A 127442-nucleotide genomic window follows, 5' to 3' on the forward strand; every position below is an offset into this window, starting at 1 on the left:
CCATTTTTCGGACACTGCGACGCGGGTTTCGATCAAGTCGCTTCCTTACTTTTCGAACCATTTCTGCTGATGTTGCGGTTTTCTTTCATCCACTTCCTTGAAGTAGGGCTACGCTACCATTATACGAACGATGGTACGAGATACAAAAGATTTATTCACTTTTAAATGCTTGAGTGCTCTAACGATAGCCACTTGTGGTTTTCCAGCCAAATATAAACTATCACGCTTAAATTCCATCACGAAAAACTTTTTTTCTGTAAACTTCTCAACAAATAGCTTTTGTTCGCTTGTAAACAATATAATGAGCTGCCACTGGAATAATTTTCACAGCTTTCGGACGAGTGGCTTAGAAATGACAGCAGTCCGAAGATGGTTGCAGTTTGGATTTGAAATTATTATTTCGATGAGTTACAAACGGAATGACGAACTTAATATACCCCCATACTATGTATGGCGGAGGGTATTAAAATGGAATATGGGACTATAAATCCCAAAATACCGTGGTGCGGGAGTTCATTTTTCATTATTGGAAATTAACAATACAACCACAGGCTATCACGTTGTTTAAAGTGATTTTTTCATTATTTCAGAAAAAATAATAATATATGTGAGCTTTATGTAAAATATCAAGATCACATTTTTTATCACCCCATTTGATTTGATGAACATAGAGGAAACCTTTTAGGAAAATTTAATATTTCTTCATTCTCCTTCACATATACCCCTCTCCGAATGATAATCTATGGTAAATTTCCTACAAATATGCACATATGTAAATCAATTACATGCCAGCATCCGGAGTAATTAATTTTGCTCGAATTTAATATTCAAAACCAAACTATTACAAAAAACCCTTGCAGACTTAACAACCATAAAAACTGATCGTAAAAATTCAGGATTTTAATGTTAGAAACTAACCAACAAATAAATAAATATGTTTTATGGAGACATTGTAAATCATTAAATTCAACACATGCATGGTCTCACACACACATACACACACTTACACACTCACATGGCAAATAAATGCAAATATAAATCCCTGATGCTGCTGAGCTGATGTAATGGCTAGATGGAAATAATGATGGACTAACTGGTGGCAACTAAACCATTTGGAAATCATTCATTCGTGCATTCACTGAATTGTTGAGATTTGCTTATTTGCTTTTCAGCCAACAATTGAATGGAAAAGCGTGAAAAAGCCATAAAAAAGTATGTTTTGATGATGGTTTATTGCCACACGCACACACACACATACACATGCAAACACTCACTCACATGTGCATACATCTCTAAATTCACAAAAGCCATGTTGTAAAAATAATAAAAATTTGATTGGAAGACAGCTCGTATTACCATTAAAAATATAGTTAAAAGTATTCAAACACACAAAATAAAAAACCTTTTAAAATAATTGCCTATGTTATTGGGAAATGAGAAAAGCTAAAAAATTTAAAGCATACTTTAAAGCGCCTAACAGAATATTAAAACTTTTTTTATTTTAAGTTTTTAAATGGTTTCTAGATTTATTGGAAATTTTTATGATTTAAATGTTATAAACTTCTATGGATTAGTCAGCTTGGGAAATAATTGCCAAGTTCACTAATATAATAGAAGTTTTTATGCAAAATCCATCCCGAATTATCAAATTTAAAATATGTATTCAGTAATCTTCATTTTTTAACAAATTAATCAAGTTATACGATAATAAAACTAATAAAAACCCGTTGTAACTCTGTATTTAAATATAGAAATAGGTTATTATTTTAATGCAATTACATGAAGTATAGATGGCGCACTTAGTATTTTGAAGAATCAGTTTTCATAGAGAGCAGCGTCAGAAAATTGGCTGAACTTGTGGGTACATTCTATAGAAAACCCTCAAATATGGCGCCCAATGGTATGATAGTTTCACTCGACAAATTTCTTCTAGTAATAAGTATCCGATTGACTAAATGGCGATTTTGAAAGACTGCCATCTAGTTTTGGATTTCTAGTTTTGCATATTTCGAACCAAGAAATAGGGTTTTAACTTCAATGTAATCACATGAAATGTAGATGGCGCACCTCGTAGTTGTAATGATTAAACCCTTGGTTAAGTCATGATAATCTAACTATTGTTTATAACAATCTATAACTATCACCACATCTATAACTATTACCACATTTAAAACTTTTATTTAGAGAATGAGTCTGAAAAATATTTTTGGTATAGTTTAGAGAAATATGGCGTCCTGTTGTCACAGTATATATATTCTTGATCAGCGTAAAATTTTAAGATGATTTAGCCCTGGCCGTTCGTCTCTTATAATCACGCTACAGTCAAAACGAATTAAGATAGGAAGCTACAACTTTGCACACATCTGTCTTTTGTCTGCAGGCAGGTCAAGTTCGAAGATGGGCTATATCGGTCCACGATATCGTATAGCCCCAATATAACGGTACCCACCGATGTTCGGTATTTTGATGATTTTAGTCACATTATTCAATGGCATTGCCTGAAATTCTACTCAAGGAGTTCTCTGTGAGTACTTTATCACCTGAAAAAGAGAATTTTCTATATAGGCCCACGATATTGAGTAGCCCCCATACAACGGTACCCCCCGATATTTGGTATTTTGATGATTTTAGCCACATTTTCCAATGGCATTGTCAGAAAATCCACACAAGAAGTTCCTTCTGACTACTTTATCCCTGGAAGATAAATATCTATATAGGTCCACGATATCGTTTATCCCCCATGTAACGGTACCCCCCAATATTCGGTATTTTTATGATTTTAGCCATATTTTTCAACAGCATTTTTTTGAAATTCTACACAAGGAGCTCTTTGTGAGCACTTTACTCCCCCGAGAAAGAGAATTGTCTATAAAGGTCCACAATATCGTATATCCCCCATATATCGGCAACTTCCGATATTCGGTATTTTTAAGATTTTAATAAGCACCCTATTTTTGTTTCTTAAATAAAAATAAATGTCTAGCAATTGGGCGCCATTGTTGTCGTTTGGAAATTGGAAGGATGGAAAATAGTCGTGGTATGTCGTTGTGGCATTCTTTGTGAGCACTTTACCCCCTGAAGGAGAATTGTCTATAAAGGTCCACAACGACATACCACGACTATTTTCCATCCTTCCAATTTCTAAACGAAAACAATGGCGCCCAATTGCTAGACATTTCTTTTGATTTAAAAAAAAATTAGGGTGCCTGTTAAAATCTTAAAAATACCGAATATAGAAAGTTGCCGATATATGGGGGATATACGATATTGTGGACCTTTATAGACAATTCTCTTTCAGGGGGTAAAGTAAACTATTGGAGTTCCACCAGCACTGGGGTTCTTTTTAGTCCAGGTGACATTAATTCTGTCTGACGCGAGAACTCCAGGATGTCGAGTACAATTTGGATATCGAGTACGCTATTCCAGGCAAATTCCAATGGCTGTGGTTTAAACTTCCTACGGGTAAAGCATCATTTCGGAAGTGTAGTTGTATTGCCGAAGCCTAACCAAAAATGCGGCCTTCTTTGCTTGAAATGGACACTGAAATAGCAGAAAAAAAAAAACGCAAAAAATGACCCTGAAAAAAATTGCAAATCCTATCTCCAGCTCTTCGTTTTGATTTTTATGATCTCATTTGTGACTTTTCTGTGCATTATTTAGGTTTTTTTTTTACTAAAATAACCTTAAAAATGGCGGTTTTCATCTGCGATATCCTTGGGAATCTAAATGGAAACAAACAAGGAATTTCCCAAATTTTTTTTTTCCTCTGTCCCATTTTATATACATTTTCGAGCATTCCAATTGCCTTGGCAATGAGCCATTGAATTGTTTGATTGATTTTATTTTATATCCCATCCCCTTTCCCCCCTTTTGAACACATTCATCATATTACGTTATGCAATTTTAATGGCAAAGTTATAAAAAATCAGAATCGCATACAATGGCGAAAAGAAAAGCTCTAAGGAAATAAAAGCAATATCATTTTCAACAATACAGAAAATTGGAAATGTACAATAAAAGTGTCATAAAAAGGAATTCCACACGAAAAAAGGATAATGCCAAATAACTGCAAAACTATAAAGACATATGTGATGATAGCACTAAGGAGGAAGAGGAGAAGGATATGCAATGTCCTTACATACATATATATATATGCATGTGTAAAATAAGGTCTTTAAACCTTGTAATTGAGGAGTATCACATGTTAGTTCAACCCCCTCTCCCCCGGAATGGGGTTAACCTTAAAATTGCCCTAAGTACTTGATTAAATAACAAATGCCGACCACTGCGCTAGTTAAACAAACACCCCAACCGCCATATACACATCAGAGAGACAATGTGTTCCTTTCCCTTATCTTTATGAATTATTGGACTGGCCTGTGATTTAAGAGCCTTTTATGTTAACTAAGCCTCTTAGCTGGCCAAAAGTCACATTATTTTGTGGTTTATTTGTGTCGAGTCGTTTTATCACCAAAAATGGTCAGGGTTATTGATGATTTGTTGTGAGTTGTTGTACAACAACAATATATCAATAATATTTGTAAATATTATTAAGGCACAGTAGGAGGAGGTGGTGAAGGGAAGGGGAGCTTGAAGAAATGTATCACTATTTACTTTGAATATTACAAAGTTGAATTATTTGCCCAGCAAAACTTTGCAACACAAACTGCCAAATCCACAGCAAGTTGTTGTAAAAATTATTGTATCAACACTCGTTGTTCGAGGAGTTCTTGTTGTTGTTCGATAACAACTTTCAACAAGCAGCCAGCCACAGCAGCAGCACCACCAGAACATGCAAAATTGTTATAGACAAATGCCAAAAGTACAAAACATCAAAAGTTCGAAAATACTTTCAGATAAAAATAAACTGCATTTGTTTGTAGCTGTTGCAACTCGTTGAATGCCACAAAAACCAAACATGCAACACAAGTCATGTGTAGGGCCTGAGATTAGTTACTCCATCTCTCTCTCCTCTCTTTTGTTGAGACACAATGTTGCATATTTGACATGTACAAATTCTACGGGAAAATGGGTATTGCCACAGGAAACGGAAATTCAAACCTTACATTGGAAACACAACCAAACACACACACACACACACACATGCAAAGACTTATTTAGAATAAAGTTTATTTAAACAAAAGCCAAAAATACCACACTCACACATACCCCCTGTGTTGGCCCATACATTGAAATTAATTCAAATACATGCACCTACTCTGGAATACTTTAGCTGTAAGGTTGTCTTTGGCAACCCTCTCTCTCTCACTCTCGCTCTCTCTTCTCGTAAGGTGTCTTTGCGAGTAGATAAAGTTATAAATTTTAATATATTTCTGTAATAGTTTTTCTTTCATAAATTTGACACATCTTTTGTTGTGTTTTGGTTGATTTCTCTCTCTCTCTCTCTCTCTCTCTCTCTCTGCCCTGGAAATGTTGTAAAAATAAATGTTGTTATCTTTTTCATAGCAGAACACATCGTCTCAGTTGTGGTTGTGGCATTTTTATGAAATCTAGCAAATCTTAATGAAAAATCTTAAGTAAATATTAGAAATCGACAAAAACAATAAAAAATTGTTATCCTACAGCATGTTATGGGAGAGGAAGAATAAGAGAGAGGGAGAGAGAAGGGTAGCATTGCAAGTATGAGAATCATAAAAGTGCATTATTTCACACATGAATAATGAACAACATAAAGTTTTTGTTTCCAGAGAAAAGAGAGGGAGAATGAAAGGGAGAAGCTAAACAAGGGATATCATACCAAATGTAGCTCGAGTGCTACAGAAATTGAAGAATATGCAGTAAAATGCCACTGTAGAGTAAGAAACTCCGATATTTCATAGAAACTTTGAATTATTTAAAAATAAAACGTAATTATTGGGATTCCACTGTATTAAAAAAAAATAATAATAAATAAATACATAAAAAAGAAGAACGTTTGATCGAGGCAAACTTTAAAAACCTTCCACCATTTGGAACGAATTTGGAAATTTAAAAAAAATGAAATCCGTTAAAAATTCTGTTAAAATCTTAAAAATACCGAATATAGGGAGTTACCGTTATATTGCGGTTTATACGAAGACATGGACCTGCATTATCAATTTTTGTCATTACAATATTCAAATACGAATAAAGGGAGCTACCGATATATGGGGGCTATACCTAAAAACGTGGACCTAACCCATAGCCCATTTTCAATACCAAATGACCTGCAGACCAAATACACATTTTAGTTAAATGATTTCCACAGACGGATGAGCATCGTTAAATCGACATAAATTTTTTTTTTTGCTGGAAGAGAATTGTCTTTTTAGGTCCGCGATATCGTATAGCCTTCAAACAACGGTACCTCCGATATACGGTATTTTGATGATTTTAGCGACATTATTCACCCGAATTGCTTCTAATTTCATATTCGAAGTTTGTAATGGGCACTTCAAACTATGCCTACAAATTTCGAATTCAGGTCCAAGTCTTCGTACAGCCCCCATATAACTGTACCTCCCCATATTCGGTAGCTTGATGATTTCAGCGATATTATTCACCCGAATTGCTTCAAATTTCTTATTCGAAGTTTGTAGGTCGAACTACAACCTGTTCCTAAAAAAATCGTATTCAGGTCCACGTCTTCGTATAGCCCTCATATAACGGCATCCCTGACATTCGCTATTTTTATGATTTTATTCAGCCGAATCGTTTCAAATTTCGTATTCGAAGTTTGTAATGGGTACTACATCCTATGCCTAGAAATTTTGTATTCAGGTCTACGTCTTTGTACAGCCCCCTTATGGCGGTATCTCCCTTTATTCGATTTTAGCGACATTATTCGCTTATTATCTTAATGGGTACTACATCCTATAACAAAAATTGTATTCAGGTCCACGTTGTCGTATAGACTCCGTATTAAGGTAAAATGGTATTTTCGTAATTTTTGAAAGTTCCTTCCGAATGGAGAAGGGTATTAAAAGTTCGGCCCGGTCGAACTTTGCTGCTTTTTTACTTGCTTATATTTGTCTCCATGTTGTTGTTGTTGTATTTTTTCCCCATACTTCTTTCGTTATGTATTGGTCCTAGCGTTTTATTTCTCATCGTGACGTCATTAACGACTTTCTCACTCGTATTTATAATTATGGTCCCCCTTGGTTTTATATGCATTGGTTTGCTAGCACATGTGTGTATGTTCATTGACGAATGGAATATTTTAGGAAATCCTGGAGATACTCGAAACATTCATGTCTAGATGGAATCTATAAATACGAGCGTGAAGGAGTCCAATTAGCCAGTTTATTATTGAATCGCGACTTGTAAACGTCAATTACGAAATAGGTAAAGCTGTGTGCCAAATATATGGTGGATACATAATCATCTCTGTGAAGATCAGAATTTCCTTGGAAAAATCTATTGAGAAATGAACAACTGAAGAGATCTAATGAGGTTTAAATACCTGAAGAACCGAGTAGTTGATGAGTAGGTCTATAGGACCCGGATATCCTATGAGATGCTGTGAGAACCCCTATAAAAGTTCTTAATAGAAGTTGATGAACGTTGTAGGATTGTGATTACACATTGTGAGCTTTGTAAGGCCTCGATAGCCCATGAGTAGATTTATTGAGATCTGAATGGAACTGATATCAGAAAGCTCTCTGGATGTTCAAATAGCCGATGAAAAGTTATTTTTTTCTAAAAAAAAGTTGTCATCAGACAGACATATATGTAGAGCACCTGTATAAATATTCTAGTTCATTTTTACTGAAAGATAAATTAATTATTCTTCCTGTTGCCACATTTACCAATGGTAGATCATTTTGTACCTTTAAGTACATTACGTACCACTATAGCACATCTTTCTAAAAATGACTTTTCGTCTCAGTTCTTACCTCTACGTTAGATGTCATATAACACTTATAAAAGAGATTGTAGGTTTGTACTCTCCAAAAGTGTTTCTCTTCTTGAGAAGTGTCTCTCTCCTGGAGAAATCTCTTTCATACGTTGTATGTGTATAAAACTTTCTATATTCCATAAATGACGATTACAACACAAATGTAAGACATGAGATAAATAATAAAAGACAAGAAGTATTTATGTTGTCATTTTACTAACCGTAACTAAATTTCTTGTAATAAACAAATAGACGAATTAATATAACACACACACAATAGCTCACATCATCTGTATATGTAATGGAGGCTGTCTATGTGTACACCCATAACACATAGACAGCCTCCATTACACAATAGAGATGTCAATATATTGACAGACAATTTTACTGTAGTAGCGAATGTCATACGATGTGTGGTAATAAAATGTTGGCTACTTCTATCGTAATTAACCATAAAAGATACCAATATTTGTCCAATATTAAAATGAGAAAAATATCTTGGCCCAAAATTACTCTCTCCCCCCTCTCAAGGAAAAGACAATGCCTGATGCTTGGCACAATCACATGTGTCAACATGTCTTTGGCTTTTATTGTATTTCATTAAATTGGTAACAACATTCCGTTGATTTTTATTACCTCACCGTAACTAAATGGAAATTCATTATATAAGGCAACACAGAGACCTACTTTTCTGAATACCTTCGAATTTCAATTAGGTTTTTTTATTTCATAACTGTCGATTTAGTTTTTGCTTTCGTTTATGTTAATTAATTTTATATTACATTTATGTGTAATTAAATTAATATTTTCTTGTGTGAAATTTATTTTCATAATTAAATTTCAAGTTTATTAAAAATTATGTCAATGTATTTGCCATAAATATCAATTTGAATAACTTGGCTTGGGAAAGTACATTAAAAACTAAACCACACCCCAAAATATCAATATCAATTTGAAATTTTAACAATTCCAAATCCTAGATTTTTTTTGTATAACTGACATAAAAACTCCATAAACATTTAAGCAAAAATTAAAATAAATATGTAACGACGAGTGAAGGTGGATTTTGTTGGGATTATGCATTTTTCACACATTTTCCAAAACTATGATCCCCTTCATATCGACATTTATGTACTATGTCGCCATGCAGAAGTGTGTGTGCGTGTGCGAAATCATAAAAAACGCCATGGCACAGATGTGCTTTTATACAGTTTTAAATGCAAGGATATGTGAGGAAAATACATATATGTTTTTGTGAGGGTGTGTGGGAATATTCAATGAATAACACCAAATTTTATGCAATTTATTCTATATGCGCAACAACAACAAAAACATATTTTGCATCCATTCTATATTATATGTACGCACACACACAAATTTTATAGTTTTCTATAAGTTTTTATGGCTTATTCTATCACTACCCCAACATACCAAAAATACAATGCAGCTTGAGAACAATATTATAAAAATATAATTTTTCAACAATGCTTGAGAAACACTTATGTTCCACAAACATTTCTCAAATCTATCCCTTGTTGACAAATTAGTTTTGATTTTTTGTGAAAATTGTCAGCAAGAAATTATTTTCTTTGGCAGAAAACAAAATCACGCGAATTTAGGACCCATTTCTGGACCGAACCCTTAAGGTATGCATGAATAATAAATCCGGGAATCTTTCACATAAATTATTCCATTCCCATTTCAGATTGGAAGCATCAAAAAAGTTGAAGGAATTCAATAGATGTGTAGTCTTAGTGGAAGAGATGCAGAAGTTCAAATAAGGGAGAAGAAAGCGTCAGGGTATCAAGGCCACATGAGGCAGTGACTACTGGGATGTCCATCAAGAAAAAAATGTGAAAAATGATTAAAAATTAAAAAAATAATAATATTATATACTATTACAAAAATAAGCTTATTATTATTATATATTATATTATTTTTGTAAGCTTATTCTACAATTTCAAGTATAAGCTTATAAATAAGGGTTCCGTTTCGATTATTCTATACTTGTTACACAAACATTTTTCAATGTTTTCTCAAGATTTTCTCAAGCTTAAGGCTTATGTTCATTGTAATCCCAACATACCAAAATGGCTTGAGAATAATATTACAATAAGCTTATGAACATAAGCCTTAAGCTTGAGAAAATCTTGAGAAAACATTGAAAAATGTTTGTGTAACAAGTATAGAATAATCGAAACGGAACCCTTATTTATAAGCTTATACTTGAAATTGTAGAATAAGCTTACAAAAATAATATTATAATAAGCTTATTTTTGTAATAGTATATAATATTATTATTTTGTTAATTTTTAATCATTTTTCACATTTTTTTCTTGATGGACATCCCAGTAGTCACTGCCTCATGTGGCATTGATACCGTGACGTTTTCTTCTCCCTTATTTGAACTTCTGCATCTCTTGTATCTCATGTATTGAATTCCTTCAACTTTTTTGATGATTCCAATCTGAAATGGGATTGGAATAATTTATGTGAAAGATTCCCGGATTTATTATTCATCCATACCTTAAGGGTTCGGTCCAGAAATGGGTCTAAATTCGCATGATTTTGTTTTTTGCCAAAGAAAATAATTTCTTGCTGACAATTTTCACAAAAAATCAAAACTAATTTGTCAACAAGGGACAGATTTGAGAAATGTTTGTGGAACATAAGTGTTTCTCAAGCATTGTTGAAAAATTATATTTTTATAATATTGTTCTCAAGCTGTATTGTATTTTTGGTATGTTGGGATATTATTCTCAAGCCATTTTGGTATGTTGGGTATATTTTTCCCAACCCCTCTTCTCTCTTTGCCATATTTCACTCCATAAAAATTTTTGGCCTGCATTCGAAATAAAATCGTAAAATATTTTCCTGTTTTTATGTTGTGCAATTTTTTTTTTGTTTTTTGGAATTTCTTTGGAGGATGAGTAATGTCACGGTGTGTACATATCCCCTTATCGACAACAACAAATGCATTTTCCATATTTTTTGCTATGTGCATGTGGCAACATTTGTTGGGGACATATAACATAATTTAATGAGTTTAAAAGTTATATAGGTGTATGGGATTTAAATTCATCAAATATTGAGAGAAAGAAAGCGGAGGAGTTATATAGAGCTCAGAAAGGGGATAGAGTATCTCTCAGAGGTCCAAGTAGTCGATAAGAATATATTAGGACAGGGTCAGGTTAAGCATCCCAGAGTGACTTTACTGAGCAGCCTCGAACGGAAAAGTATAAACAAACCACATACATTCTCTCTCGTCTTTCATTTGCCAATAATGGAATTGGCACGGCAAGAGAGTCTCTTATAACTACTAATGCTCATATTGGAACAAGGCTGCATTAAGTATTTTCACACTTTTTCGTTCTCCCAATTTTAGTACTTACATAGTTTTTCCATGATTCTGATTGTGTGTTTAGAGAAAATTGCGCTCGCTGAGAGCCCGCGTGCCTGCATTTGCCAGGTCTCGCTTTGAAGGATCAGAGATCCAATTGTGGTTGAAAAATAATGAATGAATTCGAGTGCATCCTTATTATCCCTATAAGGGCTCGAATGCGATGAGAAATTCATGGATAGCTGTAGAGGTAGAATAGTTGATTATGGCTCTAAATGTCGAAGAAATATAGGGAATCTTGGGTTATAGGACCTAAGATAATCCTACGAGCAGAATATTTTTGGCCCATTTTCGTTTTTAAATTTTCATTGGGTATTCCGATAGCCTTTGATTGGAGCCTTTGAGATCTGAGTAGGACTTTCAAATAACATCAAAAATCACTCTGGAGGTTCGAACAACCAATAAGAGGGTATAATTGTCCTTCCTATTATTGTCTTATCCGACCTAAGGAGCTGTGAGTATTCTCTGAGCAGAATATTTGGCCCGTTTTTGTTTTTAAAATTTACTTTGACCTTTGGAGAGAAATCTCAGGCCTCTACAGAGCCTCCATCAGCAATTTGGTTTTCTACAGAGTCCTTCATAAAGAATTTGGATCTCGACTTGCTAATGATGTTCTCCGTAGAGGTTGAATAACTGACAAGTTAGGTCCTAAGAGCTACAGAGGTCCTAATAGCGGAGCTTTTGAAACAGCTAATTGTTGATGATGGGCTCTACGTGGGAAGCAAATATCCGATGAAGAACGAATAAACATATAATAAGGCGATAAGAAGCTCAATGAGAATTGAATGCGAAATTAGATATTTTTAGAAGGTCTAAATAATTGATAATTAGTTCTGTGGAGGTCTGAATAGTCATTGAAAGGCTCTATAGAAGTGTGAGGCGCTTTATTGAAATTCAAATCTATTAAGAGTAATGTCATAGGTGCTTTAATAATCCACGAGTCATAACTTCTGTAGAGGTCCGAATAGGCGATGAGGTGCTGTACAGAAATCTGAATTGTTGATTATATGGAAGACTTAATAAATAAAAAAGGCTTCTGAAAAGATCCTAATATTCATTAAGGAGTTTTACATAGGTACGAGTTCCCTACTCTTACTAGGATGCTCTGTAAGGGTTGAAATATTTAGTAAAGAGATCCTAAAGGCCCTATTGCCTATTCAGATCCTTAAGATTTTTACAGTACAATAAATGGGGAAGATGAGCTACTCAGAGCTCTTAATGTGGCATAAGGAGGTCCGAAATCCATTATGTCGTAATTTTAATGCTTATGTGTTTTTAATAAACCAACAAAGAGCTTTCGTGGCTAATGGATACTTTCACCTTCGCTTCAATCTTCACTTCATTGTGAAAATGTCATTTGAACATGTATGTGTGTGTTATACAATGTAAGGACAAATATTAAAAGAATCATCTTTCATTTACATTTTTTTTTTCAAAAGAAAAGTGTTAAAATTCCCATATTTCAAAAGGACAAGTGTGTGATTAGCTCAGTAAAATTATTATCCTTTAAGGCTTTCTTTCATAAAAAAGTCGTCTTCAATCAATCTTTCATTTTAAGTGAATTTTCTCACACACAGGCACACTCTCACAAACACTCTTACACATTAAATTAATTCCCCTTAAAAGTATTCAAGGATAATAAGGATTTTCCCAGGCTTTTACCTTTTTTCACGCTTTTTTATTTGTAAGCTTTGCGCCAAGTGGTGGTAAAATTGTTGTTGCCTTTTTTCCTACTTTATTGCAATTAATTTGCCTTCAACATAAGTGAACATAATTGCAAATCTTGCTGGCTGTTCGGCTTTCTTTCTCGCCGTCGTTTTTTTATTCGATGAAATAAAAATCATGAAAATTTTCTGCATTTCTTGCTACACCGTTTCGTTACAATCACAAAAATGACAGCCATACTGTTTGCACATTATGTTAATAATTTTCACATGCAATTTTCCTCCAACTTTTAATGATATGCCCAGGCTTGATGAGCGCGTGTATGTGTGTGCTCGGCGAAATGAAATTAAAAGAAAAACTCATGTGTGAAAGAAGTAAACACGATTTCAATGAACAGATTTTAAAGAGTGCGGGCATAGCTTCTCAGTTTCTCCCCAGCAACAGTTTTTCCCCAAACAAACAATAACAGGCGAAATGAAAATTATGAAAACTTTACAATCTTCTTTTCCAAGAGTCAACCAGGCAGGACAACTCAATGCCCTAGCCCGGCATTATGATACACATTTTACAAGCATTTGGGAAGCAGAGAACCCAGCACAACGACTACATTTTAATATTTTCACATTAAAATTTTTAATTTAAAGTTATGTTTGCATAAATGTTGCATCCACACCGAGGCACAATGGCCACACAAAGTTATATTTACACACACACATGTATGTGTGTGCAACATGGTGAGCCATGTGTGCACATGTGTGCATCTGAGGCCTGAGAAAATACAGAAAACGGAAAATTCAAAATTTTCGAACATATACCCAACGGAAAATGTAACAATTTTCATAGTAATATTCAAATTAAATACTCCCCATATTTACAGGCTCGAACACACACTCACACAAAAACATAAATATGCATATGTGTGCAGGGGGGAATATTGACTATGTCTGCATGTATGTGTGTGTGTTCGTTAAAAATCTTTTGACATTAAAAACACTCCATGGAATATTTTGCTGTTGCTCTCCTTCATCAATGATGTTGATGCTGTCGATGTGTTGCTGGTTGCAGCGTTCGGTCGGATGGTTGGTTGGTTGGTTGGTCGCCACCACTTACATGGACGAGTATTTATGTTTGTGGTTAAAACTTGAGGTTTCCCAGGGATAAATACCATAGCTGAACATTGAATCACATCCGTGTGCTTTTGTAGTCTTTTTGTATTTGTTGTTGCTATTGTTGTTGTGGATCCATGACTGACAAACTTTACAATTCTCCAAAAAACCAAACTGACTGAAAGTCAGCACAACCTGAATATGATAGGGTTTATAGAAGGGTTACACTCACGGAAAGTAAAATAAAAATTCCGAAATGAGGAGGTCTATAGAGATCCAGATTAGAAACGCATAATGAATAAGAATCCTCACAGAGCTTCGAATAACGAATGAGACCCCTAAAGAAGTACGGATAACGGCTGAAGGCCTTTATAGCGATTCGGATAACGGATGAGAAGCTCTAAATAGGACAGGATAATGGATGAGGAGCTCTAAAGGACCGGATAATGAATAAGGGTCTCCACCGAGGTCCGGATTACGGATGAGATACATAGATATACGGATAACGTATATCTATGTATGATGGAGATTCGGATAAAGGATGTAGATGTCTATAGAGGCACGGATGGCGGATAAGGAATTTTATAGAGGTCCGGATGAGAAGCTCTATAAATTTGCGGATAACCGTTAAAGGTCCGGATTAAAGATGCGGAGCTCACCTAGGTGCGAATTACTGGTGCGAAACTCTAAAGAGGTGCGAATAATGGATAAGGAGCTTAATAGAGGTCCAGATAATGGATGATTGGATCCATAGCGGCCACATAACGATTGAGGACATCAATAGAGGAACGGATGGATGAGGATCTCCATAAGGATCCGGATGATGGATGAGGAGCTCTATGGGGGTTCGGATAATGAATGAAAAATCCGGATACTGAATAAAGAGTTCCAGATAATGGGTGAGAAGCTCTATAGAAGTCCGGATAACGCATAAAGACCTCAATAGAGGACTGAATAATGAATTAAGGGTTCTATATGTAATGGATGATGAGTTCCATTGAGGTTCAGATAACGGAAGAGGACCTCAATAGAGGTACGGATAATGGATGAGGGCATAGAGATCAGGATGATGAATGAGGAGCTCTATAAGGTTTCGGATAACAGATATGTAGTTCTATTGAGGTCCCGATAATGGATAAAGAGTTCCGGATAATATATGAGAAGCCCTATATAAGAGCGGAAATCAGATAAAGAACCCACTAAAGGTACGGATAAAAGATGGGGAGCTCCAAAGAGGTCCGGATAACGGATAAGGATGTCTATAGATATCGTGATAACCGATGAGGAACTTTATAGAGTTGCGGATAAGAAATAAGGATCTGCACAGAGGCCCGGATAACACATGAGAAGCTCCATAGAGGCCCGGATAACGGTTAAAGAACTCTGTAAATATCCACATAAAGAAATGAAGAGCATTGTAGTGGTGCTGAAAAAGTCGAATAAAAAATGAGGAGCTTTATAGAGGGCGGATAACGGATAAGGAACTTCAAAGGTGTTGATAAAAGTCCGGATAATGAATGCAAAGTTCAACAGGGCCCGGATAACGGATGAGAGAGTCAACAGAAGCTCGGATAACGGGTGAAGAAGCTTATAGAGACATGGATAGTGGATGAGGAGGTCTATGGAAGTCCGGATAGCTAATGAGGGGCTTTATAGGGTTCCGGATAACAGGTGTGGATCTACATAGAGGCTCTGAAAACGGATAAGAAAGGACTGGATAAAAAATGTGGAACTCTATAGAAGAGCGGATAACGGACAAAGGAATCTATAAAGTTCCAGATAACAAATAGGAAGGTCTACAGAGGTCCAGGTCTGTATAATGGATGAGGAGGTCTTTAGATGTCTGGATAACTGATGAGGGGCCTTTGTAGGGTTCTGAATAGAGATCCAGGCAGACAGATTATGAGTTTTTTGGAGATTTGGAGAGCTGTAAAGTGTCGATCCGCTATGAGTGTTTCTACTGAGGATTTTTCAACGTTTTTCCTCGAGTGAATTTTTGGCCCCCGAAAAATATGCTAGGGGAGACCATCACAATAGTTTTTGTGTCATTTTCATTGCAGTTTTCTTTCTTGCTGTTGTTGTTTTTGTTGGTATTATTGCAGATATCGAGGAGCAGAGTGCATTAAATGCAAATGTTGCATTCAACTCATAACGGGTAAAATGAGTTTTCACGATATTTTTGTTGGATGTTTATGTGTATGTGTTTGTGTGTGTGTGCATGTGGATAACCATAGATATGACATACAATCCGTATGCAAATGTGCATAACTGCATAGTTGTGTGCATGTACACATTTTCGAAACTATTGACAGTGAGTCAGTCAGGCAGCCAGGCATAATCGTTACTGTGTGTTCGACTTTTATGTTGCAGTTGGTTGAGTGTTTTTTTTGTTTTGTTTTGCAAATACTGTGTGAACAAGGATGCAAAAATCGATGTCTATTTGTGTGTGCGGGAGTGTATCTCTGTGTGTGTGAATGTTATTAAAGTAATTATTTTTCGAGCTTAATTTAAATTTATGTAAATTACAAAAGTATGCAAATTCTATTTATTTAATAAAGTGACAACATGCTTTCATTACTCAGCTCACACGTACACACAGACACACACACAAATGCACATTAGCATAATAGTTTTTAACACACATACACACATTTATGTATAAAATATATATATATGTAATAAATGAAATGTGCATTGATGTTGTTCGACTTTTTGGGTTCATTGTTATTCGCCGCACATCAACGCCATGTAATTCGGATTTACTTTCATAAGCATTGGCTTGTTGTCCAGCCTCCTCTTGATTTTTATTCGTTTGAGTGTGTGTGTGCGTTCACGTTTTTACAAGTAATAATTGCAACTAATTAAATATTATTTTTATGCACCCTCTCTGATTTTTTTGGCCCGCCTGCGTTAATAATGCGTAATTTTTAATAATTCTCAGTTGTTACCTCACACCCTCCAATCTCTGATTTTTTGTTGCTCTTTTTTCCTGCTTTTGCTCTGACATTAAAATGTAATAATATTTATTATTATTATTGAATTTATATTAGAATTCAATATTGTTTTGTTTTTAATTCCCCGACTTAATTGAAACTTATCAATTACATGAGCCGCTGATGATTATCAATATGCATAGGCAAAAAGTGTTGTAAATTACTGCCTGAACTATATTCCTAATTTTACAATCAAAAGGGAAGAGGGGGAAACGTGTGAAGGTATTTTTACAAGTTAATTTGAATTTTTAGAATTAATTTTTAAAGGATTTGGGCAAGAATATTTCTAAAATTTAAATATGTGTTACTAGGAAGAAAGCATGAGCCTTGAGAAGGCCTTCACATGGTTTTTGTAGAAAAAAAACTCAACTGACCTCCAAATTGTTGCTAGAAATCATATATAGGTGGAACTTGGTGATGAGAAGCACACGAATAACAAAAGAGGAACTCTAAAAGCACCCAGACATTTGCTGAAGAGGTCTACAGAGTTTCGAGTAGCAGATGTTAAGGTACACAGAGATCTGAATAGCTGAAAAGAATCTATAATGAGTTTCGAATCCCTACAGAAGATTTCTAGAGTTTCCCAGTGTTCTAAATGCTGATGAGGAACTCTATAAAGTTCGAAGGGCTGATAAGGAGCTCTATAGTTGAAAAGTCTTGTAGGAGTTTCGAATTGCTTATGGGAAGCTTATTATAACTGTATAGAGTTTGGAAGGTGAAGACATTTGAAGTCTTCCAAATATAAGATTAGGAACTCTATACAGGTCTACATATTTGATGAGGAGCTCTAAGGTGTTTGGAATTGCTAAAAAGGTTCTTTATAGAGGCTCGATAGGATGATAAAAAGTTCACTAGAAGTACGACTTACACTACAGAGGTTCGATAAACTGAAGAATTCTACGGAGCCTTATATAACTGATGCAGATTCGGTCAGAAGTCCGGAAAAATTATTCAGAGTTCCATAAATGGCAGGGGATAGGAATTCTTGAAAAGACTGATTGGAAAGCACTGATTATTTGCTAAAGAGTTATACAAAACCTGTGTGGCTGATAAGAAGGTCTGCAGAAGTCCGAATTGGGGATGATAAGCTATACGGAGTGTCGAATTTCTACGCTTCAAAGAGGACCAAATAACCTATGAGCGGTCTATAGATAAGAAGTCCTATGGGAGCACCAAATAGCTCATGAGAAGGCTTATAGGGTATAGAAGATGAAGGCTTTTGAAAAAAGTCTGAATAAAGATTAGAAGCTCTATAGATGTCCGAGTATTTGGTGGGTAAGAAAAGAATCAAAGAGAATATCTCGAAAGCTCCCACAGCTGTGACAGATTCGACTTACTCTATGTAGTCTCAAAAGTATTATATGGATCATTCTTCAGGTGTTATGGTCTTTATGTGCTAGTGAGAAGCTATATAGAATGCGGAATATCTAACAAGGAGCTCTGTAGAGATCCAAGTGTTTTGTGAATATCTATAAGGAACCCATATGTTGGTGATAAAGTCTTTTATAGAGGTTCTAAGGGAAATAAGGATCACTCGAAAGGCCCTATAGCTCTATATAATGGTTCTACTTAATTTTTGGAGGTCTAAAGGGCTATAAGGATCATTATTAAGATGCAATGGTCTGAAAGCTTTGCATGTTTACTACTCTAATAAGAAACTCAATAGAGGTCGAACAACCGTTGCGGAGTTTTATTGAAGCTTGAAGATATGACCTTTAAAAGAAAACCGAATGCTAGATGAGGAGTTGTATATAAGTCCGAATACCTAATGAAGAGCTCTATAGAGATCCAATCAGTTGATGGGGAAGTCTACATAGGTAATGAGAAATTAATGATGAAGTAACTCAATAGAGGTCCAAATGATTAAGGTTTCTTTGGAGATCTAAATTGCGGATGGGGATCTCTTAAGAGTTGTGAATAATAAATGAACCAGGTATGGGAAGCTTTATTTTCTCTAGACGAACATTTATTATTTTGCGAACAGAAGAACTCCGCCGGATGGAAGTCCTTTAATTACTTATGTCAGAACATATCAGAGATAGAAGACTAAAATCGTTCAAAAATACTAGAAATATATTTTTGAGGTTTTGTCCATAAAAGACCTCGTTAAAATCTGCTATCAATAGCTAACCTCTTTAATTTCTTTCTCGTGAAGAAGACTTTGGAATGGCCCATAAATATTCTATAAAATTTGGACGTACTTTTATGTTGAAAATATGTTTAAAAGATGTTTCAATTTCTTTGTCGATTTGGAAGTCTTCAGTCCATGAAAATGTTCTTGATGGTCCTTTGTTAAAGTTCTATTGAATATCTTGTACCTTTGGAAGAAAATACCTCCACAAAAGATCTGTGCAAGGTACTCCAATCATAGAAACTCTATCGAAAGACTCCGATATGTAGAAGACCTTTGAAAGACTTGTATCCATTGTAATAAACATTATAAGATGCTGTGTTATATTGGGCGCCATCTATACTTCAAATCAACATTTTTTATAAAAAAATGGATATTAAGGCCATATTAAACCTTATTAAGGTCAGATTACACATTATGCTTAAGTTATATGTAAAGCGACTAGGGCCAGGCAAAAAAGACATATGTACCTTCAATTAGCGTAGTTCTCTTCACACTCTCAATCACACCCATTGAAAAACCATGCAATCAGAGAGTAACAAACATTTGGAGTACCCAGCCAGAGACACAATCTTATTCTCTTCATCATCGTGTGTTGTAAAGTGTTTATATTTATTGGGTTTTCATAATCCAATGCTTGGTTTTAAAATATATTTTATTCCGAATGTTTAATAAGAAATTATTTAAATTTAACCAACAACTTCTTTGTTGTTGGCTCTCTTTTTAGGTTGACGATTTCATTGGAATGGTTGTACCGAATGATAAAAATAACTTATCAGTATTCCAAATATTGAAATTTTCTATTTTTAGAAAGTCATTTGAATGAAGATGTTTGCCAGAGCCCAAGCCATTGACTGACTGTGTTGTGGCCCTTAAACTTGATCTCCGTTATTGTATTACCACACATTTACCGTGTTACACAATATTGAAATCAACACCGGGCTTTTGTTAATGCAAGGTAGTTGTAAGGAAAAAAAAAATATATATATATATATATATTTATATTTCGTAACTTCATGGAAAGGGCAAGAAAAAAAGAGAAGAAGAAATCTTTGCACTCTTTTTACAAAGTTCAATTAAAAAGTCATTTTTAACTTTATGCAAAAGGGGTTAATAAAAAAAGTCTTCAAACAAAAGAAAATACAGATTGCATATCATCTTGGCAGGAGGTATAAAAATTCTCAAGCCATTTTGAAAGTGTAATATTCCAATGTAAATAATTGTTAACAAGTTCTTAATACGACACACGAAAAAAGTTAATGCATTTTTCCTGCCTGGTTCCATTCCTTGGTTTCTGGGCTTTTCTTCTTCGCAGACGTTTGAAACTTAATTTTGTTGTGAGTCTGATGTCGATGCTCTGCCTGTTGGCTGCTGGTTGGCTGTTTGGCTGTAACACAAGATTAATGCCCGTAATGAACTTCCGCTTTCCGGAGTCAAGGCATAAGCTTTAAATATGCATGTGTAAGATGTGTGAAAGCTTATATGGTGGTGTGTGGATGTGCGTGTGTGTGTGTGAAAGTAGTCACTTGATTGTTATTTAAGTTGTGTAATGAATATAATGTATATTTTTACAAAAGTTTTTCTTAGCCAACTTGCATGAAGAGAGTTTTTTTTTGTGGATTTAACAAAGAATTTATGTTTGCTGCACTTGGTTGTGGAAATTTTTAACATGTTGCATAATTAGAGGATTTCAGCTGGCTTAAAATGCACTTAAGGCTAATTACAGAAAGTCAAAAAAAAAAAAAAAAACAAAAATACAAGTACTGGAATTAAGAAATGGAATTTGGCAGAAGATTTGAATGGCCTTTAGATTTTTATTTCAAAATACTCCGGATTATGTTATGTTTACAGTTTACCGGGTCATTGCATATACTTCAAATAAGATGATATTAATCTGCTAAAAGCTCTGATCTAAATATACCTTAAATCTCAATAGCGTTTGTTTTAGAACAACCGTCCATTTATAATAAAAATTTTATTTATACAGGGTGAAATGAAAAAAACTGCAAAACTGCTGTCATTTCTAAGCCACTAGTCCGACAGCCGTTAAAATTATTCCAGTGACAGCTCATTATATTATTTACAAGCGTAAAAGAGCATTTTGGTAAGAATTTTCACGGAAAAAAAGTTATTCGTGATGGAATTCCAGCGTGATAGTGTGATTTCTTTATATTTGGCAGAAAAACCACAAATGGCTATGGTTAGAGCACTCCAGCATTTTAATGTGAATACATCTTTTGTGTCTCGTACCATCGCTCGTCACCGTGATACTGTTAGCGTAGCCCGACGTCAAAGAAGTGGAAGGAAGAATGCAGCATTATGAGTAGAAATGGTTCGAAACGTAAAGAAGCGACTTGATCGAAACCCGCGTCGCAGTGGCCGAAAAATGGCTGGTGAGCTGAAAATATCGCAATATTCCATTCGGCAAATATTGAAAAATGAATGGAGGCCTTACCCCGGCCATTGAAATTCCAAAACGTGCAAGAACTGGTACCGCAACTGAAAGAAAATAGACTCAAAAGAGCTAAAGAGTTGCCTCGCTTGGTCGTAAGTGGTGAACTGCCGAATTTGGTTTTCTCCGATGAGAAAACATTCGTTGTCCAGCAGTTTGTAAACAAACAAAATGATCGTGTTTACTTGCCAAAGAGGTCAGCTGAAAATGTTTACCTTCTGTTGGCCACTCAACCCAAGCGCCGGCCATGGTGATGGTGTGAGCCGCAATAACAGCCGATGATCGCTCTCCGCTCGTATTATTCGACCCTGGCATCAGAATATATGCCGAATATTATGGCGAAAATATTCTGGAGGTTGTATTAAAGCCTTGGGCATGCAAATTTTTTGGCGGCAGACTTTGGACTTTCCAACAGGACTAAGCACCTTTGCACTCAGCACGCGCCACCCAAGAATGGTTACAAAATGACGTTCTTCGCTTCATTTCCGCCAAAATCCGTTGGACTATTGTGTTTGGAGTATTTTGAAAAGCAAGGTTGGCACTAAAAAATATCAAAGTGTCGATCACCTCAAGCATGCGCTTTGCCGGGAATGTGCCAAAATAGCGCAGAGCAACATTCGGGCAGCGTGTGACGGTTTCATTGGCGTTTTAAAGGCCATAATTCCTGCCAAAGGTGACTAATTCGAACAAATCTAAACTTATTCTAAAATTTGATGCTATTTCCGACAGTTTTTGCTTTCAGTCAATAAAATTTAAAAAAAAAAAAAATAAAAATTATGGCGTTTGATTTTGTTACAATTTTTTTATGTCACCCTGTATATGCTCTGTTTTAATTTTTCGTTTCGATATAATAAAGGGAAAATCAGTTACCCTAGTAAAAATTCTAGCAGTTCTGGAATGAACCAATAAATTTCTATTAATTTTTAAATTCCAACAATTTTTTTTGATTAGTTTTCCTTATCTTTAAACTCAATTTTCATTTAAATTTTATTTTATTTATGTTTTTTTTTTATTTTTTTGTGTTTTCGCCACAATATGCAAATAAAGCAACTGACTCACGTTTTGGCCATAAAAATTTGTTGTTATCACAAAAATTGACTATAAAAACCCTCTTAGAAATAGTCACACAACCACACCTACATCCTGATCCGACATGCATATCGGTTTGTTAATGGGGTGGGGACGGATTTTCTAAGAGAAAAGTAAAAACTACGATGGTAAGGAGGAGGAGGCAGAAAACGCATTTGATATAATTTACCAAGCAATAAAAATTGCACATTTTTATTGTTTTTTGGCTGTTTAACTTGCTACAAAAAAAAAAAAACATAGGAAATAATAAAAACCCAGAGAAACAAACAATAGCCATTTTATTACGTGCATTTTTGGCACTACAAAACTCTGTCAACCCTTCTTTTGTTGATGTCTCTGCCCAACAAAAGACCATAAAATTGTTCGAACAACAACATCAATGGCTAATGATGTTGTTACCAATAACGGCATCGTGTGTAATATGGATAATGGTAAATTATATGTTATTGATAGGATTGAATTGTTAAAACTGGAAGAGTTTTTCAAGAAAGAGGGGAGGGGGTACATAAATTTCCATTTGAATTGTGTTTTATGGCTCCAAGTAGAACGTCTTTTGTTTCAAGAAGAAAATCTGTGTTTTAACCGGTTTTATGAGTATTTAAAACATATGTGAAGAATTTGGGGGGAAGTTCATTGGGGTATTTTTAACACCAATTGTTTATGGTTATCTTCTGGAAAGTTAAGTGGCATAACAAAGGGGTTAAGACTGGTATCTTTTAAAGAAAGCATAAAATGCTAACATTCAAAATCAATGAAGCAATGAGAAAATAATAAAAAAACGTAACCTTATCGTTTTTTTAAATAGCGAGTTTAGACGTATCGACAAGAGGGTATGAGTAAAAAATCCTCGCAGCAAAAATGTCGGAAATAGCATCAAATTTTAAAATAAGTTTAGATTTGTTCGAATTGGTCACCTTTGGCACGAATTATGGCCTTCAAATGGCCAATAAAACCGTTACACGCTACCCTATTTTTTAATTTCTTATTTTCATAGGACAAGAATCCAGCCCCTGGTTTTCAAATTTTGCATTGAGCCCCATTTCTATCTCTAATTCTCAATAAAATCAAATTTTTACATATTGCTTTTACGGATACAATTCCCCATAGTCATTTTTTCAATTTTCACCATAAATCCTTAACAAGAAGATATGTTTGTTACATCCTTTTTTTCACATTTATTTTGACTTCATGTAATTCTCAGTAAATGAAAAACCAACAAAAAAAAAAAACAACCTCAAGGAAGACATAAAAGATAGAGAGAGACGCGTCTAACAAATTGTCTTCGCAAATCCCACGGAATATAAAAAAGGCAACAATAAATCGTTTGCCACTAACAGATGATAATACATGAAAGAAATATTTGTAAAACACCAAAAAAGGGAATACAAAAACACGACAGAACAGAAAAAACACATCTTGCATTAGAAAATAAGCTTACAATAGTGATATATATTTGCGAAGAGCTACCAGAAGTAGGAGGGAGTTATTAGTTCATATGATGTGTTTATATTTATGCCATGGCTCAGATTTGCTCGTTTACACTCGTTGGCAAAGCATACTCACTGTTATTCGAGTTGCAGGATTACTCCCACTCGAATAGAGAGTGAAACACGCATTTCTGAGCTCAGTCTTATACAGAGAACAGAAGAGTAAAAATAAAAGCTATTTCTTCTTATATTTCGTGATATACAAGAAATGTAACGCGTTGAGATCTGAACCCTGGCTTCAAGTGCAGAGCTCACTTATGAGCACATATAGTCTCACTTCGACAGGGCATTGCTATGTCTAAGCTTTATAAGGAAGTAAATTTCATGGCTGTAGCTCTCGAAATACCGCAGATATGACCAATAATTAACTGCGCAAAAATTTGCAAAATTTTTGGTTGATTTGGGTAACCGTTTCTAGGTGCTGTAACCTCTAAAGTTTTCGTCATATCCTTATGAAATATTTTAGTCTGATTGAGTATTGTTATGAATAGACCAGGGATTGCAAGAAGAACATCTCGCCTTATCAGCAAATTATATTTTTTGACCATAGCTGTCAAAATGACATAGATATAGCCAAATAAGGGCATGCGCAAGATGTAATACACATATTTATATGTGTATGTTCTTTGACGAAGGGATAAGATGGTAATTTCCTTGGAAAATTTTTAGAACATTCTGGATTGGGATACTCGGATTCTTTCTGTACTTATAGCGCTTCTCGCTTTAGCATGTGCCCATTCTCTCTAAACGAATTCTAGCTTGAAAGTTTCTCAATTACTTCTGAGTCAATAGTCAATACTATTCTCCCCCCGAGCCGTGAATAGCTACAAAGGTATTTGTGGGATGAAAGAGTACACTCTCAGCTGTACTCCAATGAAACATGGATCAGATTAGCTCGTTTTTAATAGCGAGCGGGAGTACTCGATGATTAGGAATTTTACAGTAGACAAAGGAAAGCTAAACAAAACCGCGGTCAAGTGACTTAAACAAATAAACTCCGAATTCTTCGAAAACGATATTTTGAAAATTTTGCAAAATTTTGTTCCATATTTTTAATTAAGGATGCAGTTTTAGATTAGAACTAGCCACATAAAGTCTTTAAAATAATTAAAACCTTTTTTTTACTTATTGGCATTCGAAAATGAGCAGTACGATCAATTTACTCGGTTCGAACACACTCGGTGAGAGCATTTCTTTGTCTGATTTTTTTGTATTCGATTTTACAAAAATTTTACTTCCCACTCTTTTGTCTTAGAGGTAGAGATAAGAGTGGGAGTCAAAATGCTCGAAAAGACTAAGGGTTTATTCTAAGCATCGAAATTAAGGAAATACACTTATTTATAAATATAAAAGGTATGACAAAGCCAAAAACTAGGCAAGAGTAGAATCGATGCTCAATTTTGAGCGAATTTTACTCCCACTCGAAAATGAGCAAACACTACTAGCTCTTATATGAGTTGTATAGAAAAGTAGTGTCTTTTTCTTTACTCACAGGATGAGTTCGGATGAGTTTCACTCTTTATACGTATTCAAATGAGTATTTTGGAGCTAATTTCTTCAATAATGACTATTTCAGATTTTGTAGTCGGTACAATCGAATAAAAATAACTATCTGGCGCATCTCTTAAATTATGGAAATTTTGTAAGAAAATAGTTATTAAAATGGGCGACATTTTTAGATCAGGACTGAGTAGTGTACTAACCCTTAGGGCCCACCTTTAGAGTTACAACATCATTATTTTACAATTTAAATCGTTTTCTAATTCCCCATAATTGATGTTTCTCTATTCCGAATAGGTGACCCATTTTTGTTCCTCGATAGTTTCGAAGCTTGGTATAGTGGATCATATTTTGGGCAATGTTTATGCTACTGATTTGAATTTTTTGTTTACATAAAATTCATGTTTTAACATCTTTAAAGGTTTCTCCATAAATATCCTCTCAGCTCATAGACAGCAGGAAATCTACTTTTCTATGTACTGCTTTCTTCAAAAACTATTCCCGAAACGTTAATTTGGTGTAGTGTCTCCACACGTATGTCATATTATTCAGCTCTATTTGTTTCTATTTCTAAATTCCGGCAGTCAGCCTTAAATTCCCCAACCAAAAAAAAAAAAAAAAAAAAAAAAAAAACAATTGCAATAACAACTTGCATCCCGAAGAGGAAACATTATGTCGAATAAGGGGAACTATGTATTTTTTCTGGGCGAAATGTTTTGTTGTAACGACAAAGTCCTTGACATTATGAAACATGTGTTTTGTCCGCTTATCCCGAAATCGTTGGCAGGAAGTCACTTTGGCTTGGCTCGGCTTGGTGCGATATGTTATAAATATGTGTGAGTGTGTGAGTATATGTGTGTTTGATGGTGGAAGCTTAAAGGATGAATGTTGGCAATTTTTAACAAAATTTATGTGTTGGATGTAAAGAATCAAACGACAATTGTTGGTATTTTGGAGGGGATCGAAACATGTTACAAAAATAAATCACTCTATAATGGACAAAGGAGAGAGGTAGAGAGAGAGTAAATTTACAAAAAAACAACGACAACATAAACCATATTAAATGTTAACTACTGGGGAAATTTGTTATTGTTGTTGTTATGACCATGTTATATACGTATGTGTGTACAAGTTCAACAATGCCATTGTAATTGTAGAAGTAATTATTTTAATTAATAATTGTTCCATAATCCACTTGTTTGTTGGCCATGTTGTTTTTTTTTTGTTAACCGTTACAAAAAACACAAAATCAATGTAATACAATTAACAAGGAAATTTGTGCTTTTTTATGAAATTATCACAAAAACCAAAACAACAACAATAACAACTAGCATTGATAATTAATACCGCTGCCGAGCTCTTGTTTTTTGTCTCTTTAATTTTGATTTACAAACATAATCTGGTAATGCAATCGCCCCTCGCATTGAAATGGCATTAATGAAAATCACATGACTTCATTTCCATTAACGAATTATTATTTTTTTAAAAAAAATTTATTAATTTCTATAAATAAAATATTAAACATAATAATATTACCCTGAAATTCCCATAAATGGGAGATTAAATAAATTTCTATGAGGTTATTTTATTCATTTTCACAGCTCCTTCCACCGCTCTACCTCGAAAATTTTGTGTGGTATTTATTATTATGGAAGGGCGACCTCTTTGTGGTTTCAGGATATTTGAGATTTTATCTCTGGCCAATCTCAAGAAGGTGTCAAGTGAGTTTTGAAGAAAATTGGCAGGCAATTTACTTGAGAAAGGCCAATTCGGTCGGTAAATGTGTGTTTGTAAAGAAACTGAGTTTATATTTGCATAGAAAACGTTCTGCTCCTAACAAGTGCTTGGTTAAGGGATGGGCAATGCAGGGCACCAAAGTTAAAATATGAAGGAAAAAAGAAATAGTTTGAAGTCTACAGGGTCACCCACTGCAGGATAGATGACTCTCAGGGTCATATACCATAGAGTAGATGACGCTAAGGGTCATCTACCGTAGAGTAGATGAGGCTCAGGGTCATCTACCGTAGAGTAGATGAAGCTCAGGGTCATTTACCGAAGGGTAGATGACGCTCAAGGTCATCCACCATAGAGTAGATGGCGCTCAGGGTCATATACCATAGAGTAGATGAGGCTCAGGGTCATATACCATAGAGTAGATGAGGGTCATCTACCGTAGAGTAGATGACGCTCAGGGTCATCTACTGAGGAGTAGATGACGCTCAGGGTCATCTACCGAAGAGTAGATGACGCTCAGGGTCATCTACCGAAGAGTAGATGACGCTCAGGGTCATCTACCGAAGAGTAGATGACGCTCAGGGTCATCTACGGTAGAGTAGATGACGCTCAGGGTCATCTACCGTAGAGTAGATGACGCTCAGGGTCATCTACTGAGGAGTAGATGACGCTCAGGGTCATCTACTGAGGAGTAGATGACGCTCAGGGTCATCTACTGAGGAGTAGATGACGCTCAGGGTCATCTACTGAGGAGTAGATGACGCTCAGGGTCATCTACTGAGGAGTAGATGACGCTCAGGGTCATCTACCGTAGAGTAGATGACGCTCAGGGTCATCTACCGTAGAGTAGATGACGCTCAGGGTCATCTACCGTAGAGTAGATGACGCTCAGGGTCATCTACCGTAGAGTAGATGACGCTCAGGGTCATTTACCGAAGGGTAGATGACGCTCAAGGTCATCCACCATAGAGTAGATGGCGCTCAGGGTCATATACCATAGAGTAGATGAGGCTCAGTTCAGTTGAGCCTATCAAAGCAAACGGACGTGTCTCAAAAAACCGCGCATCGCAGCAATTTTTTTCTTAACGTTTTTCTTTCAACCAATTTGTTGTTTTAAAAAAAAATCAAAAATGCAAAATCAAAAACTAGACTCATTACAAGTGCCAACAAATGTATGCAATAAATGCAATGCTCCCATAACGTCGGAGAACTATGTTTGGTGTCGCCACTGCGATAAAAAATACCATTTCTCTACTTGTTCTGTGCTCTCCGAAGCTAGCTACAAAACTATGAGCACGAACCGAAAATTAGAATGGAAATGCGAAATCTGCAAACCAAGGCAAAAGTCTCCCAACAACACCTACCACACATTTTTCTATTCTGGTGATATGCAAAATTCGCATAAACAACAACATCAACAAGCAGACGAAACCCCGACTGCAGCACAACCGAAGTATGGAGATGAAAACGCACAACCAAACACTCAACAACAACAGAAGAAACAAAGAGAGTCAGATGCTGACTCTGCCAACAACAAAAACGTGAAACGGTTTAGGGAGGGAAATGCTGTAAACATCACCAACAACAGCAATGCTTCAAAAACCGATGTGCAATATCACAACAACAGCGATATGCACTATGCTGAGATCAGGTCGGACATGGCAGAGCTCAAAACAACAATGCAGCAAATGTTAGGCAATATGATGGAGAGTATAAACACTAGTCTGAGTAAAATAAATGACACATTATCCAATATTTCATCTCAGGTCAATGAACTGCAAAAGAAAGATGAAGAGAAGAGTAAGCAGATAACTGAGATGGACAAAAGAATAAATGTACTGGAGCAGAAGACAATACAGAGGAACATCGAAATCAATTGTTCTAATGCTGCCAATATGGATATGGATGCTGCTGCGGTAGTAAAGAAGATTGCTGCTTCAGTGGGCGTCGAAATTAATGATGTTCATATAGAAAACGCTTATTTTGTGAAATCGAAGAGTAAAATAATAGTGGAACTCTCTTCAGTAAATAAAAAGAAAGAGTTAATGGCGAATTTAAAGAGACATAGGATAGATGAAAATGTTCTCAATGACAGTACTCTGCCCACAAATAGATACATCTATGTAAATGATGAATTAACGCCGACTTACAGGCGATTGTTGTGGTTGACTAAAACTAAGGCTAAAGAAAATGCCTGGAAATTTGTTTGGGTCAAAAATGGTCATATTTTTGCTCGAAGAAAGGAAAACTCACATCAAATTGTAATCAATAACGCTGCTGACATTGAATTAATAACAAGATCGCAGTAAAAATATCTTTCTTTGCTCAGTTTTTCGGTCTCTAATACGAAATTTTCCAGTATTTACAATCAGATAAAAATAAGCCAAAACGTAATTTTTGCCTCAAATTCGCTATATTTGCGAAATCGAATATTAATATAAAATATCAAAATGAATTTTCAAAACCAAATCTTTAATAGTTTTAATGAAATCAATGAGAATGAATTAACCCAAAACATTTCAATATTATGCATGAACATTAGGTCCATCAGAAAAAATTTTACTGAATTCCTAATAGGGATCAAAAATATAATTAATAAAATTAAAATTATAGTCTTAACGGAGACAAATATAAACGACAACGAAAACCAATTTTTTCAAATTAACGGATACAACTCCGTATTTTTAAACCGTGCAGGGAGAGGAGGAGGAATTGCCATATACATAAATGAAGATATACATTTTAAAAACTTAAACAGTAATACAACATCTTTCGAATCTATGAAATTGGAATTAATATTCAATAGTAATGATGTGATAACCATTGTACCATGCTACAGACCTCCCAACATGAATATAAAAACTTTTATTGATGAATTAGATCAGTCATTGAATGAAATCAACAGAAAACAAGGTATTATACTCGTCGGTGACATGAACATAGACATAAGCGTTGACAATAGATCCGCCAAAGATTACTTAGATATGTGCGCTACTCATGGACTTCAGTGCCTCATTACAGGAATAACCCGAGAAGATGAACATGGAGGGAGTAGAACGTGTATAGATCATATTTTCGTCAGGCATAATGGAAGGCAAGTTTCCAATTCTGGAATAATCGCCACAACAATTTCGGACCATTATACGATATTCGGATGCATCAAAACGGAAACCATACCAAAAAAGTCCGATATAACAAAGCCTAAAATTAACAATAAAAAGGTAAATTTCCTTATAAAAAACACTGATTGGAAAAATTTGGTAGAAAGGGATAATGATTCCAACCAACTCTTTAACGACATATACAATGTCTTTTGCGACATTTATGAAAAATGCTCTGAGCCAAAAAAAATACAAACGAAAAACAGAAATGGACTTCCTTGGCTAACTCATGAATTGCTGCAATGCTGCAACATCAGAGATAATTTGTATAAAAATTATCGTAAAAATAAAAATAAAATGAACGAAAAAATTTATAAAACGTTCAATAACCAACTTAATAAAAAAATAATTTCGGCCAAAAATCAGTACTTTTACAGAGAATTCGCTAAGAATAGGGGTAATATACGCCAGACCTGGCAAACAATAAATCAAATCATTGGGAAGAAAACCTCTAGCATAGACGAAACCATCAAAACCAATTTCCCCAACCAAAACATTACCGAGATTACCGAACACTTCGCACAACAATTTAAATCTAACGTGGAGAATATTGTTCACGTATGTGAAATAAAAATTCTGCCACGCATACAAACTAATCTTCCAAATACAATGTTTCTTGAAGAAACAAATGAAGAGGAAGTAAAAAATGTAATCAATAGCCTGAACACTAGGAAAAGTCCTGGAATTGATGGTATAAGAGCATCAGACATTAGAACTAACGTCGAATACACTGCACCCATTTTGACAGCACTGATAAACAAAAGCATAAACGAGAATATCATCCCAAACTTGTTGAAAATTTCTATAATAAGACCCATATATAAAAATGGCATAAAATCAGCATTTGAAAATTACAGACCTATAGCAATACTGCCAATCATAGAGAAGGTATTAGAAGAAATAATTTCACGAAGACTTAGCAAATTTCTTGAAAAATACAATATAATCAACAGAAATCAATATGGCTTCCAAAAAGGAAAAAATATTAATCAGCTATTGGGGAACTTTGCTAACGTAATAAACCAAAATTTAAGCGAACAAAAGCAATGCTTAGCGATTTTATTGATATTTATTGATTTTAGCAAAGCTTTTGACACGTTGTCACATGCAAAATTATTGGATATTCTTGAAAAAAATGGAATACGAGGACACAGCTTGAAGTGGTTTGAGAACTACCTATATTGCCGTAGTTTCAGGGTTAAGATAGATAACCATGAAAGCAGTGAATATAGGTCAGCGTATGGAGTACCGCAGGGATCCAAGCTTGGACCCATACTGTTTATTATTTATGCCAACGATATGGTGAAATATCTCAAAGACAGCATAACCTTTTCATATGCCGATGACACTACAATAATAGTAGCAGATAAGTCAATCCAAAGAGCCGAATTAAGAATGCAAAGTGAGATGAATTTGGTTACGAAGTGGTGTCATGATAATGGTTTAGTAATCAACTCCAATAAAACAAAACTTATGCATTTTAGACCAAAACACATTCCAAAAAGAGAAATACCAATCACCTTCCATAATTACGATTGCTTACACAAAAATCATAGCTTGAACGATTATGTAGACACGTGTACATCCAAAATTGAAGTTGTCGATCAATACAAATATCTTGGCATTATCCTAGATAGTCATTTTAAATGGAGACCACAAATTGATAATGTTCGGAATAAGTTGCGCAAATCCTCGTATGCCATATACCATCTGAGTAATTGTGCACCATATCATGTTGTAAGGCAAGCTTACTTCTCGCTTGTTGAATCATACTTGCGACATGGCATTACAGCATGGGGAAATGCTGCGAACTGTAGAATATTGCAAGCTGCACAAAATAGTATTCTAAAAAATGTATACAAACTAATACGAACACCAGATTTATCTTCACTTGACACGTACCAACCTTCGAACCAACTTTTTACTACTAACCACAATAACAGAAGTTCTACAACAAACAGTCAATTGCAATACGTGAACAGACTTTGCAAAATCCTATCCATATTAAACATTACAAACCTATACAAATCCACAATATTGAATGAATTTTTCGAAGATACAGTCTTTTTACAACACCTCAATCATACCCAAAACACAAGAAGACGAGTTGAAGGAAGATACCAAATCCCAAGATTCCAAAATGAATATGGCAGAAGAACCCTAGCCGTTAGTCTCCCAGCAATTATGAACGAACTGCCAGTACCTTACCTCTGTATAAGAAACAAACCGAAAAGAAAAAAGTATTTAAAATACACCTACTAAACTCTCAATAGTTTATCTTATTATTTTTAGTTTCGAAAAAATAAAAAAAATTGTCAAAAAAGTTATATATTAAAAACCCCAACTGAACTATACCATTTGTAATATAAAAAAATTGTACATATTCACTCATAATTAAGTTTATCCTGCAGACAAGCCCAAAGCTTCGCAGGACACATGAATTGTTACTTATTATTTATTTTCAATAAAGGAAAAATTAAAAAAAAAAAAAAAAAGAAAAAAATATACCATAGAGTAGATGAGGGTCATCTACCGTAGAGTAGATGACGCTCAGGGTCATCTACTGAGGAGTAGATGACGCTCAGGGTCATCTACCGAAGAGTAGATGACGCTCAGGGTCATCTACCGAAGAGTAGATGACGCTCAGGGTCATCTACCGAAGAGTAGATGACGCTCAGGGTCATCTACGGTAGAGTAGATGACGCTCAGGGTCATCTACCGTAGAGTAGATGACGCTCAGGGTCATCTACTGAGGAGTAGATGACGCTCAGGGTCATCTACTGAGGAGTAGATGACGCTCAGGGTCATCTACTGAGGAGTAGATGACGCTCAGGGTCATCTACTGAGGAGTAGATGACGCTCAGGGTCATCTACTGAGGAGTAGATGACGCTCAGGGTCATCTACTGAGGAGTAGATGACGCTCAGGGTCATCTACTGAGGAGTAGATGACGCTCAGGGTCATCTACTGAGGAGTAGATGACGCTCAGGGTCATCTACCGTAGAGTAGATGACGCTCAGGGTCATCTACCGTAGAGTAGATGACGCTCAGGGTCATCTACCGTAGAGTAGATGACGCTCAGGGTCATCTACCGTAGAGTAGATGACGCTCAGGGTCATCTACCGTAGAGTAGATGACGCTCAGGGTCATCTACCGTAGAGTAGATGACGCTCAGGGTCATCTACCGTAGAGTAGATGACGCTCAGGGTCATCTACCGTAGAGTAGATGACGCTCAGGGTCATCTATCGTAGAGTAGATGACGCTCAGGGTCATCCACCGTAGAGTAGATGACGCTCAGGGTCATCCACCGTAGAGTAGATGACGCTCAGGGTCATCCACCGTAGAGTAGATGACGCTCAGGGTCATCCACCGTAGAGTAGATGACGCTCAGGGTCATTCACTGAAGAGCAGATGACGCTCAGGGTCATCTACTGAAGAGCAGATGACGCTCAGGGTCATCTACTGAAGAGTAGATGACGCTCAGTATCATCTTCCGTAGAATCCGACAAAAAAATCTCATTTTTATTTTTCTGTTTGGCGAGCCCTGTCTCCCTTCGATCTCTCAGCAGATGTGAGCCGTATTTTGTGGAGTAGGCAAAAGTAATTTTCCAAGAAATGCAGCTGTTTCCTATGACACTTTTGCTAAATGTCTTACAAAAAGCCTTGAGGATATTTGATATTGGTTTCACAGATGCAGCAACACACATACACGAACGCACACACACACACACATACACACATTTACATATATTGTATGGGTCATTTTCAAAAGGTAATTGTAAATTGTGTGCATTATTAAAAACAAAATATAATTACACACATCTGACAAGAACACCAACAACAACAAACATAAGAAACTGACAAGCCACACCTTCCCACACACACACAAATTGTAAATATAATTTCCTTTTCCTCCCTTTTTGGACAGATGATAACCAAACATTGATGCCTAACTAGCATTCGATTAAAATCTTAAGTGAAAATTGGTTTCGACTCTCTCTCCCTCTCTCTCTCTCACACTCTCTGCGAGTATGAATGTTGATGAGTACGGTGTAAATTTTGTAATTATCCTTGTTGTCAATTAAAACCTATTTACATAATATCACCATCATTATTATCAACATCATCCTTGTTACACACACACTCGCTCACACACACACACATATTAAAATATCTCATTAGAATATCATTGAAATGAGAATTTGTTGCCGTCCAGCTGTTTCGGCCGGGCAATAAGAATATTTGTAAAATTACACTTGATTCCAAGAGATGTGTCGTGTTTCTTCCTCTTCTTGGACCCCATTAACATTCGTATTAATAAACATAATTATGATCTGAAACACTCAACTGAACATGACAACGTCTGTTTAATTATGAAAGGCAATGCAACACATTCCACATGTCAGGCCAAAGTATCATTTAATTTCAAAGTTAATGTGTTGCATGTCCTCATAGCCCGGCCATCATCCTTAAGGAAAATATTGATAATTATATCCTGGAGATTTGCAAGGAGTTGGAGATTTACAAAAACATGTTTTCATGTGACACCTTACATTAAATTGTAGGTTTTATGGAAGAAATGGAATAATTAGCATCAAGGAATGGAAAGGGTCCTTAAAATAAATAATTAAAAATTATTTGGAAAACGAGGTCATCTACGGTGGAGAAGATGACGCTCAGGGTCGCTACCGTAGAGTAGATGACGCTCAGGGTCATCTTTCGAAAAAAGATGGGCGATAGAAGACCTCCACAGCTCTCATATGGTTTATAGAAGACCTTCACAGCTCCTATATGGTTGATAGGAGACCTCTACAGCTCTTCTATAGGTGATAGAAGACCTTCACAGCTCCTATATGGTTGATAAAAGACCTCTATAGCTCTTCTATAGGTGATAGAAGACCTCCACAGCTCTTCTATAGGTGATAGAAGACCTCCACAGCTCTTCTATAGGTAGATAGAAGACCTCCACAGCTCTTCTATAGGTGATAGAAGACCTCCACAGCTCTTCTATAGGTGATAGAAGACCTCCACAGCTCTTCTATAGGTGATAGAAGACCTCCACAGATCTTCTATAGGTGATAGAAGACCTCCACAGCTCTTCTATAGGTTATAGAAGACTTCCACAGCTCTTCTATAGGTGATAGAAGACCTCCAGCTCTTCTATGGGCGTTAGAAGACCTCCAGCTCTTCTATGGGCGTTAGAAGACCTCCACAGCTCCTCTATGGTCGATAGAAGACCTCCAGCTCTTCTATGGCCGATAGAAGAGACCTCCAGCTTTTCTATGGCCGATTGAAGAGACCTCCAGCTCTTCTATGGCCGATTGAAGAGACCTCCAGCTCTTCTATGGCCGATTGAAGATACCTCCAGCTCTTCTATGGCCGATAGAAGAGACCTCCAACTCTTCTATGGCCGATAGAAGAGACCTCCAGCTCTTCTATGGCCGATAAAGAGACCTCCAGCTCTTCTATGGCCGATAAAGAGACCTCCAGCTCTTCTATGGCCGATAAAAGAGACATCCAGCTCTTCTATGGCCAATAGGAGAGACCTCCAGCTCTTCTACTGCCGATAGAAGAGACCTCCAGCTCTTCTGCGAATGAAAGGTCATAAGTTTTTTATAGATTGTAGAATACCTTAAGGACTTCTACAGACAATAGAGGACTTTGTTTTTTGAAGGCTTTTAAGTTTTTATTTTTCTTTTTAAGCTGCTTTACCCTTCATTCCCATACCACCCCCATATTTTCCGCTTGATTTTTTCTCCATCCGTTTGCTATCTGCCTGCCCGTTTCAAAAAACGTGACTTGAACTGTCGCTCAAACTTGAATTGCATTATTGTTTCACACTTTCGCAAAATAAGAACTCGAACACAATGACACCGATAAATTGTTTAAAAAAACTGTTGCTCAGTTTATCGGCATGCAAAGAACTTGAATGTGCCTGCAGACTTAAGAACATTACAGTCCCATGGCGGCATGGAATATTTTCAAAAAATATTCCAAAAAAGACTTCTTCTTTTTGGCGGATATGAGTGGCATACATAATTCGGTGTGGTGGAGTAATGAAATTAAAAACAATAACAACTGCAAAGTACTCGTAAATATCAAAAGTACTCGAAATATCCGAGGCAACTTTTCAAAGTGAAGGTCGACCAGAAGATACACAAAAAAGACAAGAGATCGTGCGCGCGCCTTACTTTGAGTGCAACAATCGCTCAGCTGTTAACGCTTCGGCAAATGACCAGCCAAGCATACAATTGCAGCGGCTAACTTGTCTGGGCCGTGTGGTTGGGCTAATGGGGTTGTCTGTTGGTCGCTGGCCCCCTCTCCATCCCCCTTTCTGGCGAGTTTGTGTTACGAATGGGTACTAAATTCATTTAAATTCCAAGTACTGCTGGCGGAGCTGCTGCTTGGCATGAGGCTTTACAATAACCTGAAGAGTTCAATCAAATCAGAAGAGAAACAACAGAAACAACAACAAAAACTTGTCCTGAAACCCCAAGTGAAATCGCTGCATTTAATTACAATTGGACTGTGGATATTACTCATGGGTCTCGCGTCCTCCCCCCTGGATGGACATTTGTAGTGGGCTACTGGCGGTTCTGCTGTTGCCAATGGCCAGTTGTAACTTAATTATCTGCTCAACAGCCAACATTGTCTGCTCGGCTATTATTTTCCATCTAACATTTCAATGACTTTGATAAATAAATTATATTTAATAATTGAATAACAGCTTATAAAAATAGTTCATTGTATCCGTGTGAGTGCGAGTGTGTGCGTGTGTATTTGTGCTTAATTTGCATAAACGAGGATTAGCTGAAAGAAGATAATCGAGCAGAGTTAATAATTTAATTTGGATTAAAATATGAATAGCGGATTAGAGGCTATTAGAGAAAATTATTAATTTGAATAAAAATACATCCCGTTATGGTCACGACTTCCAGGAGACAGGAGAACTTAATTAGCAATTAATTGCATGAGGCTCTTATATCTCGATCGATAGAGCATTGTTCTTTACTCAAAACACTCTGAAAATTACATCTTCAAAATTACATTAAGACCCCTCGTTTTGAGTTGACGAAGACATCCGAACCATTAATTAACCATAAAGCAAATTTGTAGAGACGATATAATGCAACACACACTGGAGATGAGATATTGCAACCGTTGCACATTGTTGTTGTAGTTGTTTTCCATTGTCTTTGCGGTGATTGTTGTTGATGACTACAACGATGATGATGATGATGATGGGCCTGTCAACAACAACAACAACAACAGCAGCAACAACACCATGCAATTACATTACAATTTTTCGACAACAACAATATGTATTGGCAATTACATTGTATTTTACACAATGGACTTAGTGTTGTTGTTGTTGTTGCTGATGTTTTTGTATTTTAACACAAATTTGTAATTAAATGGATACAAATTTAATTTATGTAACTTGAACAATAACAAGAACAAGGAGAGAATTGAAACATTGTATTTGTATTGTAGGAAATGGAAGGAAAATCCAGGGAAGAGGAGGAATAGGAAAAATTGGGTGGTAAATAGAGTCACTTTAGTTGATCTATTGAAGAGATGTCACTCAAAGTTATTGGCTCTTGAAAAAAATATCATAAGGCTCACCTGAGAGAATGACGCTCAAGACCACCTATCATAGAAAATATGACACCATGAGTCATCTACAGCAGCGTAGAAATCACTCGAGATCATCTACGGTAGAGTACAGGCCATTCGGTGTCATCTAACATAGAGCTAATGACTTTCAGGGTCATCTAAGGCAGAGTAGATGTCACTCGAGGTTATTTACGGCAGGCCATTCGGTGTCATCTAACATAGAGCTAATGACTTTCAGGGTCATCTAAGGCAGAGTAGATGTCACTCGAGGTTATTTACGGCAGAGTAGATGTCACTCGTATACCACTTTGGGTCATCTACCGTAGAGTGGATATCACTCTGGGTTATCTACGGTACAGTATATGTCATTAGGGGTCATCTTCGACAGAGTGGATATCATTCTGGTCATCTATGGTAGAGTATATTTCACACAGGACCATCAATTGTAAAGTAAATGCCACTCTGGGTCATCTACGGTAGAGTACAGGTCATTCGGGGTCATCTACTATAGAGCAAATGACACTCAGGGTCATCTATGGGAGAGTAGATGTCAATCGGGGTTATTTACGGCAGAGAAGATGGTACTCGTAGACATCTACGGTAGAGTAGATACCACTCTGGGTTATCTAAGGTAGAGTGAATATCACTCTGGGTTATTTACGGTAGAGTAGATGTCACTCTGGGTCATCTAAGGTAGAGTGAATATCACTCTGGGTTATTTACGGTAGAGTAGATGTCTCTCGGGATCAGCAACGGGAGGTTAGATGTAACTCAGGGTCACCTACGACAGAGCCAATGTCACTCTGGGTCATCTACAAAAGAGTAGATGTCACTCTGGGTCATCTACAAAAGAGTAGATGTCACTCTGGGTGATATACGGTGGTGCAGATGTCGTTCAGGATCATCTACAGTAGAATAGACACTACTCGCGGTCATCTACGGTAGAGTAGATGTCTCTCGGGGTCACCTACGGTAGAGTAGATGTCTCTCGGGGTCACCTACGGTAGAGTACCTACGATAGAGCCAATGTAACTCTGGGTCATATACGGGAGAGAAGTTGACACTCGGGCTCATCTACGGTAGAGTAGATGTCACTCTGGGTGATCTACGGTAGTGCATATAGCGTTCGGGATCATCTACGGTAGAGTGGATGTTACTCTGGGTCATATATGGTAGAGTAGATGTCAGTCGGAATTATCTACAAAAGAGGAGACATCACTCGAGGACGTCTACTGTAGAGTAGATGTCTCTCGGGTCATCTACGGGAGGGAAGATGTCACTCGGGGTCATCTACGGAAGGGTAGAAGTCCCTCGGGGTCATCTACGGCAGAGTATATGTCTCTCGGATTCATCCAAGGTAGAGTAAATTTCACTCTGGGTCATCTAGATGATTAGATGTCACCCGGGATCATATATGGAACAGCAGATTATACTCGGGTTCATCTACAGTAGAAAAGATGACCTTCACGATCAATCACTTTGGATTGGATAACCCTCAATGTAATCTACTGTAGAGTGGATGACCCTCACGATCATCTATTGTGGAATAGGTGACGCTCAGGGGCATCTACCGAGGAAAAGTTATCCATACGGTCACCTACTGCAGATAAGATTACCCTACCGGAGAGTTGATTACCCTCACATGTATCTACTATAGACTAATTGAAGACAGATTTCTGATGGCATATCAATTTGATCCTTTTTTCTTAACCCTCCAAACATACAACGTGTTGTTAGGCAATTCCATTCCATTGGAGATGACGTCTGTCGTAAGCTCCTTTCAAATTGTTGCATTAGTCACTTAAGGCATTACACTTCGGTTTATTTTTATATGGATTAAAATTGCCGGTGTAATTAACACCGTTCTTGGTCAATTCCGGTTTTCATTGCAAAAACCCAAACCCTCCCCCCTTCCCCTCTTAATTGCAAGTGGGTCGGACCATCTGATTGCCATTTTAATGCATTACAGTTGTCAGTTGTCATAAACGAATGTTAATAACAGCTGAGCAGCTATGTTTACATTCGAATTCTCTATTGACATTATGCTCTCAGAGATCGATTTACAGGTAAGCCTCTCTTTCGCTCTCTCTGTTTACCTGTTGTTTGGTAAGTACAAGTCGGGTTTCAAACATCACCTACCGACACAGGTATTTGTGTTGCTGTTATCGTTTGACTGTGTGAAATGGTAGCAGTTGCGGTCGGTTTTGATTGATTGTTTGGTTGTGTGTGTCTGTGTGTTTGGTTAACTGTGTGTATTTTGGCTGGTAGCTGTGGCGTTTTAGAGTTTTGCTTCAGTTCGGCTTAACATATGTTTAGCTTAGTTGCAAAACAAACGAGCCATAGAGTGGACGAGCTGACGGACAGACACAGAAGAAACCACGATACGTGTTCCACCCTAAAAAAAAGAAAGAAAAAAACCTATCGAACAATACTGGGAAAATTTGGAAAAATAAATTTTCAAGTCTTGAAACGGTTTAAATTTAAAGTTTCTTAACGTCAAACTCCGCTCACTTTATCGCTTGGTGTTCAAATCGAAAAATAAAACAATTTTCCGAATATTGCAAGTGAAAAATAAAAATAACATCAAAACAATTGCCAAATTATTGCCCAAACGTGTCTAAATTACCAACAACAAAAAACAAACAACATTTGGAAGCCTCTTTCAAGTCGTATTGAGAAAGTCTTTGAACCATAAAACCCAAGCCAAACAACGATTGCGAAAGTGTAATTGAGTAATTGGCCGTAACCGAAAAAACGCGACAATAAAAACGTCAAAAGGCAACAACAACCACAAATTTGTAATTTACAGACGAGTTCACAACAAATCTATTGACCATGGATATAGCTTGGCGTTTTCGTATTGCGATTTTCGTTGTGGTGGCCTTGATGGTATTCGGTGACTTTTTTGGCTATGGCGGTATGATGCGTGTGGTCAAATCGGATCCAAATCAACAGACAGCAGCAGCGGGGGCGGGCAAGTTCCAGCAGAAAAATGCCGAAATTGAAATAAGTGAAGGTGAGTTTGCAGAGCTTCTTCCTCTAAGCCATAGTTGGGCAAATAGAATCCCACAAACCCATTTAAGGTAGCTTGTCTCAATGATTTATGGGAATTTTGCCAAAAAAAAAACAAATAAATAAACAAACACAAAAGCTATGAATTAAAATTTTGAGATTTGATTATTGCCTTTCCATGAAATACTCGTTTTTGATTTTGTTTGAATTGAATTTTGCAGTGCAATAACTTAGGGTTATCTTTTGTTGTAGCCTCATAAATTTGCATGAAAATCAACATTTCAAATTTTGCATGCAGCTGATTTTGTAATGATCGATTTGTTGGCTACCCCCCGTTTGTTCGATTGCCGAAACATTTCACAAACGAGGTCATTCATTCATTCAATCGTTTGTTAGTTCGATTGTTTGGTTGCTCATCATCATTACCATCAGTTTTTTGTGAAAAATTGTGTAAATCTATAATTTGCATTTTTTGGGTTTGTTAGATTTCAAAATCAAAATAAAAAAAAAAAAAAAATATTGAAAAAGAAAAAATAGGGTTCACATTTTGAAAAATCGATTTCCATAATAAAAAAGTATTTTATTTTTGATTTGCTTCAACACACCTACTGACACAATAGTTTCGAAGCTGATGTGGGTTGTTAGATTTGTTTACCTATTGGGAAAACCCATGGTTATTACAGTTGTTTTTCCATATTCGATTTTTATGACAGTCATTAGTTTTATTGTTCTGGATTTTCCATTTTTAGTTATTAAAAAAAATAAAAATAACAGCGGGTGCTATTTTTGGAAATATAATTTATTGGACAATTTTTCAGCTGCTATCTTTTTTATAAGTTTAGTAGGTAATAATCATGCTGCTTAAAATTAAATTACTTTTCCGTAATTTTATGAAATGCAAGATTTGAGTTTTTATTAGCTACCTATCTGCGTTATATTTTTTGAAGGTAGCATCTTGGGGCTCTATGGGCTCTCCGTTTTATGAGTTTCATGGATATTCAAAATGTTGATTTTTTGGTACCAGCAGAAGTGGACCGATGTATCCCATTTTCACAGCAGATTTTGTGTTAGTACAAGGAATCGGAAGTGTGAAATATGAAGAGAACTGTAGACTTATTTCGGCTTTTATAATCGTTTTGGTTGTTCACAAATTTGACACTTTTTGGAACAAAATCGCATTATCCATTATCTTTTTGTGCAGTAAAATATATATATATTTTTTTTAAATTTCGACTTTTTGTGGGGGAGGTACCAGAAGGAATGGTCCTATCTCTACCATCTTTATAACAGATCTTGTGTTGATGGAAATATTGAGATGTGCCAAGTCTGAATTGAAACGGATGTTAATTTTACCTTTTATGGGGCTCAGGGATATTCAAAATTTTGAACATTTATGGGGGAGGTATCAGAAGGAATGTCCCGATATATTCCATCTTTACAACAGACATTGGGATAATAAAAATATTGAGATGTGTGTAGTTTGCAGACAATCGGCTTTTTACATCACATTTTATATGTCTTATAATTTTTCAAAATGTTGACACTTTGCGGGGAAGATACTCGATGGAGTGTACCGATTTTACTCATGTTCGTACCTGACCTAGTACTGATGCAAATATTAGGATTTGCAATGTTGGAGCAAAATCGTATTAGCCTTCCGCTTATTGTGGAGTAAAATATATATTTTTTTTGAAATTTTCTCAAAAAGTCGAAAAAAGGCCCATTGTGGGGGTCAAAAAATTGATGTCAAATTATTGCTGATACTCTTGCCTTTGTGCTAATACCTTTTTTCGGGTCCAGAGATATTCTGGGTATGTTCAACCGACCTCGCGAACTTAATTCTTGAACCCGGACTTTCGGGTAAAAAATCCGGGGTCCTGGGTCCATCCCAAAAAAAAAATAGTTCCTCAGAATCAGGGTAAAAATACCTACCTGTGGAAAATATTTAAAGAAATCGAAGAGATTTTACTAAACTAGAGTTGTTCCAAATATTTTTTTGAGAATTTCGAGCTTTTGTGTAGGAGGTATCGATCTAAATTTGATAATAATATTACGATGTACGACAGACGGACGGACATCGCTAGTTCGACTCCAAATGTTCTGAAACGGATTTGGTCCAAAGAGACCTATTGTCCAAAACCGTGTTTTGATGAGGCAAATTTTAACCGTATCAAATGATATAAAGCCTCTCTAGCCATATGGCTAAGGGTATAATAAAATGTACATGCCTCGGTTCAACTAGAAGTTATTATTTCAGTCTTTGCTATGACTACCATAAAAAAGATTTCTTTCAGATGTGTTTCATATAATAGGTGTGTTCCTTTATATTGTACTACAGCTCGGCCAAACCGACAGGTGTGGCTGTTCCGGTCACATGTGTGTTAATTTAACTTCGCAAACGTAAAGTGTCCTTAACCTAATGGACAACATACTTACGATACTTAAACTAAGACTATGCACATTTAATCTGCTACTGTATTCAGAACGAAGAGGAGCCGCCATAGGTCCCGTCCTCTAGATACATTGTCTTCTACAGGCTGAATTTTTAGATAGATTCCGCACTTTCGAACAAATTGGTTTTTGTTCTTCGAAATATTGGGGTTGGTAGACATATCCCTAAATCACTGAGAGTCTCGGTTTGATGCATTCAGGTTTCAGTTGACCTGTCGTTGGGGGAGCCGGTGTTTTTAACCTCATCTAGAATAGTTTTGCGTCTTTATGCCATAAAGACATTATATCTAGTTTTAATGAAGAATCCGAAAACAACCTGCCTTTTAAATTTATTTCGTTGGAATAATTTCAATTTTATTTTTTTTTTATAAAAACTCCGAAAAACACGTTTTTCAATTCTTTTATTTTCCAGAAGTCAATTTCCATTAATTTGTATTATATTATTATATAATTAGAAAAAAAATATATGAAGACGTCACTCAACAAATAAAAACAAAAACATATTTGAACTTTAGATTTTTAAAATATGTAAATTATTTTCGTCGGAATTATCTGGTTTCCTAACAAAAACAAGAGACTTGGCTAGCGCATAAACAACCGGCTATAAGAAATGCTTGTCATTTCTTGAGGTGATCTTTGGAAACAAACCAAACTTCTAATGGAGAATTTCATTGGGTATTGACGATGAAGAAACTAGTTGGAAATTCTCAAAATAACTTTTTTTTTTTGGAAAAAAAAAGGGAAAGTATGGAATTTGTTTTTTAATTTATTGGGAATATTTTGTTATTTTTAAAAAAGAAATAAAGTGCGTCGTTATTAAAATTATTATTGTGGACTGCAGATGTTTGTTTAAATGAAAGATTACTATTGCTGTTGAGTGTTTATTACGAGTAAATCGTATTCTATTTACACAGGAAACCTTACGATGTTCTTTGTAGAAACTCTATATTATTTAAAATTTGAAACCATAATTTTAGATAAATTTATGTATTGTATTAGAATTCGAAGTCTTCCTTACACAAAATCGTCGATTTTTATGAAACATAGATCTTGCTGGATAAAAATATTGACTTTTGCAGAATATTAATACAGATCTTTCGAACAAATATCGTAATCTATATAGGGAGAGATGAAAAACCTGCAACAAAGTCAAACGCCATACTTTTTACATTTTTTTAATTTTACCGAATGAAAGCAAAAAATTTCGAAAAAAGCATCAAATTTTAGAATAAGTTTAGATTTGTTCAAATTGGTCTCCTTTGCCACGAATTATGGCTTTCAAAGGCCAATGAAACCGCCCGAGTGTCGCTCTGCGGTATTTTGGCCCATTCCCGGCGAAGCGCTTGCTTGAGGTGATCGACACTTTGGTATTTTTTAGTGCCAACCGTGCTTTCCAAAATACTCCAGATAAACGGATTGGTATCCGTAGATTTTTGTGGCCATTGTATGCTAGAAATGAAGCGCGGAACCTCATTTTGTAACCATTCTTGGGAGACGCGTGCTGAGTGCGATGGTGCTGAGTTCTGTTGGAATGTCCAAGGTCTGCGGCCAAAATGTTTGCGTGCCCAAGGCTTTAATACACCCTTCAGAATATTTTCGCGATAATATTCGGCATTTATTCTGAAGTCACAGTCGATTAATGCGAGTGGAGAGCGACCATCGGCTGTTATGGTGGCCCACGCTATCACCATCACCATGGCCGACGCTTGAATTCTGGTGGCCAACCGTAGGTGCATACTTTCACCTTGTTTACAAACTGCTGGACAACGATTTTTTTTTCATTGGAGACGGAGAAAACCAAATTCGGCAGTTTCGGGCAAGCGAAACAACTCTTTAGGTCTTTCGAGTCTTTTTTCTTTCTCTTGCGGTGTAAGTTCTTGCCATTTTTGGAATTGCAATGGCTTTACCTCGAGCTCATTTTTTTATATTTGCCGCATGGAATATTGCGATGTGTTCAGCTCACGAGCCTCTTTTCGGTCACATGTGTCGCGGGTTTCGATCAAGTCGCTTCTTTACTTTTCGAACCATTTCTGCTGAAGTTGATGTTTTCTTCCGTCCACTTCCTTGACGTCGGGATACGCTACCAGTATTATGGTAACAAGCGATGGTAAGAGACACAAAAGATTTATTCATATTTTAATGCTGGAGTGCTCTAACGATAGCCACCTGTGATTTTCCAGCCAAATATAAAGAAAGAAATATATATCACGCTTGAATTCCATCACGAATATTTTTTTTCTGGAAAATTCTCACCGAAATGCTTTTGTACGCTTATAAACAATGAGCTGTCACTGGAATAATTTTAACAGCTGTCGGTCGATTGGCTTAGAAATGACAGTAGTCTGAAGTTGCTTGCAGTTTTTCATCTCACCCTGTATGCATATATTGTTGTGTCATAATAAGGAGTTAATATTATTCTACTTACACCCTACACATGAAACCTTAATGCTAAGAACCAATCTATTTACAAGGCTGTAGGTGTCGCACATTGCGAAATCTTCTCAATTACTCCATACGTGTGTTACGTGTTGTACGATCGTATCGTGGTGATCCAAGCAGATTTTCTTTCAAACCTTTTTTCATTAAAACAAATTGTTGGTCTGTGAAAAGGAAAAAGTTAAATTCATTGGTAATTTTAATATTTTTCCTTCTTTCCGAATGTTCATTATTGCTTATCATTATATATTTTGGGATTAACCCAAATCCCAATTTCGTAACTTCCAACCCAATGTGCTAATGCCCGGAGGCCATCCATTGAAATGTTCATGTAATCCAATAGTGGTAAACCTGGTTTTGGCTATGTTGTAATAGCATTTAATTGTGTTTTTTTTTTGTTTGATGTTGGATGTCGGTTGCTTCCCATGATGATGTTGATGATGCTGCTGCTGTTACTCAACCAGAGCCAGTATTTCATTACTCATGCCGGCCACAAGTTGATTGCCGTAGAGTGGCAGTGTTGATTTCTGGTTAGAAAATAATAAAAACAAAACAATAAAGGAAAATAAAATCGTAAAAAGCCAAATTTCCGAAAAAAAAACTTGTTGAGATTTTTGGTTTAAAGAGACAAAAAGAGATAGAGAAAGAAAAAAGGTAACAAATTCAACAAATATGAAACTCCATACTTCGCGACAGGTTGTTAGATCTGTTTTATGTTTCTTTTCTTGTCCATTGTTGGTGGGAAGAAAACTCCCAACTCTGTCTGTCATGTGAAACTCTGTTTGTTAAGGTTCATTGAAGGTGAAAGTGAAAATTGTATTGCCGAGATCGGTTACAAAAAGTCAGCGGTAACAGTGAAAAAATTGAATTGAATTGCTCTCCATGATGGCTGTTTGTTTGTATGTCTGTCTGTCAATGTTTATTTATCGTGAGTTTCGTTCACATGTCGAACCAGAGAAACGTGATGTCAATTTTAGAGCCAGGGAAGATACTGAGCGCCAGCCATAAAAAAAACGCTGAATAAATATTCATATTATTACATACATAAATACATATGCCGTATCCGCTAATTTACAAACATCAGCATTGGCCAGACTAGGTTGGTAATTATATCGGGTAATAATTCAGAAGAAAAAAAAAAACGAAACAACTGTTTTGCTTGTAGACCGGATTTCATTTGTCTATATAATATTTAATTTCGAGCAACAGTGGGTTTGGGGAGGTAATGGAATGGTATTAGGAACTTGGGAAAAAATATAGGGGAGAAAATTTTAGTAGTTTAGAATTTTCTATGTAATCTCAAAATATGAATTTTAGAGCCAGAGAGGATACAGAGCAACCGGCATCTAAAAATGCTGAACAAATACCCGTGCTGTTACGTACATCCGTATCCGGCATTTTACGTCAGTAAAATTCAGATATTAAATAATGGTAAATATATTGAATACTTGTTCAGGAAAATGGAAACACCTGTTTTTCTTATAGACCGGATTTTCGTTGCATGTATAAATATTTATTAAAAATTATAAATTGTCCCAACACTCGAACATATCGCAATATTCCATTCGGAAAATATTGAAAAATGTGTTCGGAGCAAAGGCCTTGAAATTCCAAAAAGTGCAAGAACTTACACCGCAACAGTAAGAAAATAGACTTAAAAGAGCTAAACAGTTGCATCTATTGACAGAAAGTGGTGAACTGCCGAATTTGGGTTTCTCTGATGAGAAAACGTTCGTTGTCCAGCAGTATGTAAACAAACAAAATTATCGTGTTTACTTGCCAAAGAGTTCAGCTGAAAATGTGCACCATTGGTTGGCCACCAGAACTCAAGCGCCGGCCATGGTGATGGTGTGGGCCGCCGTAACAGCCCATGGTCGCTCTCCGCTCGTATCAATCGACCGTGGCATCAGAATAAATGCCGAATATTATCTCAAAAATATTCTGGAGGGTGTATTTTGGCCGCAGACCATGGTCATTCCAACAGGACCATCGCACCCAGCACGTGCCACCCAATAATAGTTACAAAATAAGATTCCTCGCTTCATTTCCAGCGCACAATGGCCACCAAAATCTCCAGATACCTATCCGTCTACTATTGTGTCTAGAGTATTTTGGTAAGCAAGGTTGGCCCTAAAAAAATAAAAATAAAAAAACTTTTATTTTTTGTTAATAACTTCAGTGACATCACCCATAACTTTGGTGGCATTCCCGTTCTTTCAAAACGTGTTATTCTTTTAAGAAGTGAGAAAAAAGTTTCAGGTTCATTATTATTATTTTTTTTTTTAATTTCAAATTAAAAATATTTTTTGGAAAAAAATATTGTTTAACAAATCGTTTCCTGAGTCTATTCCGTTGGGCTAGCTTGTTAGCGCCAAACAGCATTTCATCATCCATTCTTGATTCGTTGTCTTCGGCGACGAACCAGTTGGGAGTTGTCTAATTTTAATAATTGATGTTTTTTAATTGAATTCGGTATGCTAAATAAAAATATATCTTTGTTTTTAGTGGTATGTTATTATGAAGACCATAATTTCTCCAAAAACTATAATTTGTTGTTCACATTATTAGCAAAATTCCAATGACCGATAAACAACTGCATATAGAATAAGTTTTACTAGTGAACTTTGGTATAATGCATGGTTAATCGCCCGTTTCCGTTCAATCCTGTTTTGTATCTAAATGAAATTGTGATTCTATCTCCAAAATATCTAGTTGGAACTTGCCCTGTCCATTTATTTTGTGACATTTGTCAAAATAATTAAACTGGAATATTAAATGTTAATAGAAGTATTTCGAGATTTTTATTATATAGGTAAATTAGATTTTTTATATCAATGTGTCAGGGAATACCAGTATCTATAAAATCTAGTTTTTTTTCGAATGAATTTATTTTTTACTTTCACAAAAAAATGTGCATAAAAGTATTTTGAATTATTAATCGAGAAATCAAATACTAAATGTTTAGTTGCCGCCAAGCTGTACTGATTACGGAGGAATGAGAAACTGGGAAACCCCAAAAATTTAAAATCGAAGTGAACAAGAAATTGCGAAAGAAATTAATAGCACACAGAACTTAACAATGCAATAATTAATTCTGAAATAGATCATCAATTTTAGAGCACTTCTCACTTTGTTTAAATTGAAAACAAAAAATCATGAAAAGAAGTGACCACACAACTTGCATCGCCGACAGCTTAATTGAGATTAAGAGCAGGCTGTTGCATCCGTTTTGTTTAATTATTCTCTTGATGTTTTACCGGAACAGCTCCATGTCGAGGCCAAAATCAAACAAACTCTGCACGTATTCTCTCTCCATATTCTCAGCTGGTAAATTAGATTTTTTATATCAATGTGTCAGGGAATACCAGTACCTATAAAATCTATTTTTTTCGAATGAATTTATTTTTTTACTTTCACAAAAAAATGTGTATTGAATTATTTATAGAGAAATCAAATACTAAATGTTTAGTAGCCGCCAAGCTGTACTGATTACGGAATAATTATAAAATGGGAAACCCCAAACTTTTAAAATCGAAATGAACAAGAAATTGCAAAAGAAATTTAACACAGAACTTAACAATGCAATAATTAATTTTTAAATAAATCATCAATTTAAGAGTACTTCTCACTTTGCTTAAATTAAAACAAATCATAAAAACATGCAACCACCCAACTTGCATCGTCGACTGCTTAATTGAGACTAAAAGGTGGCTGTTGCATCCGTTTTGTTTAATTATTCTCTTGTCGATCCCAAAAACAAACAAACTCTGCACGTATTCTCTCTCTATATTCTCAGCTGCTACTACTTCTTTTTTTGGTGGGATTGTGTGAAAAATGTTCAACACTGCTGTTTACTCTCACTTGTTTCGCTCTGTTTTGCTACAGACAAATGCCTTTGCTCTCATGTTTGAAAACTTCCTCTCTTCCAAACCAAGGAGCCAGTCCATTCTGTTTTATGAACTGAGTTCATAAAATGTAAAATTCTGTAGACTATTCACGTAATCTTAAATTTATTTTTTTAAATCTTCTGAATAAACCCATCATTTGGTGATATATTTTTACTGGGTGGAATTATTTTGAGCTTAAGGTGGTATGTTGATCTGACATTGTACGATGGGCCCTGGTAACATATAGCTTTTCCTGTCAGACTTTATACCACACCATTCCGGTTTGTCATATTATATATGACACATTTTAGTATTTTATATTTAATCAATAAATAATTGAAGGTGTAAACCGTACTAATTAACTAAACAATTTTATAATCAATTAATGGTTATAGTTTATAAACCAGATACAAATCTGGAGGAAACAAGTTCTGTGGCCATGTTGTAAATATTTCAAAACCCCTACCTGATAAGTTCACAAAGTTCCTTTTTGCAATAACAAATTTTGTCATATTTGAATGACTAGAACTAGAATTTAGAATCGACTTTTACTTTTTTTTTTGTTTTTACAAACATATCTAGTTTTAGATGCAAATGTGGAACGTGAATTTAATTTATTGCCCAGACAGGTGACTTAGGGTTCGATTTAAATTGTTGACCATTCGTAATAACTACGATTGTATTTAAAAGTATAATTCTATTTTGCCGGTTGGCGTCTATTTGGTTTTCGCTTTTTTTTTTCTGACTTTTACCAGCCAACAAATTAGCTGAGATGGTATTTATCGATTTTGAAATGCGTTATGTCTGTATAAATTTACTCTGGCGTTTTTTTTTTGATTTCATCTCAAGGTTAGAAGATTATTGAACTTGGCCGGCCAGCCATAGCATTTTCTCAGTGTTTACTATGAGTAAAGCCAAATGAAATGTTTCTGTTTCGAACATCGAACGCCGACCGCGGTCGTTGTCAGGTTGTTCAGGTTAATCTTTCAAATGCTAAACAGCTGTTCAAGAAATAGAAACAAATGTAGACATGAAACAAAGAATGTTGTTGGTTTTTTATTTCGATTGTTTTTTTAAGAATAAATTAATTTAAAATAAATGCATAAAACAATAAAAGAAATTTCTCACAATAAATTAAATTGGTAAATATTGAACAGAGTAAATATGGTATATATAGATAATTAATATGGCGGTAGAATATGCCAAGAATCTATTGTTTTTTTAGAGAAATATGCGTTTTTGCATATATCATATATATTTAAGTATTCTAACGAATGCGCAAAAAAAGTGTTCTATAGGTCTCGAATGAATAGAAAACCTGCTTGCATAGAAAGTAGAAATTCTTCTCTTTATGGAGTTCACTTTAAGAGTCTTCTATGCACCCCCTTCGAGCGAAGTGGATAGGTTTAAAAGTAGGAGATCTATCTTTGTTGTATTTTCGACAATTATATGACCACAAATATTAATTGTGTGAATTGCGTTCAGAAAATGTTCAAATTTTTGCATTTCATGAACTTTGTACATAAAACAAGAATTCATGCTTCTTGTGTAAGAGAGAAAGAGAGAGAGAGAGAAAGGGAGCATACAGATAATTTTGGTGGAGTTTGAGAAAGCATATGAGGGATCTGGCTGCTACCTTGACTGCTCTAACGACTCATGTAGAATAATTGCTATCATATTCCCATTAGGGAACGTTTGAAAAATCCTCTGAAAAAAATATTGAACGATACTGCCCAATTCTTTAAAAATAAGGGCGTCCAAAGTATATAGTGGGCACACAACCATTTTGGCCGCAGTCCCTGGACATTCCAACAGGACTCAGCACCATCGCAGCGTCACCCAAGAATGGTTACAAAATGAGGTTCCTCGCTTCATTTCCAGCGCACAATGGCCACCAAAATCTCCGGATACCAATCCGTTGGACTATTGTGTCTGGAGTATTTTGGAAAGAAAGATTGGCACTAAAAAAGGTGTCGATCACCTCAAGAAAACGTTTCGCCGGGAATGGGCCAAAATACAGCAGAGCAACTTTCGGCAGCGTGTGCGTGGTTTTATTGACCGTTTGAAGGTCATAATTAGTACCAAAGGTGATCAATTCGTACAAATCTAAACTTATTCTAAAATTTTATTTTATTTCCGACATTTTTTGCTTTCATTCAATAAAATTTAAAAAAGTGTCAAAATCATGGTTTTTAACTTTGTTGCAGGTTTTTATCTCACCCTGCATAGGTCTACGTTTTAGTATAGCAACAATATAACGCTACCCCGAGATATTTGGTATTTCCAGGATCTTCGCGACATTATTCACCGGAATTGTGTCACATTTCGTATTTCAAGTTTGGAATCGGTACTATAGCCTATGAAAAAAAAATTACTAATCCCACACCACGTTTTCGTATAGCCCAAAAGAAAGGTTTTCATTTAAGCGGTATATTTCAACGGAATTTTTGGAAAATTTCCAAGTTTCGAAAGACGGAGGATATAAAAAGTTTGGCCCGGTTGCTTTTTACTTGTTTTTTTTTTTAATTATATGTTTAGTATTTTTTAGAAGACAAATACATGTATATTAGGTAAAATTATGAGGCAATAGTATTATCTACAGAATAAGTGATCTAGAATGACTTTTAAATTAAATTAAGAAATTAAATAACTGAGATTAGTGTCTCATCCAAATTCAATGTGGAAGGAATCGAAAGGACATGTTATATACGAAAGAGTTTTTCTACGTACATTTTTTCTGCAGCTGGAAAGGCTCGTCTAAGTATTGCTGTGAAAATAATATTTTTTACGAACTAACATTTTATTTTAATTATTATAAACATTCTTAAATGTCATATAAATTTCGTAAGAACTCAGCAATTATGTCATTTTTTTAACACCTAAAGATGACATTGTGTTTTTTGCTCATTACCTCTGGCAATTCATGGTTATGAAATCATTTAGTGGCTCACATAAAAAAAGGCTTATTGACAACCCAAAACTGCGATGAACCAGCAGCAACCGTTCAAGTCATTTAAATTGTCTTAAATGAGTTTTGTTTAATTGTGCAGTTTTGTATTTTTTTGTAGATTTTTTTGGGGCCAAATCGCCCATAATTTCATTGACAAATATTATTGTTGACTTGGCATCTTCTGCAGTGGCAGTAATAGTTTGTTTTTTTTTTCTGTTAATTCAACATTTCCATGAAGGTTAAGAACCCACTTGGCATTAAATAAATGGAAAATAAACTATTCTTTTATAAAACTAAACAAAAACAACAACAACATATTCTTAATTGCAAATTTTAAGCTAAATTTAAAATCAACACAGAGGAGGATAAAAAAATGGGCATGTGTTTGAATATGTTGACTTTTTTAAAGCCACACGTTGCCATAATTACAAACCAGACTTTGGAAAAAGGTTCTGCATGAAATCTACACTAATTGACAAGTTAATGCCGCTAACAGCCCATGATAAATGTGTAAATTATATGACAAGACCACAAAAAAATAACAAGCACATAAAATTCAAAATCTAAAATAAAAAAAACCAACACGAAACATTTTCCGGGTTTGTGATTTTTTTGGATGGAATTTAGATTGTGTTTTTTTAGCAAAACGAAGAGATAAATTTAATGTCGTTTGTAAAACAATAGGCTTGTTCGATGAACTCGTTTAGATAAAGATTGGAACTAGTTTAGATTAATTTACGCCGGCATTCTAAACCACCCTCGTACCAATGGCGGTATTTCGAAACAAGCTTAATTAAAAAAGTAAACAAGAAATTTTGCAAAAACAAAGCATCACGGCTTTGTCTGGAATTAATTCTCTGCTCACAGTTTTTTTACTTTAATTTTCGATAATTATAGATGGTTGGTTGGCTTAAAACGTCAGCAGCGATGTTTGAACAAAGAAATATTTTGGCCAGAAAGAAAGAAAGCAATTATTGTTGATTCTGGCAAAGAATCTACGCTTCTTGCCCTCCAGTTGTTTTTGGAAACAAAGAAAAAATACTTTCAAATATTAGATAATATTTAAAATATTTTTTTCTATTTCTGTATTTTTTTATTATTCTGAAAATATATTAATTATTGTTTTGTTGTATCTCTTTCTTTAGTTGGCGACTTGGCTGAATTTTCTGCCGAAGGTCTTCAAAATAAACGCAACTCCATGAAGAGCCAGCTGACAGATGCTATTAAGGATTCATGCCTGCCAAAGATGCTGTGCGAAATGGCTGCGAAGCCGGATTATGCCTTGACGGAGAAGGAAAAGGATCTCATGAATTTGATAAGGTAAAAATAATAGATTATTTATGGGAACTCATATAAAAAATTATTGTAAATCAAGTGATCTCATAGTATATTAATATTAGAGCCTTTTTTGTCTGGTTAAACTTCCTTATTTGACGTGTGTGCAATGAAATTGACAATTTAAATTCAAGGGAGGTAAATAAGAATTGACTAGATTTACTTTTTTTAGTTTCAGATGCCAAATTACAGGTGATTTCATTTGCAAATATTGACGTAGGACAGCAAGCAACTAAATTTGCCTATGAAGCTTAGTGTGCATACTTTTACGCTGAAAGTAACATATGTTTGAAATTTTAATAAAAACAAGTTAAACAGCAGTAAGTTCGGCCGGGCCGAAATTTGAATATCCTCCACCATTTGAAACGAATTTGGAAATTAAAAAAAAAAAATAAAATCCTTTTAAAATTCTATTAAAATTAAAAAAATACCGATTATAGCCGTTATATTGGGGTCTATACGACGTGGACCTACATAGGCATTGTTTGTCATAAGCCATTACCATATTCAAATTCGAAACTTGAAATAAACCGTTAATAATATAGCTAAAATCATCCAAATACCGAATATAGGGAGGTACCGTTATATCGGAGCTGTGCGAAGACCTGGACCAGCATAGACAATTTTCTGGCACAGGCTGTAGCATCCATTACGAACTTCAAATACGACATCTCAAAGAATTTTGGTTTGTATTGTACCTAAACTCGTCAAAATACCGAATATCGGGAGGTACCTTTATATGGGGGCTATACGAAGACCTGCATAGACAATTTTCTGTCATAGGCTGTAGTATCCATTACGAACTTCAAATACCAAATTTTAAACAATTCCTGTGAATAATGTCGCTAAAATCATCAAAATACCGAATATAGGGAGGTACCGTTATATGGGGGCTATATGAAAACGTGAACCTACATGGCCCATTTACGAACTTAACCTGCCTACTGGAAACATTTTAGCCTTCTATCTCAATTTGTTCGAAAGATAGCGTGAGTACAACAGACGGACAGACAGACAGACGGACATCGCTAAGTCGACTTAGAATTTTACTCTAATCAAGAATATATATAATTTGTTGGGTCTGACATGAGTATTTCGAGGAGTTACAAACGCATTGAAAAAGTTAATATACCTTCCATAGTATGGTGGAGGGTATAAAAACTTAGTTGTGTAGTTTATAAAGGCGAGGTCAGACATGTACTAGAAAGACATAGATTTATCCATGCACGAAATGATGCATGAAATTCATGCTAGGAAAGCACAAATGTGCACTACTAATTATTTTTAAACTTGGGTTGAACATTGCAAAGCATTACATTTTGAGTAGGAGAAAATGGGTGTTCGGGAAACACAGAATAATTTTCTTTTGTTTTACACTTTACGGAGATTACCGCCATCTATTGCCGTCGGGAAAATGAGTAGTAATGTATTAAATGTATAAGCATACTTTTAGGTTCCTAGAAATGGAGAAGGAGATTCCTTGTATCTCCTTGTGATACCATTTATTAATATTAGACAAATTAGTAAACACAATATGGCAAACATTTTTGTGAAACTGACAGGAACACAATTATATCAGGAAAGCCAAAACATCTGGTTGAGATTTAAAAAAAAAGTTCTTAGAAAAGTCTTGAATCATTCTTTACGCTTTGAGTAGAAAAAATGGGGTTCTGGAAATGCAGAAATATATTCTATGCTTTTGCTCTTTATATTTAAACGGACGCCATCTATTGCTATTGGTGGTTAGCTTTCAAATATAATAGTTTGAGCATACTTTTAGGACCAATATAGTAGAATATTTAGAGAAACTGGAAAACTCTGATTGTTTCGGAAATATAATAAAATATGGCAAAAATTCCAAAAAAAAAAAAAAAAAATCTTAAAAAAGAGTATAGAATTTGAATTGAACTTTGAGTAGGAGAAGAATGGGGTCCTAGAAATGATGAACGAGAGTTTTGTTTTTTTCTCTTTATGTTTTAGCGAACGCCATCTACTGATATTGGGTATATGAGTAGTTGCCTAATAAAATATAAATGTATGAGCATATTTTTAGGAGTAATACAGTAATATTTTTGAGAAACTGACCGGAATCACGATTATTTTGGAGAAATAAATTCATAGAGGGGAATTATGGAACAATCACGACTATTTTGGAGGAATTAATTATTTACAAATGAAGAAATATGGGAGTGATGTGAAAAAATATTCAAAAATGAGTAAATCGAAGGGGTGGTTAAAGAAAGGTTAACATGTTAGTTCATAAAAAAAATTACGCTAAAGAACGAAGTCTCATAAAATGTTTGGAAGCAGAAGAAATATTTCAGGTTTCTTCGTCTGCGATGCTGATTCGCGGACCCACAACCTTCGAATTGTAGTCGGAGATATTACTCATTAGTTATTAAGGAGGAAACTAGGTTCTTTGGAATTGCGATTTTGAAAGAGTAACCCATTATTTTTTTACATTACTTTTTAATATGTTATTCGGCTCACGTGACAACTAAATTTTGTTGGGAAGGATCAAGAATATGAACAGCAAAAACTATTCTCTGAAATAAACAAGATTCTCAATTTAATTATTAATAAATATTATTAGATCTATCTTTTTGGCCATTGCCATGAACCCTTACCTGACCTGACCTAAGCTACGTCAGTTGAGTATTGAAATAAACAAATCTTAAAATCATCATGATGGTGCACATTTTTCATCGAAAAATGTTTTCAATTTAAAATTCTGTACAAATTTGCATAAGTTTAAAGCTGCATAGCTGTGAAGCTTCTTCTTATCCAAAGCTGACAAAACATGATTAAAATCAAGTTAATTCGTTTATATTATTTCTCAAAAAAAATTCATAATATATTCTGCCCTTGAAAATATGATTCGAAAATTGAATGAACTGTTTTTTTTATTTATGACTAAGGAGAATAAACTTTGAACCGTTATTCTGTTGAAAACAATAAACAGCGAATACCGGCTGCGAATTTAGGTGGGAATGACTAAAGTTGGAAAAAATCATCGAACTAGCAATTTCAGCTTAATTTCATAAAGTTATCTTTGCGAATGGGTTGCATCTAACAGATGTCGAAGCGAATAACTTTGAACTGATTCAGAATTTCACTTCACCTTAAAAATTCAAATTGCAGCTGCAGCTTTGAGGAAGCTATTGCGGATCGAGGAAAATTGTTTCAATTTATAAATATAATTTCAAGTTTTGTGCGTTTTTTTTTCTCATATCAATGTTGGGTTAGGAGGTCAAATGTTATTGAACGTCTGTTTGTGTGGATGTGGAAACATAAATAAAAACTTGTATTTGTTTAGCTGTTAATGCATTTCCACGGGTCTTAGAAATTTTACAATGACTTCCATTAAGTATTTGTTAAATAATTTACATGTTTATTTTGAGTTCGCTTGTTAAACAATCAATTCGTAATGGCAAACAAAAAAAAGTGCAATTTTTACACTTCGCTGAGTTTTGTCATGAGGCAAGGTGGGGCTGGCAGGCAGGTGGTGGTGCTGGAAAATGACAGCCTCGCACTTGACTCGAAGGCGATTTGGTTTGAATTCACGTTTTCGAGCGAGTGTTGCCTCCATAAAAATAAACCGGCAAATGCCTAGAATGCTAAATAAGGAATCTTATGTAGAATTTAATTTAATACACTGCAGAAAAATTATAATTTTGATTCAAAATTCTTTTTTATTTCCAGATCATCATCCATGTCCCTGGCCATGAATGGCTCGCCCAGTAAATGGCATTTTGCTGCTCACATGGGAGAGTTGTTGCGCTACACCGGTGACAGCTTGAGTGGACCCATGGGTTGTGCCAATTTGTGGCCCAACTGTCCAATTAGTTCCAAGAAATTAATGAAATTGTCCTATAAAGTTAAGCTCTAAATAGCGCAAAAATCTCAGTCAAGACAGAATCATGTGATCATAATTTTTGGTACCCCAAATGAAGAAAGCCAAGACACAGACCAGAATTGATGTTCAAATTCCCATTTGAAGCTGATGTTCCATGCCAATCCTTTTCACAAATAACAATCGGAAAATATGCATCCATCCACACCCTCATTTCACATCCATTGCAAAACGACTCGAAATCGAGTTCCATTTATTTATAACAAAACGTCTATTGTAAATATTTTATAAGTCCTGTACGTAGCTTAAAAATTGAATGCAAATAATTATTAGTTTTAGGAAGTGTTAAAATTTTAAGATTTTCTAATTTTTTTGGATTTTTTTTTACATTAAAAACTAAAAAATGTAAAATTTTTTACACTAGTCGACCATGCTTTTGTTCGATATAATGCGACATAGCAATCGATCATACGATATCACTTAAGTTTAATTATGGCTATTGTTAAGTTTAAAGTTTGTTTTGTATCGATGTAGATATGTTTTTGTGAATGTACATTTAACACAAAGGAGACTCTTTAAAAAAAAAAAAAAAAAAAAAAATGTGTTAACTATTGTTTTTGTAAATAAAGTTAAAAATATTTAAAAAAATATATATTTGGAAAATTCAAATTTTTATGAGCAACCCAATGCTTAATCAGCCTGTTGATATTCTCAGAGAGGAGCTCTTGGTCTTCTAAGTGAAAAGCTGTAGGCCTTCTCAAAAAAGATCTTTTGGTCTTCTCAGAGAAAAGTTGTTTGCCTTCTGAGAGAAGAGCTGTTTGCCTTGTCAGAGAAGCGCTGTTGGTCTTCTCAGAGAAGCGATGTTGGTCTTCTCAGAGAAGCGATGTTGGTCTTCTCAGAGAAGAGCTGTTGGTCTTCTCAGAGAAGAGCTGATGGTCTTCTCAATGAAGAGCTGATGGTTTTCTCAATGAAGAGCTGATGATCCTCTCAGGAAAGATTTTCTTTTCGGAGAAGAACTGTTGTTCTTCTCAGAGAGTAGCTCTAGGTCTTCTCAGAAAAGCGCAGATGGTCTTCTCAGAGAAGAACAGGTGGTCTTCTCGGAAAAGAGCTGTCTGTCTACTCAGGGAAGACCTGCTGGTCTTTTCTTTATGAAAAAACTCGATGTCTTCTTTATAGAAGACCTGGAGGTTTCATTCACCTGGAATTCTTCTTCGAAGAAGACCTGGAAGTCTTCTTTAAGGAAGACCTGGAGGTCTTCTACATAGAAGAACTGGAGGTCTTCTCTATAGAAGACCTGGAGGTCTTCTCCATAGAAGACCTGTGGGACTTCTCCATAGAAGACCTGTAGGACTTCTCCATAGAAGACCTGTAGGACTTCTCCATAGAAGACCTGTAGGTCTTCTCCATAGCAGACCTGTAGGTCTTCTCCATAGAAGATCTGGAGGTATTCTCCATAGAAGATCTGGAGGTATTCTCCATAGAAGACCTGTAGGTCTTCTCCATAGAAGATCTGGAGGTATTCTCCATAGAAGACCTGTAGGTCTTCTGCATAGAAAACCTGGAAGTCTTCTCCATAGAAGACCTGGTGGTCTTCTCCATAGAAGATCTGGAGGTCTTCTTCATAGAAGACCTGGAGGTCTTCTCCATAACATTGACCTAACATTTGATAGAAGACCTGGAGGTCTTCTCCATAACATTGACTTAACATTTGATAGAATACCTGGAGGTCTTCTCCATAGAAGACCTGGAGGTTTTCCCCATAGAAGACCTGGAGGTTTTCTCCATAGATGACCTGGAGGTCTTCTTCATAGGAGACCTGAAGTTCTTCTTCATAGAAGACTAACATGGAAGACCTGGATGTCTTCGCCATAGAAGATCTGGAGGTCTTCTTCATTGCTTACAGAGGAGCTGCTCCATTGCTTACAGAGGAGCTGGTTCTCTTCTCTCAGAAATGCCGTGCCCTTTTTTATAGAGGAGGTGGTATTCGAAAGAAGGGCGGTTTGTCTTCAAAAAGACCAATTTATCTCTCAGAAAGGGTCTCTACGGTCTTCTAATTCAATTCGTCTTTGTTGTCTCCTCTGGAAGATATCTGGATCCTTTGATAGTAACTCATGATTTTTCTTCCGAATTCATATCCCATATATATTTTTTTCAGTGTACTTAATCGCACTTTACAGCCTCGTTACGTAGAATGAAGACCAACACCGCTTTCCGTCATTTTGTTTAGACTAGTATTTCATTGTTAGCAGAGACACGCTAAACAATTCCTTGTGTTTTGAGGCTGAACAGTTTTCGATTCTAAACAAAAATTTGTTAATTTTTTTATGTTTTTAGCTCTCGTCATGTTAGTTATTCGAACAATTGTGGTTTTTGTCATTCGGCTGTTGCCAATTGCCGATGCCGATGCGGTCGGTGCCCAACAGACAGACTAGTCGTTTTGAATGTGAACTGGGTAGGCTAGCGCGATGTGAATGCATTGCATTGTCGTGCAGTTTACAACAAAATAATGGAGGTTGTAGAGCTGGAAGTGACTTCCCCTTTGAATTATTTCAAATTGCATTGCTAATGAAATTCATTGCAATTTTCGGAATTTATTTAATACGAATATAAACGAAAGTCAACCTGGCGTGAAACTACAACTACGCAAAGAGACATTGTTGTGGTTTTTTCGAAACTGGGTTATTAGAAGAAAATATTATGGAGAGAACTACTCTCACAACTTAGTATAGGTGTAACCCACAATGACAACTTGAACTAACATTTGATTTTTTGGTGTAGGCATTTGAGATGCGTGTGTCTTTGGTACGGTAATTAGCTGTCTCTTAACTCTGTGAACTAAACAGCAGCCACACCGTTTGTTAGAAGCGAAAATATAAAAAATCTTAATTGTAAGCTTTTGGAAGGTTCATGAAGGTCACATTTTGTCACAACACTTTGGGGAGGGGTCTGTATGAATAGCCTTATAACCGCTTGAAATAATTTCAAACATTTTTTACGAGGTTGTGGCATTTAATGTTTGAGATTGGAGATACAGATTTTTTGGGATTGTGTTATTTTCGTATGTGCATGTGTAACCTTATGTGACCTCCAGGGAAATAAAATATTTATAACATTGGCGATCTTTTTTTATTTTGTTGAGATCTTGATACTAGTTTCATGAAATCAAAAGATCAGGAGAAGATGGCATATACCTTCAATCATGTTAGAGTAATGTCTAAGGTATAATTTTGTCATTTTCTATTTAGAATTTTTATCGCATACATTCAGTATGTTCCCAAAAATTTTTAAATTTAAAAGAAACTCTATACAATATGAACGGTATACTATACTATCTACATAATAATATGCTTATATTTAGAAAAACGCCTAAAAGTATGCTATGACAATGTAAGTTTAATTCATACTAAGATAATGTGTAAAGTATGCTTCATTGGTTTAAGTTACAAGGGAACTTCCTGAATTTTTTTTTTCAGAGCCGTGATAGGATACCCTCATATATTGACTGGTAAAAGGGCGGATACCAATGGTTCCGAAATTAGTACCACTTTCGTTCATTTTTATACTTTGCGTTAACAATTAAGGCATTTGGAACGTCTTTATTTAACAAAGTATCCATGTTACCAAAAACTGTTCACATTTTTTGTGTTCCTGCTGCCAGAACTGATTAAAAATTTCTTTCATTATTTTGCGATTGTACCGTATAAAAAATTCTACATACCAGTTTCCGATGCCATATGATTGTGTACACATTAAACACGAATTACTATCTCACTTCAGACCTCTACACCGTCAGGCAAAATTCAAAAATTCTAGCTCAAGTCTTTTGCACTTTAATAAAATCATATTATTTAGTACCTTTCGTACCCTAATAGTACTAATATTTAAAAATGTCGCCTTACATGCATTCCGTATTAATTGATACACTCTTCCCTTTTCGTACCTCAAAAATATGGATTTTCCAAAAACCACGTCTCTCCTCAGAACTCAGAGACTTGTCCTCATTCAAAATGTCAAAATTGTTGCCCCGTCACATATCGGTAATTTTTAATGTCGTAATATTTTAAAGCTTTCGGTACTTTTTGTAATTTACAGTACGAGCTTCCGAAAAAAACTCACCTTACCTCAGCTCTTCACACCAAAAGGGAGCCTTATTAAAAACTCAAAAAATATAGCTCTTATCAATCCCTTTCTAACAATGCCATATTATTTCGTGCCTTAAAATACTTCTGGTACCCTAAATGTATGAATTTCCAGAACTTATGCCTTAGTCCGCTATTCGAGTCAAGTCCTCTATTCGAGTCAAAATTTTAAAGATTTCATCCGATCGCTGTACCATTTTGTACTCTCCAGTAATCTTCATACTCTAAAAATGTAAATATCCAAAAATCACGCCATAGTTTGTCCTTAGCGTTAATTTTAAAAAATATCGTACAATTTAGTGCCGCATAAAACTTTTCGAGGTACTTTTTGGTTCCGATGAATTCCCTCTGCACTAAGTGGGACGCTCATGCTAAAATTTAGAAAATCTTAGCTATTATCGTACCATTCGAAAACTTTTCGTAACAAATAGGACGAATTTCTAAAAATTTCTCCGCATGCTAAAAACTCTAGCTATTAACCATAATATCAGGACAATGTCGTACCGTTTAATAACTTTTAGTACTTTTCGTACCTCAAAAATACGAAGTTCAAAAGCACACGAATATCACTCATTATTTAGTCTCACCAATACCATTTACCAGGTTTTGATATCTTTCGTACCATAAAAGTACGAAAATTCCAAAAACCTACCTTTACCTCAGCTGTCAGTACCAAGTCGGACACCTTATGTAAAATTTACAAATTATAGCTGTAGTTTAGTACAAGTTTGTGCCTAACGAATGAATTCCTATATAACGATATTCCAAAAATCTCGTTTAACTTCAGGGTTAATGCCATAAGGGATCCTCATGGTAAAAAGTCTGACTCCTTGCTCTTATCGATCGTTTCATTTAAAGTCCGTACTATTTAGTCAGCACCAAGAAGTGCTGTGCGAAGTGTAAATATTTTAGCTCTTACCAATCGTTTTAAAACAATGCGGTACCATTTCGTACCTTAAAAAACTTCTCTACCCAAAAGTTACAAAATTCTAAAAGTCCTTTAGTCCTTAGTTCAACAAAAATTTTCAAATTATCTTCACAGTCATATTACTACAATTCCGAACCGTTTAGTACTTTTTGTTATTACCTTTTTGTGCTTTTCGTCCCCTTTCAAAAGTTTCGCCATACCTCAATTCGGCACAGCAAAATTTGCCTGCTAAATTTCCAAGTTCATGTTCAAGCAATCATGACATTAATAATGTCGTACAATTAGTGGGCTTTGTGTACTTTTTCTGATTAAAAAAGAACTAGTTTTCCCATCTTAGTTCAATATTTAAGTCTTAATCGACCGATAGTACCACTTTTTGTACCATTTAAGTAGGAAATTCTAAAAAAAGTACAACTTAAAACGTACAAGGCAAGGGCTAATTTTTGGATATACGTGATTTTTGGCCGCCAAAAAAGTTAAAAGCGGCGTCGATCGTAGATGGAATGAGAAAATGTTTGCCATAGACTTTTCGGTGTCACTCATGACCAGTGGTACAATATATAGTACATTTTTTACCACGTTATTACGAAAACAATTTCCGTACGTATGTGATTATCATGGCCAAAGTCATGTACAAGAATCTAAAGCTCCAGCCAAGAATTTTAGAACTCCAGCTTTTCTACCAATGTTAATTGTACCATATTTTGTACCTTTTTTGTACTTATCATACCTTTATAGTATGAATTAAAAATAGACTGACAATATTTTAGAAATCTCAAAAAATTTAAATAAAAATAAATTTTCTTCTCACATTTTACATTGTTCCCAACCTACCTTTGTGGTCACCTCTGATCGAAGCCGTACTAATATTTTTTGTTGCTAATACTTGTTGTTGCTAATACTTGTTGTTTCTAATACTTGTTGCTGCTATATATTGAAAGTAATGTTCCAGTTCCATTATAAAAATCAGAGTCAATATGCTATTACTTTCACATCGGCTTACAGGGTTGGGGGCTTTCAATTAATCAATTTGATTAAAAACACTTTATGATTCATTGCGAGTTAATATCTATTATTAATATATATTATTAACTTTACTATTTACACATTACTGCCGGTTTGTTTTACAATTGTCCCCTCTTTAAAACAAATACAACAATAACGACAACATCCAGCTATTTATCTTTCACTTCAACGATAGAGAGAGATTTATTTACCTAACGACAATAATTATTAAATATTTTTCCAGTCGCTGGTTTCGTTTCATTGCAAACTATTGTTAATTACAAAACGCTTGCGATTTGCTCTTCAAGGAAGTTTACAGTTATAATGCGGCCACCAATACCCCATTACTGACTACCGTGGAATGATCACGTAGCCAGTCAGCCAGCCAGCCAGCAAGAGCTTAGAGGTGGTGGTGGGCATAGACAGACATTACTTGTAAAGCTTATTCAATGTCTGCAAAACTTTGATGTCGTCGTCGTCGCCGTTCAATATCCCCACTCAGCTGATGGTCGGATCACCATTTTGTTTTGCCAATGTATTGGTAAAATTGCTTGTGTTATGTAACAAATTGCACACCAAAGTCCAAGCTATTTGCTTGATCCATAGTTGGCGTGGTGTGGTGTGTGCCGTTGTTCATTGCGGCCAAAAGTGGTATCTCTGGCTGTCTTGGTTTTCCATTTAACCAAACTGGTTTTTCTTGGTGCTGTTGCCGATTTTGACCGATTACTGGTATTATTATTTATATGATGATGCAGAAGGTTTTGCCGGCTGGTCCTGCTGTGGCTGTGACTGGTGTTGCCGTTGTCTGTTGGCGTGCCATGTTGCACCATTGCCTTAGTTTTTCAAATTTGTTACAACTTGCAGTCGGTTTGTGGTTTGCCTAGTTTCGATTTTATTTTCTTCTGATGCTATCGTTTGGTGGTGTGACTTTGATGTGGCAGCAAATTCACGTAATTGTTCATTGTTGTTGTTTTTATTGTGGTTTTTTGTTCAGCTATGTTGGTCTATCGGTTCGCATGCAAGTTGTTGTAATTGTTGTAAGTCTTGGCATGACTTACAATTTCCAGTAGTTTCGGCGACAAGTTACTTGCCAAATATGCGGAAATTTGTGTAAAGCGGGCCAAGAGGAAAACAACTACAGCAACGTCAACAACAAAAAATTACAACAATATTAACAATGATAGCGAATTCCAGGTCCAAATGTGTAAAAATGTACGAGGGAGATGTTATTAAGACTCTTGGAATAGCCATAAACATTCGAAGAGGGAAGTATACCTTGTCATAGAGAGAAGGACCAATTCCCAAGGAAGGGAATATTTTATCTCCTTTGAACTCAGACCATCTAAAGACTATGGAGAATATTTATAAGTCTTATTTGTAGAGCATTGCTGCATTTTATAGGGTATTCTATGCAACTAGGTATTCTATAGAGAGGCACTTCGTTGAAAATTCATTTTATTAGGCAGATATCTATATCTTCTATAGGGCAGACATCTACCCCTACCCAAAAGATGGCTTCTTTGAAAATCATCTCTAAATCTTTTATGTAGACTTCATCATGTACATGGAATAACATTAGATTTCTTGTGGATTTCTTTTCTATGGAAGGACCATTTAGTGAATACAGCTATGAATTTAAAAAATAAGACCAAATTATATTCTACGGAGGACTACAAAGTCTTTCATAGAAAATACTTCTATGTCTTCTGCAGAGAAGACCTTTAAGTCTTTCATGCGCCTCGGCGTAAAAACAAATATGTTTCTCATAGAGAAAATCACTAGAAGATCCATAGTGATAGAGATTAAATAGGAAAGACAACCAGGCATGCCTGCATGCCTCAAAGCTTACAATAGGGAAAATCTCTTACCTAATATTGCATAGAGAGGACCTCAGGTATTCTGCAAAAACCGCTCTAGGTCAATTTCTCGAAGCTTTCAATAAAAAATTCAGCAGAGAAAATCTTTAGGTCTCTAGTAGTTGTAGTTTTCTGTAAAGAAGATCTCTGTAAATTCCTTAAAAACAATTTTCAGGTTTTCCATAGAAGAAATCTTTAGGGCTTCATTTAAAAGACTCCTAGGTTTTTTAAAGTAAAATCCTCGAAGCTTTCAATACAAAGAGAATACTTGGGTACGTTTAGGACTTCCATAGAGAAGACGTCCACGTTTTCCATAGTGGAGACCTCTAAGTCTTTGTGCGAGAAGTGTGCCGATCTGCTATCATTTAAGAAAACGTGTTGAAGATAAATTCTGGTTTTCTTGGAAGAATACCTCAAAGGCTCTTTTAGAAAAGAGGCAGACCTAATTTCAGACCTTCTTCTATACGAGAGCAAAACTCCGATTTTTTTATAGAATAACACCTGTACGCCTTTTCTTCCATTAGGGAGGTACTTCGGTCTTGATTTGAATGGAAATATATTTTTCAGGACCTTTATTGGAACTAAATTGTTCTTCTCTTCTATGGGATATTTCCGTTCCCTTCTAGGAAAAACGCTCTGGGAATATTCTATAAAGTTCTCTTGGTCTCGTTTGGAAGAATACTTCTGGATTTTCTAAAGTAGGACGTCGAGACCGTATACCGATATCTTCTATTAAATGTATCAGCTGTAACACAAGGAAGAATTTTGGGCCATCTATAAAATGAGCTCCTGTGATATTTTATAAAAGGGTAGAGAGGGTCCTTTGGATAAGAATGCATACCTATCTTCAGAAGAAGAGTCCGCTAGTCTTTTCAAAAATAAGGCTTTGGATTTTTTTCAATCAGCTGTGAAAAATTCTTCTGGGTCTTCCACAAAAGAAGACTTTTGGGCATACAATTAAAGAAGAACTTGGATTTTTTCAAAATGTAGTGAGGATCTTCTTTCAAGTATGGGTTTGGAATCTTTTATAGAAGAGTCTACTGAAACTTCTTAAAATTAGTCCTGGGAATCTTTTGTAGAAGAGCTCTGGGACTTCTATAAAACGAGTTCCGACATGTCAATCTTTTGTAAAAGAGTCCTCAGGGTCTTCCTTAAGAGGAGGTCTCTAGTTCTACCTTAAAGTAGGTCTCTTGGCCTGTAGGAGGTTCTTCAGTGAACTTACGTCTTTCTATCTTTTGTAGAAGGTTCCTTGAGTCTTTTGAGAAGTAATTTCTTGGAATCCTTTAAAGAGGGTCTCTCATTATAGAAGGATTTTGTATTTTCTCTGGATATTTAAAAAAGCAGCTTTGTTTAGTTTTTTATAAGTATATTTTTTGTTACGGGTTTCGATAGAAAATGGGTTCTGGGACTATTTTGAAACTATGGTTCTGGGTATATAAAAGTAACTTAAATAGGGAATCGGTCTTGTAAATTTTTTTTATAAATTTAGCATTCTTTATATTTTAACATTGGGGTTCCTTCCCCCGCTGCATATCAATAACTGTTTACCTTTGGTTTTTTTTTTGATCTAAATAAGGCAACATAACCTTAAGTGACCATAGTTTTGTAACGCTAATGCAAAAACCCAAAATAAATTTCATAATAATGCAGTCAAATAACTACCTATCGACGTACCGAGCGAGCTTGCCGCTGCCGACAATAGCAAATTGCTAGCCGCCATGCCGCTGTACGCCACATGAATTCCAATGTGGTCAGACAACATTTGGTTTGGAGCCACCATTTGTGGGTTTGAGTTGGTTTAGTTTTTTGTGATGATGTGGGGTAGGTCCGTTACATTGAGCAGAGCAGAGCAAAACAAAAAACGTACTTTCACCTGTTTGATTGAAAAACACTTAGGAAGAGATGGGGTGAGTAATCAAATGGGAGAAAAAAAGGCAAATTTGGGTTATATGTATTTTCCATGCAAAACCGCATGTACATCTGGTAATTGCGCCTCGACGACGCTAAAAAATGATTATTCTGAGATTTAAAGAAAAACTTTTGAACGAAGTTACCCTTTGTAGAGCATTGAGAATAGGTAAATGTTGCTTGAATTCGCTCTGGGTTTTTCGCCTTAAAACCATTTTAAATTGCATGACTTTCAATCTGGCGTCTTTTGCCTTCCTCATGGAGGCCTGCAGATAGTTGGGTGTATGGAAACAACCTCCATATGGTATGAATGCAAGCAAACAGTTAAGCCGGCAGCGGCAGCAACACCAACCAAACTTGGCCAATATTTGGCGAAAAGAGAGTTAAGTAATCATTGCCAATAAATACATTTAGCTGGCCATCAGTAATTTTGTTTAATATTATTTTTGGTGCTTAGTGATTTTTTTGCTATACAAATATTTTCGAATTATTTTTTTTTTTTTTGGTGTGGTTGTTGTTTTTGGCCTGACAATATTTGTTTATGGTTTTTGAGCGGCCTTTAAGGTTTTTAGTCAGCCACCCAGCCAGCCACTCAACCATCCAATGCAACAACAACAACGCCTTGTTCACAAAACGTCATGCCGTTTGTCATCATCCTCTCTTATTTAGTTGTCGGTCTGGCGCAGCTTGTCTTTTGTTGGTAAATTTTTGGCTTGGCTCTTTTTTATGTTGGCAGTGATGTTGTTGTTGTTGTTTTTATGTTTTTGGTATGTCTTGGCTGTAAAACTTTTAGGCCAAGTTTGTTGGTGTTTTCAAGCGAAGCTTGTAATCAGTTGCTTTAATACGTTGCTTAAAAGCGGTGGTCCCTTGAGCGAAAATCTAAATCAAACAAAAAAATAGTTGTCGGAATTTTGCAAAGGATTTTATTTGAAACTTAAAAAAAGAATTTAAAAAGACTTTTAGCAAAAATGAAATTGAAATTTGTTTTAAATTTAACCTTCATACCCACCCTCTATGTGTTGTTTGTTCTGCTGGAGGGATTACTGGAAAATGGTGTAATGGCCCAAAGTAATGAGCCTTTGTTTGAAATACCCGTACAGCTGATTGGTTTTCCGGTTATTGTGGCATCCGTACGCCTCTCGCAGTTTGCCAAGAAGTTGGCGTACTCTTTGAATCCAAGTAAGTCAAGGAAATTGGGATGAAAAAAGTAAACTCAAAAAGCCTTAAAAAACAATAAAAATTATTAATGTTACGGAAATATTGTCCCGAGACTACATAAATTCTTTGACCCCTAGAATTGTTTAAAAAAAAAATTATTTTTAAATTTAAAACAAACAAAATAACAATTTATTTTATGGCAATGCTAATTAGGAAAAGAATCAAAGTGAAAGTTCAAAATTCGAAGCGGAAATTTTTTGTAATTTTGTAATCGCCCAGACAGACCGACAAGCAAAGGTTCCTTGACCAAAACAATAGAATTGCTTCTACGAAGAGAAGTGGAATATATAAGAATAAAAAATATATTAAATTAATTTACATTTTAATCAATGATTGGAATGTTTGCGCAATATTAAATACAATTCGTGTGAATTGGATTGAAAACAAAGTTGTTTGGGAGGCCATTGGCCGTTTTTTGTTGTTTCTGGAAGGAATTGACTCTAAATAAATAAAATAAAAAATGTTGTGAGTGTGACTTGAGAGGTCATAGCCATTCAAGTGTTGTGCTACATTAAGACCATAGGTGGAGAAGAACCTTTTCTAAAAACGAAAAACGTGCGATTAAATATATAAACATTTTGAAATATTTAATTGCGTAAAAATTATACATTAGACATAGTCATTTTACTGACCTCCTTTTACTAGCAGAATTTGAATTTGAATTTTAATACAACATTTCATGATTTACAAAAACGCCATCTACCGGTTGATAAAATTAACTCGAGGGTAGTAAAGAATCAAATCAATGCAGGTAAAATTGTAAAATTCATGGAGGGGAAAAAAGCCCCATTCTTACTTTAAAGTATCAAGAATAATGTATTTAGATCATTATTATATCAAGTGGCAAGGCAAGGCGTAATTTGGGTGATAAAAAGCGCCATCTAATGGATAATGACAATTATATTTATTACATTATTAAATCATTAATTACTTGTCGGTTGAGTTATTATTCACAGCAAAACTGTTTTAACTTAGAGCATAATTTTTGCGCCTAAAACTAGATTACGATTTAGAAACAATCTCAAAAGTAGATGGCACTCCAACATAAATATATCAGCCATTTATGCTAAAGAAAAACCAACTCTGAATTTGTTTGGAACGAGAAAATACGGATAAGTATTTAACATTCAAGAAAAAGAAGACAATTTTCTAGCGGTTTTATTTGGATCATCTTCAAATCAAATGTAGAGAAGGACATCATGTGGGTGATAAGAAGCGTCATCTAATAGATGCTGGCAATTTACATTATTACATTGTCAAATCGCGAATTATTAGTGAGTTGGCTTATTCCTAATAGAAAATCCATTAAATTTGAGATATTCTTTCTTTGAGAACTATTTTACCTTTAAAATTCGTTTATATTTATAATCTGAAAACTAGATGGCTCTTTTAATGCTACAGACATCAACTATAAATAAGTAACTGCTCAAACCAATACACATTAAAAACATAAGGAGAAAAAAAAAAATAATTTCGCCCGTAAGATTCGCTATCAAGTTCATTTATATCATCCCCAAATCAACTATAAAGAAGAACGCCAGTTGGGTGTTCAACAGTGCCATCTACTGGATGATGATAATCTAATTGATCACATTCTCTAATTTTTAGTCGTTTGGCTTCTTCTTAATAGGAAATCTATTTAAATTTAGAAAAAAAATATCTAAGAGAACACCTTAAATTCGATTACGATTCAATAATAATTTCAAAAATAGCTGGCATTCCCAAATTTATCCCTTGACTCAAACCGATTCGAAAAGATTCTATATCACCCAAGGAGAAGAAAAAACAAATTTTCTCTTCCTAAAGGTTTTCAAGAATATTTATTCAGATCATCCACAATTGAACTGTAAAGAAGAGCATCATTTGGATGTTCAGCAGTGCCATCTACTGGATGATGATAATCTAATTTATCACATTCTCAAATCATTAATTATTAGTCATTTGGCTTTTTCTTTAAAAGGAAAACTATTTAAACTAAGAAAAAATGTCTAAGAGAATTCCTGAAATTCGATTACTATTCAGTAATAATCTCAAGACTAGATGGCATCCCAAATCAATATATCACTCAATCAGATGCTGGAGATAAATAACATAAACCAATTTGGGTAGATTATATATCACCCAAGGAGAAGGAAGATCAACTTTTCTTCCTAAAGGTTTTCAAGAATATTTATTCAGATCATCCACAATAGAACAGTAAAGAAGAGCATCATTTGGATGTTCAGCAGTACCATCTACTGGATGATGATAATCTAATTTATCACATTCTTAAATCGTTAATTATTAGTCAGTTGGCTTTTTCTTTAAAGGAAAACTATTTAGACTTAGAAAAACTCTGTATAGAGGTATTTTGCCCCTAAAACTAGTTTACGAATCAGATATAATCTCAAAAGTAGACGGCACTACAAAACAAATATATATCAGCCAATGAAGCTACTCTAAATTGGCTACGGCTCAAACCAATTCGGAAAATTTATATATCATCAGGAGAAGGAAGAACCACTTTTCATCCTAAAGGTTTTCAAGAATATTTATTCAGATAATCCTCAATTCAACTGTAAACAAGTAAAACCAGTAAAGAAAGTCCTAAAGCCGGACGGGACCGACTTTATGATACCCTACACCACTTTGCTAATTTAGTAGAGCTCGGCATAACAATTAAAAGTTTTTATGGGAGAATTCAATGATACAAGCTAGGATTATAATTATAATTTAAAGTTCAAAGGACTAAATATGCCGAAGCATTTGTATCTTTTAAATTCGGAATTGTATTGCCCCTTTTGGTGCACAATTAATTTGAAATCGGATAAAGATATATATGTGAGCTATATCCAAATCTGAACCGATCTCGATAAAATTTGGCAAAGATATTTCTGAGCTGTATTTGATATATTTCCCTGAATATCTTTGTTACGGAGTGCATATTAAGGTTGTGGGTAACAAATATAACAAATCGGATGAATAATATATATGGAAGCTATAGCTATATCTGAACCGATCTTCACCAAATTTGATATACTAGCTTCTAGACTCAATTCGATCGTAAGTGCCAAATTCCATCCCATTTGGGCCAATATTAGACGTTTGGTGCACAATAAAAGGTAAATCGGACGAAGTTATATATGGGAGCTATATCCAAATCTGAACCGATCTCGATAAAATTTAGCAAATGTATTTCTGAGCTGTATTTGATATATTTCCCCAAATATTGTTGTTGCATAGTGCATATTACGGCGGCGGTGGACAAAAATAACAAATCGGGTGAACAATATATATGGGAGCTATAGCTATATCTGAACCGATTTCGAATCAAATTTGGCATACTTATTTTGAGGCCTAATTTGGTTGTATGTGCAAAATTCCATGCATTTCGGGCTAATATTAAACGTTTGATGCAATAAAAGGCAAATCGGACGAAGGTATATATGGGAGCTATATCTAAATTTTTACCGATTATCTCCAATTTCAATAGGGCTCGTCCTTGGTCCAAACAAATGTTGTTTGGAAAATTTCATCTCAATCGGATAATAAATGCGACCTGCATTTTTTTCACAAGAATACTTGGCGGACGGACGGACAGACGTACTGACATGCATAAATCAACTCAGAAAGTGATTCTATGGAGATCCTCAAAAGTAACTATGGGTCTATCTCGCTTCCTTCTCCATGTTACAAACAAATGCATAAAGACATAATACCCTTACCACTATGTGGTGTAGGGTATAAAAAGCATTGAGTTCGGCCGAGCTGAACTTTTAATACCCTCCACCTTAGGGTAATGGAAACACTAGAACCAATTATAACCCACAAATACCAATTTTTAGATATATTCGTGGGAAAATGTGGCAAAAATCATCAAAATACCGAATATTGGGAGGTACCGCTAAATAGGGCTATACAAAAACGCGGACCTATACATACAATATTTCGCCAACGGAGCTAGAACTCATTATGACCAACAAATTCCAATTTTTAGACAAATCCGTGATAAAATGTGACAAAAATCATCAAAATTCCGAATATCGGAAGATACATTTATATGGGGGCTATATCAAAGCGTGGACCTATACATACAATGTTTCGGCGCACGAACTGGGACCCATTATGACCTACAAGTACCAATTTTCAGAAATATTCGTGGGAAAATGTGGCAAAAATCATCAAAATACCGGATATCGGAAGATACCGTTATATGGAGACTATACCAAAACGTGGACCGATGTGTCTCATTTTCAATACCAACCATCCTAGACACAATACAAATTATTCTGCTATTATTGACGCTCTACGTCAAATAATGTGGGCTGTATTGTGATTTCAACAGACAGACGGACATCGTCTTAGAATTTTATGCTGATTATGAATATACATACATTATGGGGTCTACGAAAAATATTTAGGGATGTTACAAACGGTATGACAAAGTTAATATACCCTCCTTTCCAAGTTGGAGGGTATAATAATAATTCGTGCCCTATGTGTTGACAGTAATAATAAATACAGACTCAAACTATTAAAACTGTAGCATTGCTCCCTTTAGTCTTTTTTAATGGCAGAAAAGCTACATGTGAATTTAGGTCGTGCGAAATCGGGGTTTCTACAAAACTGCCATATTTACCAAATTTATTTATTTTGAGATAGGTTATTTGGCTCAAATGGCTCTCTTACTTTCACAGGGGATAAATTCATGTTTTTTTTGTTTAACTGTCTTTAACTGGATTGAACAATGAACTCTCTCTTCCTATGACTATTTTAAAACAAGATTTTTTATATTATTATTTTTTGATTAAAAAAAATAAATAAATAACCCCTTAACACTCCCCTCGCTCATGAGTTCCCAAACGTTGCAAAAAAACGTTATTTTATTAAATTACAACCTTTCCCACCATATTTACAATTGCCCTCAAAACACATATTTTATTCATCCAAAAAAGGAAAACTTAACCCTTCCATATTGGGAATTCCCCAGTACTTGACATTTGTAACGCTAACCCAATTAAACAGTACTTCGATATGCCCTCAGCAAAACCTAAAAAAAACCGCTTGTAAATCAAATTAAAAGCCCTTTTTCATTGAATTTACCATGAATTTAGTTCAGCAACTGACAGGTGAATTGGCTGACTGGGTTAACTGCCGTTGTGATCGCTTCTGTTTTTCGCTCTCTTGGCCATATGGCTGTTAGTGGTTGTGGTGGCGCGGATGACAAAAGGTCTTTCTTAAACTTGAGTCAAGGCACGTACATGACATGTGGCTCATATGCATATAAGTACTGGAATCCAGTAGCTCCCCATTGTTGGTGTACGAAGAAGAAAAAACGTGGTTTGTGTTTGATTTGAAGCTATCATTCATTCATTTAGCCATCCATGCGACCATCCATGTTAACAAACGCACGTATGTGTGTATGTGTTATCGAACCAATATACCAACCATTCGGGGGCTTGCTAAAGAAACCTGTCCAAAGATATAAAGAAAATGGGTCAAGGCCATATGAAATACAAATCCAACAAGAGATGGTATTGGGGAAATACCAAAAAAAAAGCGATATGAAGAAAATAAACAAACCACAAAAAATGGTATGGTTTATGGCTGGAAGCATATTTTAGGGTATGATACGTCCGATGACACAATGAAGCGTGAGATATTTTTGTAATACCAAACAAATTTTACGCCGGACTTAATAAAACTAATAATGCTAATCACAAATTGTTAATTTTTTATTTGTTTATTTTTCCAGATACTTACCGGGCCCGCAGCAAACGTGACACCGCCCATTTGGCTTACGATGCAGAATATGCCCAAAAGGAAATCCAAAGGGAGTTTGGTCAACGTGCCTGCATTTTGGAAGAACCTTGTCGTCTGCATGCCTCACGTCCAGGACGTGCCAGCCAAACACATCCCAACTGGTCGGAAGTCTTCAGGTATGTCTCCCTCTCTCTCTTTCTTTTTCTCTTCCTCCCAAATGGCATGACTGAGTTTCTGGTCCACTGACGTTTGAAGTGGTATCCAAAATGTCAATGAGCAAAACAGCAAATGTTGTTACGGGTGGTTTGGCTGATCTGCTGCAACCTAATGATGAGACAGCGTTTACATGTGTAATGAGTCGATTTTATGGTGTACTTTCGTTTCTGGGGTATTGACGTTGCCTTGCGGAGCAACGTCATCTTAACATTGATTACTTGGAGTTTTTGTGAATTTATTGTAGCTAAAGATGTCATTGTCAAATGCATTCATTTGTTATTGGATTCCTAGGATGTTGTTGTTGTCATTGCAATTGCTTTGCTGTTGGCTAAATGACTCCACCGTAGCCAGCACACGATGTAGCTGCAGTTACATCGTCGAAATGTTTTCCAATCAATTTTTATTTGAAAAATGCCAACTCATTTGTGCATAATTTAATGTCTTTTTTCACTTGTCTTGAAGTTAAGTAAACGATTGCTGTTGTTGTTGTGAAGAAAAAAATCATTGGAGGAAACTTTATCATTGAAGTTGTATTCTTCAAAATGAGTTGTCAACAAGGAGTGTGTTTTTTGAGGAGGATTTGAAGCACCGTTTCTCTTTACAAAATAAAATTAATTCAAACAGGAGATGTATTTAAGGGTGAAAGGTTGCCAGATTGCGATTTGAAAACTTAGAAAAAAAGGACAATTTCTTGTTGATTATAAAACAGCTTCCTCTTAGTTTTTTTATAACCCCCACCATAGTATGGAGGGTATATTAAGTTTGTTACTCCGTTTGTAATACCTCGAAATAAACATTTTAGACCCCACAAAGTAAATATATTCTTGATCAGCATAAAATTCTATGTCGATTTAGAAATGTCCGTCCTTCTGTCCGTCTATCCGTCTGTGGCAATCACTCTAACTTCCGAACGAAATGAAGTAGATTGATAAAATTTTACTCAAATGTATATTATTTCTGCAAGACTTTTGGTATTGAAAATAGGCCATATAGGTCCACTTTTTGGTATAGCCCCCATATAACGGTACCTCCTGAATTTCGGTATTTTGATGATTTCAGCGACATTTTTTATCGGAATTGTTTCAAATTTGCATTTGAAATTCGAAATGGATGCTACAGCCTAAGACAGAAAATTATCTGTGCAGGTCCACGTCTTAGTAAGACCCCCATATAACTGTACCTCCTGATATTCGGTACTTTGTTGATTTTAGCTACATTATTTACCGGAATTGTTTTAAAATTGGGTATTTGAAGTTCGTAATGGATACTACATCCTATGACAGAAAGTTGTCTGTGCAGGTCCACGTCTTCGTATAGCCCCCATATAACGGTACCTCCGATATTCGGTATTTTGATGATTTTAGCTACATTATTCACCAATTATTTTTAAATTTCGCATTTGAATATTGTAATGGCTTATGACAAAAGTGACCTATACAGGTTCATGTCGTCGTAAAGACCCTAATGCAGCAGCTACATTTGGTATTTTTAAGATTTTAACAGAATTTTTAACGGATTTTATTGTTTTTCAAAATTGCCAAAATCGTTCCAAATGGTGGAGGGGATTCAAAGTTCGGCCAGGCCGAACTTATAGCTTTTTTACTTGTTTTTTTTTTTTTTTTTTTGCTTGAATGTTGGCAATCCCTTTTTCGCCAATTTTCTTCACAGCTTTCCCAACATTTTCTTTAGCAAGAAAATTGAATCCCTATATCAATGAGACTTTTCCTTGTTCATGATTAACGTTTATTGTTAATTTACGCAGCAAAACAAAGTAAACTTTTTCTTTTCTTTTTTTTCTCTCCCACTTTGTCAGAGAACATTTAATTTTATCGAAAAAACAGCAACAACAAAAGACCGTTATTTTTATATTTCATAATTTTATATTCGCGAAATGACAATATACATAAATTAAAGCGTTGGAAATCAATAAAAAAGTTATTGTTGCTGCTGTTGAGTTTTTACAAAAAAAAAGAGAAGCAGCTATAAATTCCTGTGTAATGTTTATGCCATGGCACTGACCTTACTCAAGCTAATACTTGGTGGGATAGATCTTTGCTATGAATAGGAAAACAAAGGAATTGTAATGGAATTTTAGATACAGAAGGCAAAGAAATAACAACAATAAGAAGAGGAGCTGCTAAAGAATATTTTCCATGAAATTTCAAAGAAGTTGAGAGATTTTTTCAACGAGTTTCAAAAAAAAAAAAAAAAAAAAAAATATCAATGGAAAGATGTGAATGTGAATTTCAAAACAATCATGAATATCCGGGGGAAATTCAATTCCCTTGGAAGCATTTTTCTCAAAAGATTATATGTTTAATCATTAATAAACGAGGAGAAATAATTTGCAAACATGGCAACACTTATAGGTATTTTGCTGATACCTTGTGTATCCTATTTGTTGTTTAAAATGGTCTAAATTTTAAGTTCTGTTTATACCCTCGGCCATATGGCTAGAGAGGGTATATAACATTTGATACGGCCAAAACGTGTCTCATCGAAATAAGAGTTTTAGCCCTCAGGTCTCTTTGGACCAAATCCGTTTCAGGACATTTAGAGTCGATCTAGTGATGTCCGTTCGTCCGTCTGGTTGGCTGGCAGGTGCGCATGATAACTCTCGAAGAGACTATCCTATTTAATCCAAACTTCGTATATCGTAATATTATTACCAAGTTCGGAGATGGGCAATATCGGTTCACTCCTTCTTTCACAAAAAATGTCAAAATTTCCAAAAAAAAAAAAAAATGCTCCGATTTTGCTCCAACTTTGCAAATCCTAATATTTCCATCAGTGCTTACTCTGTAGTGGACAATATCGATCCACTCCATCAAGTACCTCCCCCATAAAGGGTCAAAATTTTCAATAATTCTATATCTTCTAACATTTGATATAAGAGTCCGATTGACTTCAAATTTCACACATCACAATATTTTCCTTAACCCAAGATCTGGTGTGAAGATGGGATATATCAGCTCACTCCTTCACCACAAAGGGTCAACATTTTGAAAGGGAAATTAATATCCGACTTCCTTCAGACTTGGTACATTTCAATATTTCTATGATCACAAGAAATGTTATAAATAGATCATTTATTCTGGACCAAGACCATTTATTCTGCTACCTCTCCCTATAAAGGGTTGGAGATTTTAAAAGGCAAAACGTTCACATATTTCATATAAAGTGTAGGAAGTAACCAACATAGTCCAAACCTGGCGCTTCGTAATATTTATATCATGTTTATTTAGGACCTATACAACATGGATAATATTGGCCCATTCCTTCGGAACCTACTACATACAGGGTCAACAATTTCAAAAACCATAACAGAAATCACACCAATCGAACATTGGCTGAGGATATACATCTGGCGGCAAAACCGACTGATACTTTTTAACTTGTTTTTATTAATAACAAGCAATTTGAATAAACATTTTTTTATCAATATTAGGGTTCGAATGTATGTGTGAAGGACACTTTTTCAAACCAATTATTGGAATATAATGGGAAAAAAATTTTATTAAAATAATATTGCTCCTAAAATCGATAGATTTCTCGAAACTGAATCTTTTAAAATAATCGGGATATTTGAGAGGTAATATAGGTTTATAGTTGCATTCCAATAATATCTTTTTTTTTTTGAAACAATTCGGAAAACCATAGCCAATTTTTCATATTTTTGGACGCCATATGAATTTAACTATAAATTAAATATTGTCACCTTTATAAAATATTAGCATATAAATTTGTAACTATTTTCCAACAAAGTCCCCAATTCCATTACAATACCCTTGTACTTTACAATGAATTCTATTAAAAAGTTTTATTGAATAATTCTTTCACTCCTTTCTTCTTATTGTGATTTTTAATAATATTTGTTTATGATTAAATTTTCGAAAAATTTCCCATGCCCTCAATGAAATACAAAAATAATTACTTTATTGTTGTTGCTGACCGACACGACCACAAGTTTCATATTTTCTGGACATTTGTCATTACAAAAGACGAAATGGACCAACCAAGTGACCCTTTTGTGGAATTATTTTTTGTATATTTCAATTTTTTGTTTTATTTTTGGAATTATTATTATACATTGAAAACCCCTTGCACTCCCCTGATAAAATTCCACAATTTTAAATATTTTCCTATGCAATAGTCTAGGCTATGTGTGTATGCTGCACTTGACATATGTAAACTTTGGTGAACTCCATTGTCATAAGTGAATGAGCAAACGAATGGATGAATGGAGAGAAGGCAAAAGTTTTGCCCAAACAATTCGAGCCAAAGTTGAGACCCTGAATAAGGGGGGCAAGAGAGGGGGCTTATGAAATAGCATTTCATAGTAAAGGTAAAAATTACTAGATGTATGCAAATGTCGTCAGCATCAGCATCACCTTCGTCAGTACTTTAATAAACTCTCCCCTCTGCCTTCCTGTAGACCCTCCTAATTCTCTTTCTTTTTTTAATTTTTGTTATGAATTTTGTGACAGTCGTCGTTATGTTCACATTATTAGAAACTTTTGTTCGAGTGGTGTTGTTATTGTTGCTGTTGTTGTTTACTTATTTGTTTTGCTATTCATTAGGAGAGCTTATTTTAACAATGTGTTGATAATGTAATTTTTTACACTTCGAAGACATCTTTCTCACACACAGCCAGATATTCAAACCGATGCAGGTGTGTAAAGGAAATATTTTTTGTTTATTTAAAAAATTTGAAACAATAAACAATTCAAGTTTTCTTCGGTTTCCATAAACCAGATCGGTTTACAGGGAACCGGGTTTTCATAAAATAGTATTGTTTTCTCTTAAACGTAAGATGGAACTTATTATGCCCTCTATCATGAAATAAATGGATGGCCTTCTATGGGTCCTATACCAAAATTTGGAAAAATACTGATGTTAAAAATCCATTAAGAATTTGAAAGCTTGTTTGACCTGCGGAACTTATTTCGCATTTTCTTAGAGGTATAATTATTCAAAATTTTGACCCCTTTATGGTTCTGAAGAAGTGGGCCGATATACCCCATCTTCACGCCTGTTCTTGTGTCAATAAAAATATTGAGATAGATGAAATTTTAAGAGGATCGGATGCGTATTTCGCATTTTTTGAGAGGTATAATTGTTTAAAATTTTGACCCCTTTATGTGGGAGGTACCAGAAGGAGTGGGCCGATATATTCCATCTTCAAATCAGATATTGTGTTGATGCAAATATTGAAATTTCCCGCGTTTTAAAGATATCTGATACTCTTTTTGACTCCTTCGTGGGGGAGGTACCAGAAAGCTTAGGTCAATATATCCCTTCTTCACACCAGAATTGTGTTAATAAAAATATTAGGACATAAGCAATTTAAAGAGAATTGAATATTTGTATTGCATTTTTTGAACTCTATCATTATTCAAAAATTTGACTCGGCGTGGGGAAGGTACCAGAAGGAGTAGTCGATACATTCCATCTTTACACCAGATCTTGCGTTGATAGAAGTATTACGATATGCCGAGTTTGAAAGGAATCGGATACTCGTTTGGTTTTTTAAGGAAAGTACCAGAAGGAGTGGTCTGATCTATCCCATCTTTATGCTAGATCTAGAGTTGTTAGAAATGTTAACATGTGCTAAATTTGAAGAACATTTGTTCCACAGTTTATGAGAGTTATAACTATCAAAATTGTGACCGTTGTGGGAAAAATATTTCATGTAGTTGGCCGATATTGTTCATTTTCACACCTCACCCCGCAGTGATAAAAATGCTAGGATTAGGATGTATGCACATAATTTTATGATCAATTCTTGTCCTATGAGGCTAATTATTTTCTGTGAAAGCGTTGACCTTCTGTTAAGGAGGTACCAGAAGGAGTGGTCCGTTTTGTCCCTTCTTCATAAAAAATCATGTGTTATCAAAAATATTGGGATAAACTAAATTTGAAGGCAATCGGATTTTTTTTTTCTCAATTTCTAAAAGTTATGATAATTCCAAAAGTTGGCCCTTCGTGGGGGGTGGGCCGATATTTTCCATTTTCGCTTCTAGCCAAGAACATACAAAAATATTAGGATTTGCAAAATTAGGACAAAATTTGATGATCCTTTCTTGTTCTATAAGGTAAGTTATTTTCTACGAAAATGTTAAATTTTTGTGGTGCAGGTAGCAGAAGAAGTGAACCGATATTGCCCAACTCCAAAATCCATGTAAGTTTGATAATAATATTACGATACACCAAATTTGGACCCATTTGGACACTCCCTTAGAGAGTTATCGACCGCACCAGCCAGATAGACGGATGAACGCCCGCCCGTGGATCGGCTCCAAATGTCCTGAAACGGATTTGGTAGAAAGATACCTAATGTCTAAAATCGTTTTTTAGATGAGGCACGTTTTGGACGTATCTCCAGCCATATGGCTGAGGGTATAATAATTTTGAAACTTTAAGTTCTCATAGGTGAGATGTCATATTAAGTTTTTTTTTATAAATTATATAAAATGGACAAGAAAAATATATTGTAGGTAGCATTTAAAACTGCTCTACAAAGCAGTTGGAGTGGCCCAAGGAATATTACTCTTGATTAAATAAAAAACTTCTATTATTCAGTTATAAATAATACTTAACTATCTTCATGTTTTTTAACATAAAAAAGCTTTATCCAGTTTAAAACAAATAAACTTGAACAATATTTCTTTTTCAAACCCAAGCTTCCCTAACCTTCATGACATTCAATTCCCCCCTTTCAGAATTAAAACATAATTTTTAGAATTAAAAATTAAGCCTTTATTAAGACGTAATAACCTATTAAAACATCCGACTCTACCCCAAGTTCAGAGAGCTTACTCCTTTGTCATGCCATAGACAATAGACTACTACAGATACCAAGAACCCCCCTTTTTACGAGAAAGGATCCACTATTTACAATATTCACCCATACCTCCAATCCTACTTCAGCCTTTAGTTTGTTTGTTTTCTTGTTAATGTCCCCAGTATTTTCTGTTTTTTTCTTCTCCTTTTCCTCTCCTTTTTCCATAATATTTCTTGATAATTTTTCAACTTTCATTTGCACTTGATTTATTAAAAACAATATCACGATTGTATTTATGTTTGTTGTTCTTCTTATTATTGGTATGGTTGTTGTTGTTCTTGTTATTATTATAGTTACGGTCCTTGTACCTTCAAATGTAGTGAGAGGGGTCCATTTCTTCTTCAATCAGGCCCATGGGGTTGGGGATTGGCTCCTCTCTGTATACTGAGGTTCCAACAAGTCTCTTTGTTGTTGTAGTTGTTGTGGGTCCTCAACATTTATTTTATTGTTTCCCTGCAAAAGTATTTCACTCTACTTTTTACTACTTATGAGATATTATTGTTTTTAATCCGCTTTTATATTTACTTTACGCTTGTTTCATCCTCTGTTACCCCTCTCTCGCAGTTTTTTCGTTTTGTTTTCTGTAACTATCACCTCCTGTTGCTGTCGTTTTTGTTGCTGTTTTTTTAATACAATGCATCATTTTGTTACAATTTTATATTACTGTCGGAGATGTATCAACAGGGGGACCTGAATAAAATAAATCATTAAGAATACTCTATGGGGAAGTAATGAGTATTTTGAGGAAATATATAGAATTTCAAATTTTTTTATATATCGTATTTTTATACCCTATGCCATATGACGATAGAGTGTATATATCATTTGATACGTCCAAAACATGCCTCATCGAAATAGTGATTTCAGAAACTAGGTCTTTTTGGATCAAATCTATTTCAGGGCATTTGAAGCCGATCTAGGTGTGTCCGTTCTTCTGTCTATCTGGCTGGCTGTTGCACACGAGAACTCTCGAATACAATATCCGATTTGGATCAAACTTGGTACTGCGTAATATTATTATCAAACTTAGATCGAATTCGAAGATGGGTAATATCGGTTCATTCCTTCTGGCACCTCCCCCACTTAACATCAAACTTTCACAGAAAATAATTTACCTTTTCCAAGAAGAAAACCTCATCCTATTTTGTCCTAATTTTGCAAATCCTAATATTTTCGCCTTTTCTTGCCCAGGAGCAAAATTGGACAATATCGGTCAACTCCATCAAATACCTCCCCCACGAAGGGCCAACATGTTGAATAATCATAACTCTTAAAATATGTGAAATATGAGTCCGATTATCTTTAAATTTAGCTTATCCCAATATTTATGATAACACATGATTTTTTTCTGAAGAATGGATAAAACGGACCACTCCTTCCGGTACCTCTCCCACAAAGGGTCAAAATGTTGAATAACCATGAAGCTCATAAAATGCGAAATTAGCATCTGATTCTTTTCAAACTCGGCACATCCCAATATTTCTGTCAACACAAGATGTGATGCGAAGATATGACATATCAGACTACTCCTTCAGCCACCTCCCCCACAACGGGTCAAAATTTTTTAATAATTTTAGCTCTTCTATTATGTGAAATAAGCCTCCGAGTCACTTAAAATTTCACACATTTCAATATTTCTACAAAAACAAGATTTGGTGTGAAGATGGAATATATCGGCCCGCTACTTATGGCACCTCCCCTACAACGGGTCAACATTTTTTAATAATTGTAGCTCTTCTAATATGTGAAATAAGCCTCCGAGTCACTTCAAATTTCACCCATTCCAATATTTTATTATCACACCATTTGGTGTGAATATGGAATATATCGGACCACTAATTCTGGAATCTCCCCCACAAAGGGTTTAACATTGTGAATAACCAAGACGCTCATACAATTTGAAATAAGTTTCCAATTCTCTTCAAGTTTCTCAAATTATAATATTTCTACTGATGCAAGATCTGTTTTGGAGAAGGTAGATATCGGTCCATTCCTTCTGGTACCTCCTTCACAAAGGGATACAATTTTGAATAACCGAAATGTTTATAAAATTTGAAATAAGTGACCGATCTACTCTAAACTTCACACATTGCAATATTTCTACTAACACAATATCTTGCGTGAAGATGACATGTCCATCTGGTTCCTCCCTCACAAATGTTGCCATTTTTCAATACTAAATATGACAATTTTGACCCCATGTAGGAGAGGTACTTGGTGGAGGGGAGCGATATTGTACATTTTCGTTCTAGACAAAATTGGATGATGCTTTCTTGTTCTTTAAGGTAAATTATTTTCTATGAAAATGATGAAGTTTTGTGGGTCAGGTAGCAAAAGGATTGAGCCGATATTGCCCATCTTCGAGCTAGATATAAGTTTGATAAGTCAGCGATATTTTCAAACTTCTAAGTATTTCTCTCAGCCAGATATCTTATGTGAATGTGAAATTTATCGGTTTACTCTTTCTGGTACCTCTCCTCAAAGTATTAGATGGAGTGGAATACTTCGGTCCTCTAGATTTCGTACCTCACAATAATTCAAGGTTTTCCAAATATACCTCATATAACGTAATGGAAGTAGGGTGGCACCAGAAGGAGTGGGCAAATTTGGACCATTTCGATTCTGACATAAGTCCGATATAAATATTACAAGGTGCCAGATATGGACTATACATATGGCACTTTTTGATATTTATATCAGACTTATGTCAAAATCGAAATGGTCAAAATTTTCCCACTCCTTGTGGTACGTTCCCTCATGGTGGGTCAACAGTTTGAATAATTATAGCCCATGTCAACATATCTTAAATAAGCGAGGGTATACATCTGTCGCCAAAACCGACTTATAATTTTTAGTATATTTTCTTTAGAACAGTATTGGCTTGTTTGTTCGGGATACCATATTTTGTTGTTGCAAAATGGTCAGGCTTAATCCCTTTAGGGAACTGATGGGGTTTGGTGGTTCTTTCCGGAATCTAATTATTCCCTGTCATACCTCCTGTTAAACATTACCATCGTTCTCCACTAATAACCAAACGTTGTTTTTATAAAAACAACAATAAAGGGATTAATCCTGACCATTTTGCCACAACAAAAAAATTTTTTTTTGATTTTTTAATGTTGAACTTAGAAGGGATTTCTTTAAAGGTTTTCCAAATAATTCTTCAAGGAAAGAATTCTTCTAAAAATGAATAATTTTTTCAAAATCCAAAATCTTTTTTAAACCATATGAAATATCCAAATATTCTCCCATCACTTATATCAAGCCCCCACTGTAATCTATGATTATGATTTCCAGCGAACTCCAGATGAATGCAACACTTTTTCTGTTTTAGTGGATGCATTAAAACATTGGCTTTATTTTAATACGGTTGCAGTTTATGTGGCATCATTTGGATATCGGATACAACACACAGCTTCAGCTACAACACAAAAGCTCGTCGGTGGCAAAAACTCAGCTGCAGCAACAACAGCAACATCACCAACAACATTTATACGATTTTCATTTGTTTTTTTTGTTTTCTCTCTCTCTTTCTTTGGCAGTAACTACAAAGTGCAATCAACCGGCATGAAACAATGGTATTTGTTGTCGTTGTTCATTGGCGATGCTGTGCGTGATGTGCCCCTCTGTCGTTTGTTGGCCAAGAGGATGCCATGTCCAGGCGTTGGTCCCCTGCCGCCACCACAGCCACGTTAAGGCGGGGAACGAAGAACTTAACTGACTGAAATGCCACTGAAGTGTAGAGAAGGTAGATTGCCCAGGACTACCTCTTAGTAAAGTATTTTCTTATTTCATCTTCTGCTGCTGTTGCTGCTGATTCTACATCCCTTTACTTACTTGCATCCTGTGTAAATATGGAAAGAAGGAGCTGGAAAAAAACTTACCCTTTTTTATTTATATTTAATGGCTATCTTACGCTTTTATTTGCTTTTTTACCATTATCCTGTTTTGTTTCCCCTCCCTTTTCTCTTCTTGGCTGCTGAAGGACATTGGCTAGAAGGAGGCAATGAATTGGCACATGAAAACAGGAAAAAAAAACAATCTTACAAATATGACATGGAACTCCTGCCTCAATGAGTGGCATGAAATTTAAAGACTTTTTATCTTTTGCAGAGAAAGGAAGGAAATCAAGACCCCAAGTTGGGGGAGCTGTAATGTAAGTGTGAGTGTATGTATGTGTGTTGGGGAAAGTGTGGAGCTGAGTATAACCGCAAGTGTTGTTACATTTTCTGGACGTTATTTGGTGGGGGGACTTGGCTACATTTGTTCATGTTATTGCGGTCTTTGATGGCCCTCGACGAGGAAGGCTGTTGCATGGCCAGTAATTTAAAGTGGAATGTAAATAATTATGTTGCATAAATTAAACAAATGTTATTGACATGTGGCCAGGAGACACCACAACTACACATCATATTAAATTTTCAGTAAATTACTTTACTTTATTTGTTTGTCAAGAGCGAAGGCAGAGATAGGGGAGAATTAAAATCCCTTTCTCTGCCAGCGACGATTATTTCCCAGATACTAAAACAAAACAACAAAAGTGCATTTTCCTTTTTTTATTACAAGTTTAATTGCTACTATTTAAAATTTGTTAACTCCACTCCACTGAGACATCATTAAATTGTTGTTTTTCTTTTTGCCTTCGTTCATTTCTCCTTTCGCTTGAGTTGTTTTTTACGCCATTCAACAATGAATGACCACCAGTTTTTCATTGTTCCCTGACTGTGTTTTTTTTTTATTCTGGGTTTCTTGTTTTGTTTCAGCTGCCTTAATACAGTTACAAACGATTTCATTTTGTCAGCAATCATCAGGTCCGGACAAAGAGCAATGCCAGAGAAAAAAAAAAAAAAACAAAACCCAAAACGATTGGACCCAAAGGTTTTTTCATTAAATTGAAAAAAATCGCCAAGTGCAAATGAAAAGTTTGGCAAAAAAATGCAATTGCAGCAGTCTTTGGTTGTAAATTTCAACAAATTGTTGACAATATGCAGTGGATGTGTGTGTATGTTGCAAGCAACATATACAACTCACGGCAGAACTTCCAAACATCCAGAAAAAGTGATCCCTGTAAATTGTTAAAGCAAAATAAGAACTTCTCACACTGGAAGTATTGGCACATTACTGTCACAACAATTCCGCAGAAGCTGCAGTACATTTTTGCTGCGTAAAACTGTCGACTCTTCATGGGTCCCAATATGTCCATTTGCCAGGAACATCATTTACAACACAACACTCACTCGCAGCGTAATATTGCAGGGAACATATCCTTGGCATCAATGGCGTAGCCTCTATCACAGTAAATTCAAGGATACATCCAAAACCTTACCTGGACACGCCTCTGTTCCAATGTCACACACACACACACACACACACACACACAAAATCCTCTCCATACAACAGCAGCTTCCAACACAATTTAATTTTGCACTTTTATCAGGGGATTTAGTTGTTGCCTGTTTCCTATATTTTTTTGTTTCTTCGTCGTTTTTTCTTTTTGGTCTGGTGCAATTTTCACTGCAACAACACAATGGCAGGCAAGCGTATACAAATTCCACCCGCTTGCACACACACACACATATGCACACAGCTTAACTTGTTGATTTTCGGTTTAAATGCTGCTCGTTGCAAAGGATTCCGCATTTATTTACCTATTCTACACCAAAAAACCCTATCCTGAAGATCATATAGACAGATAGATTACAGCAATTCATTGCCCTTTACCTCCATTTCCCCCCTCTCTAACAATGTTTCCCACAAAGCAACCAACAAAAAATGTTCATCTGTTAAAATCTTTAAACTTCAAAAAAAAAAAACAACATCACAAATTTTATTTCTAGCCATATTAATGACTTTTTTTTAACAATTATTTATTTTGTTAATATTTGTTTTTTAGTTTGTAAGTATGTATGTATGTTGTATTATTATTGCTTAAATGATAATATAAAAAATAAAGAAAAATTGTCTAAATTTCAAATAAAATATCGTTTTTATAGCAAATGTAACCGTGGTGAGTAATACGCAGCAAATTGAAAATTAAAGCATACTTTAAGGCGAAATATGAACTAATTGATTAGCACAGTATTGTCAAATGGCTTAAATATTACCATTGTGAGAATTTTGAGTAATTTAATTTTTTTCATGAAATCATTAAAAAAAATTATTCATATTCGAGGGTTTCAAAAATGGCACGATGGACTTATAGCTCTCGGGTTTGTTTGTTCTAGGTAAAGCGGTCCCTAAATGGCTTAAATCCTACAATACGAAATGTGTGGTGATTTTCAATTGCTAGAAAACGCTGGTATACGTGAAAACTAGGCTGTCGACGAAATTATATTCTGCTGGTCTAAATCTTATATATCTAGTTTATCTTAGGCCATCGAAAATGAAAGGAAGAAAGGCAGTCACTCGAATTCGAGGGTTTCTCTAAACTCAAAGCCTTCTTTCGACTGACTTTAGGTATACCATATATTATTCCACTAATATAAAGTGTATTTTAGAAGCTCCGATAAACAAATGACAAAAAATTATAAAACAAGTTCAATGTATCAGTGGGTTTTGACGAGATATTAACTCTCAGCCAATTTCAGGCTGTAATTAAGAAATTAGAGGTCAATTATAAAATATATAGCATTTTTTGATAGGAGCACTACTTTTACGCTACCGGAAAGTACTAAATGGTACTAAATTTAGTCTTTGTTAAAGGTATAAAGATAAAATCCTGAAATTAGATATTAAAATAACTTTTGGTATTTGAAGTTGGGATTTGGAGGTGAGTTTGGAAATGTGTGCTATAGATAAAATTCTGGCTGGAGATAAAATTCTGAAATTTAATATTTAAATAACGGTCGATATCATAAGTTAAGGTGTGGAGGTGTGTTTGCAAATGCGTACCATAGTTTTTCGAAACGTACTAAAGTGAAATAAATTTGGTATTGGGTGAAGGGTTGGAATCCTCAAATTTGATATTGACATCATTGTTGGTTTCTGGAATTGAGATGTGGAGGTTTGTTTGGAAATGTGTACTGTAGTTGTACGAAAAGTACTAAATGGTGCTAATTTTGGATCACTGTTGGTGTCTAGGATGGAGAGATTTTGATTGTTTTGGATCTGCGTACAAATGTTACTAAATTTGGCAGTGGTTGAAGGGATAGAGCTGAAAATTTAGTATCGAGGTCACTGGTGGTCTCTAGAATCTACATATGGAGACGTTTAAATAGTTTTGAACAGAAAAATTGGATATGGTTTCACTGTGCAACGTTTTTCCTAATTTCCTCGTCGGCACACTTCAAAACGAAAGATTTTGAAGACTTTTTGGTAAAAAGCTTAAGGTACCGGAGGAGTCTTCCAATATTTTCCATTTCGTACCTGATCTGGGTCTGACCTGTCTATATTGACTATTTCATTAATTTATATGATGATGATTTTTGAAAAATGTTGAAATGCACGTGGGGTACCGAGACCGGAGTATTTCACTAATAAAAATATTAAGATGTGAATCATTTTGAAAAATCGGACATTTATTTGGAGTATTATGAGAATAATTGTTAATCAAAATTGTAACCTTTAATGGGGGAGGACGAAGTAGTGAGCCAATAAATTCCAAACTCACAATAGATCTCTGGTTGAAAAAAAAAATTATATATACCAAGTTTGAAAGGAATCGCTGACTTATTTCGCAAGTTGTGAGATGTAGATATTTTTGGAGACTTATAATTATTCACAACTTTGACCCTTTGTGGGGGAGGTACCAGTAGCATTGGTCCGATATATTCCATCTTCAAAACTGATCTTGCGTTGATAGAAATATTTGGATGTCTAAAATTTGAAGAGAATCTGCTGCTTATTTTGCATTTTATGATCTCTTGGACACCTTTGTGGGGGAGGTACCACCTGGAGTAGGCCATTATTTCCAATCTTCACACCAGATTTTGTGTTAATAAAAATATTGGGCTGTATGAAACTTGAGGAGAATCGGATGCTTATTTCACATTTTCAGAGATTTGTAATTATTCAAAATTGTAACTCCTTGTGATGAAAATATTACGAATTGTATAGTTTGCAGAAAATTGGATGAATCTTTCTCGTTCTATGAGGCAAATTATTTTCTAGAAAATTTCGACATTTTGTTGGGGACGTAACAGAAGGAGGTGATCGGTATTGCCCACATCCGAGCTCAATCTAAGTTTTTGGCTGTGTAGGGGCCATTATTTTTTTTAGTCTCAATTCTTAGTTTAGTAAAGCTTAGATATTTATAAAGTAAATGCTCTTTTTTGTTCGTGTAATACTTTTTAGTAAAAAGGCCAAGACCTCCAATGATTAAATATTTATGTTTTTTATATTTGAGAATATATTATATTATTTTAATGCTTGATTTCTTCTTTTCATACTTCCCTGTAAACCGTAGTGTTTATATTGTCATCTGCCACACTGCATGCGACCATACTTTAGCTGCACCTTAGTTTATCACACATAACTCTTAGAAATTCAAAGCATACTTTCAGGATGTCAGTTGGCCAACTGCACTCACTTAAACAATAATAACACATTTTTTTAATATCGTTACAAATTTATATATAAATAATTTATTATTAAACTATATCGAATATTATTTACATAAATGCATTTAAGACTACTTTGTTTAAATAAATACACAATAAACCGCACCAATTTACATAAAATGCATACAAATGAGGAGTTAATTAAATTTTATAAATAAACTTTACGGCCATCTGGTCGGATATAGTATTCGGTTTCACCTCTTGCATTGGTGACATAGATATTATTGTCATTCGGTCTGGGGGTGGTGGTTGTCGTCGTCGTACGCCTCTGGTACAAGGAGGAATGATAACGATTGTAAACATTATTGCTGTTGTTATTGGTATTGGAAACATCACTCTGTGGCCTGTTGTAGGCTGGCCTATATCTATTGCTGTTGTAAGTTTGAGAATTCAAATTATTTGAATTGGTAGTGGTATACGTTTGATATCTGTTGTATTTGTGGCTATTGCTGTTGGTGTATTTGTGATATTTGTTGTAGTAATAATTGTTGTTGTTGCTGTCATAATTTGAGTTGTAGTCCTTTTGATTTGTTGCCAAATTATTGTCATTGTTATACAAATTATTATCATAATTATTATCCTCATCGGCAGTGTCTGGAGCAGGTGTGGGCAAAAAGTAATTGGCACTGCCACCTGAATTCGATGGCGACTGGGTGGTTACAAAATAGTTGAGATTTGTGGCCGTATTGCTAACATAATTGTTGACCGAATTCAAGGAAGTCAAGTGGGTATTGTAGATGCCAACACTGCTGGGCGGAAGACCCTGATGGTAGCCATAATAGTTTTGAGGTCTCGATGGGGCCTGATATTGATTATAGTCATAGGGGTTGGAGGATTCGCCATAATCAGCTTGATTGTTATACAGATTGGCTTGTTGCTCCTCCTCTAATTCTTTGTAGTAATTGGGTCTTTGATGATCTTCAGTTTCTTCATACTCCGGGGGTGAGGGCTGCTGCTGCTGATAGGAAAATGAGGCCGCATAATTAGGCCTATTTAAAATTTTTGGTTCTCGTTCTGGGAATCTAATTTTCTTACCAGTGTGATGGCTTTCAGCCACCCGTAAATCCCTTAATTCTTTGCTGTGGTCACTTATGGACATTTTCTCCTCGGGATCGTCATAGAACTTAATTTTCTTTGAATCGTCATCCTTGACATAACTTTCCTGCTCATAGTTGTTATATTGATGGCCATAGTTCACTTGTTGTTGTTCTTCTTGTTCCTTTGAATTGAAATCCAGCTGTTTGCCACCTCTCAAATACTCTGCCGCCACATCAATATATTCCCGTTCCGAAGTATCAGCCGGAAACTTTAGTTTTCTTCCCTTATTAAATTCATTAAATTTTTCAATAACTTTCCTCAGGTGTTCCTCCTCATCATTGTAGTGATTACCACCACCATCTGTCTTGTCATCGCTGTCGGGGAAAAATTTCAAGCGTTTCTCTTTTGGCAAAGTTAAACGATGTATCACTCTGGACTCGGAACCACTTTTCTCACCATTCTCTTCCTCCGGTTCATATTGGAATTCAACATTCTTCTCTGTATCATCGGTGTCCTCCTCATCATTGTAGTCTTCATCGAAGTTGAACTTTTCATCATCATCGTCTTCCTCGAAACGTACCCGTTTCTCGGCCACACTTCGTTTCCTTCTGGCGCTTCTCCTTTGATACTCCACAACAGCCCCACCACCCATGTAATCGGACAATAGATTGGTAAAGAAATTACCTATGGTCTCGGTTATATCAGAAGATGCTGCAGTTGGCTGGGGCTTGGGTCTTGGCCGTGGTGTTGTAACCTGTGGCTGTGTTGGGGTTCCTGTCAATGCCGACAGAATGCTAAACAATGATGTGGCTCCGCCAGACTGGAATGAATCATGATTTCCGTTTTGTTGATTAAGCGTTTGGTCATCCGGTTCGCTAAAGAATTTAAAGAAACCACCACGATAATTATTCAAATAATTAATGATTTCGATCTGCAATGGAGGAGAAGAAAGGAAAAATGGGGTTTAAAAAATCTATTTTGTGGCTGGTAGAAAAAAGTCTGAGTTTACCTCATTTTTGGGGCATTTCACATAGGTTTGATGACAACTCCTGTCCCCGCCACTAATACCCAGCAGGGCTGCACGTCCGTAAATCAAGGCTGGAGATGAGGCAGGGAATGCAGCCAGGAAGCTAAAAATTAGGAGAGAGAGAGAGAGAGAGAGAGAGAGAGAGAGAAAAACGAATAAATTATTCATGTTGGATAAATTTTTTACATTGGCTAAGAAGTTATCCATGTTGGGTAATAATTTGTCCAATTTGCATAAATTACACTGTGCAACACAAAAAATAATTACTGGGCAAATCTAAGAGATTATGAAAGTAGAACTGAAAAAAGAAGATAGAAGACCTGTATCGACGTTTTGAAAGTTTTCATAGGAAAACGCGTAAATAGGGGGGGGGGAGGCTAAGTCCCCCCTCTTTCGTAGTTTTGGGAATTTTCGGATTAAGATTTCTCGATCCATGTACTTTAGGTAAAAAGTGTTCGGTGTTCAAAAAAAAAAAAATTGAAGCAATTTTGAAAAAAAAAAATCGAAATTTTTAAAAAATAAATAAGGTTTTTTATTAACAGAAACTGATGTCATTTTCCACGGTTCATACTAAGTATACAAATTTCTTTTGTTCAGAGACTCACAATGAAATTTGATCTGGAATAATTCTTACTTTAAGACTTTTCCCAAAAAATGAAGAATAAAGGGAGATTTTGACTCGAATTGGGTACGCAATAAATTAACGGTACAAAACAGCACATATTTAATTTACACTTTTAGTACATACATTTCGAATCAAATTTTCATAAAAAATATTGTACCTAGATATATATTTCATTCTGAGATTTATGGTTAAATTTTGTGTAGAATATTTCCCCTTTTGACACCTTCCACGTAAAATGAACTTTTATGAAAGTTTTGGGGCCATCAAATCGAAAAAGGTGGGGGAAAAATTTATCACAAAAAAAGGGAATATTTTCGATTTCTTTTTCGCAAAATTGATGTAAAACTATTTTGACCTACAATGGAGATGGAGATTTCATTTCTTTGGAGACTTATAGTAAAATATGATGAAGAATATTTTTGTCTTTGACGTCATCCCTCTAAGATGATGCTTTGTTGGAGATTTTTGCAAAAACTCACACAAAGCACGGCATTAACCCTAAAATGTGCGTTTTTAATAAATATGAATTCCTGGCGTTTAGGTAGGATTTCGACCCTAGATGTCTTCTAGGACCCATAGTGGAATTTTATGAAAAATAATTTTGTGGAATATTTTGACTTGCTGCGATCCCGTTTAAAGGGAGTTTTTAACCATATTTAAAAAAAAGGACCAAAAAGACCCCTTTGCTGACTCGCTCGAGGGTTAAAATTTCCTACCAAAATATTCTTTGTATTTTTATCTTAAATATTGCGGAGGACACTATATACCTAAAATGCACGGACTTTGAGGAATCTTGGTCCGAAATTTTCCAAAAGAGTGGAAGAGGGGTGGGGACCTGCCCCCTTTGCGATGCAAACTTTCAAAACGCCAATACACGTGTTTTCTTTTTTAGCTCTACTTTCGTAATCAACTGGATGTTGCCTGTAATTATTGAAAAAATGGAAATTTGTCGCACATGGTTTCCACGCCGGATGGAATACCCATGTGGGGTAAATTATCCAAGTTGGATAAATCATCCGCGTTCGATAACTTATCCATGTATTATTTATTATCCAATTTCATAAAATTTCCAGGATGTTAATCCCCTTCGGCGAAGAAATTATGCTTGGTGGTGGATAAAAACTCAATGGTGGAAGATAAATTCTTCAAATTGGTACCGAATTTATCCATTTTTCCCGACAGGGTTGGAGACATTGTCACTAATCCACACATTGACCCAAATTTTAAACTTCCCATCCACTTGCAAAACCACATTCCCCCCTTGGCTTGCCATTAACACTAAAATATCTCAGAAATTTATGCTTCCCGAACAACTACTCACTTGGTTATGGCCGGTGAGGTTATAAAACTGGGCAGCTGGCCACGCTGTGTTTGCGAAGCAATCATTTGGCACAAAACCTTTGGCACACATTGCAAATCGTCATTGCGTGCAATGTTCTCCAATGCCTTAATGAGCTGGGAGTTGATGGGTCTACGATTGAGCAGCGATGACGACGATGATGGTGAAGAAGAAGAAGACGATTGCGGATTGTTGCCGGCACCCGTTAGTACACCTAACAAGCTACCTAATGGATTATTAGTGTTCGAGGAAGAACCTCCTCCGCCGCCCAAAAGTAAGGAAGTGAACTGCGGTGCATACTGGACGAGAGTGGCCAAACCACTTGGTTGTTGGGTGGTGGGCGGTGGCACATATGGAGGTCTATAGGGGCCATTCGATTGTGGTGGTGGTGGCGGTCTTGGATAGGGGTAATTAAAAGCTCCTTGTGTCTGGGGTGGTACTTCACCAATCTGATAGTCATAATAATTATTGTACGAAGGTCTTGATGAGAATGGAGGTTGGGATTGGTGGGAGGGAGGTCCATTACTGGGATACTGGGATGTTGTGGGATATTGTGGACGTTGTTGATGCTGTTGTTCAAAGGGTGGGTAAGAGGATGGTTGATATTGTTGCTGCTGTTGAGGTGGTTGCCTGTATGGAGGTGGTATGGTTTCTTCATATTGGGGATACTGCGATGAGGGTGGTGGGGGAGCAGCTGCCTGCTCGGGCCGGTAATACTGTGTTTGCTGTTGGTTCGATAAATAATTATCCAAATTGTTTACATAATTAGGTAAGACATTCTGCGATGATTGCAAATATTGTTGGCCAAATGGCGAGCTGGGAGGTTTAGGTCTATATTCATCGCTGTAGGATGGACGGGGTGTAACATAGGCTGGTGGTGCTGAAGTTGGTCGGGCAAAATAGTTAGGCGAGGGGGAGTATGATGCGGGAGGTGGAGGTGGTGTGGCCCTCAAAGGTGGAGGTGGTGTGTCCCTAATAACTGGCGGTGGCGGTGTTGCCCTGGCTGGACCTTCCGGATTGGGTGTGGGCAAGAAATTCGATGTCTGTAGCTGGTGATAACTTGGCGGCGGATAATCATGCGAATCGTAAGATATTTTATTTGCTTTCTTCGTCGATGCAACCTCGGATTTCTTTTCAATGACGGCATTGGGATGTGGAATGTAGCTTTCATCGTATACTTGGCCAGGACGTTTGAGATATACATCCTTGTTGGCAGGGGGCAGGGAAAAGGCACCCGATTGTTGTTGCTGTTGCGTGCCAACTATCATGCTTGAATGCACCAAATATTCTTGATTATCTTGGGGGCCAGAGGGAGCCGAGTTGTAATTCTGAATGTTAAAATTGTCCGCTTGCTGATTATATGTTGCTGGTGAGGATGCCAACACCACATCCCTGTTGTAACTGGGCTCAGTTGGTGTATAATGATAATTTTCATTTGTATATGGATCCTTGTAAATATAAATTGGCGTTTCGGTCAGATGTTGGGCGAACTGGTGTTGCTGTTGTTGTTGAAATTGAGTTGGCCGTTGCTGCTGCTGCTCATTAGAAAATGAGAATTGCTTTTCGCCATTTGTGTACGATGTGGAAATGCGGCGATTATCATTTCCGTTATCGTTGGGCTGCTCATTGGCGGCAGTGGGTGTTGAGGGTAAATTGTTGTTGGGATATTTGGCAGACTCAAATGATGGCCTACCACCATCCTGTGTCATGTGTGGTATGGTAACATCGTCCAGTGTAAATTCTATTAAAGGTGAAGCTTTAAAGGCCGTTTTGGATGGTGAGGAACTGAAATTACAGAAAGAGAGGAAATTTGAGACAAATTATTGTTAAATGTTTTATAAAAAGGTATTCATGTGAGTGTATGTGTGTATAAGTGTGCTACTAATTTGCCTGCACTTATGTTACCGTGAATTTTTCACAGTCTGTTTGATGACTTAATAACATTTTACAAACAACCTAAACAGCAGTGTTACTTTCATCGTGCCATGAGTTAGACAGACGTTTATATTTTTCTTTGATACCACCGCCATTGGATTGGAAACATAGTTGGTTTGTCATACCATTGGAAACATGTTGGTATAATTTTATTGAAGTAAAAATAGAATTTGGGATTAGATGAGGGTCTCGCTTGCATTCTTTGGAAATTTCAAAAACATTTTTGAGGTGGCGCCCAATCTGTCGTTCCCAATATACTATATAGTACTAGTATATCATCAGACTTCAACCTTGGACAAAACCTCGAAATCGAATCGAACCAATATGAAGTTAGTTATACCCTCCGTCGCTAGTTCTGACCAAAAATTCGAGATTAGCATTATATAGAGTTCTGATACCGTGGTGGTGCCCAATCTGAAGCTTTTAGCTCTATAAACCACTACTTATACAATAAGTTTCTACTTCTGATCAAAATGAAGTATATTTATTTTGTAGAGTTCTGATGTCAAGGTGGCGCCCAATTTGGATCATATCGCAGTTATACCCCCAGTCTCTATTCCTGGTCAAAATCAAAGTTATTCTATTTGTAGAATTCGAATATCAGTGTGGTTTCCAATCTAAATTGTAATATCTATTCCAGGCCAGAAAGCTAAAGATTCTCTTTTTGTGTTTGATAACCCATGTGGCGCCCAATCATTTGATATGATAAAACCCTATGAATTTTTGTCCAATCCTAATGATATCCGTCCCGGTTTGTGAAGAACATAACTCTCAAAGTATCGCAATATTTTCAAAAATTTAGTTTACTATTTGTCCAACTTTAGGCCAAGTGCGGAGGTAGACAATATCGGATACTAATTCTGGTACCGAATCCACAAAGGAACAATTTTTTTTTTTAAATAATCCCTTAAGAAAATCGGATTGATTCCTTCTGTAAAATGTTATGTTTTGATTTCGGATCCCAAGACGGCGCCTAATCTGAGCCATTGAATGTATAAGCTACTATATTTCAATAGATGTTGGGAACTGATATGAATTGTCTTAAAAAAGGAAAGGATTCCTTGTTTGACAACTTTTGTTTGAGTTCGAATTCAAGGTGGCGCCCAACGTAAGTGATTTCGCTTTATAAGATAAAAATAGCCAACAGTTTCATCTTGGCCAAAGAAACCCATGAAAAAAGTCTCATTGACTTGTACAAAATAAGTCGTTAATCCAGATCCGTCACCTTGGTATCCGGTATGGGATGTAATACTGCCAAAATATGGTTCATCGATATATGTGGGGGTCGACGTCACGATGGCCGTCTGTCCGGTTTTCTTATTCGGTCCCACCTCAAAGATAAATAATACCAGCCCGTCCTTCTGGTACCTTCCACACAAACGTCTAACATTCTCATTTTTACGACATGTTAGAATTTCTATCAATGGCGGTATCCGGTATCTTAGCCACAAATAGTCAACATTTTTAATGATCTTAGTTGAAATATAGAATTGTTTATTTGTTTTGTTTGAGCTCGGATTTAAGATGGCGCCCAACCTGAGCCATTTTAATGAATTAGCTACTATACTTTAATAGAATTTGGGTAGAGGTATGAATTGTTTTCAAAAGAAAATGGAATGGATTCCATCTTAGACATGTTTTGTTTTAATTCGGATCCAGGATGGCGCCCAACTTAAGTCATTTTGCTTTATCGTCCACTATTTGTCAACAGCTTTTGGGTAGTGATATCATCGACCAGTACCTTCTACAATATGGGTCGCCAATTCAGATATCATGCTGGCTACCAAGGAGGCGCCCAATCAGAATTAATTCGCAGAATTAATTATTGGTCACATTGCTATCAGAGGGAATACATGATATAATACTGCCAAGATATGGCTTCTAGGAATTTGTATCATTGGACACAATCCATTTTAGAATATTTAGAGTCGGTATGTTCATCTGTCCGGCTTTCTGTTGTGTGTAATAACTCGCGAATACACCATAAGTTCAAAGAAAGTGAATGAAGTACCCGATTGAGTTGAAAACTTGCACATCGAAAAATTTGTATCAAGCTTGGATCAAGTGAGAAGGTGGACCCCCTCTAACGCCTTATCCTCAAACTAAAAATCGAGTTCAATCCTTGTGTAACTTTTTTTATTGGATTTCCGATTCAAGATGGCGCCCAACGTTAGGCATTTTGTAGTATTAGGCATTATTTTTCAACAGGTTTTAGATAAAGCTATTATTTTTGTCAGGAAGAACCCATGGTCATTATAGCCTCAATGAACCGTACCTTCCATAACATAGGTCGTCAACCTATACCCAAAATACCAGAACTGTCTGAGTTTTGTTATTTTATTTTTTTCCTCTAGTAGGGTGAACAATTTTCGCTAATTCCAACCCACAAATCATTTCATTTTTTAGCCTAACTCTCAACTACTACTTGAGTTCTAAACCATACGCATTTCTTCTTTGTTGTTGCTGCTTTAATTTTCCATCCACTTTGATTTTGAATGAATGTGTTTTTCTCCCGAGTGTCTGAGTGTTTGTGTTTTTCCATAAGTTTTTCCTAGCCATAACAGTTCAGTTGGTTTTTTGTGTTGTCGTTGTTGTTTTTGTTGAATATATGTATACTTACCTTTGATAATTGGAATTTTCAATTGGCTGTTGCTGTTGTTGCTGCTGCTGCTGGAGCGGCAACATATTGCTACCCTCATTACGTATGCCATCAACGTAGAGAAAAAATGATATAATTAGTATGGCAATTTGTTGTTGCTTGCCGGCTGTTGTTGGTAACAACAAACGAAACATTTTGACATTTGTCTGATGACAACAATGAGACACGATGACGATGATGATGATGGCGTTGACGTCTGCTGCTGCTGGTACACTATCCAGTGATGATTATTCTGTTATACTGGAGTCAGCAAAAGCCAATTGAGATGGAAAACAAGCTACTTGCTGCAAGACAAAAAAAGAGGGAAGGAAAAACAATGGAAAATTATATTAAAAATCTAAATCAAGAATACAAATATTACACAGACTGACAATCAAATGTCACAGGTTCGTGGAAGGCAAAAAATTGCATTAAAGTGGCTAGGAATAATATCTATGGTAGATGCCTTCAACTCCAGTGACCTCCATGCCATATTCTAGCTACCCAGCTTTCATTCAACTTCCAAGTTCCAAGAATTATCCTGTTCCTCATGCTTCAACACGTTTCGAGTATCCAGTTTTTTTCCTTTTGTCGGGCACAACGGTAATCATTTCACAAAATGTCACACGTTTAATAAGTTGCAAGTTTTCTTCATTTTCGTGCTGTCTTTTTTTCTTCTTCTGGCTTTTCCTCCTCAGGACAATCAGTATTTGCTGACAAGCATCAGCACACAACAATTCATAAATGTGAGCTACTGCAGCACATAATTTGGTTATTATCCTTAAGTAGTTGAAATAGTCACAGTTCCTAGCTTTGCTTCTTGTTGCTTTGGGGAAGAGGAGGATGGAGGAAGTGCAGTTATTTTCACAGTACCAAGGATCACGTTAAACATTTCCATAAAAAGGCAACAGCCTTGGCATATAAACAAGTTAAACGAGGATATTTTTGACTTAGGCGAACTTATGATACACTACCAATCGCAAAAAAGGTCTAAAAATCGTAAAAACCTATTTGACCTGCTGGATATCTTAAGGAATGGATAAAAGGTTTTTTACGAACAGTGCCATCTGGGGCTCCATTATTGGTCCTTCTTGTGGCTTTAATGTTGTAATTTCAAAAATGACATTTGTGTTATCCGGCGCCCTGTATACTTCATTTCCAGAGCATAAACCAAGTAAAAAATATAACGGCACCAATATTAATTAATAATTGTATTATTTCAAATAATAGATTCAAATTTTTAAACAATTTAATAGTTTAGTAGCTGCAGGGTTTATTGATGATTGAAGAAACTGGCCTAGATGGCGCTATAGAATAGCAGTACAAATTAAATTAAATTTTTTCATATATATTCGTAAAGATAATGCGCAAGTGAAGCATGAAAGGACAACGAGAAGTTCACATCGTAATTAGTTCTTCAGTTATATATATTGAAGAAGGCAGTTTTTGCTACTTTTTGTATCCAGTGCCATCTTTACTTCAATGTCCAATTTAATAACTATTGTAGCAATATATGACATTTAAATAATCATTCATTGTTTCAATTAATAAACAATGAATGCAAAATGTCTGAGAAAAGAACCTAATACTGTTCTCGATTTCAATAATGAATGAAGCATCAAAAAAAGTATATTGATATCGAAAAGTAGATGGCGCTAAATAGAAACAATATCAAGAAGAAAACTGTTGATTTCTAAACTATGCCGGTCCTGAATGTCCTAACAATGACATCAAGATAACACTCTAATTTCAAGAATCACCAAAAAGAAAAGATACTGGCAATATAAAAAGGTTTTTCGTGATAAAACAAATACTGATTAAAAAGGCACGGAGGAAGGTTCGACATAAGTTTCAAGCATTTCTGAGGAATGTCCAACACATCCTATATTTAATATATTATATCGGGCAATGGTGTCATGATGATAATTAACAATTATGAGATCTGTAGTGCGATCAAAAACAAAATATTATGTATTCTATGTCCTACCAACCCCATCTATACTTGAAAATAATAATTTGTCAGGACTATAAGTTTACTCAATCTTGAAGATTTTCTGCTATTATATTCCTGGGACTTTACACCTAGTATATACATTTTTATGTTATTAATTACTGTCTCACTTCCTGAGCATATGATATTTTCATTATCACTGCAAAAACCAGAAAATTGTGGGGAAATTAAAAAAAAAAAAAATAATTCCTTATTCACCAGCGCCATCTATAATCTGCTTGTCATGACAATAGCTTTTCTCACTATTTACGATAATATGCTCTTCCTATTTCATGCAATACGGATAATTTTTTGAGGGTTTTTAACATCAGTTCGCCAAAAGTCGAACAGTTTTACCAAGAAGTATTTGTCTCATTTGAAATTTGACATCTAGATGGCAGGCTTGCTCTGCTAGTGTACCTATCTTCCCAAATGTTGCATAAAATCCGAAAATGGAAGTCAAATTGTTTCGATTTCGGAGTAAATGGTCAACAACAATATTAAGGATGATTTTTGGGAAGGTTTTAAGGCCTAGATATTTTTTCCAATGTATGTATTTAAAGCAGATACAAGAAAATTATGGAGAAATTTAAATAATATTTATTCGTTATTCACCAGCGCCGTCTATAATCTGTTTGTCATGACAATAACTTTTCTCACTATTTACGATAATATGCTCTTCCAATTTCAACTGATTATTTTTGTGAGAGTTCTCAACATCAATTCGCCAAAAGCCGAACAGTGTTACCAAGAAGTATTTTTCTCATGTGAAATTTGACATCTAGATGGCGCGCTTATCCTGCTAGTGTACATAACTTCCCAATGTTGCATAAAATCCGAAGATGGAAGTAAAATGGCTTCGATTTCGGAGTCAGTGTTGAACAACAAAATTAAGGAAGACTTTTGGGAAGGTTTTAAGGCCTGGATATTTTTTTCTAAAGCTCTCATACATGTATTTAAAGCAGATACAATGTTGGTTTTAACACCTAGCATATAAATATTTATGTGAATAATTACTGTCTCACTTCTTGAGCATCCGTGTACTGATATTTTCAAAATCACTGCAAAAACCAGAAAATTATGGAAATTTTCAAAATATTTCTTCGTTATTCAACAGCGCCATCTATGATCTGTTTGTCATGACTATAACTTTTCTCGCTATTTACGATAATGGGCTCCCCCCTACTTCAGGCAAACAGATCTTTTTTTGTTAGAGTTCTTAGCATCAATTCGACAAAGGTGGAACAGTGTTACCAAGAAGTATTTTTCTCGTTTGAAATATGACATGAAGATGGCGGCCTTTTCAAAATATTTCTTCGTTATTCAACAGCGCCATCTATGATCTGTTTGTCATGACTATAACTTTTCTCGCTATTTACGATAATGGGCTCCCCCCTACTTCAGGCAAACAGATCTTTTTTTGTTAGAGTTCTTAGCATCAATTCGACAAAGGTGGAACAGTGTTACCAAGAAGTATTTTTCTCGTTTGAAATATGACATGAAGATGGCGGCCTTGCTCTACTAGTGTACTAATCTAATGTATGGTATAAAATAAAGAAATGGCATAAAAATCGCTTTGATTTTGGAGTCAGTGATTCAAAAATAAAATTAGGAACTTTTCATGGGAAGTCCATATTATTTTTTTCACTGTCGTAGATAGAGGAAGATGGAACAGACAAAATTTTCTACACTCTCAAAACTTTCAGATATGCAAATAATAGCTAGATTCTTGGGCTATCCTTTATGGGGTAATGTCAACAATGTTTTTTTCTGTTACAAACCCTTTAACATGGTGAATATACCTTCTAAAATCCTTGCAGCCTTATCCCTGGTGCCCATAAATTGCATGATTTTCACAATTGCTTCTTAACATTTGCCAGCAATCCAATGGGGGATATGGCAATTTTTTATGTCATGCATTTTCACTTGGCTGTATATTTTTGCACACACACACACACATAAATAAGATTATTTTCTCCAAACCACCTTACTACAATGAAATACAGGAGATCCTGCATTTCCCATGGTGTTAGGTGAAATTTATAATAACAAATGATTATGCAAAGTCACATTCGGAAAATTCATATAAATTACCATCTTAGCAAAGGAATCGTAGCAAAGCAAAACAAAAATATGAAACAAAGAACAGCAAATTGTCATTCTCAACACTTCGAGAAGAAAACAAGGGGAGAGTAATGAACAAACCCATTCATGTGCTCTCTCTCTCCTTGGGCATCAGGCATATGTATCCTTTCATTTGCACAAAACTGGTGAATTAAGGTGAATTGCTTTAATAAGCCAAACCATTATTCCCTGGCAAAACTTTCAACTCTTTACTATGTGGATTTAAGGAAATTTCCAATTCTGTTGCGCTCCGATGGCTGGTAAATATCTTTGGGTTATTCCTTTAATTAAAACTTACACGTTTTGCCAAAACTGGAATTACCCAAATTAAAAGTGTTTTTTTTTTCTACCATTTTACCAGTTGCAGTTAGTTTTCCTCCATAATATAAATATCGGAGTTAGTTCAGGAACAAGCTTTGGCTTTTCTCGCCATTTCCAACTAACATTGCTTTGGCTAATAATGTTGCAACTTCAAATGTTTTTCGAGCATAAAATTCAAATGCATTTCCTACAATTGCTTTCCTCCCCCAAATTTGAAAGGAGGAGTAAAGTTTGCCGACTACCTCAGGGGAGAGACGAGAGTTGTGAGGAGGAATAACTACAGCAGCAGGTGTCAGAGTCACAAAATTTTAGTTATGCTGCTACGTGTTTGTGTGTAATATCCTCTTTTTTGTGCTTTCTTTACGAAACCTTTTGACATCACTTGTAGCTCCGCATATCCTTGGGCAACGTTTTGTTGGTCCTTGCTTAACATTTTGCCATGGGGAGTTGTGTCTTTATTTCTCGGTGGTGTGGTACTTTTTTACATGTTTATTCTTTTAGTTTGGATGGTGTATTTTGGCTAAGATATCTAACGAGATGTTTTGTTGGAAATTGTTGCCTGTTGTTTGCAGGGGAAGGAATCCCAAGGCGAATTAAATAAAAAATGATTTTATTTAAAGAAAGTTATTATATGGGTACAGAAGTTGTATCAAGTATACGCAAGCTCGCCGGCCTTTCGCTTCTTTAAAGCCCAAAAGTATGCAATAAGACTCTACTGAGAAAAATGTTATAAGTGAAGTACAGATGGCGCTAATTAACCTATATCTGGAATATTTTTTGGAGGCTTCAAAATAGAATGAATTTCTGAAAACTAAGAGCTGGGGTATAACGCAAAGGTTTTCCACTGATCTGGCGAAAGCCGAAAATGCTTTGCTAACATTTTGAAGACATAAATTGACCCGAAAAAAAAAACCAAGGATCTGCTACTGACCTGGAGAAAATGCAATTGATCTTCTATTTATATGGAAAATATCTGAGAGGTCTTCTACTAGTCTGTAGATGACATCAGAATACTTCAACTAACCTGGAGCGACCTCATAGGTCTTGGCGATGATTTCAGAGGTTTCTAATGAACTCGAGTGGACCTCAGAAGTCTTGTAGTGACCTGGTAAAGTCTAATTTGCACTGACCTGGAGAAGACCACAGATGTATTCTACTGACCTGAAGAAGTAATTCTAATATAGAAAAAAAATCTGAGAGGACGAAGACGAAGACCTGGATATGACCTCGGAGTTCTTCTATTGACCTCGATATGATATTGGAGAAATTTTATCAACCAGGCGATGAACTCAAAGATCCTGTACTGACCTGGCGATGACCTCGGAAGGCTTTTACTGAAAAATCTTATAGTAATCTGTCATCCCCAGATTCAGAGGTTATCTACCGACATAGACCTGATTTCAGAGGCATTCTACGGACCATGAGATCACCTCAGAGATATTCTACGGACCACAAGATCAGAGTTTTTCTACGGACCACTAGATCCCCTCAGAGGTCCAGAATACAACCTCCGAAGTCATCCAATGACTTGAATAAGACCTTAAAAGTGTTCCAGTGTCTTGGAGATGACTTCAGCAGTCCTCTAACGACCTGAAGATGATCTTAGGGGTCATCTACTGACCTGGAGATTACGTCAGAAATCTTCTACTCACCCAGAGAGATGTTTCAGAGGTCTTTTACCGACCTGATGATGATGTCAGGGTTCCTCTACGAACTTGAAAATGACCTCGGAAATCAGGAGATAACCTCAAAGGTCCTATACGAACCTGAATATAATCACCGAGGTCTTCTATTAACTTGACGAATTGAAGAGGACCACTGAGATGTTCCGTTGATCTGGAGAAGTCCTCATGGACCTTCCTCTGTCCTGAGGGATCCTCCACTGCCCTGGAGATGACTTGAGAAGCCTTCTGCTGAATTAGAGATAACCTCAGAGGTCTTCTAATGACCTGAAAGGAATATACAAGTCTCTTTCTAACGTGAAAAACGTCCTTCTACTAAATTGTGGAGACTTCCTTCTTCTATCCTTGGTAGTAATGATATTGGTCAGAATATCTCCTTTAAAATTTTACCATTCAATCCATCCCCTTTGGTTATCCTTATTTTTCTCTTTTCGAAATATTTTAAAGACTGTGTATGGCAAGGGGGTCATCATAAAGAGGAAACGGAAATGTCATTTGTGCATGTCATAACATGCTTACTGGAAAATGTCAACATAATAAAAATGTACGTGTTTTGCATTTTGGAAAAACGTTTTTCGGGTAGATTTTCCTGGTGTTTCTCGTTACTTTTTTTGGGTAAACCTCTTGCTCCTTTTTAAGGATATCTCAGTTGAAATCCTTTCTCTTAGAGTCCAGGCAATGACACACAGTTTGATAATTTCCACACTTTTTAGATTTCCAAAACCCGAAAAAACTATGGGAATGCACCTCACTTTAGTCCGCATGAAGATGAAGAAAAAACCCAAAACGTGACCATTGTTGGAGACACAGCAGAGAGTTGAAGAGCATTAAACCACAAAATGTTGATTAAAAAATTTGTCATGACCAAATGGTTGTTTTGTTTTTCATTTTTTGTCTTAATTTATTTAATTATTAAAAACTTTATGTAATATTAAAGCGAATTTTTTAATTAAATTTTATGTTGAACATATTTTTAAATGTTATATTTTTTATTAAAAATTGCATTTATTTTTTTTCACAAAAAATATATTTTTGTTGTATTTTATGTTTGTCATTTGTGTTGTTGATTTGTCTTCACAAACTTTCTTTTAACCTTTTTGGTTTTTTGTATGAGCGTGTGTGTGTTTTTGTGACTGACCGCATTACCCTCGAAATGGTGGTCTGTTATTGTACACAATTTTTGTTTGTTTGTTAATATCAATCTTTTATTATTACTTTGTGTGGCTGTTTTTTTTTTTATCATGTTACTTCTTAATTATGTTTTATTAACATTATTTGTTCAATTTTAATTTTTGTTTAAATTCAGTTGCTTTCATTTTGCCTGAAGCTGTAACAAAATCAGCTTTAGTTTGTTTCATTGAATTCAATATTTTATTTTTAATTTCCCTCATCTTTTTTTTTTTAATTTTTAAACACAACTTCATCGTGATCACTTACACTTTTGTTTTCCCGTCTGTTTCACTTTTGCTTTTATTTTAAGTTGTTACTTTTTGTTGTCGTCGTAGCCCACAAAGAAATGTGGGTTTACCCGCTCGCTGTTAAATAATAATGTAAGACGTAAACGCGCATGCGCGTAGCTGTGGCCGTTTGCTTTCAAGTTTAATGCACGTTTGCCCGGCCGATGGTTTAGACAACTGGTAGAGACATTGTCGACTGGCTGGTTGGTTGGATGGCAGTTCCGGTCGTTGTGCTTCGACTTTAATGTTGATGATGATGTCGATTGCCGCTTTTGTGGCGCTATGAGTGAAATGTAAATTTCTTTAAATGTTGTTTGTATCTATTATTATTGTTTTATGCGCTTTGAGCAAAAGAGATATGTGGTTTAAAAAATTCACTCAAAAATAGAGCTAAACTGAAAGGTTTGGGAGTTTTGTAGGCGAACTGCATAGGGTGGGCGTATGATTGATGGAAATTTGTCAAGTGGTTTTTTGGAAAGAAAATTCCTAGAAAAAAATATAAACTTACAAATTTCTCACAAAACATGTTAAAAAATGTTGTGATTGAATTTTTTATGTTTTTCTCTCCCTCAAAGAAATGTTGAGATACACAGGGACAACGTTAAATAAAAAAATAATAAATAAAATAAAAAAATTACCTTACCTCTTTAATAGGTTTCTCGGCTCTGATAGCCCTTGATCGACAATCATCTGATAACACTGTGCAACACAAAAAATAATTGGAAGAAAATCCTGCAGATTATGAAAGTTTGGTTAAAAAAGAAGACATGTATATTGGCGTTTTGAAAATTTACATCGTAAAGCAACCTAAATAGAGGGGGCCAGTTGCCCCCTCTTCCATACATTTGGAAATTTTCGGATAAGGGGTTGCTCGGAATCTGTGTATATAGCGTCTACGGAAATATTTCAGATAAAAATACAAGAAAAAATTTTATTGAAAACCTTAACACTCAATCAAGTCAGAAAATTGGTCTTTTTGGTCCCTTTTTGGAAATATGGACAAAAACTCCCTTTAAACGGGATCGTAGCAAGTCAATATATTCTGCAAAATTATTTATCATAAAATTTTGCTATAGGTCCTAGAAGATGTCGAATGTCTAAATCTAATCTAAACTCCAGGAAATTGTTAATTTTAAAAACAAGTTTTAGGGTTAAATTTGCCATTTATGTGAGTTTATACGAAAATCTCCTTAAAAACATAATTTAAGAAAGACAACGTCGAAGACAAAAATATTCCTCAGATTTTTATCTGCAATATTCCTAAAGACACTATGTACCTCAAATATACACATTTCGAGGAATCTCATTCTGAAAAGTCTTAAAGAGGAAGGAATTAGCCTCCACCATTTAGGTTACTTTTGCGATGTAAACTTTCAAAACGCTGATAAACGTGTCTTTTTTTAGGTCTACTGTCATAATCTGCAAGATTTTCCCCGACATTATTAAAAAATGGCATTTTTTCTCGAATTTTAATCTATCAAGAAATTTTTATTCAAAACACCGACCAACTTCTTTCAAAAATTCCTATCTAATTTTGGACTGAGAATCTCATGACAAAGCTATATCTGAATCTGCACATCACCAATTTCACATATTTTATGAGTATTTTTCCCATCAGCGTCTCCTTCCTCCCATTTTCTTTTATCGACCATGAGCTCAATTAACTTGGAGAAGACCTCAGAGGTGTTTCACTGACCTGGAGATGACAACAAAGATCTTCTTCCAATCCAGAGATCATCCACTGACCTGTAGGTGACCTCATAGGTCTCCTAATGACCCATAGGTCTTCTACGAATTTAAAGCTCTTCTACTGACATAGAGTGCCTTCTGAGCTTTTCTAGTGACCTGAAGAAGACTGCAGAGTTTTTCCACTGATTTTCCACATGAGAGGTCCTCTACTTTGGAGATAAACTCAAAATTTTCCTACTGATGTGGAGATAACCTCAGATGTCTTCTGTTGACCTAGACAAGAGCTAGAAGTCGCCTGCTAATTTGGTAAAGTCCCAGAGGTCTTGAGAATTTCATTATATACGCAGAGCTCAATTTCACATATTTTTTGAGTTACTGATCTGGAGATTAGCTCATAGGTCTTCTACTGACCTGAAGATGACAGCAGAGTTGTTCTACTGATTTGGAGATGGAGATGATCTGGGGAATTACTCATTGAAATTTCTCTGACATGAGAGGTCCTCTACTGACCTGGAGATAAACTCAAAAATTATCAACTGATCTAGGGATAAGCTAAGATGTCTTCTACTGATCTAGAAAAGAGCTAGAAGTCTTCCACTAATCTGGTAAAAACCTAGAGGTCTTGAGAATTTCATTGCAGAAGCTATATCCACTCAAAGCTCATCACCAATTTCACATATTTTTGGACTTATATTCCTATCACCATATTAAATTTTTCCATTTCTTTCCATAGATCCAAGACTCTATTACTGATTACCTCATAGGTCTTCTACTGACCTAAAGAAGACCGCAGAGTTTTTTTTACTGATCTAAAGATGTCCACGTGGACCTTCCGCTGACTTGAGAGGTTCTCTACTGATCTGGAGATCAGTTTTCTGCTGATATTGAGGTAACCTAAGAAGTCTTATACGGATACGGAAAAAGCTAGAGGTCTTCTATTTATATGGTAAAGACCTAAAAGTCTTGATCTTTATCTTCCCACCAACCAATTTCATAGTTTTGAGTTATTTTCCCATCCTCATTTCCCATTCTCTCATTATTTTGCTCAAAAAATCCCACTCATTTCATTCATATCTGGGCACACAACGGCTTTCATAAATCGCCAGCATTGTGTGTTTTTACTTTTATTTTATTTAGCCCGGCCAACAATAAGTATTACAACATCAAAAAATATAAAAAATGTTGTTGTCATTTGATATATATATATTCAAATTTTATGAAACTCCAACTATGTATGTGTGTTTTGTATACTATTGTTGTATATTGTAGTATATTAACATAATTCGTTAACAACTCAAAATAAATACAAGCAAAGCTTTTGATATCCCCAAAAACAAAAAGTGCCAAAAAAAGACACCCAGGCGGAGCATACTGCACTTTGATCCATATATCAAAACATCAGGCCGGTAGAGCTAAGCTTACAAAACCAAAACACACACCAGGTAATCTTTTTAAACCCGCTGCTGGCTGGCTGACTGGTGGTCTCATTGATAACTGGAAGGCCGTTGCCTACTTCGTGTTTGGTGATGATGATGATGGCGATGACGATGGTGGTGATGACTCAAAAATAAGCCATGAACCGTAAAATTCCGGCTCAGAGAAAGTTGCAACGCCAACGAACACCGCTCCGCACACCACCGAAACCAGTTAACACGCCGCAAAAAACCAAAACATTGCAAAATTACAACGCGTCCAACAATGACGTCGTCATTGTCTCTCAGCGGAGGCATCAGCAGCAGCAACAATTGCTAGGCATTTTGTTTTTATTCCAACAAATAAATGTTGTTGACGTAAAATGGCTATAGGAAAGAGTACAAGTCATTTGCTGTTATTACCACCACCAGCAGTATTTTTGCTGTTTTTTGTTTATTTATTTTGTTGTGCTAGCTTGTTTGCTTGCTGGCTGGCTGCTTGGCTGACGGGCTTGCGATAAATATTAAGTAATACCAACACCATCCCCCCTAGCCTTGGCGCATTGACAACTCACACATGTTGGAAGTTGTGGCGTTTTTGCTTTTCATCCAAACTGGATTCGAGAGTAAAAGAAGATGTTTTGTTTACAACATTTCATGGCCAAATACAGGCAGCGTGGTGGAAGGGGGGGGCAACCACCAATGATATGGCAATGATCTTCTCTGAGGTAACCGTTTAAAGTTGGAATTGTAATTTGGTTAACAATTATTAGTTAATGATGGTATTAAGAGCAATTTATTATGGAAATGCAATTGAAAATAAGTGACAAGCGTACTAGCATTGGCAGGGAGAAGGGGGACAATTTTTCGAAGGCTAAATGTGTGTTGATCTAAGTTTATTATAGATTTTGTGGATGGGAAATTACTTAAAGAGCGGACTACACCAGTAATTTTTTAACAAGAAGAGGCGGGAATTAAAATTTATTTTAGCAAAATAGTCATAAAAAGTACAAAACGTGAAAAAAGTAATTAATAATTTGTTGACAAGGGCCATTTATTGGTATTGGAATAATATATAGTTGTTTGAAAACGATAAGATAAGAATCATACTTCTTGGCAAAATTGTACATATAGATACATATTTCCAATACGCAACATTCTAAATACCACTGGATCCTCAAACCAACTGATTTATTAATTCCATTAAAAAGAAAATCGTACGAACATGACTTTGAAAGTTCATAAACATTAGTTTTCTAAAAAAAAATATTTTTCACAAAACTTGACGAGAATGTCTCTGATAGCCCCAAAAAAAAAAAAATAAATAAATAAATAAATAAATAAATAAAATCCGCAAGTATGTTTCTGATAATCAAAGTTATTTTTTCAGAATCCTACGATCATGCCTCTGATAGTTTTCCGACATTATCTTTCTAAAGGCCAGATTACATGTTATGTTACAGTCGCATGTAAAGTTAATTTTTCTAAATTGATCTGTGGTATTTTAAAGCATTCTTTTAGGAGCCTCCAATAATTTTTTAAACTAAAAATGTGCAATTAGTCCAAAAATAAACAATCGCACCCATTACCCCAAAAATAGCAAAAACAACGAGAACCTACCTCAATAGCAAAGTGAACTGCATCAACCAACCACCCAAGTATCTATTGACAATAAAACTAAAAATTCTGCTTTCGACAATATGCCGTTTACCTCATAAGGCAAATAATTCACGTTCACTTGGTAATACCACGCAAATAAAGTGTTCGGTTTGGGATACGATGGGACAGGTTTGCTACAGGAGGGGGTTGTCAAAGGGTAGTTAGAGAATTTTTAAATACTTTTTGAAGTGGTTCCCATTAAGTTGAGTGATTTTACACAGGCGCTTCGGCTCAATATTCCTCATGCATTTTTGCTCGCTGTTTCAGAAAAGCTTCCGTTCGTTGCTCCCAAGGAGCTTCAGATCGTTGTTCAACAGAAGTCTTTGGATCTTGGATTCGCTGTGCCGCAGGAGCTTCGACTTGTTGTACTGTAGCTCAAAGCCATTGTTTACGAATCCATAATCGTGAAACAGCTAAACCCGAACTTGCCACAGTGAACTGTCGAACCCGAACGTGTTTAGAATAATCCGCGAAGGCCTAGACATCGACTTCCGAAAATACCCACAGTGAGTTGCTCACGAACAATCTAAGACGACCTAGATATCTTCTACCGAGTGCTATCTAGACATTCTGCATTCCTAGACATTTTCTTAGGTTGAACGAGTTTCGATCCTAGCTTTAACGAGTACCGATCTGCAGATCATAACTTCAGTAATTTGCCGAACCCTAACGAATCCCAATCAATCGCGAAGGCCTAGACATCGGCCCTCAGTGAGTTTTAGATATCTTAGCCACCGCCGTAGTGCTAGCTAGAGTAATTTCCTAGGCCGAACGAGTTTAGATTTTAGCTTGAACGAGTAGCGACCCATCTGCGAAGGCCAAGACATGGGCTGCCGAACATACTTTCAGTGAGCTGCCGAACTCAAACGAGTTTCGATCCACCTGAGAAGGCCTAGATGTACCCACAGTGAGCTGCTCCCGAACATACCCACAGTGAGCTACCGAGCCCGAAAAACCTAAGTCGACCTTTATATCTACTTCCGAGTAGACTGCCATCCCCGACAAGTTTACCACGGATCTCCAACCCGTATCAGAAGACACGATCAATAACATCCCCATCACCTACATCGTAAACCCTGATTATCTACCACCCCTCGACAAGCATCGACCAAAAAACAAAAGTTCCTGATTACCTTTTTTGTTGTTGCAAAATGGTCAGGCTTAATCCCTTTATTGTTGTTTTTATAAAAACAATGTTTGTTTATTAGTGGAGAACGATGGTACATGAACGAAAAAATTGACCATTTTGCAACAACAAAATACTATGGTATCCCGAACAAACAAGCCAACACTGTTCTGTTCCTGATTACCTTCAAATCGTCAACATCCCGTGCGCCGTCGTTACTCCGATCACAGGCATCGAAATTCCCGATCTTCCGCGCTAATCAACATCAGGCGATCATCCACAAGTTCCCGATCGTCACCATTCCCAACATCAGCGTCACATCGAACTAAAACATTATAATTAGTGATCTTTCTCACTTATCAACATCCGACTATCACCTACGAGTACCCACGATTATCTTCCAATCGGCGGCTAATCAAAATTCACACCAACCACCCGAGTAGCAATGGTAAACAACCTGATATGACAACATCATAGTTCGCTATTGTTCTCGAGTCGGTAACCTTTTTGCCTACGAGACGTGGAATTCTCGATTATCAATTGAACAACTATACTTTGAATTCCCGAGCATCTCCGAAATCAATTCGCAATTCTATATTTGAACAGTAGTAGATAATATTTTTGTATTTAAATTAATAAAACATCTGATTTACAACTCCAGGAAAGTTTTTTTTTATTTTACAATTTTTAATGGGTCCTTTTGGAGATACTGGATACATCAGTTGACGAGAAAACCAAGTTACAACAATAACATTATATATATATATATATATATATATATATATATATATATATATATATATATATATATATATATATATATATATATATATGTATATATATATGTATATATATATATATATATATATATATATATATATATATATATGTATATATATATATATATATATATATATATATATATATATATAATGTTGATGTTTCAGGATTAGAGCCCTTCGAATATTTTTTCTAAGAAACCAAAGATTTGATTGTCCTGCAAAAAAGTTTCTTTTTTTTTGGTAAACATATCCCAATATCTTCAAATATTATCCGAAGAAAATACTAAAAATATGTTAAACTATGATTTCAATTCTGAATGAGACTATTCCGGTTCCGATAGAGTACTATTTTTGTTAAAAATAATTTGAAGCCCTTCACAAAATGTAACTTTTTGAATCATATTAAAGAGGCTCCAATAATCCTCTCCATTTTATTTGCCTTCTTGGTGGCCTAAAAATACCCGACTTGACATTCATATTTTTTTTTATAAACAAAGAAATTATTTACCGTTTTAATTTGACAGTTTTTTTTTAACGGTCAATGAAAGTAAAATTCCCCATGTTGACACCAAAGTGCCAAATACGCTTTAATGGAATTATGTTAATTTATTGAAAGCCATTTATCAACGCTTATGGATTTGGGTTAGTTTGGATGGGTTCAAGTTTACTGCTGGTCCGGTTGATAGCCCAAAAAAAAAAAAAAGAGTGAGCTAAATGTATGTCATTGACTGCTCGTTTTTGGCAGCAGCATCATTTATTTCTTATTTTGTTTTGACAATGGTGTGGTTTGTTGCGGATCTGGTGGTGGTATAAATAGCAGTTTTTGGCAAAAGAAGATGTTTGATTTGTTGGCAACATAAAAAAGGGGAATCGGTGTTGTAATATTTATATGTTAATAGCTATTGAAATACTCAAAATTTATGAATCATTGCCATATTGTGATGAAATCGCATGAGATGGGATGAAGTGGGAATTTTGTGCTGATGACTGGTATGGTTTGTGTTGGAAATTGGGCAATGATGAACAACATTTTGGTTTTATGAGTAAAACTATGAGGGGGTGGGGGAAAGGAGAGCCCTTGTCTTTTCTCTGTTTGATAGTCCTGTTAAAATATATATTTTAGATTGAATTGCCATTCCCTGAAGGTCGCAATGGATTTCATTTTTTTGTTTATTTTTTGAATATTAAAAGATTCCTGTTTTAATATTTATCCTGCCCGTATCCTTTTCATGCACTCAAATATGCACGTAAAGTAGCATTTCATATTTTAATATTTGTTCAACAGAACATAAAATTATTATTAAAAGCCTGTTAGCATGTAATGTAATGACAAATTGCACCTTGTTTCGCTCCGCCCCTTCCTTCGACCACATCAAAACTATTCATAGACATTCATACATTATGGCTTCAACTGAATGAACATGCTCTTCAGCATAATCTTTGTATCACAACTTGCTGGCATATTTAATATCCTTTGGCAGGACATCATCTGTGTGGAGGATATAAAAATTGTAGTATCTTTGCCAGACACAAATGATGGAGGATAGTACGCAATATATGGACTCACGTAACTGCAAAGTAATGAATTATGATGATGTCCTTGTTACAGACCAGCCAAACAAATAATCTATGGCCCATGGAGGTGAGGGTTCTATGCCCCCCACCTCCCCCTACGACATCCAGTACGTTGTAGTTTTCTAATATAAATTATATTTGTCAGCTTTTGCCACTATAGAATGTGAATTAACAAACCACTTATGAAGATAACATATGAGGTCCTTTTGGATAGTCCTTTTGCTTGAATGTGTGTTTGTTTGTTATGCTACGTTGCCTGGTGATGCATTTCATGTCCATGGCTATATTTATGTCTAGGTTGTTAGCACAGAGTTATTTTTATGGTCGCATTCATGGCGTCTCTTCTTTCGCAAAAGCTTTTTGACTTCCGGTTTCCGGATGCAAAGGACCAACAACAACAATGCTGTTAAACATGGAATAATGACAATGTGTGTGTATGTGTGGGTGGGTGTGTGGATTGTAATGAAACCAAAAATATAAACTATCATTATTATTTTCAGCAACGTTTTGGCATTATCCTTTTTCTATACGCTTGGTTGAGAGATGGACAAGGCATGGCAAAGAAAAGCTCCGGTTGACCATTAAAAGCCAGAAAACAAATTACTCATATTGTCGTCAAAATGTCTCATACAAAAAATACAAAAACACAAAAAAACCAAAAGGCAGGATACGCCAACATGTATGTAGGTACATATATCTCTGTGTGTGTGTTATCATTATTTTAATAAATCGTTTTGTTGTTCTCCACATTCTCTCCGCATTCATCAGATTGACAGGACATTCATTTATTTGAGAGATGTTCCATGTCAACCATTCATCCATTTTCCCACATTGAAAGGAATAGCTCAACACAATTTTTATTAGATTGCCAATAGAGAAGGTAAAGGGACCATGATCAAGAGTAGTAGTGTTACCGGTTTTCGTTTTGGAGTATGTCAACAATGTGGAGTTGGAAGTTCCAGGCATTATTTCATAACAGGAATTTCACGACATAGAATGTGATTTGAGAGGAATTTCCAGAAATTGTTCGGAGAAAAATATTGAACGCAAAATGTATCTACAACTGACCTATTCTATAGATAATCAATGTTGCCATATCTTAAAATCAAAGGTCTTGATACTAAATTTCCTTTGAGTGTCTTCAGGGTTTTTGGAAAAATATCTTTCTTGAAATGAACAAAACCAGTAAAGAAAGGACAATAGTCAGGGGGGGGGGGGGGTCAACTATATGAAACCCTACACGACTATATGCAAATTTAGTAGAGCTAACCGTAAAAAATTAACGTTAATATTCGGAATTTATGTGAAGTACATTATGCCAACTAAAGGGTGTCCCAACTAGACAATAATTTTTAAATTTTAGATTTCAGATTTAAGCGGCCAATTTTTGTCTCCAACACGCGAAATATCACGGCCGTGAAGTGACTGATGAAGCAATTGCATTGTTTTAATTCTAGGCAAGAAAAACTGGTTATTATCTCAAGGTACCAACATCCGAATTCACGATATCATATTAGTTGGAATGCAGATTATGGCTTTAGATCAGTTATAAATTGAAATCAGAGGGAATTAATATATGGGAGGTATATCCCAATCTGAATCAATTTCCTTCAAATTATGGTGGAGACATTTGAACCTCCGATACCAAATAACATTGATATAGAGTACATGATATGTATGATGATGATATATATCGGGGCAATGAATATGTGGGAATTGAGTTTCACTAAATATCGTATCTTCTTCCAGGATAAAATCGGATAAATGTATAAAAAATCCATCCAATTTGGGAGGACACTACACACTTGTTTATATAGGAGTTATATCCAAATCTGAACCGACCTTTATAATATTTGATGGAGATATTTCTGAGCTGTATCTGATGTCGGGCTTTGGAATGCTTTCCCTAAAGAGCTGAACCAAAAGTTCACAATGGGTTTCATTTTGTGAAAATCCATCTAATTTCAGATGATACTACACACTTGGTGCAAAATATCGAATAAAGATATATAGGGAAGCTATATATAAACTTGGACCGATCTTGATAAAATTTTGCAGAGATATTTCTAAGCTGTATCTGATATCTGGTACCAAATATCATTGCTGTGAAGTGCATATTACGAATGTAAGGGACTTTAACATGAAATCGGATAAAACATATGTCTGGGAACTATAGGTATATCTGAACCGATTTTAACAAATTTTTGAAGTACTTTCTTTTAGGCTGAATTCGGTCATATGTATAAAAATCCACTCCACTCCATTTGGGCAGATATCAATCATTTGGTGCACAAAACCTTAGAATCGGATAAAGATATATAGGAAAGCTCTATCCAAATCTGAACCGTTCTCGATAATTTTTGGTAGAGATATTTCTGAAGTGTTTTTGATATCTGGTACCAAATATCGTTGCTGTGGAGAGCATTTTATGAAAGTGAGGGACCTAAACACCAAATCGGATGAAACATATATATGGGAGCTATAGCTATATCTGAACCGATTTTCACCCATTTTGAAATACTTTATGGCTGAACTCGGTTGTATGTGCAAAAATCCTCTTCATTTGTGCTGATATGAACCATTTGGTGCACAATAAAATTTAAATCGGACGAAGATATATATGGGAGCTATTTATAAAATTGGACCGATCTTGATAGAATTTGGCATAGCTAATTCATAGCTGTACGATATATCTGGCATCAACAATGTGAACCGGTTTTCGACACATTTGAAATACTTTCTTCTAGGCTGAATTCAATTGAATTTGACGAAATCTATCCTTTTTGGATGAACATTATATATAGAATTAAAATCGTATGAAGATGTATTCGGCTGCTTTATCAAAATTTGGAGCGATTACCGATTTTGTCCTTGGGCCAAACATATGATTTGTGGAAAAATTCATCTCAATCGGACAATAAATGAGACTTATACTTCGTTTACAAAAATTAGAGCACATATTTGCTCACTTTCACTCGGAAGCGAAACTTGCTCCAAGAGTGGACTTTTTTTTACAGAGTCTACTCTTCACTCTTTTGTTTTGTGTGGGAGCACTCCTGTTTGAAAAGTTAGAGTGAGAGCGGAATCGCTCAAAATAAAGAAAGAGTTTGTTCGAAGAGTGTAAATGAGTGGAATAGATATTTTGTGTCTGATTTATGTATTAGTGTGTATACAATAGCATTGAAGGAGAAGAGGGGGTGTGATCGTGTACAGAACAAAACACATACATAGAAATACCACAAAATATGACAAGAACTAAAAAGTGCTTAACAAGAGTAGAATCTGCTCGATTTTGGGCCAAATTTGCTCCCACTCAAAAAGGAGGAAAAAATGACCGCTCTCATTCGAGCGACATCGGATAAATGAGTTTACTCGATTTTTTTTTAGTTCCCAGGAGCGCTCCTGCTCGATTTCCAGTGAGTTTCAGTCTTTGTAAAAATATGAGTGAGATTTTCGGAGATCATCATTTCTATGGAGATCATCAAAAGGAACTAGCTTCCTTCTCCTTGTAACAAACAAATTTACAAAGACATAATAACCTATATCACAGTTTGGTGTGGGGTATAAAAAATATATTTTTGCAGGTTTAATGGTTTTAATAGTCCTTTAAACATATTATTCTAAAAATCCCCTAAAATGGTCTTTAAGGTCCTTTCAAAACTATTTTTTCTAAAAGTGAAAATGTTTTTTCTAAAAATAAAGCATAATTTTCTAAAACTCTGCATTTAAGGACCTGGTGTCCTGTAAAAATACATTTCTTATATCCACAATTATGACCGTCATAGTTCTCTTTTAAGATTTTTTTCTTTAAATAAACCTTGGCGCTGCTAGTCATATCAAAACTATATTTCGAATGTGCTTTGACAAAAAATCAAAATTATAGCCCTAGTTGCCCTCAAAATGTACGATTATGCCTCTAATAATCCTCTTTTGAAAGTTCTTTAAAACATATTTCTTGACACATAAGTCTTGGCTATGTTTGCAATAGTTTCTAAAAATTAAAAATTATTTCATTCAGTATTTATTCAAGATTAAACTTTATTTTCGCCCCCTACCTGATTCACTATTTCCCTCCAATTCCCCACCAGTACTTGACGACTTATCTTAAAGGACACGGAACATATTTCCCCATCGAAATCTTTAACTTTCACACAGGCATTTATTCACTTACCTACACCCTCTCATTGTGGAACAACAGATTTCCTTGGTCCTTGGGGAGCAATACCGGTGTTCTCGGCAATATCGAGTTGCCGATTATTTTTCCCTAGTTTCAACCTGTGCGGTTTTTATCAACAATTATGTAATTTTCAACATGCTAACCCCAAAACCCAAGGCAGGGCAAAGCACTTACATATTTATGATTGTCCTGTCACCGCCAAACAAACAGCACAAATCGTGTTTTCCAAACGGAAAGGAAACAGCAACAATCTCTAGTAGACCTTTGGGATTGCCACGGACAAGAACACGAGGAAGCATTTAAATCCGTCGAACACACACGCAAACATAATTTTGCACACGTAAAGAAAACTATAACTTCTGGGATTAAAAGTCACCCCTTCCACAGTTGTCCTGTGAGTGTAATAGGATACTTAACCCAGTACCGGCTGTGGCCATAAATATGCCAGGGGTGGGAAAATGGCCTATTAACTATCATTATGTTGGTCATAGTTCTAAATAAATTGTTAACCAATAATTTTTGGTGTTTCTGATTGTGGGTGATGTTTCGTGTCGGTGTGTCGGAGTGTTGGTGTGGGTGTGCGTACGAATTTTGTGATTAAATTGTCGAATATGAAATGTAGTTTTTTTGAAACTCTAGTCCTTGCACGCGTCTCGTTAACACAAAACCACAATGGTGTTACCAAGGATAACCACCCAAGTGTCTGATATTTTGCGTTGTTCAATTATTTGTGGCTGACATGCCTAACGACAATCGTATCATATCGAGGACGATGTCCAAAAAGGATTTCATATTTAATAACCCATAATTACTTTAAATACAACAATCTTTTACTGTTCCACTTATTTGTGAAAGGTATTGTCCTTGTTAGCAGGCTATTGTGTTCAACAAGGACCTAACACCACAAGCTTAACTAATCTCTGCTGCTCGCATATCACTATGCCCCCGAGGGTGCTTTGGGGTGGGGTGGTTGTTAAAGTGTCAATCATTTTTTTTTATGTTTGGGAGTTTCACTTTCTTCGCTCAACTCAAAGTGAGCATTTTAATATCGTTTGTGAATCACAGCGATTTCCCGTTGAACTATGCAGATTTTCTGGGAGTGCCAGATTTGTTGTTTTTTTTGGTTCTGGGTGTTTGCCGTCGCATAATTGCAGGATAAGCGTTTAATTCAAGAGAGTGAGTTTCCAATTTCATGGAAATGGTTGACACATTTTGATGGGAATAAATTGAGAGGTCTTTTTCTTTTTGATTGAATTCTGTCATAGAATATCATATTTATATTTGACGTCCATACTATAATCTGTTTAATGATATGCCATTCGGTTTGACAAGCAAAGGATTATTTGACAACCAGTAACAGAGAGGACACATGACTGTGAGAACTTTTTGCGAGAGGGGAAATAATGCTAACGACTTGGTTATTGATGGAGAATTTATATAAAATACACTTTTTTTGATAAAAAGAATTTTTTTCAATTCACGAGTGTAGCTATGAAATCATTTGAAAAATGAATTTTTGAGTCAGCGGTTTAGCACTGAAACCTTTTGAAAAAATATTTTTTTGGGGAACCCAATTTACGATTCTTTACTGAACGAAGAGGTCTCCTATAAACAGAAGATGTCCTCTACGGAGAGAAGTTATCTTTTATGAATAACAAATCATCTGGATGTCTTCCATGAACAGAAATACTTCTAAAAGTCGATTATATATAGACGACTTTCTTCTCTTGACACAATACCTATAAAAGAATACCTTTTAGAGGTCTTCCATGGGCAGTGAATTTATTCTTCTTCCCTAGACCTTCTAAGAACTTTCTTTAAACACAAAGGTCTTGCGTGGAAGAACTGCCATGGGCTCAAATCCTCCTTCTCGTCTCTGATGGATTGACGACTTTCTATGAGCAGAACTTCATCTGGAGGTTTTCTATAGACTGAGGATCTTATGGACGTTCCTTAAGGACAACAGAACCGGAGGTATTCTATAACAAGTAAAAAAGCTGTAAGTTCGGCCAGGCCGAACTTTGAATACCCTCCACCATTTGGTACGAATTTAACAATTTTCAAAAAAATGAAAGGATTTTAAAATTCTGTTAAAATCATGTAGCCGTATATTAGAGTCTATATGGCGACGTGGACCTGCATAGGCAACTTTTGTCACAAGGCAACTTATATCACAATATTCAAATGCGAAACTTAAAAAAAATCTGTTTATAATGTAGCGTCTAATATAGGGAGGTACCATGGTGGTTATAAAACGTGGATCTGCACAAAAAATTTTTTGTCATAGGCTGTTATATCGAACTTCACGAACTTCAAATGCGAAATTTTAAACAATTCCGATAAATAATGTCGCTAAAATCATCAAAATACCGAATATCGGGGTGTACCGTTATATGGGGGCTATACGAAGACGTGGACCTGCACAGACAGTTTTCTGTCATAGGCTGTAGTATTCCTTACGAACTTCAAATGCGAAATTTGAAACAATTCCGGTAAATAGGTTCGCTAAAATCATAAAAATACCGAAGATCGGGGGTACCGTTATATGGGGGCTATACGAAGGCGTGGTCCTGCACAGACAATTTTCTGTGATAGGCTGTAGCATCCGTTACGAACTTCAAATACTAAATTTGAAATAGTTCCGGTAAATAATGTCGTTAAAATCATCAAAATACTGAATATTGGGGGGTACCGTTATATGGGGGCTATACGAAGACGTAGACCTACATGGCTTATTTTCTGTCTTAGGATGTAGTATCCATTACGAACTTCAAATACCAAAATTGAAGCAATTTCGGTAAATAATGTGGCTAAAATGATAAAAATACCGAATATCGGGGGGTACCGTTACATGGGGGCTATACGAAGACGTGGACCTACATTGCCCATTTTCTGTTTTATGCTGTAGTATCTATTAAAAACTTTAAATACCAAATTTGAAACAATTCCGGTAAATAATGTAGCTAAAATCATAAAAATACCGAATATCGGGAGGTACATTTATATGGGAGCTATCCGAAGACGTGGACCTATATGGCCCATTTTCAATACCAAAAGTCCTGCAGACATAATACACATTTGAGTAAAATTTTATCAACCTACTTCATTTTGTTCGGAAGCTAGAGTGATCTCCACAGACGGACAGACGGATAGACGGACGGACATTGATAAATCGACATAGAATTTTATGCTGATCAAGAATATATATACTTTGTGGGGTCTAAAATGTATATTTCGAGGTGTTACAAACGGAATGACAAACTTAATATACCCTCCATACTATGGTGGTATATGGTATAGTTTTTTATGGTATAGTTATTGGAGAATTCCATCTACGGCTCATTAATGAACGGAGAGGAACTCCCAGAGGACTTATATGGACAAAAGAATTGAACTAAGAACTAGGGATCTCTCCAGACATAAGCCCTCGTAATTTTTTTTTTGAGATATTCATGTACAGACTCCTTTGAAGAGCTTCTATACAGCAACGACTTCCTACAGATGGTGAAGTTTCCAGATGCACTCTTTTGGACCATAGGTCCAAAACTGTTAAACCCAGCAAAACGTTCGTAAGCGCATGTACGATTTGCAGCATTACTGGTAATAACAACCCTCTGCAATGACAGCATCCCAAAAATAATGACAACTACATACTATAGGCATTACCAGTAAGCAAAAAAATGGTTCCTAAGAAAACAAAAAAGAAAAAATAAAGTATAGTGAGTTTAAAAACAAACTCACCCCTAGTGTTCTGAAAATATAACGAAATTTTTACTGGATTGGATTGGATGTTTTTTGTAGGTAATTGCTGGGCATAAAATGTACTTACTTCAAGAACATTTTTTTAGGTTGAATACCTTTTAAAGATAATTTGTAGACAGAAGTTCGGACGGAGGCTTAATGTGGACCAAGATCATCTAAAGTTTTTTTTTTAAAGACGAAGGACTTTCAAGAGGTCTCAGATCAACTTGTTTCCCCTATTTGCTTTCTATGTAAAATAGCGTCAATCTCGTTCCATTTTTCTTTGAACAGAACAAATTCACTTCATTGCATTCCTTTTCTCTTATCCTTGCATCCTTGTCTGATGAATTTTTAATGCATTTTTCTGCTTTAAGCATTCCGTAACATAAAACATTACTTTGCTTCGCTTCGTTTTTGTCAACATGCCGATGAACCGAAATAGAAGATTTTATAATTTAACAAATATACCGACATACAAACACGTACACATAGTTAAGATAACATTTTACAAACATGTTGCATTACAAGGGAACATACAAATATACTTGTTTTTACACCAAAAAGTATTACAAAAGACAACAACAAAATTAAGAGATTCTTGTAGTAAATATGTTGTAAATGTATGGGTGAGTAAGTGTGTGTGTGTGTGAGAGAGAATGCATGTAATTTAAATATTTATGCAAAAGATGTATACCTTTTAGCAATGTACTCTTGTTTTAGTTAGATGCATTTCATACCCAGTTGGAATATACGACCAATTTGGAATTGAAACATATATATATAGGACTTCTCTGAAGGAACTGTTGATAAGGTTTGAAGAACAAAGATAACATATATCCAGGTTTTGATATAACCTGTATGTGAAGATATTCCCTGATTTAATATTTTTTATTTTTTTTTTTAAATTTATTATAAGAAAATTTGCTTTTTGTCATGTGCTACCCACTTTAGGCCGTCCAAGTTTTCCATCCCTACTCTAAAAAAGACTGACATTTATTTCAAACCCTTTTCTAAATGACACTTTTTCCACTTGAGGCCAAGTATTTGTTTTCTTCGAAAAACCTGTAGGAGTTTTGTTTTGACTGTATCACTCGTAAAATTCTCACTCTCTTTCTCCCCGTAGCTGAGAAGGGAATGCCAGTAACAAGTGCTTGGGTGTTACGAGTACATAGATGAGTACGCGAGTGTGAGTATTAGTGTGTCGTTGTGTATCTGTAACATTTAATTAAATTTATCTGTGCTTCATTTATTTATTTTTTTCTTACTGGAATCTTTGTACATCTGCTGTTAAATGAATTTATGTGTTTATGCAGCTCGGTTTTAGCCCGGTATGAGGTGCAGTTCCTCACTCAAGTTGTAAGTAGGAATGTTTGTAAGACCAAGACTGCCGATGTGCGTTATTGTGTGTGTGTGTGTGTGGAAGCTAAAAGCTATCATAAAGTAGTTTTGTTTTGTTTATTAAAAGAGCTTTTAATTAATTCGGATATAATAATTTTCTTGTTTTTTTTCTCGGTAAGCGATTCTAGTCGGATGGGTTTCTTAAGAGATATGCAAATTAAACGAGGTAGGAGTGAAAAGATTTTAATTTTTAAGATTTAAAAATATTAAAGCTAGTTTTTAAAACAATGCAATACACGGGTTTAAATGCCTAATGGGCTCAATTGATTCTAAAGCCCTCATATTTTTGAGGGCTTAAATGCATGAAACCATTTTGAAAATTTCCCAACCAAGAATTTATCATTTTTGAGCTAAAACTTTCTATGTTGTTGCAAATTGGCCAGGCTTAATCCCTTTATTGTTGTTTTTATAAAAACAACGTTTGTTTATTAGTGGAGAATTGTCTTATCAGAATATATTCAATATCTCTGTAAATTTCATACTTGAGCTAAATTCTCAAAATATCGCTCAAGCATTCAAATATTGCACAAATACTTAGAGGTATCGAAACTGAACATTTGTCACTTCCCAAGTTAATTATAGCCTAAGAGAAGATTTTCGACGCGAGAATTTGGCCCAATGTGGAGAAGAATATGGAAAAGTCCTGTTTTATGGTGTGACACTCTTTGAGTAAAATAAATGGATATATGTCCAGCCTTTGCTTACTTTTTTGTATACCCTGTAGCATACATAATATGGAGGTTATACTCATCTTGAATAATAAATAAGTAATTAGCAAACGTTGAAGTATTTTGAAGATATAACTTTTCTAGATTTTTTTTTAGAAAATAACATAATTCCATGTCTCGAACTCGGAAGTTGTTTTTTATTCCATATTCCCACAACAACATCCGTTCCCATTTTCGAATCTAATTACAGTTATTTGATTCGATTTTCGATTTCATTTTCGTTTTTTTTTTTCTCAAAACTAAAAACCAAACATGCGTCAGTTAAATTGTCAATTATGATTTTTCCAAAATGATAACATGTAATTTTTTGTGATTTTGATTCGGAATGACAGAGTCATGGTCGGTATTTAAAAGAAGTCACGTGACTTCTTAGACACACTCACATAAGTGTCACAGCAGTTGAGATTTCGTTGTCCTGTGATGAGGTTTTTGTTGTTGATAATTTGAACACCGTTAGGGCAAAAGTGGCCAGCCACACACACACATTTCGCCCAACTCTCTTTGCTTTGTAAATGGCGTTAAAAATGCCCGTGAGGTTTTCTTTTAACACGCTTCTCAATGCCAGCCAGTCAGCCAGCCGAGTAGATAACACAAAATTGACATGCATTGGCATGGTATGTCAAATCGTGGCGGGTGTTATTAGCGAGAGTGTGAGAGAGTGCGTGTGTTGTCCTTGCAGCTATGCAAGTTTTCTCCTGCCGAGACATGTGTCACTGAAATTGCAGTTTAGCTGTCAAAACAGTAGGGGGTGTTGAGTTTTTTCGTCTTTCTTCGTCTAAATATTTAAATGAAAATTAAATTAAAGTTTTAAATTTCATGAAAATTCCTCCCCGGTAGAGGGTTGGATTTTGGGTATACCACAATGGGCTGCATATGTTTTGGGCCAAAGGTAATAATTTGCCAGCTCAAAAAGGGTTGGGCCAAAAGTAATCTGTGGGAATATTTGCAACATAATTATGGCTTACACCAATATGTGTTGGAAAATTGGCGCCAAAAATAAACACAATTAATAGAATAATCAATTACATGGCTGGGAGTTTTCACCTCTCTAATACCTGTGATTTTCTCTCACATCGAAAAAAGTTTAAGGTATTATTAAATTATTGGCATTTCAGGCAATTTAATTTAATTTTGTAATTTGTAACATTCACCAAAACTGTAATCCTCTTAAAATGTGTTTTTTTTTCTATCTCCTTTTCTCTCTCCCTCTCTTTCTCTTCTTGAATATACATCTAGGAATTACAACTAACCTCAAACCATGTAATTTACATTAAATAATTATCATAAATTTCACAGTCACATATTGTGCAACATAATGAGGTTTCGAATGCAATTAACAACTCATCTCTATTTGTGGCATTGTCGCCAAAAGTGGGCCCACCTCAAATTCCCGGCCCTCCCCCAGAAGTATGCAACTCAAGCCAAAAAACCGCGAAGAAAAGTAATTATCATAAACTAGCGCAGCAGCAAACATGAATAGTTTTGAATAATAAGGAAGGAGATAATAAAGCATGGTTTATGGCATTATTTTAAAAGTTCAAATAATGGAAATGTAAAGGAGAAAAATAAAGCATACTTTTAGGTGTAAGGAGCCATATTTTCCGAGGAATATGAAAATGGACTACAGAAAAAAATATAAATAAATTATGACCGATTTTTAGTGGCTGTAAAAATCTCTGCATACTTCATGGCAGAATTTAAAGGGTTCTATGTTTTGCAAATTGTTTTAACCACAAAATATTTGCCTTGTTGCCATGGTTTTAAATCTTGAATCCATAAATTATTTTAATGATAATTTGAATAAACATTTTCATAGTTTTTCGTTGTATGTCTTTTTGGGAGAGTGAGTTTTGAGTGTAAAAATGTTGACAGTTGCAAATAATCGCTTTTTGTGCCGCCATAAATTCAGGTAATTACGCCGAACAAAAGAATAACTCTTTCTCGCCACCACACATAGATGACGCTGATGTTTTAATTTGCAACAGCTTATACAGTGTTGCCATTGCGCTAAATAATTAGTTTTGATATTTTAAGCCGATTAAAAAATTATCAAATATGTTGCATTGTTTTATTGATTCTGCATGCGAGGAGAGGCGTTTTAAATGGCAATTGTGTTTTATAAATCTGCTTAATTTGGAGTATTGAAAAAATATTTATTTTTTTAATACAAAGGAAAGTTATAAACTTTAAAAAAGGAAGAAGAGTTATTTTTTTTTTTGTTAATTTTAAATTATTAAAATAAAATATGTTTTCAATACTAATAAATACAATGGTAACTGTAAATTTCGATTATAAAGAAGTTAATTTTGTTGCAGATACCGTCTTTAGAGAAATTGTAGAAACGCTACAGCAGCATCACTGTAGATTTGACTGAACATACCCCACAGAAACATTTTGTTGTTTGTTATACTTCGCCATTTGTTACTCTCT

The 127442-nt window shown here is 35.5% G+C and overlaps 3 protein-coding genes across 3 annotated transcripts; 2 read left to right on the forward strand and 1 right to left on the reverse strand.

Moving 5' to 3' along the window:
* Nucleotides 1-40521: 40521 nt before the first annotated feature.
* LOC101894424 (hypothetical protein) lies at nucleotides 40522-58239 on the forward strand. Its single transcript, XM_005180470.4, has 3 exons — nucleotides 40522-41227; nucleotides 54093-54267; nucleotides 57985-58239. The coding sequence occupies exons 1-3, from the start codon at nucleotides 41047-41049 to the stop codon at nucleotides 58169-58171; spliced, it is 543 nt and encodes a 180-aa protein (XP_005180527.1). The 5' UTR covers nucleotides 40522-41046; the 3' UTR covers nucleotides 58172-58239.
* A 10700-nt stretch (nucleotides 58240-68939) lies between these two features.
* Nucleotides 68940-86609, forward strand: LOC101894585 (uncharacterized). The gene is made up of 3 exons (XM_005180471.4): nucleotides 68940-69150; nucleotides 74924-75107; nucleotides 85534-86609. Exons 1-3 carry the CDS (start codon nucleotides 68940-68942, stop codon nucleotides 85685-85687), a joined length of 549 nt encoding a protein of 182 aa, XP_005180528.1. The 3' UTR covers nucleotides 85688-86609.
* A 3964-nt stretch (nucleotides 86610-90573) lies between these two features.
* On the reverse strand, nucleotides 90574-106907 carry LOC101896117 (uncharacterized). The gene is made up of 5 exons (XM_011292960.3): nucleotides 106706-106907; nucleotides 99134-99456; nucleotides 94561-96363; nucleotides 92597-92717; nucleotides 90574-92518 (listed from the first exon to the last, which is right to left on the reverse strand). Exons 2-5 carry the CDS (start codon nucleotides 99304-99306, stop codon nucleotides 90698-90700), a joined length of 3918 nt encoding a protein of 1305 aa, XP_011291262.1. The 5' UTR covers nucleotides 99307-99456; nucleotides 106706-106907; the 3' UTR covers nucleotides 90574-90697.
* Nucleotides 106908-127442: the final 20535 nt, after the last annotated feature.

This window comes from Musca domestica, unplaced genomic scaffold (assembly GCF_030504385.1).
Source record: "Musca domestica strain aabys unplaced genomic scaffold, Musca_domestica.polishedcontigs.V.1.1 27, whole genome shotgun sequence".
Classification (NCBI taxonomy): Eukaryota; Metazoa; Arthropoda; class Insecta; order Diptera; family Muscidae; genus Musca; species Musca domestica.

Excerpts from the sequence above, each read along its gene's own strand:
- LOC101894585 (XM_005180471.4), top strand. The coding sequence starts at position 68,940 with ATGAAATTGAAATTTGTTTTAAATTTAACCTTCATACCCACCCTCTAT. Across the intron at positions 69,151-74,923 it reads GGCGTACTCTTTGAATCCAA|ATACTTACCGGGCCCGCAGC; the intron begins GTAAGTCAAGGA and ends TTATTTTTCCAG. Across the intron at positions 75,108-85,533 it reads AACTGGTCGGAAGTCTTCAG|TAACTACAAAGTGCAATCAA; the intron begins GTATGTCTCCCT and ends TTTCTTTGGCAG.
- LOC101894424 (XM_005180470.4), top strand. The coding sequence starts at position 41,047 with ATGGATATAGCTTGGCGTTTTCGTATTGCGATTTTCGTTGTGGTGGCC. Across the intron at positions 41,228-54,092 it reads CGAAATTGAAATAAGTGAAG|TTGGCGACTTGGCTGAATTT; the intron begins GTGAGTTTGCAG and ends CTCTTTCTTTAG. Across the intron at positions 54,268-57,984 it reads GATCTCATGAATTTGATAAG|ATCATCATCCATGTCCCTGG; the intron begins GTAAAAATAATA and ends TTTTATTTCCAG.
- LOC101896117 (XM_011292960.3), bottom strand. The coding sequence starts at position 99,306 with ATGTTTCGTTTGTTGTTACCAACAACAGCCGGCAAGCAACAACAAATT. Across the intron at positions 96,364-99,133 it reads GAAAATTCCAATTATCAAAG|TTCCTCACCATCCAAAACGG; the intron begins GTAAGTATACAT and ends CTGTAATTTCAG. Across the intron at positions 92,718-94,560 it reads ACCTCACCGGCCATAACCAA|CTTCCTGGCTGCATTCCCTG; the intron begins GTGAGTAGTTGT and ends CCTAATTTTTAG.